The sequence below is a fragment of the Castanea sativa genome, chromosome 6 (assembly GCF_040712315.1).
Source record: "Castanea sativa cultivar Marrone di Chiusa Pesio chromosome 6, ASM4071231v1".
Lineage (NCBI taxonomy): Eukaryota > Viridiplantae > Streptophyta > Magnoliopsida > Fagales > Fagaceae > Castanea > Castanea sativa.
This window is the reverse complement of record NC_134018.1, coordinates 40,848,164-40,969,396: the sequence shown is the minus strand read 5'-3', so window position 1 is coordinate 40,969,396 and position 121,233 is coordinate 40,848,164. Positions and strand designations below refer to the sequence as shown.

General features: G+C 39.0%; 5 protein-coding genes and 2 pseudogenes across 5 annotated transcripts; 6 read left to right on the top strand and 1 right to left on the bottom strand.

Annotated features, from left to right (window-relative positions):
* The first annotated feature begins 17,608 nt into the window (after positions 1–17,608).
* Positions 17,609–20,791, top strand: LOC142641700 (G-type lectin S-receptor-like serine/threonine-protein kinase SD2-5; annotated as a pseudogene).
* Positions 20,792–36,147: 15,356 nt separating this feature from the next.
* On the top strand, positions 36,148–36,651 carry LOC142639964 (putative mitochondrial protein AtMg00310). The gene has a single exon (XM_075814086.1). It carries the CDS (start codon positions 36,148–36,150, stop codon positions 36,649–36,651), a length of 504 nt encoding a protein of 167 aa, XP_075670201.1.
* Positions 36,652–55,660: 19,009 nt separating this feature from the next.
* LOC142639962 (uncharacterized) lies at positions 55,661–57,642 on the top strand. Its single transcript, XM_075814085.1, has 3 exons — positions 55,661–56,038; positions 57,007–57,153; positions 57,400–57,642. The coding sequence occupies exons 1-3, from the start codon at positions 55,661–55,663 to the stop codon at positions 57,640–57,642; spliced, it is 768 nt and encodes a 255-aa protein (XP_075670200.1).
* Positions 57,643–63,557: 5,915 nt separating this feature from the next.
* On the bottom strand, positions 63,558–64,778 carry LOC142639961 (uncharacterized). Its single transcript, XM_075814084.1, has 2 exons — positions 64,293–64,778; positions 63,558–64,193 (listed from the first exon to the last, which is right to left on the bottom strand). The coding sequence occupies exons 1-2, from the start codon at positions 64,776–64,778 to the stop codon at positions 63,558–63,560; spliced, it is 1,122 nt and encodes a 373-aa protein (XP_075670199.1).
* Positions 64,779–69,563: 4,785 nt separating this feature from the next.
* Positions 69,564–72,423, top strand: LOC142638854 (G-type lectin S-receptor-like serine/threonine-protein kinase SD2-5). The gene has a single exon (XM_075812910.1). It carries the CDS (start codon positions 69,665–69,667, stop codon positions 72,170–72,172), a length of 2,508 nt encoding a protein of 835 aa, XP_075669025.1. The 5' UTR covers positions 69,564–69,664; the 3' UTR covers positions 72,173–72,423.
* Positions 72,424–74,374: 1,951 nt separating this feature from the next.
* Positions 74,375–77,443, top strand: LOC142638942 (G-type lectin S-receptor-like serine/threonine-protein kinase SD2-5). Its single transcript, XM_075813020.1, has 2 exons — positions 74,375–75,367; positions 75,521–77,443. Exons 1-2 carry the CDS (start codon positions 74,767–74,769, stop codon positions 77,212–77,214), a joined length of 2,295 nt encoding a protein of 764 aa, XP_075669135.1. The 5' UTR covers positions 74,375–74,766; the 3' UTR covers positions 77,215–77,443.
* Positions 77,444–104,299: 26,856 nt separating this feature from the next.
* LOC142638306 (G-type lectin S-receptor-like serine/threonine-protein kinase SD2-5) lies at positions 104,300–113,411 on the top strand (annotated as a pseudogene).
* The last annotated feature ends 7,822 nt before the right edge of the window (positions 113,412–121,233 follow it).

The following is a 121,233-nucleotide window of genomic DNA, read 5'->3' as shown; positions in this document are numbered from 1 at the left end:
GTCAAAACCTGCGACATGTGCCAAAGATTCAGCAGCATTATCAGGAAACTAACGGAAGAGCTGACCCCGATAACCGCCCCATGGCCATTCGCCCAATAGGGACTAGACATCGTGGGCCCATTCCCAATAGCATCGAGGCAGCTGAAGTTCCAAATAGTCGGCATTGACTACTTCACCAAATGGGTAGAAGCTGAAGCCCTGGCCACAATCACCGAGAAGAATGTATGAAGCTTTGTTTGGAGGAACATCATTTATAGGTACGGAATTCCAAGGGTCTTGATCTCGGACAATGGTAAGCAATTTGACAATGACTCTTTCTGAAACTTCTGCTCACAGTTACGAATTAAAAACCACTACTCCTCCCTTGCCCATCCCCAAGCCAACGGACAAGTTGAGGTCACGAACCAATCCTTGCTTCGGATAATCAAGATTTAGCTCGAGGGGGTAAAGGGTGTCTGGTCAGAAGAACTACCCAGCATACTATGGGCATACAGGACGACAGTCAAGACTCCTACGGGAGAAACTCCGTTTCGACTAACATACGGGAGCGAGGCAATCATCCCAGTTGAGATTGGACTCACGAGCTACAGGGTGGACAATCACAATGAGGGAAGAAATGACGAGGCCATACGTTTACAGCTTGGTCTAGCTGACGAGGTCAGGGCGACGGTTGAACAGAGGCTCACACGATACCAGGACCTCATGGCAAAACACTACAACTCCCGAGTCAAACATCGGGATTTCAAAGTTAGAGACCTCGTCCTGAGGAAAGTGATGGGCGCAGATCCCGCGCAAGGAAAGCTCGGCTCAAACTGGGAAGGACCTTATAGAATCGCGTTATGGCTAAGGAAGGGCACCTACCACCTAGAAACACTCGACGGGTAGAAGTTGCACCGCCCATGGAACGCTGAACATCTCAGGAAGTACTACCAGTAGGAGATAGCATGAAGAACACTACTCCTCATTTCCAGTTTATCCAATATATTTCTTTTAATCATTTGTCTTAGTTTATTTTTGCCTACAACACATTTTAAGCCCAAAGGGTTGAAGGTTTATTCTTTTTGGAACAATTTTCTACTTATGCATTCATCATAATAAGAGGAGTTTATTTAGAAACGACTAGTAGATTTGTTATATTAGCTAGTCTTCAAGGAAATAGCATTATCAAGTTCACAAAGTGGACGACTTTATTATTAAGTCCACAAAGTGGACGACCTTATCATTAAGTCCACAAAGTGGACGAGTCTACTGCTAAGTCCACAAAGTGGACGACTTTATCATTAAGTCCACAAAGTGGACGACCTTATCATTAAGACCACAAGGTGGGCGAATCTACGGCTAAGTCCACAAAGTCGCGGAGGAATAATCAGCCAAGAGAAAGTTGACGCCGTTACCTATAAAGCTGACAGGCATATGACAATCTAAAATAAGTTTTGTTAGTCAGCTAAGAGAGAGCTAACGCCGTTACCCATAAAGCTAATGGGCATATAAAAATGACTTGAAATAAGTTTATTCATCAGCTAAGGGAAAATTGATGCCGTCATTCTTAAGCTGACGGGGTCTACGACAACGATCTAAAATAAATTTAGTTAGGAAAGAAAAAGCTGATGTCGTTGTCCATAGGCTGAGGGGCTCATCACAAGCAAGATAGACGGCTTTGCTATATAATTAAAGTGGAAAAGAGAAATATGTCTCGAATATAAAGCAACACATTGAGAAGTGATACAAATAAAGTAATGTTTTTACAAAAGCCCAAAACAACGGGCGTCAAACATCAAAATTCGTCCATGTTTTACAAAAAAAAAAGGAGAATGCTTAAGTTCATGGAGTTGGGGGGTCTTGAGACTTCCCGTCACCCTCAACAAGAGTAGGATGAACGCCAGGAGTAGGAGGGTCTTCAGCATCATGGTCGTCACCATGAGGATTTGCTGACGGAGTCAAAGTGACGGACTTGTCCACGGTTGGCTGAGCAAGAACGATGCTATCATTCTTTTGGTTTGCCTCAAGCTTGTTAGTGTTGTCACTTTCCTCATTGACGGTGTCACCCGCAGGAGTCGACGGAATAGGCTCCTCCATGGTAATCTTGGATAAATCCAGATCGGGATAAACAAATAAGTTAAATATTTCACATTTACGATGAAATTTATGAAAATTATTGTTTGTTATTATGTAAAATAATGTGAAAAAAAAAATCCTGCCTAATTCACTAATTCGGGGGAAGATACTGAACTCTTGTTGTATTTGAAAAATATTTCAAGAGGGATCTCTGAAGTCGATGTAGATGGTGGTTGATCGAGTACACTTAACCTATTTCAAATAGTCCTCAAACCCGTCACCATAGTAGACGACACAAGCGTCTATAAAGGACTGCAATTCCTTAAAATCCGTCGCAGCATCACTCCTAGCCGTTTCCACCTGACTTAGAATGGACTTCAGCTCCTTTTCTGCTGTCAGCTTGGCTTCTTCCTCCGAATTCCATGGACGACCTTCCTCCTCCAACTTCTCCTTTAGCTCTTTCACCTCCTTACCAAGGATACGGTTTGCATCGTTATATTGTGCGTGCCCATCGACCAGATTCTTAATACGCTCATGTAGACGGGTAATCACCCCTTCCTTGGCGACACACCTATCTGATATGGCCTTCATGCGAACCACAACCTACATTGCCAAAGAAAAAAAAAAAAAACGATGACGTCAGGTCATTGAAACTCGTCTGGCATCAAAATAAGAGAAGGCATACCCGTGTAAGGTCAAACAGGCCTGATGCCCCTATCTCGGCCGTTGCCTGCTCAGCATAGGGGTCCATCTCTTCATCTTTTAGAATGGACTCCATTGCCTCCACGGCATAATCTTTGTGAGTAAGAAGGCAAAGGACAGGTCCCTGGCTGACGGGGCTAGATGACGTCATCAGTCCTTTGCCTGCCCCATGGCTGGACTTAGGAGGTGATGGCTTCTTGGAGGGTTTATCTCCAGGAGTTATGGCCACCTTCTTCCCAGAACGCTCATCCTTCTCGTCGGCCTTCCTCTTGGCTCCTACCTTCCCAACGGATTTAGGGACTGACAATGGTGTTGCCTCCCCTTTGGCCTTCTTCTCTTGTTCTTTCTTCTTGGCAGCAGCGGCAGCCCGTATTCTTTGCTTGGCTGCCTCCATTTCTGCAAAAGATAGAGGGTGAAGGTTAGGGAAGAAACAACATAAGGGAGTAGACAAAAGAAATTGAAAAACACTCACGACGACGAGAATAAGCGTTTAGTTTGCAAGCTTCTTCCGTCGGCTCCAGACCACCACAATATAAATACAAAGTGTCGAGTTTGATCAGGTACCGACACTTCCGATTGTCCAACGGGATATCCGTCACTCGGTGGATGAAATCTTCTTGTTCAGCTGTAATGCGTGGACGAACGTTTAGCTGAAAGGAAAAGCAAATGGAGTTAGGAGTCAAACAAATGAACCAAGTAAAGAAGTAGACGAGATCAATCTGAGTCCCTGACATATGCCCAAGTGTTGTCAAAAAAGCCATGAGGCATTGACTCCCACTCCTCTTGACAGCATACCCAGTTCGTCTCCTCGACAAAAAAGTATCAGCCCTTCCATTTCCTATTAGAATCGACCATATCTGATACCAATTTTAACTCCTTCTTCCTTACTACAAAATGATATATCACCTTTGACGAAGAGATATGCTGGGGACGGTAGCACCAAAAAAACTCGTCTAAGGTTAATTGACGGTGTCCACCATTTAAACGACCCCACAGAATCTCGGCACCGATAAATGTTCGCCAGGCATTGGGGGCAATTTGGCTGACGGATATTCCTAAAAAATTAGCCAGCTGACGATGTAATGCCGTCAGTAGTAGCCTTAATCCTGCCGTGAACATGGCATCATACATGCCAACATCCATGGTTCGTCCTGAATAACATCTCTCACCCTCCTTGGGGAGGCGGATTGGGATCTCATTCGGTATTTGATAACGGGCACGCAGGTTATTAAAAACGTTGACGGACATTGACGGCAAGAATTCATTGACGATCCAATCCAGGGGTAAAATGAAAGGACGGTCGTCCTTGGGCGCCTTGAGGTGCTCTCTAAGACCTCCTCACCACCGTCGTCATTACCCCCGGCATCAGCTCCCTCTCTTTCCCCGTCACTCGTCCTTTTACCTCCGTCACGTACTCCTTTTCCCTCACTCCCATCGTCCTCACCTTCACCAACACTCACCTCCCTTTCACTACAACTCTCCATTTCCTCTTCAGAAGAATGGGTTGATGTTCCCCCCTCTAACAAATAGGAGCCCTCTTCGGGCTCACGACCTGATTGAAAGACTTCGTCGTAACCCGCTCCCTTGCGGATTGACGACTATTCACTCGTCACCTATCTAGACATCTGACTACCTACATGCGACAGATTCATTCTAAGAACCTAAGACGACGACCTCGCTATAGAAACTAAACTATAAAGACGAAAGTAAAATGAAGAAAAGGAAAGAGAACTTACAAGTGAATCCTTGGCAAGAGACGCTCTTGTGAAAAGTGATGGCGTGAAAGGTGACGAACTCGTGAAATTGACGGACAAAGGAGATCGGAAAGCGATGCTCTCTCTCTCAATATTAGCGAAGGATGAAAAGTTGGGAATGAAAGAAGAAGAGAAATATATATAGGCAATAGGGGCACGGAAGACGAAGCGACACGCTCGTCCAGACGCGGAGCCAATCAGTCCGCGCCACGTGTCCTGGAATTTAAAGAAGGTGGCTCGAATTACCATGCATGAATGGCCTTCCAGCGATATTAACTCTATAACCCGTCAGTTATAGCTTACGGGTCATGGAGTAGGGGGGCAGCTGATGAGGATGATTTTACAATTAGCCCCTGACGCTTTAAAAAGGCGATGGGGATAACGAGCTCGTCAGCACTACTCATCAAACCGCCTTCCTTTGATGACCGCGACTCTGCCTCATATCTGATGGCATTAGGCTGAAGGGAGAAAGCTGACAGAATCAAGGCTGAAGGGGGAAAGCTGAAGAGATCAAGCTGAAGGTTGTGAGCTGACGACCTTAAGAAGGAAAAAGCTGACGGAGGGAAAAGCTGAAGGGGATAAGAAAACCTTTGTCCATAACCTTGCTTGCCCTCCACGCATACGTGTATAAAGAAAGTTCTTGTGCTACACGTTTGACCCTAATTAAAGAGACTCTTATAAGGAAAAGAGCTCTAAGGGATACGTAAAATCCATGAGTTACTTTCCTAGAAGGAAAGTAACTCGTGGCCAAGGCGCAGATTTCGGCCCTACACTATTATAAATACCCCAAAACCCTTATAAACCAAGGTACGGATAATTCACCTCAGCTCTAGCACTTTAGAGTTGCGAATAAGAGATTTCCTCTAACTTGACCGTCGGAGAGTATTTGGCCGGTACCACACCGGTACTCCTCTTAAGGTCTTCAGCTTTCGTGTTGTGCAGGTTCTTCATCGGGAGCACGTGAGGACCGTGTGACTTACTGACGATTTTCGACATTATCACCATAAATGTGAACTTAACTATATGAACACTAAAGAGCTTGATGTGGCAATAGCTTGTGAAACATACATATACGTGTTTCAAATTATTCGCATCGAATGCTTTGAAGGTGGAAACTTATGAGCCTAAAAGAAGTGAAAAGAGGAAAAATATATTCTAAGCAATTGAGGACAAGGAGTAGGAAGGAGCTGCAAACCTTTTGAGGGATCATAGAATCTTGCAACTAGGGAGATGACAGTACTCTTTCCACACCCACTGCTACCCACTAAGGCCATTGTCTTTCCAGCTAGGATTGACAATGAAAATCCTTGAAGTATCAATTTCTTCCGCCGAGATGGGTATGCAAAGTATACATCATGTATGTCAATGTTGCGATCAACCATGTCAAGTATCTTCCCTCTTATCTCAAAACTTATAATTGGCTTTCTATGAATTATTTGGAAAACTTTGTTCCCCGCAACCTTTGGCTGATTGACTGGTGTTGCATAAGTGATTGATCTGAAAAAAAAGGAAACGAAAAGAAGAAAGATACAGACACAAACACAGAGAAATAGAGGATTTAAAAAAGTTTTTTCTTTTTTTCATTTTGATTTTGAATTTTTTGATTTTAATTTTAAAATTTTTTTTAATAATTAAAATGCTGACTTGTCATTAAAACGCTGACGTGGTATTTTTTAATATTATTTTATTAGCCACATTAGTATCTAACATGCCACCTATGCACTCCATTTGCCATCTCAAATTTTTTTGTTACTGAGTTAACAGCAGGGAGTATTTTAAAAATGATTTAAAAAAATCAAAGACTGACTTAGGAGCAAAATTAGTTTAGGGACCAAATCAAAAGATGACCCAAAATATAAAAACTAAAAATATATTTATGTCATAATATTATTTAAAAACTGAAAAATATTGCTTAAAATGACATACTGAGACTACTCATCCTCTTGTTACGTTTACACGCTAATATATATGCTGCAGTTACGTCAGAATTTGTTACCCTACCAGTGTGAGCCTTTCCTTTTATATAATTAGAACAATAAAATAAAGAAACTCAATCATGTTCGGATTCATGTTCCTAGAAAAAGGATATCACACCCTGAACAAACGTGCCGCACGAGCTAGACCCATGGAGTTCCTGAACAAATGTCACAAGCGTGTGGAAGTCCGCAACTCCGTGTGAGGCGGACGCAATATTAACGTGGTCCCTGGGCCATGAAGTAAAAGTAACTTGATTAACCCTTACCTTTTCCATTCAAAAGATTTTTTTCTTTAAAATTTTTTATTAACCCTTACCTCTTTTCTATTCAAAAGATTTTTTTCAAGTCTTTTTTTTTTACCAACTTTACCTAGACCTCCCACTTGCAAAAACGTGTTGAACGAGCTGGTCCATGTGACTATGTGAGTGTCCACCAAGGAAAACATTTCTTTCTATTTTATTTAAAAAAAAATTGGAGAGAATCTATTTGAAAATCAAAAGCGTATTATTTACTTTTCAGCTAGATTTCGTGTAGCTGATAAGATGCCCTGTGTCACTGGAAAATTCCATCTTAGCCTTCTTAGGTCATTAATAGAGCAGTCCCGAAAATTTCCCCGCACATCACTTTAAGCATGTGCTAATTTTGAAAAAAATCTTGTATAGATTCAATACATATAACTCGAGTGAGACTAACATGTTAGTCTTATACGCCGGACATAGAACATAACTTCTTGCTAGTTTTTATGGTAATAATAGCTAGGGATGGCCATGGGTAGGGTATGGGTATACCCGATCCATACCCTACCCGAAAATTTTACCCATAGATACCCAAATATCAATATCCATTAGTATCCATACCCGAATCTTATCCGAATTATTATCCATGGATATCCATACCCTACCCGAAACCCATTTATTATTATTTTTTTAATAATAATATCCATACCCGAATATTACCCGAATCATTTTAACTTAAAAACTAACCAAATAGCTTTATCTTAAAAAAGAACATCAAATATATTTTTATGACATAACTGGTTTTAAAAATAGCTACTCTATTTTTGGTAAACTATTTAGGAAATCTATTTTCTCAAAACTCACCTACCACATAAAAGAAATACTCTAGCTGTGAACCCCAATGCACCACAAAAGGGGAAGAAAACATTTTACAATTACTGTATTGCTAGTTGTAATGGTAGTAATAAATAAGACGTACCTTCCAATATATATTAAAACAACTTTTGTCTGTAAGGCTTAACCCAAGAGCAGCCATGCAAGTTTATAATATATACACTTATATTTCTTTTTTCCCTTTTCGGATTAACACTATCTTTTCTTTCCTGGTATTGAGAGAGTGGTTACAGAAACTAGCATATGGCTCAAGGGTTTTAGGGTCCCAAATATAATTATGCAAAGGGTGCAATCTAATCAAAGGCCACTTCAAAATATGAAAACGCAAGAAAATCTGCTCTGGCCTAAATACAAAAAAGTTAACAAAAAGAATAGGAAAAGGCCAAAATGATATCATATACTAAACATGACTGGTAGTTGGGGCAGGCAAAAATCTCAAAAGGGAATTGCCATCATCCAAAACTAAGTAACTAACGACAAATCCAAGAAACCATGCTAACAAAAATCAATCCGAGGTGATCCAAGCCTATACAATATCATGAAGAAAGGTATACTAACTTATACTAACCTATACTAACTTGTCACTGTGACACCATAACTCAAAATCTGCGTACAATTGCTCAAAATCTCAGTAAAATCAAAATACACAGCTCATAGAGGCATTTCATCGAACAGTTAATTGATTGCATTTCAGTTAGACAAACCTTGAACTCTGAAAAACATAAAATCTCCAACCATTCCTTAACAAAACTAAACCAACCCAAGCACCAAACCTCGTTATTGACACTCCCAGCCTTACCAATAGATATAGACCCATATGGCCAAATCAAAACAAAACAAAATACCCATGAAAGTTTCGACTACAGAATAGAAAATACAAAACCCATAGACAAAAAATTGCAATGTTGTTTTGAGAAGGCAGAAGGAAGAGAGGGCAGAGAGAGACAAACCTGAACCCCGTTTAGAGCGGTTGATGGTGGTATCGGCTTCAACAACACGGAGTCAGAACAGAGAGAGAGAGAGTGACGGTAAGAGAGAGTGACGGCAGAGAGAGTGTCTGAGTTAGAGTGAGACTGTGAGAGAGAGAGATTTAGGGTTTTTTTTTTAAAATACGGGTCGGGTATGGATATTATCCATACCCTACCCGAATAATTCGGGTAATATCCATACCCTACCCGATTAAGCTCTACCCATTAAGAACCGGGTATTACCCGAAATATTTGGATCAGGTAAGGTTGGATATCCATTACCCAATGGGTATGGTCATCCCTAATAATAGCAGTGGGCCGTAGCTTGAAGTTTCAGCCTAAGATGAGGTGTTGAGGTTGACAGGTTGTCAACACATGAATCACGACATTTGTTATAAACTTTTCTTACTCATTTTATCTTGGCCGGGCCTTACAACATATGCTTCTTTGTCCTACTGGTGGCTTCCATGCACATGTCCAAATAGATCTAATTCTAAATAGTTTATTAGACTCATTATTTCCGACAATGTGTTTACACTCCAACTGAATCAATTATTGTCAGGACGATCGAAGTTCATTTTGAAGGTCAACCAAAGATGGATGAAATAATAAAATCTAACCATAGTTATTAAACGCAAATCCGCCCTACAGGTCAGATAGGAAACTTGGTAATTCGGCACTTAGATCTGGGTGTTTAAATAGTTTGTTTTTGCACAAACTCGGGACAAATCCAGTCAAACTTAGTGTGATTGTGGCAATTCATGCAACTCAGATAAGTTTTTATCACCTGATTGAGTTTGTAAAATTTGTGAAATTACATATCTATAAGTTCACTTTATTAATTTCTTTAATGTTTATTGTATTATAAAATGTTAATTTAAAGAGATGAAAATCTATTTTTTTAATAAAAAAATGTTCTTTTTTGTCTATCCGCCTATTTTATAAATTCTCATCCTATCAAAAGGCTATTCTATTATTGTAAAACCCTGATTTTGAATTATATTGACCAGTTTAATTTAGGTATTTGCCCTTTAAAAAAAAAATTTACATATATAAATTGTTAAAATCCATGGAGCTTGAAGGTATATAGGTTGGAGCTGCTGGTGTATGAAGTCAGTTTTGTAAGGAGATGAAGACAGCTTAAACTGCAGTCGTCTGGTATTAGTTTATGAAACTACTTGTAGTTTTTAGTCATATTTAATTAGAAGTAAGTTAGTGATAATTGACAGGTGTTGAGTTTTGATTAGTTCCTCATACGGTGGAAAATTAGTTTTAAGAGCTAGTTACTTAGCCTGATTTTCCTGTTCTGTAATTGCGTATGTAAACAAGGGAAATGCTAGTTACTCACGCCATATCTTGGCACGACACTGAGGGCCTTGCAACATTTTTTCCTTTGTCTTACTAGTGACTTCCATCCAAATGCATCTAGTTCTAACTAGTTCAGAACACATTGTATCCAACAATTAATGCGTTTATACTCAAACTCACTGAGACAATCAAGCTAATGTCGTCGGGACGAGGGAAGTTGATTTTGTAGGTCAACTAGGAATTAATGGATGAATTAACCTGTTATGTTACTTTTTTTTATTTTTTATTTTTATTTTTTTAAGGTTGTTATGTTATCATGTTATAACTTATAAACACCTTGGGAGACTTTAATTGAAGGATTAATATAATATGAGAAATGCTAACGAATACCCTTAAAACATTAAATAATAATTAATTTAATTTAAAAATTCATATAATATACATGAATTTTACTTAATTTAAAAATTTAAGTCATTGAATTTAGGCTAAGGGAATCCATTTTGATTTAGCCAAGGAAATAAAATGTTTTGGTAGAGGTTGATACTGATGTATCGCTCTAAGGTTACTGCTATTTGGTGGGTTCCAGCTAACCCAATTGGTAAATTTTTTGATGGTTAAATAAGAGATCTGAGATTCAATTCCCGCCTACACCAAAAACTAATTAGTGTCTTGGTCTAATAATAAAGAATTATCATCAAGAGTGGACGTCATAGATTAAAACTTTCTCAAGAAAAAAGTTACCACTATTTATGTAGCTAGTTTATATATATATATATATATATATATATATATATATATAGATAAAAGTTAGTGTGTGTGTATATATATATATATATATATATATATATTTATTAGTATTATTATTATTATTATTATTATTATTATTATTATTATTTTGTTGTCAAAGATCTTTTTTTAATATGTTTCTATTTTTTATATTTCTGGGTACTAGGCGCAAGATAGGATATATGGCAACATAACTTTATTTAAACTAGTAAGTTGCCCGTGCGATGCACAGATAATTTTATGATATTTTATATAAAACATTTTTGAATAATGTTGTACATAAATTATAAAGAAAAAGTAAACTAAATTAGAGTAAAGAAACATATATATTTTGAGATATTAAAAATTGGTTTAGTAGCTTCATTGCATATTTGTAGCCTTCTTAAGGTAAGATTTTTTTTTTAAATCATGAAACCCAAAAAAAAAAAAAAATGCAAAAGAGTAATGAGACCATGAAATAAACTAATTTTTTTTTGTATTTACATATTTCATACTATGAAATAAAAGTATACCCAACTCTCTGACTATCTTTCACTCATCGATAGTGCGACATTAAGACATGGTGTGAGTAAGTGTGTATGCATGTGTCTTATAGATGATTTAAAATTAAACTATGGTAGAATATGACTTTACATTGCGCACCTAATATTCTCTCTACTTATATACCGAAAACAAAAACTAACTAACCAAATTACCTAACTTAAATTATATTTAAGCCCCTAATTTAAAAAGAAAAAAAGATTACTCATAGGGGTTTCGGTGTCTTGATGGTGGTGGGAGGTCAGTATAACGGAGGTGGTCACCCCTCAGATTTCTCTTTCTCTCTCTTTCAAATGTTTTGTTAGTCACAGGTCTTTTAATTTCGTAATATATAGTGAAATAGTGCATTTTATTTAACAATTCACAACATTTTTGTGTCTCTTTGTCTCTCTTTAGAGTCTTATCTCGTTAGCTATTACTATTAGCCCGCCCTTATTTATTTATTTATTTATTTTGAAACACTAAAACAGTGGGTATGCTAAAAGACATGAAGAATAATGAAAGGTGTGGTATAAGCCTAGACAATTAATGAGATATTAATGAGATAACAGTAAAGTTAGATAATGTGAACTTTTGGGTAACAATAAAAAAATTAATGAAAGAGATAAAAAAATGATAAATGCAAAATTAGAGTGCCACTTGGTAGGACCTCATGCACTCTTGCATGAGGTCTCTGAGAGAAAGACATTTTGTAACAATTTTTATTCTACAATATTCCTCCAATTTTTTTTTTTTTACTCATTCCTTGAATCGAATAATTATAATGGTTATGTGTGCGCAATTTATAACTGTTGTTTCACTACATATTTATAGCCTTCTCAAGGTGAGATTAATTTTTCACCCTAAAAAAAAAAGGTAAGATTAAGTTTTTCTAAAATCATGAAACAAAAAATAAATGCAAAAGACTAACAGGACGGTGAAAATCAAATAATTTGTGTTGTGTTCACATATTTAATACTATAAAATAAAAGTATGTCCAACTCTTTTACTGTCTTCCACTCATTGATAGTGAAACATTAAAATATGGTGCGGGCAAGTGTGTATGCACATGTCTTATAGATGATTTTAAACCATGGTAGAATATGACTTTACATTGCATACCAAATATTCTCTCTACTTATATACCCAAAACAAAAACTGTCCAACCAAATTACCCAAACCTAAATCATATTTAATCTCCTAATTTAAAAAGAAAAAAAAAAAATACCCGTAGAGGTTTAAGGTCTTGATGGTGGTGGGAGGCCAATATGACGGAGGCGATGTCCCCTCAGATTTTTCTTTCTCTCTCTTTCAAATGTTTTGTCAGTCTTAAGTCTTTTATAGTGAAACAATGCGTTTTGATTTTATAGAGAAACAATGCGTTTTATTTAACAATCTACAACATTTTTATGTCTCTCTATCTCTCTCTCCAAGGCCTTATCTGGTTAGTTATTACTATTAGTCCTTAATTATTATTATTTTTACTTTTTTTAAAATATTAAAATGGTGGAATGCTAAAAGACATGAGAAAAAGAGAAATGTGTGATGTAAGCTTAGACAATTAATGAGAGACTAATGAGATAACAGTAAAATAAGTTAATGTAAACTTTTGGGTAATAGTAAAAAAAAAAAACTTAATGAAAGAGGTAAAAAAAAAATGCTAAATGCAAAATTAGAGCGTTACTTGGCAAGACCTCGCGCAGTCCCACATGAGATCTCTACTTATATATATATATATATATATATATATATATATATATATATATATATATATATAAATTCATGATTGTTCCTTTATAATTTCTAATCACTAATCAACATGAGTCTCAAAAAACTTTGTGATAAGACTTTATCATACGTACAAAATAAGAATAGATTTTTTTATCTTTATTTAAAAAAAAAGGATATTGCTATTGTGTTCATCCTTATAAGAATTTAAGCATAGATTGAATTTTCGTTATTTTTGACAATTTTTCTTTGATTTCTTTATAATTTATATATTGTGTTAGTTTTAATGAATTTTTTCTCAAGCTTTCAGAGGATGGACTTTAGATAAGATGTTCAACTTTTATATGCCAAGCATTGATTATAAGTCCTATACATGGAACAAATAGAGATAAGAAATTAAGAATATGGTCCATTTTGGTTGGCCTTAGCTTGATTTGCCTAGACATCAATTTTCCTTGATTATTACTTGTATACAAAATTCCAGAAATATTAAATTGGAATAGGTCCCTTACTAACCTAACCAATTGGAATTTGATGAAATTTCTTCTCATTCATACTAAACGTTGTGTACACTCCAAATTTTTTCTGCATCTCATAATGATATGTTGTTGATAGGTATCATCCAAGTCCAACATGATTGAGAGTTGTAATTGAGACTATGGCTTAGAAGCTTTACTATTCAATACTTTGCAAGAAAAATTAAACACTCATTTGATGTAACAGGAGACTATGAAATTTGACATTGTATACACTGGGGTTTGTTCTTGATGTTGTGAAATTATTGTAGGTACTAAAAACTTTAGTTTGATTAGTTGGCAATTCATGTTCTTTAATCGTGAAAAGTCTACAATGGAAAAATTTTGTGTTCCTACAACAAATGTTTTGGAGAGAAAATTGTTAGCCCCCTCATCCCATTGGGACCCTTCTATTTATACAAAGGAAAAATGATCCAATATTCCTAAGTGTGACTTAGTTACATGGAATTTTTGTGCAAATGTGTCTAGATTTTAAAAAAAAAATTTAGTTATAATTTTAAACACTAATTTGGCGATTCTTATATGATTTCATATGTTTATAAATGATCTAAATGTTATTTCAGTTTGTGCAAATTATAGAACATAGAATCGGTAATTTAGCAACATAGGCATAGGAGAAGGCATGTAGTGGTTTAGGAAGAGTAGGCATTTAATTATAAGGGAAGAGGAGTAGACATAAATATAAGAAAACCTTAGGATGGAGGAATAAGGAAAATAAAGAGTTTTCGATGATTAACATCCCTCTATCTTATCCATTAGTCTTATTTATTACTAATTAAAATCTGTTGAGTTAGTAAATAACTGATGTGGCATCTAATAAGTGTAATAAATAAAAAATGAAGTATTTTATTTCAAAAAAAAAAATTCAATTATCTTTTCAAATAGAGTGCCACTTGGCAAAATTTCGTGCTCTTCCACATGAGGTCTCTGCTTTTATATATATATATATATATATATATATATATATATATATATATATATATATATACGTACTCATTCCTTGAACTGAATAATTATAATGGTTCTGTGTGTGCAATTTATAACTGTTGTTTCACTGCATATTTATAGCCTTCTCAAGGTAAGATTAATTTTTCACCCTAAAAAAAAGGTAAGATTAAGTTTTTTTTTTAAAATCATGAAACAAAAAAACAAATGCAAAAGAGTATTAGGACTGTGAAAATCAAATGATTTGTGTTGTGTTCACATATTTAATACTATGAAATAAAAGTATGTCCAACTCTCTCACTGTCTTCCACTCATTGATAGTGAAACATTAAAACATGATGTGGGCAAGTGTGTATGCACGTGTCTTATAGATAATTTCAAACCATAGTAGAATATGGCTTTACATTACGTACCAAATATTCTCTCTACTTATATACCCAAAACAAAAACTATCCAACCAAATTACCCAAACCTAAATCATATTTAATCTCCTAATTAAAAAAGAAAAAGAAAAAAAATACCTGTACAGGTTTAAGGTCTTGATGGTGGTGGGAGGCTAATATGACGGAGGCGACGTCCCCTCAAATTTGTCTTTCTCTCTCTTTCAAATGTTTTGTTAGTCTCAGGTCTTTTATAGTGAAACAATGTGTTTCGATTTTATAGTGAAACAATGCGTTTTATTTAACAATCCACAACATTTTTATGTCTCTCTATCTCTCTCCAAAGTCTTATCTGGTAAGTTATTACTATTAGTCCTTAACCATTATTTTTTTACTTTTTTAAAAAATATTAAAACGGTGGGGATGCTAAAAGACATGAGAAAGAGAGAAATGAATGATGTAAACTTAGGCAATTAATGAGGGACTAATGAGATAACAGTAAAATAAGTTAATGTAAATTTTTGGGTAATAGTAAAAAAAAACTTAATGAAAGAGGTAAAAAAAAAATGCTAAATGCAAAATTAGAACGTTACTTGGCAGAAACCTCACGCACTCGTATGAGATCTCTCTACTATATATATATATATATATATATATATATATATATATATATATATATATATTCATGATTATTTCTTTATAATTTCTAATCACTAATCAACATGAGTCTCAAAAAACTTTGTGATAGGAGTTTATCATACGTACAAAATAAGTATAGATTTTTTTTATCTTTATTTAAAAAAAAAAGGATATTGCTATTGTGTTCATCCATATAAGAATTTAAGCATAGATTAAATTTTCATTATTTTTGACAATTTTTCTTTGATTCCTTTATAATTTATATATTGTGTTAGTTTAAATGAATTTTTTCTCAAGTTTTCAGAGGATGGACTTTAGATAAGATGTTCAACTTTTAAACGCCAAGCATTGACTTTAAGTCTTGTACATGGAACAAATAGAGATAAAAAATTAAGAATATGGTCTATTTTGGTCAGCCTTAGCTTGATTTGTTTAGACATCAATTTTCTCTCTTGCCAAAAGTCCAACTTATTTTAGGTGGAAGTTTCCTTGATTATTACTTGTATACAAAACTCCAGAAATATTAAATTGGAATAGGTCCCTTACTAACCTAACCAATTGGAATTGGATGAAATTTCTTCCCATTCACACTAAACATTGTGTACACTCCAAATTTTTTCTGCATCTCATAATGATACATTGTTGATAGGTATCATCCAAGTTCAACATGATTGAGAGTTGTAATTGAGACTAAGGCCCAGAAGTTTTACTATTCAATACTTTGCGAGAAAAATTAAACACTCATTTGATGTAACAGGAGACTAGGGAATTTGACATTGTATATACTGGGATTTGTTCTTGATGTTGTGAAATTGCTGTAGGTACTAAAAACTCTAGTTTGATTAGTTGGTAATTCATGTTCTTTAATCGTGAAAAGTCTACAATGGAAAACTTTTGTGTTCCTACAACAAATATTTTGGAGAGAAAATTGTTAGCTCCCTCATCCCATTGGGACCCTTCTATTTATACAAAGGAAAAATGGTCCAATATTCCTAAGTGTGACTTAGTTACATGGAATTTTTGTGCAGATGTGCCTAAATTTCTTTTAAAAATTTAGTTATAATTTTAAACTCTAATTTGGTGATTTTTATATGATTTCATGTGTTTTTAAATAATCTAAATACTATTTCAGTTTGTGCAAATTATAGAACATAGAATCGGTAATTTAGCAACATAGGCATAGGAGAAGGCATGTAGTGGTTTAGGAAGAGTAGGCATTTAGTTATAAGGGAAGAGGAGTAGGCATAAACATAAGAAAACCTTAGGATGGAGGAATAAGGAAAACAAAGAGTTTTTGATGATTAACACCCCTCTATCTTATCCATTAGTCTTATTTATTACTAATTAAAATATGTTGAGTTATTAAATAACTGATGTGGCATCTAATAAGTGTAATAAATTAAAAATGATGTATTTTATTTCAAAAAAAAAAATCAATTATCTTTTCAAAGAAAGTGCCACTTGGCAAAACTTCGTGCTCTTTCATGTGATGTCTCTACTTATATATATATATATATATATATATATATATATATATATTGATATGTGAACTTAGGATAACCAGTAACCTCTTACTTTAGGTTATAGAAAACTGTTGTGAAATTTACTACACCTTGATAAAAGATGTTACTTGAAATGTATTAGAAACAATTATTGTTAATTTGTTTTGTTTATATATTTTTTGTTTGATGCAAATTTTATTTGTAGATACTAATTAATTTAATCTGGATTCTTTATAATTCTTATTATTAAAGGACAATCTGTTTATTGTTATTACTTAGGCCATCTAAGATGAAATCTAGGGGTTCCATTCCATTCTTGACGGTACCCTGAATTGGTTTTAGCCTTTCCAAAATTGGTTTATTATTTGTTAGTGAAAGGTTGGGCGCAATAGATGGGAAGCTCGACACAGTCAAAAGATGAAGGAGGGACGACAAGTGATAAAAATTAAAAAGAAAAGGAAATTTTTTTTTAAAAAGAGAAAAATAATTATAAAAGGGAATAAAAACGGAGAAAAATAGTGAAAATCTCATTGCAAGTTAAAAGTTGGCTAACAAAATAGAAAAAAATCAAAAAATAAAATTTAACAAGAAAGTTTGTTACACAATTTGGCAGTTTTTATCCGTTAAGAATTTATAAGCTTCAAGAGTCATAAGTTAACAATCCTCTTACCTACATCTTCCGGATCCTCGTCCATTTTGCTCTTCTTCTTTCACTGTGTCCTACAGCTATAGTCGATGGGCATGAACTGGGTCTGGCGTGGTGTTCTTCTTTACCTTGCTCTTTCTCTAATACATTTTCCGTTTGTCCTGCCACAAGATTATAAGTGGGATATTGACCAACCTCTCCATAATCTCAAATCTGTGCAATTTAGAGACGGATCAACTGTGCGAATCCTCCATGAAGGTGGATCTTCCAGTCAAGGACCAGGATTTGCTTGTGGCTTCTTCTGTAATGATCAATCCAGTGACCGTTATCTATTATCCATTTTCATTCTGTTTTACAAAAGCTTCGAGATTCAGGATACCGTTGGTCCACAAGTAGCAGGGACGTAGCTATGCTTGGACCAGGGGGGGCAATGGCCCCCCTTGGTCCAATAATAAAAAGCAAAATATAAAATATATATTTATTCTCCATTTTTGTTCCATGCTTTCACAAAAAGTATACTTTCTTTATTCAATTTTTCATTAAATTTTAATTCTTTTTGTGAGTTTCTGTTTGAGTTCTAAATGATTTATGAAGTTTATCTTAAAGCATTAGCATAGGATAAGTGCAGCTTAAATGTTTGATGAAGTTCTCCAAAGAAACTTGAGATAAAAACACACACATATATATTCTTTTATAAGTAGCTTGGATAAAAAAAACATGATTGTCTTTGGGTTAATCTAGAGCTACAATATGAAGGTTTAGGGTATAACACATTTTTTAAGCATTTGGGTTTGAGTATATATCGCCCCTCTCACTCAAAATCCTAGCTCCGTCCCTGACAAGTAGTATGGTCTGTCAACCAAGCCAATTCGGTTAGTATTGATGCGACGTTCCATCTCACTCCAGATAAAGGTTTGGAGGTACAAGAAGCTGATGGAAGAATAGTCTGGACGACGAACATCAATAGCGAGATTATGCCAATCTTAAACTTAACGGACATGGGCAACCTCCAGCTCTTGGATGTAAATGGTTCAACAATTTGGCAATCTTTTGATTACCCAACGGACTCGCTGGTTCTCGGGCAAAAGTTGTTTGTGGGGCAGAAACTCACCTCTGCTGCTTCTGCATATTATCTGATGGAAACGGAAATGTTTTCGCTGTCTCTTGATAGTGATGGGACGTTGTCTGCTTTCAGACAATCTAATGAAGGACCAGAGCGATATTTTCATCAGGATTCATTTTATACCAGTTATGTTCAGTTTATGAATGGAAGCTTTGCTTTCTTCACTGTTTATGGTAAATTAGTTGTGCCATATAAAGAATTTGCCATTCCTTCAGCATTATCATGGCAGTACATGAGATTTGGGTCCGATGGACACTTGAGAGTGTATGAATGGAGACAACAGAGTTTAGAGTGGAAGGAAGTGGCTGATCTTCTCACGGCAGATATTGGTAACTGTGGTTACCCTGCGGTTTGCGGTGATTATAGTATTTGCACGAATGGCAAGTGTAGTTGTCCTGGAGCCCAAAATGAAAGAAGATATTTTAAGCAAATCAATGACAGTCAACCTGACCGTGGATGCTCCCTAGTTACTCCCTTGTCTTGTGAAGCTTCCATAAATCAAAACTTTTTAGAGCTCAAGAACATCACCTCCGTGACTTTTAGACAAGACCTCGTAAGAGATTCAGAGACTTGTAAAGAGGCATGTTTAGAAAATTGTTTGTGCAAAGCTGCCATTTTCCAGAAGTACACTTGGACTTCCTTTGTCGGGGACTGCTACTTAGCATCCCAGAATTTTTCACTGAAGCACGCTGAGGTGAATGATAGTTATACCAGTACAACATACATCAAGGTGCAAAATGTCCCAAGAGCTGTTCCTTCTCCAAGGCAGAAAAACCATGGAAAGAAAATAAATCAGTTTATATTAATAGTGGGATCCGGCGTTGCATCTTTGTTTGGTCTGTTTATTTTGATTGGAATCTTCTTTCATTTGTTTAAGAAGAATAAAGATCCTGATGAAGCTGAGGAGTATTATTTAGATCATGTACCAGGAATGCCCACAAGATACTCTTTTGCAGATTTGCAAGTAATGACAGAAAATTTCAAGAAGAACATTGGGGGAGGTGGATTTGGCACAGTTTTTGAAGGTACTCTAATTGATGGCACTAGAGTTGCTGTGAAGCGTCTACATGGCTTTAGTCAAATCAAAAAGTCATTTCTAGCCGAGGTTGAGACAATTGGCAGCATTCATCATTTCAATTTAGTAAAATTGATTGGATTTTGTGCTCAAAGCTCTCATCGACTTCTTGTTTACCCGTACATGTCTAATGGGTCTTTGGATAAATGGATTTTCCACAAAACTGATGGGTTTACTCTGGATTGGCATAAGAGAAAGAAGATCATTCTTGACATAGCAAAGGGACTCACTTATCTCCATGAAGATTGCAGTAAAAAAATTGCTCACTTAGATGTCAAACCTGAGAATATCCTCTTAGATGAGAATTTTAATGCAAAAGTTGCTGATTTTGGTTTGTCTAAACTGATTGATCGAGACCAGAGCCAAGTTGTAACAATCATGAGAGGAACTCCTGGCTATTTGGCTCCAGAATGGTTGAGCTCGGTAATAACAGAGAAAGTAGATGTCTATAGCTTTGGAGTTGTGCTATTGGAAATATTGTGTGGACGGAGACATTTTGATCGATCTCAGCCTGAGGAAGAAATGCATTTACTAGGATTTTTCAAGGAAAAGTTACAAAAGAAGCAACTTTTGAATTTGGTTGATAACTACAGTGAAGATATGCAATTACATGGAGCAGAAGTTGTGGATATGATGAAGGTTGCTGCTTGGTGTTTGCAAAGTGATTTTACAAAGAGGCCTTCCATGTCAGTGGTTGTTAAGGTTTTAGAGGGTGTTGTGGATGTTGAAGAAAACATAGAGTATAATTTCTGCAATCCACCTATTTCAAACCCAAGAGCGAGAGTCATGTATCATGAAGTAAATGTTGCTAATGCCACTGCTTTATTGGATTCAGTTTTATCAGGACCACGGTGACAATTGGAAAAAACATTTATCTTTGTTGCATGATGAGTGAGCTAATCTGTATTGTAATAAATTTGTTCCAGTAGTGATTGAATTTCCCAGCTTCCAAATTGTGGGAGCAGGTTTGAACCCAAAGTATGGCAATCAGTACTGACTGCTCTTATCTTTGACATATTTGTCACTTAATTTATATGATTTGGAACAAATATGTGCACGACATACATTTGAAGGTGATACTCAAATTTGAAATTTGTGAATTATTGATTAAATCTCTCATTTGCCATAATATATCTTTATTTTAAGAATCATTAGTTAAGTATGTCTGACTTTCGCAAGTTCAGTTAATATTCACAACCTTCCTCAAACTCTGCAGTTGTTCGTTATCACTTATTTACTTATCACCAGGCTCAAATTCTTCTGGTGTATTAGCTTAGGATGATAATGTTAATGACGTTCTTTTTGAGTCTTTGGTTAGGTCATTGGTCAGAGTCGTCAGACACGGCCAAGCCCTCATTGTGGTCCTCTTGCATAAACCTGTCAAGGCAGCAGGTCTTTGTATCGTGTGAGAGGGGCGCAACGTGTCCTCTAGGCCAGAAACTGAAGTGGTTTCACACCCAAGTCTCCCTATAGCACAAAGGTGCGGAAGTTAATGATGTTCTTTTTGAGTCTTTGGTTAGGTCATTGGTCAGAGTCGTCAGACACGGCCAAGCCCTCATTGTGTTCCTCTTGCATAAACCTGTCAAGGCAGCAGGTCTTTGTACCGTTTGAGAGGGGCGCAACGTGTCCTCTAGGCCAGAAACTGAAGTGGTTTCACACCCAAGTCTCCCTATAGCACAAAGGTGCGGAAGTCAGCGAGTCATGTGAAAAGGGCACAATTATGGTGCCACTGGACCATGAAATAATTTCACCCAGCTCTTTCCCTCTATCTCCTCAATAAAGTGAACAAACTGCACACACATTGGAATTCTAGATTACGTGACTATGTAAGGTCAAGTATATACGTTACTTCCCATCAAACGAATATATGGTGCCACTGGACCATGAAATAATTTCACCCAGCTCTTTCCCTCTATCTCCTCAATAAAGTGAACAAACTGCACACACATTGGAATTCTAGATTACGTGACTATGTAAGGTCAAGTATATACGTTACTTCCCATCAAACGAATATATATATATATATATATATATATATATATGTGTGTGTGTGTGTGTGTGTGTGTGTGTGTGTGTTACTTCCTGCGTCTTTCCCTATCAATTTATGTCTTCAAAATAATAAAAGAGAAGAATCGGATTAACAGGTGTCTTCAAAAAAATTATTAATGGACTATTTTTAAAAAGTTCTAATTTCATTTTTATGAGAAGTGTAAGTGCACAATTGCACCTGGACCCAAGAACAGTTATGGGCTCAGGCCCAATGAGCCTTAAACAATACGAATTTGTAGAGTGTGGGCTTGAAACCTAGGTTAGAAGTGTGTGGGGATTAAATGACAAACTAAAGATGCAAGTACTTGGAAACAACAAGGAATATTGTAAATAAGCCTCCTCGGACGTAAGCGGTACATTCTTATATTATATCTTTCTCTTTGTCTTTTTTCTTTTTAGGTTACAAAAAGTCCGTCCCGTTTCTGTTCTAGGTTCCTCCTTAAATACTCCTCTTTTTAATACTTTATACACGTGTTGCCCTAACTCCTCCCTTAGTCTAGATATTTCTTTTCTTAGTGCCTTTGAACAGTAACTAGAAGTTTCCCTTCCACTGTTCAAGTGTCACTTCCCCATTAATGCGGCCAGGGTGGTAGGTGCAGGGTCTTTAATGTGGAGGTAGCAGCCTTTACCTTTGACATTTTTCCAACATCGGTGCTTCTAGGACATTCAAGGGTTCACCCCCTTTAACCATTGGTCTTGACCGTGTCATTCCCTAACCTTTACCATGAAGTCCCGGGTTCTTCGGGTGTCATCCGAGGGCAAAACATCCTCGGCTGTATCCTCGGATCCTCGGCGTATGGGCCGACCCGTAGTACTAACAAGCCCTAAACCCAAGAGCAGGTCGGCCTTCCTTAGCATGACCCAACGAGCTCATATTCCCATCAAGGCATCTTTACTCCCCACAATAGCCCCTCAAAACTCTAATTTTCGACATCCGAGGAGAAAAATAGGGTTTTGATCTAACGAGGATCCACTCTCACTACTTTATAAGTGATGGCACGTGTGGAAATCGTTTCACGTCCCAGAAGATGCCACTTGGCGGTTTTATTTTCAAAAACGCGCGCATTTATTACTGTAAGTTACTCTTTGTCTCCCATGTTCAACGGTGAGATGGGCATCCAACGGTCCTCGTTACTCCACGAAATTTTAGGCGGGACAAATATAATTTCGAGGCCACCCTTTCGCACGTCGTGACGCTTCGGGAACCTGCGCCTTCATTTAATTCATCAGGGATCAATCCCATCAAAACACCTACAATCATTCTTTACCAGCAGAAAACCGTGGAAACCTGTACCTTCAACTTTGTAAGTTCTTGCTCTATCTGTTCTTAACATTTTCTCCTCGGATACAGTCCTCGGCTGTCTTCGTAAACATTCTTTCCTTTAGAGTTTAGCCTTTCGTTCTTTTCTAATGGGTAGGTTTAAGTGTCTAGTTGATACCGCCGCCGGGATGGAAGGCTTTAGGGCCAAATACCGTATTCCCAGCGATGTAGGACTAAAATATTGCCCGGCAGAAGCCGTGGCCGGTTCTAGGAAAGAGGGAGAGGTTATCATCCCAATGATAGCCTTCATAGAGGGTGGGATGACCCTCCCAATGAGACCTGTAACTAGGGAGTACCTTCGCAGCCACCGGTTGTGTCCCGACCAATGCCTCCCAAACGTTTTTAGAGTTTTGGGTAGTGTAGATACTCTAAACGAGTAGATGAGTTTAAACCTCACATGGCACGATGTCGTGTTCCTATATGAGTCCCATAAACTTTCTAAAGTAGGTTATTATATTAAGTCACGGTCCAGCACCGTTAGGCTAATCTCCTGTCTGCCCAAATCCAACAAAGGCATGAAGGACGACTACTTGATCGTGTCTGGGAACTGGCACGACGGCCTCCACTGCCCAGTTGAGTGGGGGGATCCAGGTGCGATGCCATAGGATTAATCTCCCCACAACACAACCTTTTCTAACACACACAGAAATGCGTATTTGTACTTACTTAAATTTGTTAAATATCTGTGTGAATCTGACCTGGTGTGTTTGTTTTGATGTCTTGCAGATAAGCAACACGTGCGTCCTCGTTTGAGTCACTGTAACATCGCGGATTTAAATCGAGTACTTCGCTCCGAGGTGTTCGTCAGCGAGGACCTACAACTTAGAGCCGCCCATTTAATTTTAGGATACGATCCCATCTCCTCAGACTTCCAAGAAATAGAAAACGCCATAATCGCGGGTGACCGGAGACGAAGAAAAATAAACGTAGCCCGGCCCAATTTTTTAGACGACCGCGACCTCCCGGACGCTCCTAACACCGTTTTGTACAACCAGCCTATAGCAGCAGTTCCCCTTGCTGTGCACTCACAAGAAACTGTCATTCCAAAAGAGCAGGTGTCTTCTTCGCACACACTTGACGACGAGATAGATCAATTCCATCTCGAAGACACCGAGAGACCTCGTGGGAACCAGTTTGTGGTACTTTCCGACGTGGAGGAAGAAGCCACCGAGGCCTCTGGAATTGCAGGGTTGGTGGTTGCCCTACCCGAGGACGGATCTGAAGAAGACATGGGGAGAATGGCGGGTCTCCTCACCAACAGAGCTGCCAAGGTTGCAGAGAAAAAGACGGGGACGTCCCAAATTCCCCCAGCTTTACCACCTCCTCCTCCTCCAGCTGAGCCAAAACTTCCAGCCGAGGATCCAAAGAAGAAGAGGAAGGGGGATAACGAGGGGACGATCAATAAAGACCCCAAGAAACCACGACAACAACTCCCGCCGGCCCAGCAGCAGAAGCTGGACAAGGGCAAGGGTAGGGCCCGCTCGGTTGAGATCGGGGAATTCAGGGACGAGGCTGAAGTGCGCCGAGCACCGACCACCTGGTCCCCCGATCTAAGACTGGACGGCGCACCCATCTCCTGCCAGTCCAGTATAAGGGCGGTTCAACAAGGCCATGCCCACCACTTGGCCGAGGTTTTGGAACACCCTCTCCTGCTGCCCAAGGACATGGAGACCTTGGAAAAAATGGGCCAGCCACAACTATTCCTCTCACTAAAAAGAGACGTAGCGCTGGTAAGTTTTTCCCTTTTTTAGGAAGATTCCACTTTTAACAATATTTATAAGTAAGTTTGTTTTTTTTTACTATTCCTAACTCCATCATATTTTGTTACAGGCTATTCAGGAGGTCTTTGTAGCTGAGAAGTTTATTGAAGACTCTCGGAAAATAGCCAGAACTGAGCTTGAAATCAGGCTGGAGACTGAGAAGTCCTTGGGTACAGCCCTTGCCGAGAACGAGAAGCTGACCTCGGAGGTGGCAGATCTGAGGAGAGAGAAAAATGGGGTCGAGTCAAACTTGAAGACTATGAAGACCCAGATAGAAGGACAGCGCAAGCTCCTTCGTGAAAGAGATGAAGAACTCTCCCAAGCTCAAAGGGAGTGCTCGGATCTGAAGAAGGAATTGGCGTTGATGAAGAAAGAAGCCAGCTCCTTCCAACTCTCTCTCCAGCCGCTGTGCAAGTTTCGATGAAGGGGTAGCAACCACAGAGGAGCTGACAGAGGAGTTCGCGGATTTATTCCGCGAATATTGTCAAAAAGTATGGGGGAAGCTTTAAACGTAGCAGAGTTCCCCAATCTTCGGATCCGAGGAAGTCCGAGAACGTTTGGCTTCCCCTAGAAATACAAAGGAGATTGAAGAGGCTCCCGCTCGCTACTCCTACCCCCGAGACAACTCTTCCCGCTCTACCTCCAAAGGGTCTCACAAAGAAGTTCCCCGATCCTACGTAACCTTCGGTTCCAACAAAGAGAAGGAAGGAGGAGGGGATGCAGAGAAGGACTTAAGCCAGACTGTTGAACCCAACGTCCTTCCAACGAAGACAGCAGATAAGGGAAAGCAAGTCTTGACTCCCTTTGAGCTGGAGTTGAGAGAGACCGAGGGCACCAGTACCTCTCAGCAAGAGCCTCCTCCAAAAGCTTAGGACTTAGCTTAGGGCTTCTCTTTTTCCATTTTTGAATTATATATGTAATGTATATTTAACTGATTAATGAAGAACAATTTCATTAGCTTTTCACTTGGGTTGTATCTGTTATACTTTATTTTTTTTGTATTTGTTATAAAGATTGCCATTAGCACATAACCAAAATTTCTCAGAGTAAACAAATCTAACTCCAAGGATTGCACAATCATAACTTACACATAATCTTATGCACATTATTAAAGATTTAATAAAAGGTGACATGGTTAATATGTTTAAACAATGCCTTGATTAAAAAGAAGAGAGGACTTCATTTAACGATTAAACCCTTATAATGCATAACACTGTTTCTAGTAGGATGTAAGATCCGAGGACCATTCCTTACACAAAATTGCTTAACACTTAAAGATATGAAACTTAAGGTCCGAGTTTAATAAACAGTAACGCATTAACATCCAGACATAATAAGGAGATAACCTTGATCAAAATTGTGGTCCGAAGATAAGACTTAACCAATTTTCCGTTTGATTCTTAAAAATTATAACTTCAAATGTTAATTTTCCCAAAGTAGGAGATCCAAGGACCCGACATAACTAAGGTTCTGTTTAACAAATGACAAGACATCAATTTCCACAAGGTTTATGGTCCGAGGACTGCACTTAACCAAGTTTCTGTTTGATTCTTAAAAATGATAACTTCAAATGTTAATTTTCCCAAAGTAGGAGGTCCGAAGACTCGGCATAACTAAGGTTCTGTTTAACAAATGACAAGACATCAATTTCCACAAGGTTTGTGGTCCGAGGACTGCACTTAACCAAGTTTCTGTTTGATTCTTAAAAATGATAACTTCAAATGTTAATTTTCCTAAAGTAGGAGGTCCGAAGATCCGGCATAACTAAGGTTCTGTTTAACAAATGACAAGACATCAATTTCCACAAGGTTTGTGGTCCGAGGACTGTACTTAACCAAGTTTCTGTTTGATTCTTAAAAATGATAACTTCAAATGTTAATTTTCCCAAAGTAGGAGGTCCGAAGACCCGGCATAACTAAAGTTCTGTTTAACAAATGACAAGACATCAATTTCCACAAGGTTTATGGTCCGAGGACCGCACTTAACCAAGTTTCGTTTGATTCTTAAAAATGATAACTTCAAATGTTAATTTTCCCAAAGTAGGAGGTCCGAAGACCCGCATAACTAAGGTTCCGTTTTAACAAATGACAAGACATCAATTTCCACAAGGTTTGTGGTCCGAGGACTGCACTTAACCAAGTTTCTGTTTGATTCTTAAAAATGATAACTTCAAATGTTAATTTTCCCAAAGTAGGAGGTCCGAAGACCCGGCATAACTAAGGTTCTGTTTAACAAATGACAAGACATCAATTTCCACAAGGTTTGTGGTCCGAGGACTGCACTTAACCAAGTTTCTGTTTGATTCTTAAAAATGATAAATTCAAAAATCAGAGCCACTCATAACTTTGAAATATTAATTGACAAAAGCTCATTTTCATTAATAATAATACCTTCTAAGATTATTTACATTCCATGGACGTGGTACAATTCGTTCGTCTAGGTCAGTTAGCCTATACGACCCTATGCTCGCTATTGAAACAATGCGATAGGGGCCTTCCCGCCAGGTCCTAGCTTACCCCAAGCCGGGTTCTTAGAAGTGCCTACAACTTTCCTTAATACAAGATCACCGGGCGCAAGTGGCCTTAGCTTCATACGGGCATCATATCCTTGTTTTAGCTTCCGCCGATAATAAGCCATTTGGACCATACGCTCACACCGTTCCTCAAGTAAATCAAGATCTCTCTCTAGAAGTTCCTTGTTATTCTCTCGGGCTAAAAGAACTTGTCTTTAGAGTAGGAAAACCGCATTCCAATGGTATCACCGCCTCGGCTCCATAAGTCATGCAGAATGGCGTTTCTCCAAAGGGACTCCGCGCGGAGTGGTCCGATACGTCCACAGGACATGAGGGAGCTCTTCTACCCATCTGCCTTTCGCATCATCCAACCTCTTCTTGAGCCCGTTGACTATGACCTTGTTAACGGCCTCGGCCTGCTCATTCCCTCGAGGATAAGCTGGGGTAGAATATCTATTTGTGATACCCATGTCACCACAATATTGCCTAAAGGCGTTGCTGTCAAATTGAACGCCATTGTCTGAGATAAGTGTATGCGGTATACCAAATCTAGTAACAATATTTTTCCATATAAATTTCTTGGAATCAACATCTCGGATATTGGCTAAGGGCTCAACTTCAACCCATTTAGTGAAGTAGTCTGTTCCCACGAGCAGCCATCTTTTGTTGCCAGCAGCTCTCGGAAATGGCCCTACAATGTCCAGGCCCCATTGTGCGAAAGGCCAAGGGCTAAGAACCCCTCCAGTTGGTGGATATTAGGCGAACCTCGACATTGATCACATTTTCTCGGCATGATCCCGAGCCTCCCTCTGCATATTGGGCCACCAATAACCCCGAGTCGTGGCTCTATGGGCTAAGGACCTTCCCCCGCATGACTCCCACAAATTCCCTCATGCAATTCCTCCAAGAATGATTCGTTGATTCGTGGTGTACACACAACAAATACGGTCCCGAAAAGGATCGTTTGTATAGCCTGTCCCTGGACAACCGAAACGTGGCGCCTTTCGACGTACCTTTTCTCGCTTCAACCTTGTCTTCGGGAAGGATGTCATTTTTAAGAAAAGATATGATCGAATCCATCCAACTAGGACCAGCCTTATTAGATGGATGCGAGGTGCGTTAGCAAGCATAAGAGAAGGTTCTACCGCATCCTCAACGAGAATAACCCTTGGTAGACCTTGAGCCGAGGATGTTGCCAACGTAGCCAAAGAATCTGCATGAGTGTTTCCACTTCTAGAGACATGAGCTAAGGCAAAGGAGTCGACCCGCCCTGCCGACGCTTGACTCGGGCCAAATACTCCCGCATTCCGGGGTCTCTAGCCTCCATGGTCCCCATGACTTGGCCGACCACTAACCGAGAGTCCGAGAACACATGGATTTCCTTGCCACCCATCTTATGTACCATTTGCATGCCTACCAAGATCGCTTCATACTCGGCCTCATTATTAGTAGCCGAGAAGGCCAATCTCAAAGATTTTTCAAAGACAATTCCTTCAGGGGACATTAGAACAAGTCCAACACCAGACCCTTTTTGATTAGCAGCCCCATCTACATAAACTCTCCAAGCCGAGGGCGATATGGCTATGATCACACCAACTGATTTTTCACCCATGTGTGCTTCTTTGAAGTTTCTTCTAACAATGGTTCGCAAACTCGCCACCAAATCGGCGAGGACCTCGTCCCTTTACCGAAGTGCGAGGCTTGTATTTAACATCAAAGGCTCCCAAAATAGTTCCCCATTTTGCCACCCCGCGTAATAATCAAGACTACGCAACACGCCTGAGGCAACTGGTCAAAACAACCACAAGATGAGATTGGAAATAATGAGGAAGTTTGCTCGTGGCGTGGACTACAACCGGAAAGCGCTTTTCCAAGGGCGGATAGCGCACCTCGGCCTCATTCAAGGACTTACTAACGTAGTAGATCGGTCTCTGCACTCCATTTTCATTCCTTATAAGGACTAGGCTCACCGCGTGAATAGCCATGGCCAGATAAGCGAATAAAACCTCGTCCACCTCAGGGCGAGATAAAATGGGTGGCCGAGAAAGATATTGCTTGTTGGAAGGCTAACTCGCGCCTCGGTCCATTGAAACCCTTTCCACTTGTTCAACAACTGAAGAAAGGACGGCACCGGCCGGCTGACCGAGAAATAAATCTATTTAACGCAAAGAATCATTCCACAATTTACGAATCTCTTTTGGGTTCCGAGGCGGCCGCAAATTCCGAATAGCCTTAACACGCACCGGGTTTACCTCTATGCCCCTATGAGTGATCATATATCCCAAGAACTTTCCGTATCCCACGCCAAAAGAACACTTGGAAGCGTTAAGGCGCAACTTATACTTCCTTAGCATCCGGAAGGTGTCGGCCAACTCATGTGCGAAGGTATCTTACTCTTCACCACCATATCATCCACGTATACTTCTATGGTTTTCCCCCGCTTTGTTCAAACATTCGGGTCATCATTCTTTGGTAAGTAGCCCCAGCATTTTTTAACCCAAATGGCATGACCTTATAATGATAGTTCACGGTAGGAGTAATGAAAGCAGTCTTCTCCTAATCTTCTAACGCCAAGGGAATTTGGTGGTAACCCTAGAAGGCGTCCAAAAACTCATCCGAGGATGTCCAACGATGGCATCTACCGATTGATCAATCTGTGGCATTGGGAACGAATCTTTAGGACAGCCTTGTTCGTATCGCAAAGTACACACATACTCTCCACTTGCCGTTCTTCTTCTTAACAACAACAGTATGATCCAACCATTCAGGGTAGAAAACTTCTTTGATAGCCCCCGCCCTTTTGAGTTTAAGAACCTCTTCCTTCACAAACTCGAATGTTCTCGGGAAGATCGCCGAGGTGGCCGCCTCCTCGGAACAATGGCAGATTGACGTTTAAACGATGACAAATGAAGTTCGGATTTACGCCCGGAGCCTCATAGGGGTCCCACGCAAAGACATCTAAATTATCCTTCAAATTTCAACAACTCCATTTTCTTCCGGGTGTGGCAAACGTATGCCAACTTGGAAGAACCTCTCTCGGATCATCTCGTTATTACAAACTTCTCTAACTCCTCACAAATGTTTCATCTTCTCGTCATCACTCCGTGTGCCTCCGAGCCGTTAATTGCTATGACTCCCGGATGGGCAAGGTTGATGACTCAATTTCTCGACCGACGAAGCACCGCAGCCGATATGCATTGCCTAGCCACTACCCTGGCCGCCGAGGATTTCCTCAACATGCTCCCCCGAGGGGAATTTCACCTTAACATGTAAGGTAGAAGAGACTCCCCAAAGCGTGCAGCCATGGCTCCGGCGAGGATGGCCGTATATGGAGAGTACGCGCCAACCACAATGAAATCTACCTCAACCGTTTCGTGCCGATTGAACGGTAAACGGATTCGTCCCTTCGGCACAACGGCCCTTCCTTCGAAGCTTATAAGCGGGGGAGTCGTAAGGAGTTAGATCTTCCAACTCCAACCTTAGCCCTTTAAATAGATCGGGGTACATGATATCCGCACCGCCGCACGATCTATCATCACCCTTCTCACATCATAATTCCCTATCCCCGAGGGTAACCACAGCAGCATCGTCATGGGCCTGGATAGTCCCTACTTTATCCTCCTCGGAGAAACCCAAGACAGTAAAGTGCTCTTTAATCTCTTCGGCCTGCTACCCACATCCTCGGCCCGCAGTATAGGAAACCGCCATAACCCTAGTGGGACTCGAGCCGTCCTGCACAAAGTGCCGAAGATAACATTAATTGTTCCCAATGCCGGCCGAGATGAACCGTTCCTGCGGTTGTTGAACCAACTTGACCGACCGCCCGGGCCGACATAAGTGCCGCTTTAACTTTCCCTCACCGACGAGCCGCTCTAGATGGTTCCACAGGTCCGACGCCTCGGTAGTGTGGCCCACATCCCGATGGTACCGACAAAAGCTTTTGATTTCTTCTCGCAGGTCCCCCGCCATCTTGCCGGGCCATCCGAAGAAGGGCTCTTTACGAACTTTTTCTAATAGCCGATGCACTGTTCTCGGAACACGCATTTACAAACCGAGGTGCCGCCGAGCCGGATTGTCCGAAGTAATCCCTCCTCGGCTTGTTGTTGTGATATCCTGTCTAACCGAAATCCCTTCTCTCCCCGCGGGATAACCTTCTCCTTTCCTTTTCCCCGCTCGCCGGTCTTCCTCTACCCTTTTATATTCATCAATACGATCCATAAGACGGCGTACGCTGCGGACGGGCTTTTTCGTCAAAGACTTTCTTAGGTCGTGATCAGTAGGGAGGCCCACCTTAAAGGTATTAAGCGCCACCTCATCAAAGTCGCCGTCTATTTCATTAAACATCTCCCAGTATCTGTCGGAGTATGCTTTTAGTGTCTCCCCTTCCTTCATGACCATGGATAGCAACGAGTCCAATGGCCGAGGGACTTTGCTACACGTAATGAACCGCGAAGCAAATGCCCTAGTTAGTTCCCCAAATGAGCCTACAGATCCCGATTTGAGACCGTTAAACCATCTCATAGCCACAGGTCCTAAGCTGGAGGGGAAGACTTTACACATCAGAGTCTCGTTGTGAGAGTGCACTACCATCCTTTGGTTGAAGTGACTCACGTGCTCCACCGGATCAGTCCGGCCATTATAGATGGTAAAGGTGGGCTGGGTGAACCTCTTGGACCCAAGAACAGTTATGGGCTCAGGCCCAATGAGCCTTAAACAATACGAATTTGTAGAGTGTGGGCTTGAAACCTAGGTTAGAAGTGTGTGGGGATTAAATGACAAACTAAAGATGCAAGTACTTGGAAACAACAAGGAATATTGTAAATAGGCCTCCTCGGACATAAGCCGAGAGCTGTTCTTATATTATATCTTTCTCTTTGTCTTTTTTCTTTTTAGGTTACAAAAAGTCCGTCCCGTTTCTGTTCTAGGTTCCTCCTTAAATACTCCTCTTTTTAATACTTTATACACGTGTTGCCCTAACTCCTCCCTTAGTCTAGATATTTCTTTTCTTAGTGCCTTTGAACGGTAACTAGAAGTTTCACTTCCACTGTTCAAGTGTCACTTCCCCATTAATGCGGCCAGGGTGGTAGGTGCAGGGTCTTTAATGTGGAGGTAGCAGCCTTTACCTTTGACATTTTTCCAACATCGGTGCTTCTAGGACATTCAAGGGTTCACCCCCTTTAACCATTGGTCTTGACCGTGTCATTTCCTAACCTTTACCATGAAGTCCCGGGTTCTCTAGTGTCAGTCCGAGGGGCAAAACATCCTCGGCTGTATCCTCGGATCCTCGGCGTATGGGCCGACCCGTAGTACTAACAAGCCCTAAACCCAAGAGCAGGTCGGCCTTCCTTAGCATGACCCAACGAGCTCATATTCCCATCAAGGCATCTTTACTCCCCACAAGAAGTATAGAAAGCTTAAAAAAAATATCGGTTACTTTTTTGTCTCATTAAAAATTTCTGAAAATATTTCATAAATTAATATCCTTAAAGCACTTGTTAACTTTTCCTATAATGAAATCAATTCTTCTTTAAGAAAAGTAATAATAAAATCAACTAGTATCCTTTTAAAAAGTTAAGGATGACTTGATCTTTTCTAGGTTTCTTGACACAAAACATCCTTAACTCAAATCTTTCTTTACTTAATCTATATATATAACCGAAACCTTTGACTTTTGAATAACCTCTCCACAATTTTTCACATCAGCAATTTTTATTTATATTTTTAAATTTGATTTATTTCTTTTGATTTTATAGCACCAAATTGTAGAAAATTTATTAAATTTCTTTAAAAAAAAAATAATTTTAGTTTTTTGGTGCCATACAAACACTATACTTAAAGAAGACCTAAATTATTATCTAATTAGGGAATTTTTAGATAATCCTAAAAAAAAATATAATAACTCCATTAATATAAATCTATCCCAAAAAATGGAATATATCTCTATTAATTTGATAATTTCTACGTTGATAACATATATAAAAAAAAAAATCTATCATATTTTCTTATATCTATCAATTACGTTTTCTTTCTCTTGTTTTTTTTTTCTTTTTTTCTTTTAATGTTGATTAGAAATTATAATTTCAATAGGATTTCAACTTTATAATTATATCAAATGAGACTCAAGATATATATATCATTTTTAATTTCAATAGGATTTAAATTTTATATCAAGACTTTTGGTTGACCTCTTCACAATTTTCCATATCAGCATTTTTATTTTTATTTTTAAATTTGATTTAATTCTTTTGATTTTATAGCACCAAATTGCAGAAAATTTATTAAATTTCTTTAAAAAAAAAAAATAAATTTAGTTTTTTGGTGCCATACAAAGACTATACTTAAAGGAGAACTAAATTATCACCTAATCAGGGAATTTTTAGATAATCCTAACAAATTATTTAATAACTCCATTAATATAAATATATCTCAAAAACGGAATATATCTCCATTAATTTGATAATTTCTACGTTGATGACATTTAAAAAAAAAACAAAAATTCTATCATATTTCCTTATATGTATCTATCAATCATGTTTTCTCTCTTCTTCTTTTTCATTTTTTTATATTAATATTGATTAGAAATTATAATTTCAATAGGATTTAAACTCTATAATTATATTTAATGAGACTCAACAAATATATATCATTTTAATTTCAATAGGATTTAAATTTTATATCAAATGGACTCTACCAACATATTTATCCTTTAAAAAAAATTATATAACCAAATTTGATTAGGAATCCATAACCCTAACCAAATTTGATTAGGAATCCATAACCCTATATATTATATTATAAATAGTTTTTTTTAGGAATTATTTGTAACAATTTCAACTTGGCTTTTCATTCCTATATTATATTCTAAATAGCTTTTTTTTTTTTTTTTGGATTATTCTTCTAACACCACTTTGCTGTACAGTCTCTTTTATTGATTCAGTTTCTTGGAGCGCCTTCAAAACAAAAAGGTTTGTAAAGTTTTCTTATTAGGTTTAATGTTAACATATATGAGAGATATTTTGGTCAAGTAGAAAAATTTTGATGAAACATAAAAGGAAAAAGAACTAAAGAACACACAATTTGAAAAAAAAAAATAGTGACTATATTAGGCTGAGGCTTTTGGAGATTGTTGTTTTTATTTTTGGAATTCTTTATGTTCATGTGTATGTATATATTAGGCTTAATTGAATTGGAATTATTTTTGAAAATTTGGTTTTGATTGGATAATGAAAATGGTAGAAGAAATATGCTCCAATATTTGGAGTCTTCTATATATGTGTTGTTGTAGTTTAAACTTGGTATTTGAATTGCTAAATTGTTAATTTACAGTTTCATTGTTCATCTATTAATCAAGAATAATAATATTGTCATTTGCAACTATCATGATATGGAATCAATGATGTGATCATTCCAAATGCATCCTTTATGGCATTATTAAAAAGAAAACTCATATAGATAGGTATTAGGATATTATTTGGAACTATCATAATGGACTAATGTATTACACATGGTACAGATCTAACTGTAATATCCTATGCTGACACGGGGGAGGTAGCAGGCATAGCTGAGGAATATTATAAGAGATTGTTCACTGCCTCGAGCAATCTCAACATGGGCGATGTCTTGGCCTCCATGGATAGGGTAGTCACCGAAGAAATGGCGAGGGACTTGGTACGTCCATACATAGTGGAGGAAGTCCAGACGGCCCTTTTCCAAATGCATCCCTCCAAGGCACTCGGACCGGATGGTATATCTCCTTTCTTCTTCCAAAAATTTTGGCACATTGTGGGGCGGGATGTTACTGAGGCAGTGTTGTTGGTCCTACACTCGGGGAGGTATTTGCGCAAAATGAATTATACACACATAGTTCTCATCCCCAAAAAGAACAACCCACAATTTATCACGGAGTATCGTCCCATTAGTTTGGGTAATGTAGTATCAAGGCTAATCTCAAAGGTCCTAGCAAATCGGGTGAAATCCTTGTTACCATGTGTCATCTTCGACGCACAGAGCGCTTTTGTGCCGGGTAGGTTGATCTCAGACAATACTACGGTTGCTTTTGAAATGGTACACAGGGTGCGAAATCGAAGAAGAGGGAAGGTTGGGCACATGCCTGTCAAGCTCGACATTAGCAAAGCCTACGATAGGGTGGAATGGGAATTCCTTGAGCAAATCATGTTGAGCCTGGGCTTCCCGGTGCAATGGGTGAATCTTGCAATGTCGACAGTGCGTACAGCCTCATATTCAATCATCATCATGGCGAACCATGTGGCTATATTAATCCCTCAAGAGGCATCAAGCAGGGTGACCCGTTGTCACCGTACCTTTTCTTACTATATGCCGAGGGGCTCTCGTCTTTGCTATGGAAGGCCACCAAATATCATCATGTGAAGGGATTACTTTCTTGTCATGGAGGGGTACGCATATCACACCTCCTCTTTGCTGACGACTGCCTGCTCTTTTGTGAAGCCAAGGTAGAGGAAGGTCATCAATTACTAGACTTGCTCACACTATATGAATCCGCTTCTGGGCAGGCTATCAATAGGCAGAAAACCACATTATTTTTTAGTCGTTACACCCGCCGAGAGGTCCAGGAAGATATACGGGCTATGTTCGGAGAACAAATTTTGACAAATTGTGAGAAGTACCTAGGCTTACCCATGGTGGGGGGGAGGTCGAAGGTGAATACGTTCAAAGAACTTCAGGAAAGTTCAGGAAAGGGTCACTAGAAGGGTGATGGGCTGGAAGGAAAAAAATATTTCTAAAGCTGGGAGGGAAGTGTTGATCAAGACGGTGGCGCAAGCTATCCCGACGTACTCCATGAGCATCTTCAAGATACCTAGGGTGGTGTGTGATGGGATGAACTCAGCCTTAGCGAAATATTGGTGGGGGAAGACTCGAAATGAGCGGAAGATACACTGGATCAATTGGGGCAAGTTGTGCACTCCAAAAGATAGAGGTGGGGTGCGTTTTCGTGATATCCATGCATTTAATCTCGCAATGCTAGCTAAGCAGGCATGGCGGCTGACCCATGGGACTCACTCATTGTTTTACCGAGTTTATAAAGCTAGGTACTTTCCCACCTGCTCATTCATGGAGGCAGAATTGGGTAGTAACCCCTCTTATGTCTGGCACAGCCTTCTCAGTGCAAGGGACGTGATAAGGAAGGATCAATATGGAGTATTGGTGATGGTTGCACGACGGGTATTAAGAGCCACAGGTGGCTTCCTCACCTCCTAAAGTTTCATGATGGCGTGGACACGACAATGAAAGTGAGGGATTTTATAGACCCACACACCAAGCAGTGGGACAGGAATATGGTCAATGCCTAGTTCCTACCATCATCTAGAGACAAGGTGCTGCGGATTAGGTTGGGAAATTTGGACAGCTGAGATAAGCTAATGTGGAATGAGAATAAGTCACAGACCTTCTCGGTGCGAACAGCGTACTAGGTTGCTCTTCGTATACACCGAAAGTCGAGTGCGGAACACTCCAGTGTGCGAGATGACAAACGGATTTGGAATAGGCTGTGGAAGCTACCCATCCCTCCAAAGGTGCGAAATTTTGTGTGGCGGGCTAGCTCGGACATCCTACCAACTCGAGCAAACCTTGCCCGACGGAAGGTTCACATTGACCCCAAGTGCGCGATTTGTGGAGCGCATGATGAGACTATTATCCACATCCTCTGGCAATGCCCTTTAGCACGGAATGTCTGGGCATTGGTTCGGGGGAAGATTAAAAAATGTGACTCCTCGGCTCTGGATTTCCTCAGCTTAGCTCGGACCTTGGTGGAGAAACTGAGCAGGGAGGATCTTGAGACATGGGCAATGGTGGCATGGTCCATCTGGAATGCGCGAAACAAGCTCCTGTTTGAAGCAGCTCAAACTCCCCCGCATGCGATCCTGACGAGTGTAGTCTCATTACGGGATGAGTACCAACATTTGGTCACTAGAAGCTCTTGTAGCTGAGCACCTGTGCGTGCTGCCTACTCATTAGGAGTGCCTTTGTACACGCTATTTGTTTTCTTCTTTACTTTTGTTTTCTATTGGCTGTCTTTTGTGGGGTCGGGTCGGTGAAAGCCACCTTGGCACTATTTTTTTTGGAGGGCTCTCTTTACTTTTCAATATACTCTCTATCTTTCTGTCCAAAAAAAAAAAAACTGTAATATCCTATGCTATAAAATAAAAATTGGGCCAATGGTTATCTTTTCTTTGCAAAAAATGGCTAAATTCTCATTAATTGTGATAGTTCACTTTTAGGTAAAATAGAAAATCTATTAACTAAGTTTTAAGAAATTTAAAATTCTATTTCGAAAAATTTTCAAAACATTAGATTTTATTTTGATTATATTAATAATTTTGTATTGTAAAAGAATAAAATTTATACATTACATACAATCGTTATTTCAGTTACCTTCTAAATGATGGAGGATATGAAAATGCAATTTGTAGATCTTTAAGCAAAATAACATAGATTAAATTGATGGTGGATAGTAGATTTAATTGTAGTTGAATATTGTGTGAAGTCATAACTATAGAATAGTCCACACCGGGATGTGTTATGTGGAACCAATGATTTGAAAGAAATAGAATTTTTCTAAACCATTATATTGAACGAAAAATTACTTATTCTCGTTCTTTTTCAAGTTATACATTTTTTTAAGTCAAGTCATAGACCTTTGAGCAAAATAAACACTCTTAATTTTTATTTAAATATCCCGTGCATCGCATGGGTTAGCGACTAGTGTATGTGTGTGTGTGTGTGTGTGTGTATATATATATATATATTTATGGGGGATGAACTCCAAATAATCGTCCATGGAGGTTGTCCAGGGCAAGACCAAACAATTGAAGGCTGTTAGAACCTCGTCCATGAAGCTCGTCCATACAGGGAGATGTTTGGATGAGGTTTTGTGTGGTCAAGTTTCACAAGAACCCCGCCATGTTGTCCAGGGTCGTCGTGAACCTCGTCCATAGAAAGGGTTGTCCATAAAGGAAGGACCTCCCTAGGATGCGAGGTACGCTCGGCTGGAAGTCCTTAGGACGAGGACCCCTGGACGAACCCTGGACACTTAGGAAAATTCCTGAGCGTGTAGAACAACTCCTTATTACACGCATAACTTCCAACAACAGTTAGGTGAGAAATATGTAACTCCCAAGCAGTTGCGGAAGTTATCTCTGAACTCTCACACCTCCTCAAATCCAGGGGAGGTTACAAGTTTGATAACTGTTCTTAGGACACTATATAAACGTTCATTCAGACAAAACAAAGGTACATTTTTTACATTTCCCAAAAAGTTAGAACTCCAAAAATATAGAGAGAAAACTAACTTTGTCATCGTAGGGTTCTTGGCTGGCGACCCCGGTCACCTTTGATTGCTCTTCTTTCTTTTTCAGGCCATCGAGAGAGCAAGTAGTCCTTTCAAGTCCGAAGCATCCAGCCTACTGATTTTCTTCGCATTATGAGATATATATATATATATATATATATATATATATATATGTATATATTGTTACAATGGTTTTGTTTTGTACATATATATGTCAAACCTATTTTCTTTTTCACCTCTCTAACATTGCTTCTGAAATAGTGGAGATAAATGAGAGTATGAAAAAATATTTGACGAGTAAAAACTGATATACTATCTAATGTTTTTTTTTTTATAACTGAAATCATGACTTGAAATTAGAGGTGTGCATGGGTTGGGTTTGGCCAGGTTGAGAAGTTTTTTTCAACCCAACCCACCATGGTGGGTTAAAAAAATTCAATCCAACCCAATTCATGTGGGTCGGATTAGGTCAAGTTGAACCCATGGGTTGGATAATATTTTTTTTTAATTTCTATTATTATTATTATTATTATTATTATTATTATTATTATTATTATTATTATTATTATTATTATTATTATTATTATTATTATTAAATTGAGAATAAGAACAACACTACCACAAATAAGAGCAAACATATAGCTAAAAAATCATGAGCATAACACCGCAAACAAATACAAACTATATGAGAAGAGTTTAGGGTTTGGGTTTTATTTAGGATGAGCGGAAAAACAATTAAATAATAAGATTATATAAATATAGTTGGCAAAAAAGTAAATAATAAAAATTTTTAATATATTTTTAAAAATTTAAAAATATATTAAATATAGTTAGGTAGGGTCGGGTTAGGCGGATTTGTAAATCTCATGACTTGAACCCAACCCAACCCACGGTAAAAATAATAATAATAATAATAATAATAATAATAATAATAATAATAATAATAATAATAATAATCATCAGAGTTAGGTTGGGTCAAGTCGGTTTTGACAGATTTGCTGCACATCCAAATCACTATTTTAGTTAAAAAAATGTATACGATGTACATTAGTATTTACCCATTAGAGTTGTAAGTGCACAATTGCACCTGGCCCCAAGAACAGTTACGGGCTCAGGCCCAATGAGCCTTAAACAATATGAATTTGTAGAGTGTGGGCTTGAAACCCAAGTTAGAAGTGTCTAAGGACTAAACGACAAGTCAAAGATTGCGAACACTTGAAAACAACAAGGAATATTGTAAATCAACCTACTCGAACGTAAGCCGAGAGCTGTTCTTATATTCTCTCTTTCTCTTTTTCCTTTTTCTTTTTAGATTACAAAAAAGGGAGCCCCCATTCCTGTTCTAGGTTTCTCCTTAAATACTCATCTTTTTGATACTTTGTACATGTGTTGCCCCAACTCCCCCTTAACCTAGATATTTCTTTTCTCAGTGCCTTTGAACAGTAACCAGAAGTTTCCCTTCCACTGTTCAGGCGTCACTTCCCTATTAATGCGGCCAGGGTGGTAGGTGCAGGGTCTTTAATGTGGAGGTGGCAGCCTTTATCTTTGGTATTTCTCTGACATCGGTGCTTCTAGGACATTCAAAGGTTCCCCCTCTTTAACCATTGGTCTTGACCGTGTCATTCCCTAACCTTTACCATGAAGTCCTGGGTTCTCCGGTGTCCGTCCGAAGGGAAATTCACCCTCGGCTAGATCCTCGGATCCTCGGCGTATGGGCCGACCCGTAGTACTAACAAGTTCTAAACCCAAGAGCAGGTCGGCCTTCCTTAGCATGGCCCAAAGGCCCACGTTCCCATCAGGGTCTTTTTACTCCCCACAATAGCCCCTCAAAACTCTAATTTTCAACGTCCGAGGAGAAAAATAGGGTTTTGATCTGACGAGAACATACCCCATACACTTTGTGAATGATTGCATGTGTGGAAATCGTTTCGCGTCCCAGAAGATGCCACTTGGCGGTTTTATTTTCAAAAACGCGCGCATTTATTGCCGTAAGCTACACTTTGCCCCCCACGTTCAACGGCGAGATGGGTATCCAACGGTCCTCGTTACTCTACGAAAATTTGGGCGGGACGAGTATAATTTCGAGACCGCTTTTCCGCACATCGTGACGCTTCGGGAACCTGCGCCTTCATTTAATTCCCCAGGGGCTAATCCCATCAAAACATCAGCAATCATACTTTACCTGCAGAAAACCGTGGAAATTTGCACACCTTCAACTTTGTAAGTTCCTGCTCTCTCTATTCTTAACCTTTTCTCCTCGGATATAGTCCTCGGCTGTCCTCGTAGATATTCTCCCCTTTAGAGTTTAGCCTTTCGTTCTTTTCTGATGGGTAGGTTTAAGTGTCTAGTTGATACCGCCACTGGGATGGAAGGCTTCAGAGCCAAGTATAACATTCCCGGCGACGTAGGTTTGAAATATTGCCCGGCAGAAGCCGTGGCCGGTTCTAGAAAAGAGGGAGAGGTTATCATCCCAATGATAGCCTTCATAGAGGGTGGGATGACCCTCCCAATGAAACCAGTAACCAGAGAGTACCTTCGCAACCATCGGTTGTGTCCCGATCAGTGCCTCCCAAACGTTTTTAGAGTTTTGGGTAGCGTCGATACTCTAAACGAGCAAATGGGTTTAAACCTCACCTGGCACGACGTCGTCTTTCTGTACGAGTCCCATAAACTCTCCAAAGTAGGTTATTACATTAAATCCCGCTCCAGCGTCGTTAGGCTAATCTCCTGTCTGCCCAAATCCAACAAAGGCATGAAGGATGACTACCTGATCGTCTCTGGGAACTGGCACGACGGCCTCCACTGCCCAGTTGAGTGGGGAGACCCAGGTGCGACACCTTAGGATTAACCTCCCCATCTCACAACTCCCTTTAATACTCACAAACATGCACACTAACATGTATTTATATTTGTTTAACTTTATCACTGGCTATGTGAATCTGACCATGTTGTTCACTTTCACGTCTTTCTTTGCAGATAAACAACACGTGCGTCCACGCTTGAGCCACTGCAGTGTTGCCGATCTAAACCGAGTGCTTCGCTCCGAGGTGTTCGTCAACGAGGACTTACAACTTAGAGCTGCTCATCTGATTCTGGGGTACACTCCCATCTCTTCGGACTTCCAGGAGATAGAAAACGCCATAGTCGCGGGTGACCGAAGGCGAAGGAGGATAAACGTAGCCCGGCCCAACTTTTTGGACAACCGCGATCTCCCTGACGCCCCTCACACCGTTTTGTACAACCAGCCCATAGCGGCAATTCCCCTCGCCGTGCACTCTCAGGCAACTGTTGTTCCAGAAGAGCAGGTGTCTTCTTCACATACACTAGACGAAGAGATAGATCAATTCCATTTTGAAGACACCGAAAGACCTCGAGGGAATCAATTCGTCGTGCTTTCTGACGAGGAGGAAGAAGCCACCGAGGCCTCTGGAATTGCAGGGTTAGTCATTGCTCAACCAGAGGACGAATCCGAGGAGGATATGGACAGGATGAAGGGTCTCCTAACCAATAGAGCTGCGAAGGTTGTGGAGAGAAAGACGGGGGGGTCCCAAGCTCTTCAATCTTTGCCACCTCCCCCTCCTCCAGCTGAGCCAAAACTTCCAGCCGAGGATCCCAAAAAGAAGAGAAAGGGGGAGGCCGAGGGGACGATCAGCAAGGACCCCAAGAGACCACGACAACAACTCCCACCGGTTCAGCAGCAAAAGCTGGACAAAGGCAAGGGTAGGGCTCGCTCAGTTGAAAGCGGGGAAATCAGGGACGAGGCCGAAGTGCGCCGAGCACCGACCACCTGGTCCCCTGACTTAAGACTGGACGGCGCACCCATCTTCTGCCAATCCAGTATAAGGGCGGTTCAACAAGGCCATGCTCACCACTTGGCCGAAGTGTTGGAGCGCCCTCTTTTGCTGCCCAAGGACATGGAAACCTTGGAAAAAATGAGCCAGCCACAACTATTCCTCTCTTTAAAAAGAGACTTAGCGCTGGTAAGTTTACCCCTTTTTTTAGGAAGTTTCCACTTTTAACAATATTCAATCATTCATAAGTGCCTTGCTATATCTGACTTCCTTGCACTTTACTGCAGGCCATTCAAGAAGTCTTCGTAGCCAAGAAATTTATAGAAGAGACTCGGAAGAAGGCCGAGCGAGTTTGAAGTCGGGTTGGAGGCGAGAAGTCCTTGGGCACGGCCCTTGCGAGAACGAGAAGCTTACCTCGGAGGTGGCTGATCTAAGAGAGAGAAGAATGGGGCGAGGCGAATCTGAAGACCATGAAGACCCAAATAGAAGGGCAGCGCAAGCTCCTTCACGAAAAAGATGATGAGCTCTCCCGAGCCCAAAGGGAACGCTCGGATTTGGAGAAGGAACTTGCACTGATGAAGGAAGAAGCCAGCTCATTCCATCGCTCTTTACAGGCTGCCAAGCAGACGAGCTACGAGGAAGGGGTAGCAAACACCGAGGAGCAGCTGACAGAGGCCTTCGCGGCTTTGTGCCGGGAGTACTGTCAGAAAGTCTGGGGGGAAGCCCTAAACGTAGCTGGAGTTCCTCTATCCTCGGATCTGAGGAAGTCCAAGAACGTTTGGCTTCCCCTGGAGATACAGGAGATTGAAGAGGCTCCTGCTGCTACTCCTACCCCTAAGTCAACTCTCCCTGCTCTGCCTTCGACGGTCCCACAGCTAGTTCCAGATCCTACAGAACCTTCGGGTTCTAACAAAGAGAAGGAAGGAGGCGGGGATGCAGAGAAGGACTTGAGCCAGAAAGTGGAACCCAACGTCCTTCCAACGAAGATAGCAGACAAAGGAAAGCAAGTCCTAACTCCCTTTGAGCTGGAGTTGAGAAAGACCGAGGCCACCAGTACCTCTCAGCAAGACCCCCCTCCAAAAGCTTAGGACCTAGCTTTAGGACTTTTCTCTTTCTATATCTGGATTGAATATGTAATGTAAATTTAAGTGATTAATGAAGGACTATTTCGTTTGATTCTCATTTATGTCGCATCCATTTTACTTTATTCTTGTTATATTGATCATAAAGATTACCATTAGCACATGGTTAAAAAGGGGCAGAACAAACAAGTCTAACTCCAAGTATTACCCAATCCTAACCTCCACGCAATCATTCGCGTGTTATTAAAAACTTAATAAAAAGTGATAAGGCTAACATGTTTAAACAATGCCTTGGTTAAAAAAGAGAGACCTCATATAACGATTAAAACCTTATAATGTGTAGCATTGTTTTTAGTAGGATGTAAGATCCAAGTTATTGAACAGTAAGGCACTAACTCCCAGACACAATAAGAAGTTAACTTTGATCAAGTTTATGGTCCGAGGACAGGACTTAACTAATTTTTCGTTTGATTCTTTAGACCATTAACTTCAAATGTTAATTTTCCCAAAGTAGGAGGTCCGAGGATCCGGCACCACTAAGGTTCTGTTTAACAAGTGACAAGATATCAATTTCCACAAGGTTTGTGGTCCGAGGACTACACTTAACCAAGTTTCTGTTTGATTCTTAATGATTGTAACTTCAAATGTTAATTTTCCCAAAGTAGGAGGTCTGAGGACCCGGCATAACTAAGGTTCTGTTTAACAAGTGACAAGATATCAATTTCCATAAGGTTTGTGGTCCGAGGACTACACTTAACCAAGTTTCTGTTTGATTCTTAATGATTTATAGCTTCAAATGTTAATTTTTCCAAAGTAGGAGGTCTGAGGACCCGACATAACTAAGGTTCTGTTTAACAAGTGACAATATATCAATTTCCACAAGGTTTGTGGTCCGAGGACTACACTTAACCAAGTTTCTGTTTGATTCTTAATGATTGTAACTTCAAATGTTAATTTTCCCAAAGTAGGAGGTCTGAGGACCCGGCATAACTAAGGTTCTGTTTAACAAGTGACAAGATATCAATTTCCACAAGGTTTGTGGTCCGAGGACTACACTTAACCAAGTTTCTGTTTGATTCTTAATGATTGTAACTTCAAATGTTAATTTTCCCAAAGTAGGAGGTCTAAGGACCCGGCATAACTAAGGTTCTGTTTAACAAGTGACAAGATATCAATTTCCACAAGGTTTGTGGTCTGAGGACTACATTTAACCAAGTTTTTGTTTGATTCTTAATGATTGTAACTTCAAATGTTAATTTTCCCAAAGTAGGAGGTCTGAGGACCCGGCATAACTAAGGTTTCATTTAACAAGTGACAAGATATCAATTTCCACAAGGTTTGTGGTCCGAGGACTACACTTAACCAAGTTTCTGTTTGATTCTTAATGATTGTAACTTCAAATGTTAATTTTCCCAAAGTAGGAGGTCTGAGGACCCGGCATAACTAAGGTTCTGTTTAACAAGTGACAAGATATCAATTTCCACAAGGTTTGTGGTCCGAGGACTACACTTAACCAAGTTTCTGTTTGATTCTTAATGATTGTAACTTCAAATGTTAATTTTCCCAAAGTAGGAGGTCTGAGGACCCGGCATAACTAAGGTTCTGTTTAACAAGTGACAAGATATCAATTTCCATAAGGTTTGTGGTCTAAGGACTACACTTAACCAAGTTTCTGTTTGATTCTTAATGATTGTAACTTCAAATTTTAATTGACAAAAGCACATTTTATTAATAATAATACCTTCTAAGATTATTTACATTCCATGGGCGTGGTATAATTCTTTCGTCTAGGTCAACTAGCCGATATGACCCTATGCCTGCTACTGAAACAATGCGATAGGGGCCTTCCCAGTTGGGTCCTAGCTTACCCGAAGCTGGGTTTTTAGAGGTGCCAACAACTTTTCTTAGCACAAGATCACCAGGTGCAAGTGGTCTTAGCTTCACGTGGGCATCATATCCTCGTTTTAGCTTCTGTTGTTAGTAAGCCATTTGAACCATAGCTGCCTCGCGTCGTTCCTCAAGTAAATCAAGACCTTTCTCCTGGAGTCCATCGTTGTTCTCCGGGCTAAAAGAACTCGTCTTTAGGGTAGGAAAACCAGATTCCAAAGGTATCACCGCCTCGGCTCCATAAGTCATAGAGAATGGCGTTTCTCCAGTGGACCTGCGCGGTGTGGTCCGATACGTCCACAAAACATGAGGGAGCTCTTCTACCCATCTGCCTTTCGCATCGTCCAACCTTTTCTTCAGCCCACTGACAATGACCTTGTTAACGGCCTCGGCTTGCCCATTTCCTTGTGGATAAACTGGGGTGGAATATCTATTTACGATACCCATGTCACCACAATACTTCCTAAAAGCCTTACTATCGAACTGAGCACCATTGTCTGAGATGAGTGTGTGTGGTATTCCGAATCTAGTGACGATGTTTTTCCAGACAAATTTCTTGGAGTCAACATCTCTAATATTTGCTAAGGGCTCGGCCTCAACCCATTTAGTGAAATAGTCTGTTCCCACGAGAAGCCATCTTTTGTTACCTGTTGCCCTCGGAAATGGCCCAACTATGTCTAGTCCCCACTGTGTGAAGGGCCAAGGACTGGAAAGGGGGTTAAGAACTCCTCTAGGTTGATGAATATTAGGGGCGAACCTCTGACACTGATCACATTTCCTGGCATAGTCTTGAGCCTCTCTTTGCATATTGGGCCACCAATAACCCTGAGTCAGAGCTCTGTGGGCTAAGGATCTTCCCCCAGTGTGGCTGCCGCAAATCCCTTCATGCAGTTCTTCTAGAAGCCAATCCGTTGAGTCAGGGTGTACACACAACAAGTACGGTCCTGAAAAGGATCGTTTGTACAGTTTCTGGTCCTCGGACAACCAGAAACGTGGCGCCTTGCGGCGTATCTTATCTGCTTCAGATTTGTCCTCAGGAAGGACATCGTTCCTAAGAAAAGATATGACCGGGTCGATCCAACTAGGTCCAGGCCTTATTAGATGGATGCGAGGCGCGTTGGCAATGACAAGAGAGGGTTCTAGTAAATCCTCAACGAGGATAACCCTAGGTAAACCTTGAGCCGAGGACGTTGCCAGCGTGGCTAAGGAGTCTGCATGGGTGTTTCCGCTCCGAGAGATATGAGTTAAGGCGAAGGAGTCAAATTCAGTTTGCTGACGCTTGATCTGGGCCAAATATTCCTGCATCCTTGGATCTCTAGCCTCCATGGTCCCCGTGACCTGGCCGACCACCAGTTGAGAGTCCGAAAAGACATGGATTTCCTTTCCACCCATTCTATGCACCATTTTCATGCCTACCAAGACCGCTTCGTATTCGGCCTCATTATTAGTGGCCGAGAATGCCAATCTCAAAGACTTTTCGAAAACAATTCCCTCGGGGGACGTCAGGACAAGTCCAACACCTGACCCTCTCTGATTGGCTGCCCCATCCACATACGGTTCCCAAATCGGAGATACCACTGCTGTGATCAAACCAACTGATTTTTCACCCACGTGGGCCTCCTTTAGAGTTTCTTCCAGTAATGGCTCGGCGAATTCCGCCACCAAGTCGGCGAGGACCTGACCCTTCACCGAGGTGCGAGGCTTGTATTTAACATCAAAAGCCCCCAGGATGGTCCCCCACTTTGCTATCCTTCCTGAGTAGTCGGCACTACGCAGCACTGCCTTGAGGGGCAACTGGGTCAGAACAACCACTGTGTGGGATTGAAAATAATGGGGAAGCTTTCGCGTGGCATGAACCACGGCCGGAAGCGCTTTCTCTAAGGGTTGATAACGCACCTCGGCATCACCTAAAGACTTACTAACGTAATATACCGGTCTTTGCACCCCATTATCATCTCTTATTAGGACCAGGCTGACCGCGTGGACGACCACTGCCAGATAAGCAAACAAAATCTCATGTGTCTCCGGACGAGACAGAATGGGTGGCCGAGAAAGATATTGCTTGAGCTGTTGAAAAGCTAATTCGCAGTCCTCGGTCCATTGAAACCCTTTCCACTTATTCAACAGTTGGAAGAAAGGACGACACCGGTCAGCCGACCGAGATATGAACCTATTCAATGCGGCAATCATACCCGTTAACTTTTGAATTTCTTTTGGGTTCCGAGGAGGCTGCAAGTCCTGAATAGCCCTGACCTGCACCGGATTTACCTCTATGCCTCTATGAGTAATCATGTATCCCAAGAACTTTCCAGACCCCACGCCGAAAGAGCACTTCGAGGCGTTGAGGCGCAACTTGTACTTTCTCAGTATCTGAAAGGTATCGGCCAAATCTTTCACGTGTGAGGGTATTGTTTTGCTTTTCACCACCATATCGTCGACATATACTTCAATAGTTTTCCCCATTTTCTGTTCGAACATTCTGGTCATCATCCTTTGATAGGTAGCCCCAGCATTCTTCAAGCCGAATGGCATGACCTTATAATGATAATTCCCCGTCGGTGTAATGAAAGCAGTCTTCTCCTGATCCTGTAATGCCAAGGGAATTTGGTGGTAACCCTGGAAGGCGTCCAAAAAACTCATCCGAGGATGTCCGACAGTGGCATCCACCAGTTGATCAATACGTGGCATTGGGAACGAATCTTTAGGACAGGCCTTGTTCAGATCAGTGAAGTCCACACATACCCTCCACGTTCCATTTTTCTTTTTAACAACAACAGTATGAGCCAACCATTCGGGGTAGAAAACTTCTTTGATAGCCCCCGCCCTTTTGAGTTTAAGAACCTCTTCCTTCACAGCCTCAGAATGTTCTCTGGAAGATCGCCAAGGTGGCTGCCTCCTCGGAACAATAGCTGGGTTGACATTTAAGCGATGACAAATGAAGCCCGGATCCACGCCTGGAGCTTCGTAAGAATCCCACGCAAAAATATCAACATTGTCCTTCAAGAATTCTAACAATTCCGTCTTCTCTTGGTGCGGCAAAAGTACACCGACTTGGAAGAATCTCTCTGGGTCATTGGCTACTGGAAACTTCTCTAGCTCCTCGCAATGTGTCTCATCTCCTGTCACCATTCCAGATGAATCAGGAGACGTTAACTGCTATAAGTCTTTGGTGATTAAAGCCGAAGACTTGGCTTCTGTCTGATGTAATACTGCAGCTGATATGCACTGCCTGGCTACCGATTGGCTGCCGAGGATTTCCTCAACACATTCCCCTGAGGGGAATTTAACTTTAACGTGCAAGGTAGAGGAGACAGCCCCAAGCGCGTGCAGCCAGGGCCGGGCGAGGATGGCTGTATATGGAGAGTACGCGTCAACCACGATGAAATCCACCTCAACCGTTTCTGAGCCGGATTGAACGGGCAACCGAATCTGTCCCTTCGGCAGGACGGCTCTCCCTTCAAAGCTTATAAGCGGGGAGTCATAAGGGGTAAGATCTTCCAGCTTCAATCTCAATCCCTTAAATAGATCAGGGTACATGATATCTGCACCGCTGCCCTGGTCTATCATCACCCTCCTCACATCATAGTTCCCTATCCTGAGCGTAACCATAAGAGCATCGTCATGGGGTTAGATAGTCCCTACTTTATCTTCCTCAGAAAATCCCAAGACGGGCAAATTGAGCTTCAACCTCTTCGGCCTGCAGCCTGTGTCCTCGGCCTGAGAATGAAAAACTGCCATCACCCTAGTGGGGGCCGAACCGGTCCTACCAGGTGCAGCAAAAATAACATTAATTGTTCCCAATGCTGGCCGAGATGAATTGTTCCTCTGGTTGTTTGAGCCAACTTGACTGACCTGCCCAGTGGGCTGACACAAGTGCTGCTTTAACCTTCCCTCGCTGACGAGCTGCTCTAGATGGTTCCACAAAGTCCGACAGTTCTCGGTAGTGTGGCCCACGTCCTGATGGTACTGACAAAAGAGGTTTTGATTTCTTTTCGCAGGATCCCCTGCCATCTTGCTAGGCCATCTGAAGAAGGGCTCTTTATGAACTTTCTCTAGTAACTGATGCACTGGTTCTCGGAACACAGTATTTACAGCCTGAGGTGCTGCCGAGCCGGATTGCCCGAAGTAATCCCTCCTCGGCTTGTTGTTGTGATATCTGTCCGACCTGAAATCCCTTCTCTCCTGCGGGATAACCTTCTCCTTTCCCTTCCCCTGCTGCTGGTCTTCCTCTACCCTTTTGTACTCATCAATACGATCCATAAGACGGCGTACGCTGCGAACGGGCTTTTTCGTCAAAGACTTTCTTAAGTCGTGGTCAGTAGGAAGACCTACCTTAAAGGTATTATGCGCCACCTCATCAAAATCACCATCTATTTCATTAAACATTTCCCAGTATCGGTCGGAGTATGCTTTCAGCGTCTCCCCTTCCTTCATGGCCATGGAGAGCAGCGAGTCCAATGGCCGAGGGACTCTGCTACACGTAATGAACCGCGAAGCGAATGCCCTAGTTAGCTCCCCGAATGAGCCTACAGACCCCGATTTGAGACCGTTAAACCATTTCATAGCCACAGGTCCCAAGCTGGAGGGAAAAGCTTTACACATCAGAGTCTCGTTGTGAGAGTGCACCGCCATCCTCTGGTTGAAGTGACTCACGTGCTCTACCGGATCAGTCCGGCCATTATAGATGGTAAAGGTGGGCTGGGTGAACCTCCTGGGAAGCCTTCCTTTATCAATCCTCCGTGTGAATGGAGACTTGGAGAGTTGGTGCAACGCCCTACTCATAGCGTCGTTGCCTAAGCCCCTTGAATGAAGCTTCTTACGTCTGCGAGTTGGCTGGTCGTCCTCCTCACCGGAGGACGTTGCACTGGTGGGGGAGCGCGACCTCGAGCTGTAGCCATCTCCCCTATCCTCCTCAGAGGAAGGATTAGACGAGGACGGTGAAAACCTGCGCTTAGAACGGCGTAACTTCCTCTTCAAACGATTAATTTCCTTCTGCATGGATTTAGAACCCTCCTCGTGAGTAGTGCTACCCCCACCATGAGTATGGCTGGTGCCTGGGTACTCTGTGTGGACGCTTCCCTCACGATCCCTTCGATGTTCAAGACGCTCGAAATGGTCCTCTGGTTGTGATCCTTGTGACTCTGCATGGTGAGAGCCTAAACCTGCCATAATATCCCTACCTCTTCTAGACTAGATTTCCCACAGACGGCGCCAATTGTAAGTGCACAATTGCACCTGGCCCCAAGAACAGTTACGGGCTCAGGCCCAATGAGCCTTAAACAATATGAATTTGTAGAGTGTGGGCTTGAAACCCAGGTTAGAAGTGTCTAAGGACTAAACGACAAGTCAAAGATTGCGAACACTTGAAAACAATAAGGAATATTGTAAATCAACCTACTCGGACGTAAGCCGAGAGCTGTTCTTATATTCTCTCTTTCTCTTTTTCCTTTTTCTTTTTAGATTACAAAAAAGGGAGCCCCCATTCCTGTTCTAGGTTTCTCCTTAAATACTCCTCTTTTTGATACTTTGTACACGTGTTGCCCCAACTCCCCCTTAACCTAGATATTTCTTTTCTCAGTGCCTTTGAACAGTAACCAGAAGTTTACCTTCCACTGTTCAGGCGTCACTTCCCCATTAATGCGGCCAGGGTGGTAGGTGCAAGGTCTTTAATGTGGAGGTGGCAGCCTTTATCTTTGGTATTTCTCTGACATCGGTGCTTCTAGGACATTCAAGGGTTCCCCCTCTTTAACCATTGGTCTTGACCGTGTCATTCCCTAACCTTTACCATGAAGTCCCGGGTTCTCCGGTGTCCGTCCGAAGGGAAATTCACCCTCGGCTAGATCCTCGGATCCTCGGCGTATAGGCCGACCCGTAGTACTAACAAGTTCTAAACCCAAGAGCAGGTCGACCTTCCTTAGCATGGCCCAAAGGCCCACATTCCCATCATGGTCTTTTTACTCCCCATAAGAGTGATTCCAAAATGATTATAAAAAAAAAAAAACCTTACAAACAAACAAGGTGAAAATGCACTTTTCATTCCTACATTTTGGGTCAATTGTCATTTTGGTCACAAAATTGATTTCGTTACTAATGTAGTCCCTAAAAAAGAAAATCGTTTTTAAAATGGTCCCTGCCGTCAACCCACTGACGGAAACCTCCTATGTGGCAGACGGAGTGCCCTGCTTGCTGGCGTAGCGCTGACGTGGCCATTAAAATATTATTAAATATAATTATTTGGCATTTTTAAATACCACGTCAGCATTTTAATTTTTTTTAAACAAAGCCACGTCAGAAAATTTATATAAAAAAGAAATTAAATTTTAAAAAAACCTTAAATCTAATTTAATTTTAAAAAATTATTACTTATCATTATTAATTTTCATAAGAACATTACAACTTGTTCTTCTTGTTCTTCCTAATCAAACCCAGCGACAAAGAACTCAAACCCAGATTACAAAAACACAAACTCAGCAACCAATAACTTAAACCTAGATCACAATAACACAAACGAAAAAAGAAAAAAGAAAACAGAGATCAAACACAAACACAGACCCAGATTACAACAACACAAATGAAAAAAGAATTAAAAAAAAAAGAAAAAATAATTTAAAAAAAAAGAAAAGAAACAGAGATCAAAAAATTTCTTCTTGTTCTTCATTTTACAACTTGTTCTTTCTATTTTTTCCAAATCAAACCCAGCATCCAAGAACTCAAACCCATCACAAGAGCACCAAAGAAAAGAAAAAACAAATTATCATCTCTCACTCTTTCATTGATGAACCCGAGCTCTCCCATTCATTCCCAACAAGAACAACTCTCTTGGTCTCAAGACCAAAACAGCATGACCACTCAAAATCAAGATCAACTCTCACGGTCTCAAGACTCAAACAACATGACCCACAAGACAAACCCCAGTAAAACCCAGTATGACCCAAACAGAATGACCGATTTGAAGAAGAGCGTCGCCGCTTCGGTAATGGCGGTGGACTCACTGGGGTCGGCGGAGGAGAGAGAGGCCAATCTTACCCATCACGCACCGCCGATCTAACCCAAAGTCACCGAGATCGAGCTTCATTGTGGCTAAGATGGTGGTTGAGATGAAGGCCCAGATTGAGCAATCTAGATCTGCTCTCTCTAAACCACCACCGGCCTCATCTCATTCTCTCTCTCTCTCTCTCTAAACTCAAATCATGGTTTAAAATGTTCTAATGATAATAAAAAAAATGGTTTGATGATTTTTAAAGTATATACACTTTTGACTAACACACTTAAAAAAAAGAGTAAATACACTTACTACTAAAATGGTCTAATGGTAATATTTTTTTTTTAATTTTCTAATTAATTTAATTAGATTAATAAAAAAAATCGTTTAAAACTAAAAGAGTAAAACTTTTGTTTGTTTTTTATTTTTTAAAATTAAAATTAAGGAATTAAATTCTTTTTAATTAAAATGCTGACGTGGTATTAAAAAATGCCAAATAATTATTTTTAATAATATTTTAATGACCACGTCAGCGCCACGTCAGCAAGTAGGGCACTCTTGTAATACCCCACATAATTTTATTTTAGAGTTTTCTTTAAAATATAATTGATGGGCCATAGGTTTTCTTTTATTTATAACTGCAGCCCACTACCCACTAAGTCCACATCTCTAATACAAACTATAGGGTAGAGGAATAGATAATCAGGATTTTCATAGAAAGGGTTTTATCAAAGAGGCTAAGAGGTTTTTCCTTGGAGTTAAGCACAAATACAATTGAAGAGGCAATCAATTATTCCAGATATGAGTTGGTTAAAATTTGATCATGGAAAACTTTAGTGATGTGTAGATTGTGAATTGCTAATATCTTAGATTACTATTTTTAAACTATTTCAATTATGCTTAAATCCTAGAATACCACTGTTTGGAGTCTAAAAGATAAGCCGAAATTATTCAAAGTATGAATAAGGTTGCATTGTTTTGTAGGACTATAAGGGATTTAAGGTGGATAGGAACTTTTAGGGCTATTGATCTATGAAGTAGGGTTTATTATGAATTGCTAGAGAAATTGCAACTGATCCCACATGATTTTAGTGAGTCAATGTACATGAAATTGTCAAAGTCCAAGTTCTCTGATGGATGATTAATGCCTTGGTAGTCTTTGCCTAGACTTTGACTATTCCCCACCACAATGAACCATTGGAAATCAACACGTCTACAATTCTTAAAAAGGATAATGACAAACTTGCTTCTTCTATCCAATTCTAATTGCATCTCAGAATGCTTAAATATGAAATATATATTATGGTCATTGATATTAAGTCCATGAACAAATCAAATTAGTTTTGACCCAGAGATTTTATTGGGATATATATTAAATCCTAGGTTTACTCATAGTGTGAATTTTAGAACAAAGTTACGATTATAGAGCTTTTAGTGAGTCAATTTGTATAATTCAATAAGATTTATATTTTGTGGAGGATATTAAGTAATTTTCATGATTGATTATAGGTCCTATTTAAGAGTATTTTGAGACTATTTGGAGGGTGTTTCAGCTGGACTTTCAGAGTGATTCAAGTGCAGTAAGTAATTATACATAATATGCACAAGTTTTGTTCTTAGGTTCTTAGAAGTTAAAGATTTTCAAAAGTTATACTCTTTTTAAGCATACATTTTAAAAAGTTTATCAAAAAGAATTTTTACATCATTGAAAGAGAAACTTTGATTTTTTTTAAAATAATGTTTTAAAGAGAAATTTCGAATTTAAATAACGTTTTGAATGTCCAAATCCCATTTAAAAGATGATTTCTAAACTAAACTATTTTCCGAAAATAATTGAGTTTCAAAGTAAGTTTTCTAAAAAGATTCTTGTTTCTTTAAATATGTTTCAAACCTAGTGATTTCGAAGTCATATTCTTGTTTTTCAAATGGTATTTAAGACGTTTTTTTTAGCAAATTGGATTTTCAAACTTACTCAAGAATTTTAAAAATATTTATATAAACTCTTCAGTTTCTATTCGTTCCCTAGGAGAGTCAAACATCTTTTGATTTATGTTTCAATTTGATATTGTGATATTTGGTATGCTTTTTTTGTTGAAATAATTGTTAATATTGAGAAAGTTATTTTATGTTGTATAAACTTTGTTTTTTTGTTTTTTTTGTGATATGTGACTCAAAATGAGTGCTTTTAAAATTGATTAAACATATGTGTAAATCCGCTCACAGGATTGTATGTGAGAATATGTGTTGATCCCTCACCAGTAGAGTTAGATGTTGGTATCCACTCACAAGATTGTATGTGAGAATATTTGATGTGTATATGTGACACTATGCTCTGATCAATTACATGTATGTGATTTCAAATGATTTTAAGATGTGATTACATATGTATTAAGTGATTTAATATATGTTTTGTGGAATAATTATTTTTGATATAATTGAATGAGTTTGTGAAAAATCAATATACTCGTGCTTTGCTCGACTCTATTCCGTTGTGTATTCTGTATAATATTTACTAGATGTGTAACTCACCCCATCAATTACTATTTTCAGATTAAAATGTAGTTGGAAATATAGAACTTTTGGATCGCTTTGTAAGATGCGAGGTAGAGTGTGGAAGTTGTAGGTGACTTCAGTATTTCTTGAAGACTTATAGAATTTCAGTTACTTTATTTTGTAATTCATGTTTTATATAGTGGAGATTATTTTCGATTTGTGGAGTTTAGATTTTTGTAAGAGGTTTTTAAGAGTACTTGTTTCTTTGGAGTTTAAAATTTATTTTGGATCAATTATGTTTATTAAGTTATATAAGTTCAGCAGGTTAGTCATGCATCTAAATTCATATTTCATGGATTTGGGTCGTGATAATTCCGTCTGCCACGTAGGAGATTTTCGTCAGTGGGTTGACAGCAGGGACTATTTTAAAAATGATTTTCTTTTTTTAGGGACTACATTAGTAACGACATCAATTTTAGGACCCAAATAAGAATTGACCCAAAATATATGGATGAAAAGTGCCTTTTCGCCAACAAACAAACCGTAGTATCATGTTATTGACGTGGAACTTAGCACATATATTAGCAACAACCCATAAACGTCCAGATCTGGAGTATGAGAGTCATCCCCTCCCCCCATTTCTTTACCTACTTCGCCTTTCTTCTAGCATCGTGTGTTATAGAAAATGGGTATAAGCTGGGTTTGGTGTGGTGTTCTTCTTTTCCTTGTTCTTTTTCTAATACCTTTTCCCAACTTAGTGACAACTTTGCCTCAAGATTATCTTAAAGCAAGCCCCTTTCCTTCATGGATCAACTGTCTCTCTGTTCCTGATTTTGTTAAGTTCAGAGACGGATCAACAGTAAGAATCATCCTTACCAGTGGATCCTTTGGCCTAGTATTTGCTTATGGCTTCTTCTGTAATCAAACCTGCAAGTATTATCTCTTTGCTATCTTTGTTCTTTATATTGACAAAGTTGAGGTTGGAAATGTTTGCGAGGATGTTGGTCCTCAAGTTGTATGGACTGCTAACCAAAAGAATCCAATCAGCATCTATGAAGCACGGGTGCGTTTTCAGATTTGGGTCCAAGTGTGAGACTCGGCAATTTTTGAAAAAGTAGGATGCGGGTGCGGCGATTAAAAAATCATTAAAAATATTTTTATTTATATTTTTAATATATTGCTAATATATAATAACTATTAAGTATACTAATTTGACAAATATATAGTAACTATTAACTAAATAAAAAATCAAACCGAAGTCACAACATTACAACTTATATAAAAAATTAAAAAAATCATATCACAGTTCATAGATTCACAAATCACAATGAGTAATAACTATTAACTAAATAAAAAATCAAACCCAAGTCACAACATTATTACATTACAGCTCATAAAAAATTTTAAAAAAAAAATCAGATCACAGATTCACAAATCACATTGAGCAATAGTCAGAGCATGTGAGAGTATAATGAGCTTGAGATTGAAAAACTAAGATTGAAAGCTTTAGTTTGATACCTAAGTTGAGAGTGGGTCGGTGAGGTTGTGAGTGAGTTAAGAGTGAGATTGTGTGAGTGTGAGAGTGAGTTGAGAGTGAGATTGTGTGTGTGATTGATTGCGTCTGTGTGTGTGAGAGAGGGGAGATGGAGAGCAGAGAGCCAAGGAGCACAGAGAATGAAAGAGAGCTAAAGATGAGAAGAATGAATCGGGTGAGATAGTTTAGGGTTTTGTTATTTTTGGCCAAACGGTGCGTTTTGTACCTTTTTTTTTTCTTTTGAATTTTGGCTTGAATCGGCTGGTTCGGCGTCGGTACAGCTTATATTGGTGTTTTCGGCCCGATTTAGCGTGAGTTGGTATGTATCGCGCTGAGAAAAAAAAAAGAGGACACGGCATTGACGCGTAGGCAGTGGTGTCGCCCTCCGCACCCCGTGTTGGACATAGGTTTGGCAGCCAAGATTCCGCGTCGGTGCATCATAGGTCAGCATTAACGTGACATTGCAGCTCAGTTCAGAAAAAGGGTTGGTACTGCAGGATGCCGACGGAACTATAGCTTGGTCAACAAACAGCAGCAGAAAATCTGTGGCAGGCATAAACATGACTGACACAGGCAACCTCACACTCTTGGATGAAAATGACGAAGCAAGTTGGCAGTCTTTTGATCACCCAACCGACTCACAGGTTTTTGGGTAAACTTTGGGCGCAGGGCAGAAACTCACTAGTGAAGGAGGATTATTTGCACTCTCTGTCACTGATGTAGAGATATTATTTTCCTTCGATTCTAATCCTCCAATAACCTATTACTCGGGTAATTATTTTTCTCAAAGGCTTGAAAATGACACGCCAATTGGTTTAGAGTTTTATAATGGAAGGTTAGTTTGGTATAGATATTTATATCTGTTTGAAGAAGTTGACCGTCAACTGCAGTATGTCAGATTAGGGGCCGATGGACATTTGAGAGGGTATGCGTGGAAAGAACAGAGTTCAGAATGGAAGGAAGTTGATTCTCTCAAAGAATATATTGATTACTGCGATTACCCAGTGGCATGTGGCAATTACGGTATTTGCAGAAATGCCCAGTGTAGTTGCCGTGTTCCTAAATCAATAAATGAGACAAACTATTTCAAGCGAACCAATGACAGTCTGCCTGACCGTGTGGGTGCTCCCTAGTTTCTCCCTTGTCTTGTGAGGCTACCCAAAATCAATTTTTTTTTGGAGGTCCAGAACGTCTCTTTCTTTAGTTCTAGAAGAGTGCTCCGAAATAAATACGTGTACGACATACATTTGAAGGTGATACGTACTCAAATTTGAAATTTGTGAATTATTGATTAAATCTTTCTTTTGCCATAATATATTTTTATTTTTAAGAATCGTTAGTTAAGTATGTCTGACTTTCGCGAGTTCAGTTAATATTCACAACCTTTCTCAAATTCTGCAGTTGTTCGTTATCACTTATTTACTTATCACCATGCTCAAATTCTTCTGGTGTATGAGCTTAGAATGATAATGATGTTCTTTCTAGTTTTTGGATTAGATGGGGCAAGAAAAGTAATTGGATTAGGTCATTGGTCAGAGTCGTCAGACACGGTCAAACCCTCATTGTGTATTTGTGTTCCTCTTGCGTAGCAGGTCTGCGTACCGTGTGAGAGGGGCGCAACGTGTCCCCTAGGCCAGAAAGGGAAGTAGCTTCACACCCAAGTCTCCCTCTTGCACAAAGGTGTGGAAGTCAGCAAGTCCATGTGTAAAGGGCACAATTATGGTGCCCTGACCATGAAATAATTTCACCCAGCTCTTTCCCTCCATCTCCAAAATAAACTGGTCAAACTGCATACACAGGAATTCTAGATTACATGACTATGCAAGGTCTAGTATATACGTTACTTCCCGCGTCTTCCCCTATCAATACATCTCTTCAAAAATAATAAAAATGGTCGGGCTCATGGGCGTTTTTAAAAATTTTGTTAATGAGCTTTTTTAAAAATATTTTGATTTCATTTTTATGAAAAATATAGTAAGCTTTAATAAACATCGGTTATTTTTTTTTCATAAAAAATTCCTGGATATACTTTCTAAATTAATGTTTTTAGAAATCAATTCTTCTTAAAAAAAGGAGTAATTATAATAAAATCAATTAGTATCTGATGATGACGAAAAACCACCAATTAGTCACACGGTCCCCACGCGCTCGAAACAATACTTGCACAACACAAAAAGAGATGACCTAACAAAGAGTACCAGTGTAGTGCCGGTCAAATACCCTCCAAATATCAAATTAGAATTTTACTCAACTTTAGAGTGCCAGAGTTGGGATGAATTATGGGTACCTTGTTTTCTAAGGGTTCTTGGGTTTTTATAGTGGTGTAGAATCGACCACCGTTTCTTACGAGCGAAGGCATTTCCTTATAGGGAAGATCATCATTAATGGGCGTATATTACAAAATCTTTTCCTAGTTAGAATTCTTCTCATATTGGGATTCTTAAAGTTAATCGTGAGACGCAAGTTATTTCCATTTAGGAGTCCTTGGAGGTTAATCAAAACAGATGAATGCCACATGGACCTTAGATTCGTCCACTGTGTGTCCGTGCACCTTGGACCTGTCAACTATCGGCCAATCGGTCCAATGCCGTCATGCATGTTCAAATGTATCCGTCATCAATCTGTTTACCCTCTTCAGCTGCCCCCTCACTCCTTGGGTCCGTCACCTACTTTGCACGGATTCATGGAGTGACGATTTGATTCTGACCTTGAGAAGTGTGTGTTGATTGACAGGCTAACCTAGGGTTATTAATGTTGTAGGGACACGTGGTTGGCTTTGAGTGGTGGTTTGCTTGAGCAGAAGCGTCCTTTCGTCTTCCGGGCCATTCCTTCTATATATATGTTGCTTGCTCCTTTCATTTTTGCCTTTTGGGAACATTTATACTGATCATAGCGCTTCCATCCACTTTTCTCTGACTCTTGCCTTGTTGATTTTGTATTACCGTTCTTTTTAGCCTTCTGTCACCCTTCTCGTACTGTCAGGCTGTGAGTATTCTTTCCTTTTTCTCAAATTTTCTTCTTTCTTTATCGCGTACGCCGGTCCTCGTCAGTGTAGACCTAGAGTCTTAGGTTTTCTTTATCCGTCATTTGTAGGTGTCAAATGTCTAGTGAGGCGTCAAGTGGTCAATTGTTTGTCCGCGATGGAGTGAGCTACAATAAGGTGTTTTCGTCAGGTCATACAGACCCCGGCACCTCCAGTGAGGAGAGGGAACCGTTAGCCAACTCTCCTCCCAATATGGAGGATGAGGTGCAAGATGAGGACGGGTCAGAGTATGACTCAAATGACGACTTAGACGGTGTTGATCCTCCCATCCAATCCGTCATAGGTCTTGATGGGTTTTGCGAATTCATCATACTTCCCCTGTGGACGGTAAATGACTTCGTCTCTTCCATCAAGCCGTCGCACTTCAACACACTTAGGAAGAAGTACCAGATACTCGACAACATATCTATCCGTCTACCTTTTAAGTCAGAAAAGTGCTACTATAGGGGTCTTGAAGACGTCGGTGTATACGAGCAGATGTTGAAGGCTGGGCTGCGCTTCCCGTTGATTGCTCTTCATCGTTGTCTTCTCCAATACCTAGGATTGGCCGTCTCTCAGATCTCTCTGAATGCCTAGAGGGTTTTCCTGGGTGTAGAAGTATTGTATGAGGTAATGTCCAATGGGGCACGACGGTTAATAGTGGAAGAATTTTTCCATTGTTATCGTCCTTCTGAGATTGCCCAATCCAAGGGGATGTATAGTTTTCTCCCACGGAGTCCGGTGCTTAGGCTAGTATGCGAGACCTCGGATTCTAACAGAAATTGGAAGGGTCGATATTTTTTCCTTTGTGGGGATAATTGGATGTGTCGCCCCAATGATCATGATTACATGCCTGTGGACACGACATGGGGTATAATTCCCCCGTCTGGTATGTGTTTGTTTTACTAGGTTCGATATTGCATCATTTTTATTCATTCAGTTGTTCTAACCATATTTTTGCAGCTCATGAATGCCCACAGGTTACTACCGAGCAATTTGGTTTCTTAGAGAAAATCTTCAAGACCACCCAACTGTCAGAGAGGACGTGGGTTAAGCTTGTAACCTTGGATACTCTCCACTGGTACTGTGATGGTCTTGAGCCAACTACTACAGCCTGCCGGTATGATGCATGAATTCGCAAACGTAAGTCCTTTGCTTGTTGTGCTTGTATTATTATTTACGGTCGTTTTTACTTGTTCACTTTTGTAGAAATGGAAGATGCTAGGAGAAGAGCATTCATCAAGCAGCAAGCTACTACTAAGAAAAAGCAAGAAGGTGGTCTTCCCCCCAAGACGGGCTCAAGTCTCCCATCCACTAAAAGGCAACCGTTTGAGAGAATTGACCATCACGGCAAAAAGCAGAAGGTGGTGACAGGGCTGGCTTCCGGTCAAGCTTTCGGCGTGTTTAAGTTGCCCCCTAAGCTTGGCTTATGCAGGGGTAAGGGTCTAATGGTTAACCCAGACCCCGTCAAGGAGAAACCTCCCGTCCTTCTTCGAGAAGATTCCCAATATGCCCTTAAACAAGTCACCTCCATTATCAAGGATGAGGACTACGAAGATCTGGGCAATCATGCTACGGAAGCAATGGGGGAGACAACACTGTTTAGCTTTACACAGGTTTGTATCTGTCTTTATATGCTCCGTCGTACTTTATCAATTCATACTTACTCTTTGATATTTGTGTAGGGGGTCCTAATGGCAAAAGGATTAATGGATCATTGCCTTGCCCACAGAGAAGACGCTGGAGCGTGTCCATGCAAAGTCAAAGGCCAAGGAGGTCAAGCTGGAGGAGTTGAAGGCCTGGAGGCTTTGTCACAAAGAGAAGCTGAAGTTATTCGAGGAGGTCCGTGGTGATTTGGAGAAGAAGTAGAGTTACTGAAGGAAACCTTGGAGGACAAAGAGGATAGTCTCTGTCAGGCAAAAGTTGAGGCTATCCAAGAATACCGAGACTCCGACGCCTTTCTGAGTGAGTTGGGCACTTCTTTTGCCAACGGTTTTGATGACTGTCTCCGTCAGGTCAAGACTTCTTTTCCTGACTTGAACCTTTCACACATCACCATCTATCTTAAGGGCCAAACTCCTACTCAACCCGTTGACACCGAGGGAACGGACGAGCTCTTTGGCGAAGATCATAGCGACAACGAGGCTTAAAAGGTTGACAAAAAGAGGTCCGTCGAGGGTGATGTTTGTCAGCCCCAAGCTCAAGAGCCCGATGATAAGGAAACAACTCATGTAGTCCCGTAGTGATATTTTTATTTTTGTTTAAGTTTGGAAATGTACGGGAGAATAGTGTATTTATTATTTTAATCGTTGGCTTTTTAAGTAAACGTTTATTGTACTTTGACTATATGTTCTTGTTGGTACACACACCCGTCTGTTTTTTACACGAACTGTCTCTTATAATTTGAATGATTTCCTTATAATTTCAATCCATCCATTTTACGAACTAAACGTCCATTACAGGATGATTTCCGACGGACTTTTTAATTTCATCTTTCGGATGGTGGACCGTCCAGTTTATGGACTATGTGGAAGAATTGCATCCTTTGTGGGATGATCCGTCCAAATTGTGGACTCAAGGTTCGTCCAGATTACAAAACTCTAAATGAATTTCATCATCTATGGGATGATCCATCCAATTTATGGACTTAGTGAATTTCATCCTTTATAGGATGATCCGTCCAATTTATGAACTTAGTAAATTTCGTCCTTCATAGGATGATCCATCCAATTTATGGACTTAGTAAATTAAATTCATCCTTCATAGGATGATCTGTCCAATTTATAGACTTAGTAAATTAATTTCATCCTTCATGGGATGATCCGTCCAATTTATGGACTTGGTGAATTTCATCCTTCCTAGGATGATCCGTCCAATTTATGGACTCAGTAAATTTCATCCTTTATAGGATGATCCGTCCAATTTAAGGACTTAGTAAATTAGATTCATCCTTCATGGGATGATTCGTCCAATTTATGGACTTAGTAGATGAATCTCAACGGAAAACATTCAATGTGTTCTGAATAAACTCTTATTATGATGGATATGTGGAATATTGTTCATAAAAAACAAGAAAATTGCCCTTTGGGCACTAAGAGTACCGTAGAAAATAAAAACTAAAACTTTGTTGAAAAAATAAACTAGAAATGAGTGTGATGTCATCGTTGTCTTTGTCACCGGCTACTAGTAGTACTTTTTCAGGTACTCTGTGTTCCATGAGTGATTCAACTTTTGCCCTTCTAGTGTCTCCAGGTAGTACGTTTCCTTCCTATGCCATGAGGTGATCCTGTACGGTCTTTCCTAGTTTGGTCCTAACTTTCTCTAGGAGGCGTCTTTTGTAGCGCCGGTTACTTTCCTTAAGACAAGATCTCCAACCTGGAAGTCCCTGTGCCTGATTTTGGAGTTGTAATGCTTTGCCATGAGGTTCTGGCACCGTGCTAATCTTTGCTCGGCCGTTGCTCTTACTTCTTCCACCAGATCAAGCTGTAAGTGCATGGCTTCATCATTCTTTCTCTAGTTGTGGTTCCCAACCCGGTAGCTCGTAAGCCCTACTTTTACTGGGATGACTGCCTCGCTATCGTATGCCAGTCAAAACGGTGTCTCCCTTATTGGTGTCCTTGCCATTGTCTTGTATGCCCATAAAACACTCGATAATTCATCCGGCCATATGCCATTTGCTCCCTTGAGTCGAGTCTTGATGATTTTGAGCAAGGATCGGTTCGTGACTTCAACCTGTTCGTTGGCCTGTGGGTGGGTGGGTGACGAGTAGTGGTTCTTGATCCCTAGTTGTGAATAAAAATCTCGGAATGCGTCGTTGTCAATCTGCTTTCCGTTGTCTGAGACAAGTACCCTTGGTATACCATACTTACAAATGATGTTCCTCCATACGAAACTTCGGATATTCCTATCCGTGATAATGGCCAAAGCCTCTGCTTCCACCCATTTAGTGAAGTAGTCAATGCCGACCACTAGGAACTTCAGCTGCCTTATCGTTGTTGGGAAGGGGCCTATGATATCTAATCCCCATTACACAAACGGCCATGGGGCCATCATAAGGGTGAGCTCTTCTGTTGGTTGCCTTATGAGATTGTCAAACCGCTGGCACTTGTCGCAAGCTCTGACATATGCGTCGGCATCCTTTTGCATTGTTGGCCAGTAATATCCTGCTTGGACTAGCTTATGTACCAAAGACCGCGATTCAGAGTGATTTCCACAGATTCCTTCATGGACCTCCCTTATAATGTAGTCTGCTTCTTTAGAGGCGAGGCATCTTAGGTAGGGTCGGGAGAAACCCCTCTTGTATAGGACGTCTTTAATCAAAATGAATCGGGCCGCTTTAACCTTCAACTTCCTCGCGGCCTCCTTGTTGTCTGGTAGCTCATTGTTCTTTAGGTAGGCGGCTATCGGGGTCAACCAACAACGTTCCTCACTTACCTCCTTCATGTCGGTATTCTCTATTAGTGATGAGAGTTGAACGAAGGATAATACCTGGTCAGGGACTATCATAGGTTTTGCTGAAGTTGCTTTAGCAAGCTGGTCGGCACATTGGTTCTCCTCTCTTGGGATTTGAACCAATTTCATTTGGAGGTTACTAATTCGACCCTTCACTTCCTCGAGATACCTCTTCTTTCGTTCATTCTTGCACTCATAACTGCCATTAACCTGACTGGTTACGATTTAGGAATCGGAGTGTATAACCACACTCTTAGCTCCGGCTGCTATTGCGAGGTCCAGTCCTGCTATCAAGGCTTCGTATTCTACCTCGTTATTGGTTGTGAAAAAGTCTAGATGGATCATGCACTTGATCTTATCTCCTTTCGGGGTGTGGAGTACCACACCGACCCCACCTGCGTGTCTATTGGAGGATCCATTTGTGTGGATGCTCCACATGGGAATTTCCTCCGCCCCCTGGTCTTCCATGAGAGTGAACTTAGCGATGAAGTCAGCTACTACCTGTCCCTTCACAGTAGTTAGTGGTCGATATTGTATGTCGAACTCACTTAGCTCGACCGCCCATAATGTGATCCGTCCTGCAGTTTCGGGGCTATTCATAGCTTTTTGTAGGGGCTTATCTATCAGGATAATTATGGTATGTGCTTGGAAGTATGGCTTGAGTTTCCGTGTCGTAGTCACTAATGCGAAAGCTAGCTTTTCCATCTGAGGGTATCTTTCTTCTGCTCCTCTAAGCGCTCGGCTTATAATATATACGGGCCCCTGCACCTTATCTTCTTCTCTAACAAGAGCCATGCTGACGGCTGCTGAGGAGACGGCCAGGTATAGAAACAACTCTTCCCCCTGGCTCGGACTGGTTGAGTAATGGCGGAGAAAAGAAATACGCCTTCAAATTTTCAAACGCTTGCTGGCATTCGTCCATCCATTCAAATGATCTCTTCAGTGTGCGAAAGAAAGGGAGACATTTATCCGTCACTCTTGATACGAACCTATTTAGGGCTGCTATTTTTCCATTCAAACCTTGTACTTCTTTTACTGTCTTTGGCGGAGCCAATTCCATTATCGCCTTTACTTTCTCCGGGTTTACCTCGATACCCCTTTGGGATACCATGAATCCCAAAAACTTTTCTATCATTACCCCGAACACGCATTTGTTTGGATTTAATTTCATGTTGTAAGACCGAAGAGTGTCGAAGGTCTCTTAAAGGTCGCTCAAGTGGTCGGACTCCTGGATGCTTTTCACCAGCATGTTGTCTATGTAAACTTGCACATTTCTTCCAATCTGGTGTGCAAACATCCTGTTCATCAATCTTTGATACGTGGCTCCTGCATTCTTGAGTCTAAAGGGCATTACTTCGTAGCAGAAGAGCCTTTGGCTTGTAACAAACAAAGTCTTCTCCTGGTCGGCTTCATACAACTTGATCTAGTTGTAGCCGGAGAATGCATCCATGAAGCTAAAAAGTTTATGTCTTGCGGTTGAGTCTACCAGTGTATCAATACGTGGGAGTGGGTAACTGTCCTTAAGGCAGGCCCTAGTTAGATCCGTGAAATCTACACACATTCTCCACTTTCCATTTGCCTTCTTAATCATCACTACGTTTGCCAACCAATCAGGATAGTATACTTCACATATGAAATCTGCTTCCTGTAACTTCTGCACTTCCTCGACTATGGCTTTGTCTCGCTCCGGGGCGAACACTCGCTCTATCGGATAGGAGAGAATGAGGATGATACATTCAACCTGTGGACTATGATCGACAGGTCAATTCCCAGCATGTCCTCATGACTCCAAGCAAATACGTCTTGGTTTTTCATTAGGAATGTTGCGAGTGCTTGTCGTACTGACTGGCTGGCTGAAGTACCTATTCTCGTGGTCCGTTCGGGCCTAGAATCATTGAGGGGTACTTTTTCCACCGGTTCTGCTATTGTCCAATGTTCTTCTATATTCATGGTTTGGAGGTGGTCGTCCATCTCCATCATAGCTATGTAGCATTAACGCGCTGCCACTTGATTTTCGCGCAGCTCTCTTATTCCATACTCGGTAGGGAACTTGATCATTAAATGATAGGTCGAGGTCACGGCCTTCCATGAATTGAGAGTGGGTCGTCCGAGGATGGCATTGTAAGTAGATGAGAAATCGACCACAAGGAACGCCACGTCTTTAGTGATCTGTTAGGGGTAATCACCCACCGTCACAGACAATGTGACAGCACCAAGGGGGTAAGCCCTTGTCCCTCCAAAGTCGACGAGTGGGGCGTTCGTTGGAACCAGTCCCTCTCTACCAATCCCCATCTGCTGGAATGCGGGGCAGTAGAGGATATCAACTGAGCTTCCGTTGTCAACTAAAACCTAGTGCATATTGTAGTCTCCTGCTCGTATATTGACGACAAGTGCATCATCATGCGGGTGGTGAAGATGTTGTGCATCCTCTTTCGAATACTTAACGATTGGGTGATCAATCCGCGTCATCTTTGGTATAGAACCCGTCAGTTGGACACTCTGAACCATCCTTAGATATGTTTTACGAGCCTTTTTGGACGACCCTTCAGTCGCCGTGCCCTCAACAATCATTCTTATGTCTTCTATTGGTGGTCTGGGGCGCTCGTTTTCCCATTTGGGAACTTGGTCTTGTGGTGGATCCATCTTCTCTTTGCTGACTACCTTTGCAGCTTCCCTTGTTTGATATGAGCTTCAATCTATTGCTTCAAGTCGTAGCAGTTAGTCGTATCGTGGCCGTGATCACGATGGAAATGGCAATATTTGTCCCTTGACCTTTTGTTTGGGTCTTCTTTCAGCTTGTTGGGAAAAGTTAGGGCTCCTTCATCCTTAATTTGCATCAGCACTTGGTCGATCGGGGTAGTTAACGGGATGAAGCTTGTGAACTTTCCCGTAGGTGGTTTGGAGCATCTGTCCTCCCATCGTTCTCAAGTCCTGGCCATTTTTCGTCCTCTGTTTGACCACACATCTTCCTGTCTTTCCCTTTTTCTAAGCTTTTCTTCTTGGGCCAATAATGTGTCTTCCGCGTTCATGTATTTGGTCGCCCTGTAAAGCACCTCTGACATGGTTTTTGGGTCATTCTTGTATAGAGAAAATAGGAACTTACCCTTCCGTAACCCATTGGTGAACGCTGCCACGAGTATTTTGTCGTCTGCTTCGTCGATTGAGACAACCTCCTTGTTAAAACGAGCTACGTAAGATCTTAGCGTCTCGTCTTCCCGCTGGCTAATGTTCATTAAGCACGTGGTAGACTTCTTATATCTGTGACCCCTGATGAAGTGTGGGGCAAATTGGGCACTTAACTCCTTGAAAGTGCCATTGGAGTTGGGTGTCAGTCTACTGAACCAGATCCTTGCAGGTCCCTTCAGCGTAGTAAGGAAGGTCTTGCACATAATCTTGTTCGGCACCCCTTGAAGATGCATTAGGGTCTTGAAAGATTCCAAGTGATCTAAGGGGTCCTTAAACCCGTCATAACTCTCTACTTGTGACATGCGAAATTTTGGGGGAAGAAGGAACGAACTGATGGATGTCGTGAAAGGCAAATCGGTTCGCTGGACCAGGTCATTGAGATCGCTGGATACCTGTCCTCTGAGGGCGTTCATCATAAAGTCCATCCGCTCCTTTATCATCTGTATCTTAGTGATTATGTGAGGTGGGACGGCTTTAGAGACAGATGGTCGGCTTGTGTCTTGCCGTTCCGGTCTGCTTAGAGCGTTGCTACCCTCAGGCCCCTCTTGGTTTCTCCTCTCAGTGCTTGTTCCTTCTTGGTCTTCCTTCTGTGTACCAATGCTTGCATTCTTTTGCCGCAACTGCTCCTCCAAATCATGATTCTGCTTGGTTAGGTGTTCTATTGTCGTTGCGAGGGTTTGAGCTTGTCTCTCCAATGCCGTGGTGCACGGTTCGTCGCCCTGATTATTGTTGGTTGTTGCCATTGAAGGAGTGGGTACCATGCAACTTTTGTCCAGGAAGCAACATGTATGGCTTATTTCAACAATCTCTTCCCACAGATGGCGCCAACTGATGATGACGAAAAACCACCAATTAGTCACACGGTTCCCATGCACTCGAAACAATACTTGCACAACACAAAAATAGATGACATAACAGAAAGCACCGGTGTGATACTAGCCAAATACCTTCCGAAGATCAAATTAGAATATTACTCAACTCTAGAGTGCCAGAGCTGGGATGAATTATGCGTACCTTGTTTTCTGAGGGTCCTTGAGTTTTTATAGTGATGTAGAATCGACCTTCGTTTCTTGCGCGCGAAGGCATTTCCTTATAGGGAAGATCATTATTAATGAGCGTATATTACAAAATCTTTTCCTAGTTAGAATTCTTCTTATATTGGGATTCTTAAAGTTAATCGTGAGACACAAGTTATTTCCATTTAGGAGTCCCTAGAGGTTAATCAAAACAGATGAATGCTACGTGGCCCTTAGATCCGTCCACTGTGTGTTTGTGCACCTTGGACCTGTCCACTATCGGCCAATCGGTTCAATGTCGTCATGCTTGTTCAAATGTATCCGTCATCAATCTTTTTACCCTCTTCAGTATCTTTTTAAACTTTTAAGGTTGACTTGATCCTTTCTAAGTTTCTTGACACAAAACGTCGTTAACTCAAATCTTTCTTTACTTCATATATATATATATATATATATATATATATATATATATATATATTGTTAAGAGCATTCATAATGGGAAATGCTATCCAATTCTATTTTACCATTTCAAAAAATCACTTTATCAATTATACCATACCATTTTATAACACAACCAACATCCTAACTTTTATTTTCCTATTTTACTCATTAAAATAATATATATTATCCACTAAAATAATATAATATATTCCAATACAACTCTCTCTTTCTTCTTCCCCATCTCTCTTCTACTTTATCAATTAAAATATATTATAATTTTTACTAAAGTGCTAGAGTGCCATCCTACAATTAGGATGGCACTATAGCACAATTGCAAAAAAAATTGTAATTGTAAGATTTTACAAGTCTAGCTGTTGAACTCTTTTTGTGCTTTTATGCTAAATTTTCCCTACATATACCATTTACAATTGCCAATGGAAATGCTCTTACAATGATTGTGTTTTGTACATCTATATGTCAAACCTATTTTCTTTTTCCCCTCTCTAACCTTACTTGTGAAATAGTGGAGATAAATGAAAGTATGAAAAAATATATTTAATCAGAAAAAAATGAAGTACTATCTAATGTTTTTTTTTAATTGAAATCATGATTTAAGTTTAAAAAATGCGTGTATGGTGTAAGTTAGTATTTATTATTAAAGTGATGAGAAATGTTAAATAACAATCTTTTCAAAAAAGATGTTAAATAATAAGTTGTTACGAATTGTTATTAGTGAGGTAAAAAAATAATTTTAGTCGTAAGTTTAAATTATCACCAATAATAATTATTTATTTATAATTTTTTGTAAAAATATTGCTAGCATGGTCGTTACGAAATAATGAAAAAAAGAGAAAAAGAAAATGAAAAAGAAAAAGAAAGAGAAAAAACCTTAATATCAACATGATATCGATGTGAAACTTAGCCCGTACATCAGCAACAACCCACACACGTCCACATCTGGAGTATGAGAGTCATCCCCTCCCCATTTCTTTATCTACTTTACCTTTCTTCTAGCACCGTGTGTTAGTGTTACAGACAATGGGTATAAGCTGGGTTTGGTGTGGTTTTCTTCTTTACCTTGTTCTTTTTCTAGTACCTTTTCCCAACTTAGTGACAGCTCTGCCTAAAGGTTATCTTAAAGCAAGCCCCTCTACTTCATGGACCAACAGTCTCTCTGCTCCCGATTCTGTCAAGTTCAGAGACGGATCAACAGTAAGAATCATCCTTACCAGTGGATCCTCTGGCCTAGTATTTGCTTGTGGCTTCTTCTGTAATCAAACCTGCAAGGACTATCTCTTTGCCATTTTTTTTCTGTATATTGACAGAGTTGACATGGGCAAGGTTCGAGAGGATGTTGGTCCGCAGGTTGTATGGTCTGCTAACCAAAAGAATCCAGTCAGCATTAACGCGACTTTGCAGCTCAGTTCAGAAAGAGGGTTGGTATTGCAGGATGCTGACGGAACTATAGCTTGGTCAAGAAACAGCAGCAGCAAATCTGTAGCTGGCATAAACATGACTGACGCAGGCAACCTCACACTCTTGGATGAAAATGACGAAGCAAGTTGGCAGTCTTTTGATCACCCAACCGACTCACTGGTTTTTTGGCAAACTTTGGGCGCAGGGCAGAGTCTCACTAGTGAAGGAGGATTATTTTCACTCTCTGTCAATGCTGAAGAGATGTTATTTTCCTTCGATTCTAATCCTCCAATAACCTATTACTCAAGTGCATCTATTGATATTAGTTTTGACTTTGACACGGAATATTTATTGGAATTTAATCTTGGAATATTAGGTATCTCTCGATTTTTAGATCCTGACAGTACATTGCAGTATGCCAGATTAGGGGCTGATGGACATTTGAGAGGGTATGCGTGGGAAGGAGAGAGTTCAAAATGGGTGGAAGTTGATTTTCTCGAAGGTTCTATTGATTACTGCGATTACCCAGTGGCATGTGGCCCTTACGGTATTTGTAGAAGATATGCGGCAAATTCCCAGTGTAGTTGCCCTGTTCCTGAATCAATAAATGAGACAACCTATTTCAAGCTAACCAATGGCAGTCTGCCTGACCGTGGGTGCTCCCTAGTTACTCCCTTGTCTTGTGAGGCTACCCAAAATCAATTTTTTTTAGAGGTCCAGAATGTCACTTACTTTAGTTCTAGAACCGTGCTCCGAAATACACACTTAGAAGATTGTAAGCAGGCATGCTTAATAAATTGTTCATGCCAAGCTGCTTCTTTACAATACTTCAGTTGGAGTTCCTTTAGAGGGGATTGTTATATACTATCGGGAAATTTATCACTGAAGAGCCGTGACAGAAACGAGGGTGAATATATTACTGCCGCTTCCATATACATCAAAGTGCAGAATCTCCCAAGGGCAATTCCTTCCTCAGGGAGAGAGAAAAGAAATCGGTTTGTAATAATATTGGGATCCAGCCTTGCATCTTTGTTTGGTCTGTTTCTTTTAATTGGAATCTTAGTTCTCTTGTTTAGGAAGAATAATGATTCTGACGAAGCTGAGGAGTATTATTTAGATCATGTACCAGGAATGCCCACAAGATATTCTTTTGAGGATTTGCAAGCCATGACAAAGAATTTCAATAATAAGCTCGGTGGAGGTGGGTTTGGCACAGTTTATGAAGGGACTCTAATTGGCGGCACTAAAGTTGCTGTGAAGCATCTTAATGATATTAATCAAATCAAGAATTCATTTTTAGCTGAGGTCGAGACAATTGGCAGTATTCATCATTTCAACTTGGTAAGATTGATTGGATTTTGTGCTGAAAGATCTCATAGGCTTCTTGTTTATGAGTACTTGTCTAATGGGTCATTGGATAAATGGATTTTCCATAAAACCCTTGAATTTAATTTGGATTGGCATAGGAGGAAGAAGATCATTCTTGACATAGCAAAGGGACTCACCTATCTCCATGAAGATTGCAATAAAAAGATTGCTCATTTAGATGTAAAACCTGAAAATATTCTCCTTGATGAGAATTTTAATGCAAAAGTTGCTGATTTTGGTTTGTCTAAATTGATTGATCGTGACCAGAGTCAAGTTGTAACAATCATGAGAGGAACTCCTGGCTATTTGGCTCCAGAATGGTTGAGCTTAGTAATTACAGAGAAAGTAGATGTGTATAGCTTTGGAGTAGTGTTGTTGGAAATGTTGTGTGGACGAAGACATTTTGATCGTTCTCAGCCTGAGGAAGCAATGCATTTGCAAGGACTTTTCATGGAAAAGTTACAGAAGAAGCAGTTGTTGGACCTGGTTGATAAGTACTGTGAAGATATGCAATTACATGGAGCAGAAGTTGTGGATATGATGAGGGTTGCTGCTTGGTGTTTGCAAAGTGATTATTCAAAGAGGCCTTCCATGTCAATGGTTGTTAAGGTCTTGGAGGGTGTCATGGATGTTGAAGAGAACATTGATTATAACTTCTGCAATCCACCTATTCCAAACACAAGAGCAATAGTCATGCATCCAGAAGTAAATGTTGGTGGTGCCACTACTTTATTGGATTCAGTTCTATCAGGGCCACGGTGACAATTGACAAGAACTTTTATTTTTTTCGCATGAAGAATGAGGTAATCTCAGTTCTATAATAAGTTCCTTCCCGTAGTGATTAAATTTTCTAGTTTTCCAAATTGTTGTAGCAGCTTTGAACTCCTGCCTGGCAGTCGCCAGTACTTCTCAATCTGTAACTTGTTTGTCACTCAATTTATTTGATGTTGCTAGATACCATATATTTGAAGGTGATATTTATGATTATTGAATAAATCTCTCATTTGCTACAATTTATTTGTTTGTTTGTTAATTTAAATTTAAATAATCATTAGTTAAGTATATCTAACGTTCGCAAGTTCTGTAGTGTTTTGTTATCAGTTTTTAACTTCACCTGGCTCAAATTCATCTGGTTTGGATGAGCTTAGGATGATAGAGGTGTTCTTTTTGAGACTTTGGTTTGGATGGGGGCAAAAAAAATCAAGAATTTGTTTACGTTCCACCGTTCATGTAAGATTTACAATGTAGACTATACAAATGGGTACAATTATGTACAATTTACATAAACATTAGATGTTAACCAATAATTTTCTTTTCATGAAATTCGCACAGTGAGGATAGAGGACGAGTCCTCTCTCAGACTACCCATACTCTGGGTAAAATTACATTTCAAAATCAAACCTGTTCGTCAGGAGGCTGGAGGTCAAACTCAAGACTAGTAAGTAGGCAATATGGTGTAGTCTTCACGTCAGAATCTGTATACAAGACTAATGAAGCAGAGAGGATCATGTTTAATACCTCATTCCCTTGTAGTTTCCCTCCTGCAGAAACATGTGGACTGGTCTGTAGAACCAGGTAGACCGTGTGAGAGGGGCACAAAATCTCTTTGGATCTTCCCCTTTATTTCTTAAATAAACTGGTCAAACTTTAGACACAATGGAATCCTATATTATATGACTATGCAAGGTCAAGTACATATACATTATACATTCTTTACTTTCCCTTAGTTATATGGCTTCTTCCACTATCAACACGTGCCATTGGAAGTCATGGTACCTTTGAAGTTTAACTTACTCTCTATTACGTAAGTTTGAATTGACACTAAACCATGGTATGATAGCATCGTCTTCAAATCAATGGGATGAAATTAACTACTATCCATTTTGGTAGAAAAAAAAATTAAATGAATAAATATTTCCTTGCGTGAAACTAAGGAAGTATATTCAAATTGAATCTATTAGGTATAATTGTGTAAGCCTTACAATTTGGAATGTTCTTGCTTCTTTTACGCAGATTTACCTGTCTATTTGGCATTTAAATTCAACTAATTTGTTCAATATACAACATCTCTTTTCCTTATTTTTTTTTTTCGTATTTTGTAGAATAACTCTTTTTACAGTAATCTGCAGAAGGAAGCACTTGGTGGCCTTTTAAGGGTTTAACCTCATATTAGCAGAGGACAAAAGCCAGTAATTAATCTTGCTAGAATATGAGCCTCTGTCACTGTGCTTGCATTAATACGAGACACCATGCTTAATCACCTATTAAATGTCAAATCAACATAGAGAGTAGCCGCACCTATTTAAAAAGCATTAGACACTTACAAGGTGACATTAAATTTTTACATATTTCATCAACATAATAAACAGTGTCTAATGTCTATGTAATAGTTCTTATGTAGGTACAACATCGCTTCAGTAAATTTCCAAGTTTTTGTTGTATCTTTTAACAATTTACTTCTTTATACAGATTTCAGCTACTTGCTTCATTACGCAATCTTGCATATAAGTTAAGAAGTCCCACAGCTTTTGTGAAGGAAAGCGCATTAGTATACTTACTAGTCTCCGTTTGAGATGACTCAACCACACTATTTTGCTAATATAAAAATTGTTTGAATAAAACCTTGTCTTCAGCCCCATCAAACTACCTTTAGTAAGACTGCTGATGAGCACTGACTTGTTCAAACTTCAAATTTGGGGGAGATGTTTGAGTATCAATCAAAGATACCTCTTTTATGGAACACTTCTGTAGAAGCCTAGAACTGGCAGCCTCAACAAAAGTCTTTTAATCAATCATAACATTTATATTTTATTATTACACTATTCTTAGGCACACAATATATGACTCTTTCTACAACATAATGTATACTTTTTCTTTGGAACTTCCTAGTAATGCATACAACCAATCGCCCCAATAATATATATATATATATATTTTAAGTATACATTAGGAGACCTTATGCATTTGGGAATACGACCAGTCTTCACTTAATGTACCAGATAAAGCTGCCGCAAGCCAAGCCGATAAACTAACCCAAGGCCAAACCATCGGGTCCCCTAGACTGTCTTGTACTTATTTTATCTTAATGAAGTTCAATATTTAACCTGAATAATGTTAGAGACAAAATTGTTCATATTTATATTTTTTCTACAACCATTGTCATGATCTGATGTAATTGGAACAAAATCACTTTATTGGGTTATATGTTATGAAAAACAAGGTACAAATTGTTGTGCACCTGACTTATCTTTGTAGCATTATTTCATTCCAATTGACATTGTACAGTAGACTCTTGTGATATCTTTATCTTGAGCTCATTTGCTCTCCTTCAGCATCATCTCTCATCATAGATAGCAATGGTTGTCAGCTTAAATCTTCACATCCTTTGTCTTCTGCTTTCTTCTTCGCTTCTAATCAATGCCCAGATTGTTGAGATTCCAGTTGCCAATCTATCCACAACATGGATCAATAGCCCATTAGACAGCCTGAATAGTTCAAATTGGGATGGTCTGAGGACCGTCCTTCTCAGGGGAAGCTTTGGACCTCGCTTTGTCTGTGGCTTCCTCTGCCAATTCCGGAAGGGTACTTGCTTTTTTACTGTCTCTATATTCCAAACCCGCACAGGTGTCAACCCTCCTTTCATAGAATTCCCAGAAGCAGTGTGGACTGCAAACAGGAACACACCTCTCAAAATTAATGCGACACTGCAACTCTCTCAAGAAGGAGACTTGATCCTAAGAGATGCTGATGGCACTTATGTTTGGTCTACAAATACAACCAGTTTGTCTGTTTCAGGTTTAAACTTAACTGAGGAAGGAAACCTCGTGCTCTTTAGCAGAAACAATGCTGTGGTCTGGCAGTCTTTTGATCATCCAACAGATTCTTTACTTCCTGGGCAGAGGATGGTGTCTGGCCAGAAACTAATAGCAACTGAATCAGCATCGAATTTGACTGAAGGTTTGTTATCTCTTGCTTATAAAAATGAAGGTTTGGTTGCCTATGTTGATTCCAATCCCTTCCAAATCTATTATCAATCCCTGAGTATTGTAAACAGTGCTATATATATGAATGGAAGTTTTGCAGAGTTTAATTTTGCTCCTGTATCTTCAGCTCAATTCATACGGTTTGATTCTGATGGGCATTTGAGGGTTTATGAGTGGGGAGGGTCAAGTTGGAAACAGGTTTCTGATCTACTTCTTTATTTAGGAGCATGTGACTATCCATTTGTTTGTGGAAATTATGGTATATGTTCAAATGGGCAGTGCAGTTGTCCTGGAGCAGATGGTACAACAAATTTATTCAGACAAGTCGATGGTAGGCAACCCAATCTTGGGTGTACAGCGATAACACCCATTTCTTGCAATTCTTCTAAGTCTCAGAGCTTTCTCGAAATCAAGGACCTCTATTACTTTGCTTACAGATTCAGCATTGACATTAACAATACAGATATGGAGACTTGCAAACAGGCCTGTTTGAAGAACTGTTCATGCAAACTCGCTCTATTTCGATATAAATCGAATGCATCAAGTGGTGATTGCGTTTTATTGTCTGATGTGTTTTCGATCATCAACAATGAACAACAAATGTATTTTTATAATACTTCTGCATTATTTAAAGTGCAGAACGCTACAAAGGATTCCTCAGCCATTTCTCCCAAAAGTAGAAAAAATCAAGTTGCAATCATAGTGGGATCAACTCTAGGAGCTGTCTTTGGTGTCTCACTGACAGTCGGCATCTTCTTATTTCTTCGATTTACAAAGGATTACAAAGAAATTGAGGAAGATTATCTTGACCAATTACCGGGGATGCCTACTAGATACTCTTATGAGGACCTGAAAAGTGCAACCGAGAATTTTAGTAGCAAGCTGGGGGAAGGAGGATTTGGTGCAGTCTTTCAAGGGACCCTACCAAGTGGCATAAAAGTAGCTGTGAAATGTCTTACTAGTTTTGGTCAAGAGAAGAAGTCATTTTTTGCAGAAGTTGAGTCCATAGGCAGCATTCATCATGTCCATTTGGCAAGATTAATTGGATTCTGTGCTGAAACATTGCACAGGATATTAGTTTATGAGTACATGTGCAATGGATCCCTAGATAAATGGATCTTCCATAGAGTCCAAGAGTCTCCTCTTGATTGGCAAACCAGAAGGAACATTGTCCTCAACGTAGCCAAGGGACTAGCCTATCTTCATGAAGAATGCAGGCAGAAAATAATTCACTTAGATATCAAGCCCGAAAACATCCTTCTAGATGAAAATTTCAATGCAAAAATTTCAGATTTTGGGCTGTCAAAGTTAATTGAGAGGGACCAGAGCCAAGTTGTAACAACCATGCGAGGAACACCAGGCTATATGGCTCCTGAGTGGTTGAACTCAGGAATCACTGAAAAGGTAGATGTGTATAGCTTTGGTGTTGTGGTCATGGAAGTTTGCTGTGGGCGGAAAAACATGGACTTGTCTCAGCCAGAGGAGGATATGCACTTATTAAACCTTTTCAAGAGAAAAGCAGAGGAAGGACAACTTTTGGATATGGTTGATAAGTCTAGTGTGGATATGCAGTTACATGGAGCAGAGGTAGTGAATATGTTAAGGGTCGCTGCCTGGTGTCTGCAGAGTCATTTTATCAGGAGGCCTTCTATGTCAGTAGTTGTTAAGGTATTGGAAGGTGTGATGCATGTGGAAGATAACTTGGATTATAACTTTTCAAGTCCACCAGCATTGAGAGAAAAAACAGCGGTTGTTCACAATGAGGGGGCTGTTGAGGCTGCAACTCCATTACTGCCAGAGGAATTATCAGGACCGAGATAAAGCAAAGGGGTTCTATAAGTAATTCATGAATGACTTATGTAATTCTGGATGTAATTGTGATTGTGCCGGTATGCCTTTTTCTTTGTTTGGGCTGATTTATTTTTCTTTCTTTTTTTCTTTTTTTTTTTTAAACTACAAAATACAAATTATCCTCTTATATGATCATTTCACCTTCATCATATTCATCAATGGATGCGCTTTCTTTCTTCTTTCTAGTTAAATATCAGTTATCCATATTCCAGATGCTACTTGGTTCAATAGTCAAGGCACATGCTACAAACTATGCATAAGACAAGACAAAATAAATATGTGTAAATTCTATAAGGGAACTGAACGCTACAATTCAGAGTGGAAATTTTCATTGCATTTCAAAATTGTGCCGTAAAGTATGTTGAAGTAGAAAGTAGCAATATGTCAAAAACTCAGAAAAAGTTCAATAATCACATGTGATTGCAGAAAAATGGGAAAATCATACTTGTGTCAACAAGGTGATATAATAAAGGTGGGAGAGTCTGTGCTTGATGTTAAAACCAAATGGTCACTTTGAATTGCAGCAGCCTAAAGACACGATTTTTATTCACTTTCTATGACATTAAGTCTCCTATAGTGAGCATGCAGTCCATTCCTTGACTTGTCACATTCTAACATAATGCCATGTCATGGTTGCCATAATTTCATAAAATTATCAGGGATATTTTGTTTTAAATCAAGTACCTATAAACAAGTTCTCCAAGGGGTTCATAACTCCAGTATGGCTATGCTTGTTTCTTATGCCATACTTGTTTCTTGATGTTAAAACCAATCAACTAATTCTAGTTGCCTAATAATCAGCTTCCAAAATCTTTATCAGCCTGACTGATTTTGTTGATTTATTCAGCATCACAATTTTCATAACCAATAAAAATGCATGCTAAAGATATACGGCAAATAAAACATAGAGACTAAATTTTGGATGGAACCTATAATGTAAAGCTACAAAAAGCATAATCCCATATCTATATAGGGCTTCAAAGTTCAAATAGTATTAAAAAAACAAATGAATTTTAAACATTAATCACCTAAACATTTTGAGAAAAAATGCAAGATATACATGCACTAATCAATCAGGCAACTTTGTCAAAACAGTTGAACATGGACACTTTACACACCCAAACATAATTTTCTTTTGCCAAAAAAATCAAACTATATTAGTAGAATTAGCATGTAGCATTCTTCTACATAAGCAAAACACTTTTTTTTTTTTTTTTTACAGTTGACTTCAGTTAAAATTTTATACCTTCATAGTTCTAAATTTTATACCTTCTTGGTGAAAGAAGGCTTGGCTTGTGAGAAAATGCACCCAATTAATCCCATAAGCACCATACCTCTGAAATCCTTTTGATTTTATAAAAAACTAACAAGAGCTCTGTCATCAAATGAAAACAAGATTTCCCAACTTTTAAAAATAACAAGCAGTTCACACGCTCCCTTAAGAAACCACCTTCTCCAGGTAACCATTGAAACACAAACTCTCGCTTAGTCCAACACTCCTTTGCACCCTAATTCATCATCAATCATAATTCCAAACAATGCCCCAATAAAAAGAGATACCCACCCAACACTCCCAAGCTCATATTATTTATCCTCTCTTACCCTCTCAAACCAAATCACACCAAAGCCAGAACTACCCGAAACCTCTGACTCCCGAAAGTAAAACATTGTATAAAGTATACAAATCACACTAACCCGGTCAATTCATAAAGCAGCAAATGAAGAGCCCCATTCAGAAAACCATTTGATGACAAACTAGCAAGTTCCCTTCCCAACTCTCCTCTACAACCACAACCCTAACGGCAAAATTTGCTCAACAGCATTTTTTCAGAAAAATATTCAGTGAATAGTATGTGGCTAAAAGTATTTAGTAAGTTGGACTGTTGTTTGAAAATCGAGTTTGTGAAACTCGAGTTCCAACCCAAAATCGAGTTTCTCAAACTCGATTTAGACCTGAAGTGAATTTTTTTTTTTTAAAAAAAGTAAAACTCGAGTTTAGTAAATTCGAGTTCCATTTAAAAAAAATAATGGAACTCATGTTTGCTTCCCTCGAGTTCCATCTGGTTTATTTTTTTTAAAAGCATGGAACTCGAGTTTACTAAACTCGAGTTCCACTTTTTTTTTTTTTTTTTAAATTTTTTTAATTCACGTCTGGTCTAAATCGAGTTTGAGAAACTTGATTTTGGGTTGGAACTCGAGTTTCACAAACTCGATTTTCAAAAAACAGTCAAACTTACTAAATACTTTCAGCCGCATACTATTCACCGAATTTTTTCCAAAAAATATACTATTTACCAAATTTTGCCCAGTTCTAACAGTATTCATTTTGTTGGGTTTTGTGGAACTTAGTTGTGTGTTGATCCGGATGATGACCCGAACCCAACCCGAACGATGTTGCGTGGTTTTGAATGGGAGATTTTCTGAGGTTTAGTCCATAGAGCGTGTGATTAGTTTTCTTTTGGCGTGTATTTTCTCTATTTTGTTTTTCACAGGTTTGAGAATTTCGTGTTATTTCCTCAGAGTTCCCACAATCTTATATTGCTTGGTTTGAGAACTAAAACCAAACCCATAAACATCATCACAATTAACGTTATTGAAAACTCTAGGAACCATCAAATCTTCACCCAAAATGGGAATTGCATTAGCATACATAAACAAGCAGTCGAGAGCCATATTCACATAAGTAAATGAGGCTAGTACATGAGCTCAAAAAGATTGTGCTTACAGATTTGGACTTTGTGGGAGTGAGAGGCTGATTGTGACCTCGAGAGACTTGGGGTTGCTGGGTTGAAGGTCATGCAATAGGAGTTTTCTGTTGTGTTTAAGTCTTAAGAGGTGGAAGTGAAGAAATTGGGGGTTTGAATGAAAAGAGAGTGAGTTAGTCTTTGCGTGCAAAATTGATAAGGCATGGAATGGAATAGGATGATCACAAGATAATGGAATGGAATAGGATGAAATAGGATGATTATAAGAAAATAGAATGGAATGGAATGTATTTAACGCTCCGTTTGTTTCAATGAAAAACTTTGTGTAAAGATAGTTTTCCTTGTTTTTCACTGTTTGGTAGCATAAAAAAAGATAAGTCAAAGGAAAACTATCTTTGGTTAACATAAAATGTATGACTTATTTTTGGAGATTGTTTTCCATTAAATTTTTTTGGAAAACAACTCTATCTCACAGCAAGCTAAATAAGGGAAGTTAGGAGATTGTTTTTCAACTCATTTAAAGTTGCTACCAAACATTAGAAAATGAGATAGTTTTATAGAAAATGCTTTTTAGAAAATAACTCATTTTCTAGAAAATATCATTGTTGAAACAAACAAAGCGTAAGTAAAGCCTTATTTGGGAGGAGGGAATGTAATGGAATAGAAAGGAATGGAATGAAAAGAATAATTTTAAATATTCTTATTTGGGAAACCCATTTCCTTATTTGAGAGTTTAAGTGGGAGGGAATTGAATGAGTAGGAGGGAACACTCATTCCTCTCTATTCCCTTAAAACTTCAAATTTTCATTCCCCCAAAATTGGGAGAATGGGAGAGAATATAATTAGATTTAATGATTTTTTTTACTAAAACTCCCAAAATACCCCTATATATTCAACATTTTATTTTAAAATAGGGGTCTAATAGTAATATTGTCATAAAATGATTCCATTCCATTTTTTCCATATTACTTCCAAACAAAATTACTTACATTCCATTCATTTTCATTTCTTAATTTTAAAACATCCAATCAAGGTTACTTAATTCCATTCCATTGCATTCTTTTCCATTCCTTTCCCTTACTTAAATACATTATATTCTATTCCATTCCCTTATGATCATTCCATTCCATTCCCTTATGAACTTTCAAATGAAGCCTAAGGAAAATGAATGAAAAAGAATGGAATGGAATGAAATGAAATGAAATTAAGTAACCTTGATTGGATATTTTAAAATAAAGGAATGAAAATGAATGAAATATAAGTAATCTTATTTGAAAGTAATATAGAGAGAATATAATGGATTCATTTGAGGTTTTAAGGGAATAGAGAAGAATAAGTGTTCTCTCTTATCCATTCTATTCTTTCCCACTTAAACTCCCATACAAGGGAATGGTCTTTCCACTCCCATACAAGGGAATGGTCTTTCCATTCCCACCATTAAAACTCCCAAACAAGGAAATGAAAGAATATTATAAAATTATATTTTTCATTCCATTTCATTTGGGAGGGCTAGGATGTTCTATTATTATTAGTGCTCATGGAGGCTGGATTTTGAGGTTGAGAAAGAGATGGATATGTGTGTTAATTAGTCCAATTAAAACATGGCATGTTAATTAAACTAGTCGCAACCCTGCGCAAGATTATTTTAAAATAAAATGTAATATATAATTTATTTTTTAAAATATTAATAAAATTATATATTAGGACTCGCAAAGTGCTTTCTCAGAAGAGAATTTCATTTTAAATGTATTAAACTATTAAATAAGAAATTTTCTTTTTTCTAAAACTGTTTATGAAACCAACAAAGGGCAAGGGTCTTTTTTTTTATTTTTTTTTTTAAGTAATGTATTTTGAGTTCCCTATAAATAAAAAAAATTATACATATATATATATATTATTTTATTTCATATTAAGATTTTCATCTATTCATATTATTAGTCAATTTGCTAGTGATAGAATATAGTGTGTGTAGTGGCAGAAATTGAATCCTCAGCCCAAAAGAAATGAGTGATGGCCCAATAAGCCCACACAATAGATTTGTTAGAGAGTGGATTTTACAGATAAAGACTTAACGAATCAAGTGTGGGCCATATTAGATAGGATTCATGCTTGAATGGTAAAGAGATACAATTTGAAGAGAAAAACACTCTTCGGTCAAATCCGAGGAAGATATGTTCTTATAGTTTTTTTTAGCTTTTCCTAAGTACCAAGAGTTTTTTTTTTTTTTTTTCTTTTTCAGATTACCTCCCCTTATATAGTGTTCTTCCTTTTCCTTCATCCCAGCCTTCCACTTGTTGAATGTGTAGATTATCTCTTGAATGCTTGTCCCATCAGAACCCTTCTGGAAACTTTGTGTGTAGCTGTAAGACTAAAATCCCCTGAATGTGTAGATTATCTCCTGAATGCTTGTCCCATCAGGTGATTAGGTGTAGAACATTTAATGTGGTGGTAGCAGCTTTCTTCTTAGATATTTCCTGGTTTACTGTTGATTCCTTTCTCTGAAACTTATCCTCAAAAGTAGGGTTGCCTCTTACACGGTATCTTCTAGGTGGCTGGGTTTTGACCCTCTACAACTCTTACCAAGGAAGCTTGGCTCCTCGGATTACACCATTTGTTCGACGTTATTTGTCCTTGTCCTCAGCCCCTTGACCCATATGCTCACTTCATTGTTTGACTATCCTCGGATTCCTTGATATCCTCAGGCATGGCCCATGGCCCGATACTCCTATTCGGTTCTTTTATCCCCACAATAGCCCCTCAAAACTTCGGTTTTTCTCTCTCCTGAGGAAAGTGGGGTTTTGATTTTGGTTATTAAAGTTCCCACGCTTAGTGAACCTCCCCACGTGGTAATGTTTTTTCACTTGCTCTGTTCACATTCTTAACGCTTCGGCATCTGCGATGTCCCATTAATTGCTTTATACGGCACCCTATCCCCCACGTTCTATGGTACGAAGAGAATCCTATGGTAGAGATTTTCCATAGGGGTTTGAGCGGGAACTTTCCCACCCACCCTCTTTTCCTATATAAAGTGTACGTAGAATCCAGATCCCCCATTTTTTGAATCTTTAGTTTTTCAAGAAGCGGTTTGAGGTACTCCTTTCTTATTTTCTGTAAGTACCCTTTAGCTCGTATATTGACTTTTAGGACCCTTTCTTTCTCGGCCTTCTGTTCTTCACCTCATTCTTTTAACAGTCCTTTCTTACTTTTTAGATGGGTAGGTTTGCTAGCTTAGTAGATACTCCCGAGGGAATAGAAAATTTTAAGGCCTAATACAATATACCACCTGGGGTCTCTATACGGCATTGCCTTCAAGGAGAATGGCATGCCCTAAGAGGGAGGGATGAGTGATAGGCAAAAAATGTATTGACCCCTTGTGATGAATTAACCAATTAATTAGCCAAGTGAATTAATTAGTTTCAATTACATGCAATGAGCGTGGTAGCACAAACAAATCACCAAATAACTAAGTGCAGGGGAAATTAAATTTGACACGGTGATTTGTTTACGAATAGGGAAAACCTCCGAGGAAAAACCTCGCCGGGTGATTTTAAGGTCACCACTCTCAAGAATCTACTATTATCAAAACAAGCGGTTACAAGTAAAGAAATTTCAATACCTTATACCAATCTACAGTTGAACCCTTACCCCAATACCCAATTGGACTTGTTCTGTAGTGACAATCTCTTATTTTCAATGCACGACTCTCAGTACGTGACTAACCAATCGATGCGCAGATCCTAGTACGCGGCTTACTCCTTTGCACAAATCCCAGTACGTGACTAACTCCATAGCAACCTTTTGATTGTTGTAGTTGATTTGCAGCAGCTTCACATAGAAACACCAATAAGATCTTCAATGTTCGTGCAAAAGACTTTGTTTGATTACATAACCCAAAGGCGTACAAGAAACGCAGCAAGAATTTTTTTTCCTGTAGGAGGCTAGGGTTTCAAAAAGAAAACCTTATGAAGCTCTCTTGGGTTAGGTTTTTCTTTTTCCACCTCCTTTAAATAGGAGCTTAATGGGCTCTTCTATTCTAAATAGGTTTTCACAAACCTTGGGCTTTCCTAATCCAATAAGGATTATACAAACCCACAAACCTTGGGTTTTCCTAGTCCTATGAGGATTATACAAATCCATAAACAAATAGCATTTTCGAGTAAAAACATTGTTGGCTATAGTCTGAATCCCGTAAGCTCAATAGATCGAGACATGTGTCGAGTTTTGATGAATCTCGACAGATTGAGCTTCTGTCGAGGAGGTATTGAGACTTGCAGATTGCACTTTCTGATTTCCTTGAACAGTTCTTGAGTAATCTTCATGTCTTCGATTTAACCACTTGTAATGATCATCTTAAACCTATTTAGATTTACTCAAATACAAGTAAAATGCGTTTTGTCAAAAGATATGCCAATTACATAAAAATATGTCCCTAACAATGAGGATCCCTATGGGAAGAGTGACTAGAGACTTTTTGATTGCCCATAACTGCCCGACCCAATGTTCCCCAAACCTATTTAAGATATTAGGTAGTGTAGACGCTCTAAATGAAAAGATGGGACTAAATCTTACCCATCATGATGTCAACTGGGTGTATAATTGCCAACACCTTAAGAGTATGAGATACTACCTCAAAACTAGGGTCCCTAAAGTCAGACTCATCTCATGTCTCCCCGAATCTAACAAGGGCATGGACCAAGATTTTCTGATTTTCTCGGGTGAGTGGCATAATGGTCTTCATTTCCCAGCATGAGAGGGGAAACCAGGTGGGGTGTTTTAGGCTTAATTACCCTGTTTTAACAGTGAACACTTCAATTTCATAGTTTCTTATTCCTCTTCTTGTAGTTTAGAAATTTACTTCTCTTTGTTTAACAAACCCTTTCTCTAATTACACTTTTGTTTCTTGGATTTTTACAGACAAGAATTTTACAGCCCCCAATTTCAACTTCGTTAACGAGCCTGACCTTACTAGGATACTCAAGTTTGAGATTTTTCTCCATACAGACGGACAACTGCAAGCCGCCCACATCATCCTCGAATACAAGCCAAGCTCATTGAGCTTTCAATCCCTGAAGTACGTAATAAAGGCGAAGGACCCTCGATTGAAACAAATTAACATTGCCGTATTCAGGTTTCTCTGCAATCCTCCACTTGAAGGTACTCAACAAGTTGAGTTTCCCACTCACGTGTTACTAGGGAAGAAGCAACCTCTTCACATCCCGTTCTCGAGGTAGAGACATTCAGAGTGATTGAGGTTACATACTCTGAAGAGGATTTTGAGGTCTTTGATTAGTCGCCCACCACTGAGTCTCCACACGCTACCTTCTCCTGTCTACCCTTTGCTCAAGCAAGAAGCAATCAAGAGCTGTCCGATGTTCCAGAAGCCATGGTGCTCCAAAGGAAAAAGAACTCTAGCCTCCTTAAGCTCTTGGAATCATACGCTAGAGGGTCTACTCCCGAGGTGGCTATCCAACCTCGGCCTCATACGCCCTTCACTACTCACACCTCCCCTTTTGAGCAGCCAAAAAAGAAAAGAAAAAGAGAGAAGAAAGGGAAAGAGGCATCCAAGGAGGGTGAAATTCCCTCCAAGGACCTTGAGCCCCAAAAATGGGCCAAGGTTGCTAAAGGGGCCAAAAAAGGAATACACCTGAAGGCTTGGGCATAAACATGGTCGTTGATCGCTGCCCTAGGATTCCAATATGGAACCTTGCACTTAAGCTAGATGGGGCCCCATTCCCCTTGGACTCCTTCATCAGGAATTTTCAAAGGGGAAGGCGGGCTATGTGGCCGATGCTTTGGACCAGCCCTTGCTCCTGCCCCACGATATGGCCGATCTGAGGACCCTGAAGAAGCACGAGGTCTTCCTGGCCCTGAAGAGGGACTTGGCAATGGTATGCCCTCCTATTTATTTACTCCTCTTACATATATTTTTCACACTCTTATTCTATTTCTCATATTATTGCTGTCTTCCAGGCCATCCAAACGACCAACGTTGCCGAGGAATGGGTGGATCGGGGCCATGCCCCGTGCAAAGATGAGGAAGCTCATCACATATTTGCGGTGACGACTTTGGCTGTGGCTAAGAAAAGAATTAAAGAGCTTAATATGAAGCTGACTGAGGTAGACAGGGAGAGGAAAAGAGTAGAAGCTGCTCTGGTTGGCGTTGAAAAACAAGCTAAGGACCAGTGTCAGTAGTTGCTTAAAGCCGAGGAGCAGCTAGTGATTGCCAAAAAGCAAATAAAGGCTCTGAAAAAAGAGTTGGAGAAGAGTAAGGAAGCTACGGCTTGGGTTGAGCAAAATGGTTATGACATCGGGGTGAAAGAGACTAAAGACGCTTTACGGGCCTAGGTCACTGGAGTCTGCTGAGGTTACTGCCTTTAGGTATGGATTGAGGCATTGAACTTGGCCGGGGTGGGCGCTTCTTTAGATTTGAGGAAGAAGGAAAATATCTTCTATCCCCTAGCCTTGCACATAGCAGCTCAGCCTAGCCCCTAGGTGATCATTGTCCCTAAAGCACCTGAACCTGCTCGGCCTGCTGATGCTGGTACCTTTCAAACCACTTCGAAAACCTATAAGGAGCCTAATAGGGAAAGCATAAAGGGCAAGGAGAAAGAGGCGACCAAAGATAAAGTGCCTGAACAATCTAAACCTCCACCAACAACCAAAGAGGCTTCTGAGGAGAAGTAGGCAGCCAAGAGCAAAGCGCCTGAACCCTCTTTTCAGTCAGCAGCTATGGCCGACCCCCCTTCATCCACTATTAGCTAGGGCACTATCATTATAGATGTACTTGTTTCGTTTTTTTTTTTGAATTTATATTTCCTTTGCCTTACCAAGGTACCAATTAATGAAAAATGTTAGTTTTCTTTATGTGCTTGTTACTTATACATAATCTATAGTATTAGCTATCTACTACTAAGTATGGTCAAGTTTTTAACCATGAACCAGAATTTTAAGCTTCACCAATTAAAAATTAGTACAACACTGCTCCTAACATTTGTACTAATTAAAGAAAACTAACAGTTTGATGCACAAATAGTGTTATTATACCTTAGGTGTATAGTCCAAGGAACCATGCGTAATCAGGGTTCTATTCAACACTTCAAACAAATAAAAAGGCATTGATTTACCCAAGGCCTGTGATCCGAGGAACCAAGCATGACCAGGGTTTTGTTTAACACTTGAACAAATAAAAACGTTAATTTTCCCAAGGTATGTGGTCTAAGGAACCAGGCATGACCGAGGTTCTGTTTAACACTTAGACAAATAAAAAGCATTAATTTACCCAAGGTATGTGGTCCAAGGAACCAGACATGACCGAGGTTCTATTTAACACTTAAACAAATAAAAATCATTAATTTACCTAAGGTATGTGGTCCGAGGAACCAGACATGACCGAAGTTTTTTTTAACACTTAAACAAATAAAATTGGGGCATGTAATCATAAAAATAAAAGATGGCTAGATTTCCTTTCATTAATAATAGTACCTTTGAAGATTATTTACATTCCACGAAAGTGGTACAGAATTTTCATCTAAATCTTCTAGAAAATAAGCTCCTATCCCGACCACCGAATTGATACGGTATGACCCCTCCTAATTAGGTCCTAGTTTCCCTAGGATGGGTTCTTTGCAGTCCCCACTACTTTTCTTAATACCAAATCCCCCGGTGCTAATGACCTAGCCTTCACACCCATATCATACCCCTACTTGAGTTTTTGCTGATAGTGTGCCAGTTGAACCATGGCCACTTCTCTTCGTTCATCGACTAGGTCTAAGTTCCTCTCTAATAATTGATCATTGTCGTTGCGTGTGAACAAGCTTGTCCTTAACGTCGAAAACCCAGTCTCTAAAGGGATCATGGCCTTGGATCCATAGGTCATAGAAAAAGGCGTTTCCCCAATTGAACGACGAGGAGTTGTCCGATATGTCCAAAGAACATGTGGGAGCTCTTCGACCCATCTACCCTTTGTTTCATCCAGCCTTTGCTTCAGCCCACTTACTATAACTTTGTTGACTGCTTCAGCCTGCCCACTCCCTTGTGGATAGGCTGGGGTTGAATATCTATTTCTAATGTCATGCTCACAACAGTACCTCTTGAAGGTCCTATTGTCGAATTGAAGCTCATTGTCTGAGATAAGCGTATGGGGAATCCCAAATCGGGTAACAATATTCTTCCAAAAAAGCTTTTTTGCATCAACATCCCTAATGTTAGACAATGGCTTAGCTTCAACTCACTTTGTGAAGTAGTCAGTTCTAACAAGAAGCCATCTTTGGTTTCTCATAGTTCTAGGAAATGGCCCTACAATATTTAAGCCCCATTGTGCAAATGGCCATGGACTAGATAAAGGGTTCGGTACACCCCTAGGTTGATGAATGTTTGAAGCAAATCTTTGGCATTGATCACACTTTTTAACATACTCTTGCACTTCTTTCTGCATGTTCGACCACCAGTAACCTTGAGTAAGTGCCCTATATGACAATGATATGCCCCCGGTATGACTTCCGCAGATTCCTTCATGCAACTCCTCCAAAAGTGGCTCTACCGCCTTAGGATAAAAAAAAAAAAGCAAGTGCAGCCCTAAAAAAGAACGCTTATATAGCTTCTGTTCCTCGAACAAAAAAAAATGTGGAGCTTTTCTTCGTATCTTCTCTACCTCCCCATTTTTGGTAGGTAACACCCCCTCTTTTAAGAATAAAACTATGGGGCCTATCCAACTAGGACCAACCCTTATATGGTATATATAGACCTTCATCAATTCCTGCTCGAAAGGCCTCACTAAATCCTCAATGAGGATGACCCAAGGAAGATCTTGCCCGGAAGATCTTGCCACAGTTGCCAAAGAGTCGGCATGAGTATTCCTACTCCTCGGGATTTGTTGTATGGAGAAAGATTCAAAATCATATTGTAACTGCCGAGCTTTACCCAAATATCCTTGCATTCTCAAATCCTTGACCTCCAACTCTCCTTTAACTTGCCTAACGACCAACCTTGATTCTGAGAAGACCTCAACAGTCTTTCCGCCCAATTTCTTGATCATAGCTACCTCAGCTAGCAAGGCTTTATACTCTGCCTCATTATTAGTGGCTGAGAAGCCCAACCTCAAGGGCTTTTCAATAGTAATTCTATCTGGAGATACTATCACTACTCCTACTCCGGGCCCCTTTTGATTAGCCGCACCATCCATATAGAGCTTTCAAGGTGAACATCTATGGATAGAAACTGTTGAAATTTGTTCTCTCCCACACCCCTGCTCCTCGGCTCCAAACACGGTTGGAGACTTAGTAAACTCTACCACCAAGTCTACAAGAACTTGCCCTTTAACCGCGATACGAGGCATGTACTTCATATCAAATGCTCCCAAAATTGTCCTCCATTTGGCAATTCTCCCCGTATAATCGAATTTTCGAAGAAATGACTGCAAAGGGAGTTGAGTAAGGACTACAACTATATGCACATGAAAATAGTGGGGGAGCTTCCTTATAGAATGCACTATATCCAAAATGGCTTTTTCCAATGGCAAGTAATGGACTTCTGCCTCTTGTAATGACTTACTCACATAATAGACTGGTCTCTGTAACCCATTCTCCATCCTTACCAAAACCAAACTTACTAGATAAGATGTCACAGCAATGTAGGCAAAGAAGACTTCTTCCTTCTCGGGTCTGGACAGAATGGGTGGTCGAGCAAGATACTCCTTTAATTGCTAGAAGGCAAGGGCACATTCTTCATTTTATTCAAACCCTTTCCACTTGTGCAAGAACTGGAAAAATAGTCTACATCTGTCTATTGACCAGGAGATAAATCTATTCAAGGCTGTAGTCATCCCAGTCAACTTCTGTACCTTATTAGGATTCCAAGAAGGTTGTAAGTTGTTTATTGCTTTAATCTGATCAGAATTAACTTCAATTCCACGATGGATGACCATGTAACCCAAAAATTTACTAGAACTAACACGAAAAGAACACTTGGAGGCATTGAGATGCAACTTATATCTCCTCAGCACCTCAAATATATTTCCAAGGTCACTCAAATGCTCGGCCACCACCTTACTCTTCATAACCATATCGTCAATGTAAACTTCAATATTCTTACTGAGTTGTGATTCAAACATTCTAGTCATCATCCACTGGTAAGTAGACCCAGCATTCTTCAACCTAAAAGGCATTACTCGGTAATGATAATTTCCAGTGGGCGTCACAAAAGCAGTCTTCTCCTGGTCAGCCAAAGCTAATGGTATTTGACGGTACCCCTAGAAGGCATCTAAAATCTCATCCGAGGATGACCCTCCGTAGCCTCTACCAATTGATTTATCCGAGGAATTAGAAAAGGATCCTTGGGGCAGGCTTTATTCAAATTCGTGAAATCTACACACACTCACCACTTTCCGCTTTTCTTCTTCATCACTATCGTATTGGCCAACCATTCTAGGTAAAAAAAACCTCCTTAATTTCTCTTGCATGCTTAAGCTTCATCACTTCCTCTTTAACAGCTTCGGCATGCTCTTTAGAAGAGCGCTGAGGTGGTTGCTTCTTCTAGATAATGGTTGGGTTGACGTTTAGATGATGACAAATGAAATTCGGATCCATTCCTTGAACTTCATAGGCATTCCAAGCAAATACATCCACGTTCCTTCTAAGGAAATCTAGCAACTCCTCCTTCTCTTGAGGAGGCAATTGAACTCCAACTTGGAAGTACCTTTTGCATCATCATCAATAATAGCCTTTTCTAATTCCTCATTGCTTGCCCCTTCATCTACAATACCTGAGGATACTTCTTCCTCCATTAATTGCTACAAGGCCCTCTCAGGGATGTCCAAGGGTTTACCTTCGGACTAGTGTCTGATAGCAGCAACCAAGCACTACCTTGCCATGGCCTGGCTTCCAACCAACTCTTCAATGTGGTCCCCAGAGGGATACTTCACCTTTAAATGCATAGTCGACAAAACAGCTCCCATGGCATGAAGCCATGGTCTTGCTAAAATGGCAGTATAGGGTGAATAAGCATCCACCACAATGAAGTTTACTTCCACCACTTCTGACGCTACCTGAACAGGCAGTCTTATCATGCCTCTTGGGATAACAGTCTTCCCATCAAATCTGACTAAAGGGGAATCATAGCTGATTAGATGTTGACACCTTATTTTGCAACCCGCATTTAATCTCACCTAGAGGGTAAAAGAGTAATTTTTCCTTGGAAATATGCATCTTGATTCTGGTCATAAGATCCTTAATCTCATTTCACCAAAATGATCTTGATGTTGTAACGATCAAATCGACTGGTCATAAGCCTTAATCGGACCATCAGATTGAAAGTTATCATCAAATCAAGTTTTAATGGCCGAGGTGCACTATCACAAATTGAGTCCAACTATATGTGATTATGAACAATTGATTCCAATTGGTTATAAGTATAATCAATTTGAGATTAATGATGTGTCATGATTTGATTGGTTAGGACTACATTTTATGGTAAGGTTGCACACACCTAATTAATTATATAGTTAAACATTAATTATTCAATAAGTAATTTGTGTAATTATCTTTTAATTAGAGTAAATTTGGAACCAATTAAGTTTGAAATGGGAGTGATTGGAGCCATTTAATATTAATTGGGAGCTAATTTGGAACCTATTAAAGTTAATTGTGCTGAAACCATTTTTTTAACAAATGACCTCTGCTCACTATTTCATCGATATCTCTCAGAATATTTTGAATCTGTGAATGAGGTTAATTTTTTCAGAAACTAGACAGCCGGGGCTTTAATTTGAGTAGAAGAACGAGACAATTCTGATCAAAATTGAGTCAGATATAATTTTTTGAAGTTGGCTCTACAAGCTGTTACAACAGCTACGGGAAAACCGAATTTTGGCTTGCTCTTCACTCCCACCAATCTCTACATTTAATGCTCTAGATTTCCCCTAAGGCTAAAATGAGGTCTAGGTTCACGATTCTTTGTCAACCCTCATTAATGGCCTTCCATTCATATTTCCTCCACCACTACTATATAAACCCCCCTTCTCCTTTATTCCAAGACACACAAAAACCCCCTCTCTTCTCCTCTCTTGAGTTCTAGGAAGTTGAGTTGTCTTGTCATATCTTTGTCTTCTTGAGACTCAAGGTATTGAGTGAGACTCATTCTTCTTCTCCTAACTCTTCTTTTCCTTCACCCTTAAGACTTCCCTCAAGAGTCTCCTGATCCACCATATGGATCTTGCATGAAGGTATAGTCCCTTTTCCCTAACTTGTTTTTTTTGTGTTGTCATGATTAGAATTTAGGATTAAAGCATGATAGTAATTATTTAAATTCCCTTGAATATGTTTGAATGTTCTTAAATGTTCTTATATGTTCTTCACATGTTCTTGATTGTTCATGACATGTTCATGCATAACACTAGTTTCAATCTTAAATCCACATCAAAAACATGAAAAAATATGTTTGTTTAATAATTCTTTTAAATACTTGAATCTAGGATATCACCATCCACACACATTTACTAGAATTTATTTTTTAATCCAAATGAAATGCTTAATAAATTGAATTAGGATTTATCATATGCACACACTTTAAATTCAACATGTAAATTGATTGATAACATATTGGATGATGTGATATGAATGTTGGCCACCATAATCTAGAAGACCGGTTTCACCGGGCAAGGTGAGTGCCTAACACCTTCCCTCCTTGTAACATAGCCTCCGAACTTAGATCAAGGGTTGATAGACCAGTGCTTATCCTTATAATTTTCAATTTCTAGATTGTAACTAGGAAACAAAGCTATGTACTTTATCTTAGATTGTATTTAGGACCAAAGCCATGTAATTTTCTTATGATCAATGTAAGTTCAATTGAAAATTAATAAAATGAGGAATTTTTCAATTTTTGTTTTCTTATTTATCCTAATAATTAAATAAGTGGCGACTTCATTGTAAAACCCTTAATCTAAAGGGGAAAATATAACTAGTCGAACCTCCATTTTGAGAGGCAATAACACGACTCCACCCATTCACGTGGGTTTGGCCCAACACTCTATAAAACAGGCCGGGGGTGCAGTCTCTCACACTAGATCATCAGGCTTCAATTTAAGTCCTTTGTACAGATCAGGATACATGATCTCTATACCACTGTCTTGGTCTACTAAGACTCTCCTTACATCATAGCCTCCTATCCAAAGGGTATCCACCAAGGCATCATCATGCGGTTGATGAGTTTCAACTTTATCCTCGTCGGAAAACCTCAAAACTGGTCGGGCTTGCATCTTCCCTCGTTTAGGTTCAAGGATTGAATCCTTGGTGTGTGAACTTAATACGGACATCACCTCGGACGAATGCATGCCCATCCGACTTGGGGCTACTAGAATTACATTAATTGTTCCTAGGGATGGTCTCAAGGGGTTCTCTCACTGATGTACTGGCCCAGTCTGACCTCCTTGTGCAGATGGTTGGTATAAAAATTGCTTTAGCTTCCCGATATTGACTAGTTTCTCAAGATAATCACGTAAAGTTTTTCATTCTTCTGTAGTGTACCTACGGTCCTAATGATACTGGTGATAAAGACCTTGATTGCGCTTGGTAGGGTCTCCTCCTATCTTATTTGGCCACTTGAAATATGGTTCATTCTTTATCTTCTCGAGGATTTGGTGTACAGGGCCCTGAACATTGTGTTAACTACTAGGGCAATAGAATGCCTACTATGTCCAGAAAAATCTCTCCTGGGTTGATTGTTGTTATACCTCTTAAACCTAAAGTCTCTACTATCAGGGGGAATCACCTTCGCTTTCCCCTTTCCTTGCTGCTGATCTTCCTCAACCCATTTGTGCTTGTCAATTCGGTCCATTAACTGACGCATGCTTCGCGCAGGCTTCCTGGTCAAGGATTTTCTCAAATCATGCTTAGTGGGAAGGCCGACTTTAAACGTTCTTATGGCCACATCCTCGAAATCTCCATCTATCTCGTTGAACATTTTCCAATATCTGTCAGAGTAAGTCTTTAACGAATCATGCTACATGTAACGAATCGAGCCCCGAAGGCCCTAGTGAGCTCTTGAAAGGAACTAATAGAGCCCTCTTCCAACCCATCAAACCACCTCATCGCGACAGGCCCCAAACTAGATGGGAACACTTTGCACATCAAGGCTTCGTTTCTTGAATGAACAGCCATCCTCTGATTAACATGACTAACGTGTTCCACTAGGTCTGCCCTCCCATTGTAAATGGTAAAAGTGGGTTGCGTAAACCGACAAGGAAGCTTTACCCTTTCAATCCTCTGTGTAAACGGTGATTTTAAAATCTGGCGTAAGGCCCTACTTACTGCGTCATTCCCCAAGCCCCTATAGGCCGAACTTCTACTCATTTGCCTATGATAACATTCCTCCCTATAGGAAAAACATTCACTAGGAGGATTTCTTGACTTTGGTTTGTAACTGTCATCATCCCTTGACTCAAATCCTGAGCTTGAAGGAGATTCCATCCTTTGCTTGCGACGTAATTTTCTACGCAAATGATTAATTTCCAATTGTAGGTTTCTAGTCTCTTCCCCATAGGATACATGGCTCCCAGTTCTACAGTGACTCCTATTGGTATGAGTAGTGTGCATACTTACTTCACGATCTCTCCTTCATTCCAAGTTAAGAAAATGGTCCTGGTGTTGAGATTCCACAAACTCTTCTCGATTTGGTCCCGAACCCACCATGACTGAACAAGATTACAAGTGCTTACATGTATTCCCACAAACGGTGCCAATTGTATTGGCGGAAATTGAACCCTCAGCCCGAAAGAAATGAGTGATGGCCTAATAAGTCCACAACAATAGATTTGTTAGAGAGTGGATTTTACAGATAAAGACTTAATGAATCAAGTGTGGGCTATATTAGATAGGATTCGTGCTTGAATGGTTAAGAGATACAATTTGAAGAGAAAAACACTCCTCGATCAAATCTGAGAAAGATATGTTCTTATATTTGTTTCAGCTTTTTCTAAGTACCAAGGGTTTTTTTTTTTTTTCCTTTTACAGATTACCTCCCCTTATATAGTCTTCTTCCTTTTCCTTCATCCCAGCCTTCCACTTGTTGATTGTGTAGATGATCTCCTAGATGCTTGTCCCATTAGAAACCTTCTGGAAACTTTGTGTGTAGCTGTAAGACTAAATATCCCTGTTCTGGCATCATTTCCACATAAATGTGGCTAGGTGATTAGGTGCAGAATATTTAATGTAGTCGTAGCAGCCCTCTTCTCAGATATTTCTTGGTTTACTCTTGATTCCTTTCTCTTAAGCTTATCATCAAAAGTAGGGTTGCCTCTTACACGGTATCTTCTAGACGGCTGGGTTCTGACTCTCTACATCTCCTACCGAGGAAGCCTGGCTCCTCGGATGACACCATTCGTTCGTCGTCATTTGTCCTTGTCCTCGGCCCCTTGACCCATATGTTCACTTCATTGTTTGACTATCCTTGGATTCCTTGAAATTCTTAGGCATGGCCCATGGCCCGATACTCCTACTCGATTAATTTATATCCACAGTGTGGATTAAAATTTTCCAATTATGACATCTAGAAAAGATTGAGAAAAATAACTTTTTCCCACCATTAAAAAATTTCAATTTGTAGCATACTATTTTAATGTTATCTTTAATTCCAAACCAATCTATTTCTTTTAATGTATACAAAGTATAATCATGATCTCTCTTCTTGAATACATTACTTATTTCAATACATCCATGAAAATATATCGAATCAAAACATACCTATATGAAGATTCTTTGCAAAAAAAAAAAAAGTCTTATCAATAATTTTTTTGCAAAATGTCATATCAATCATCGCTTATTAATGATTAATTTGATCGATTAGGAACATTATTGGGCCTTTTAAATGATCCCTTACTAATTCCCTTTTATTTATAACTTGATTGGACCTTTGCTAGATACTGAACTTTGCCATCCAAGGCTTCACTGCTCTTTTTTAGGGTGTGTGTGCTGGGCCTTATGACGCCGATAAGCAACTTGATTGGGCCTTTTAAAATAATCCTTAACCAATTCCCTTTTATTTATAACTTGTATGACAATAATATGGATAAGCTTGAATATTCACAAGTTCCAAAAAAAAAAAACCAATTTCTATTTTCCTACCTTTCGGTCTCCACCCTCTAACCCTTAGTTGTAGTGTTCATCAAGGGAGTCAATCTTGTACTGGAAGCTATATCGGTTTGACCAGTGGAACAATATATTTCGGCACCGGTCAATACCTGTGTACCGTTTCGGGTTTACTGTTATTTTTTATATTTATAAATATATATATATATATATGTATATGTGTGTGTATATTATAATAAATATAAAAGTTTACCATAAAACATTACCTCAATTCAGAACAAATTATTCATGGTTTTAGACTTTAGCATAAATTAAAAGAAAAAAAACACAATATAAAAAATTGAAAGCTTAATTGTTCATTGCATACTAAGAAAAATAATACTAATAAGTTAATGCAAATAAGTTATCATTTTGCCCTTACAAAAATTCAAAAATTACAAAACTTAAAAAAAAAAAAAGATTTTTTTTGTACCGGTCGGTATTGCCCGAAATTAGTCAGTATGGCTGGTAGATGGCCGGTACGGTTGGTACCGGTACAGTATCAACTACACTGGTGTTCACGTAAGAATTTTTTACCCAGGTCACCAGGGAGAACTTTTCTCTATATGTAGTACCGTCACTAGTCCTGCATAGAAAAAGTACCTCATACCTTGTTAATTTATTTTAATACAAATTTTAAAACAAAATTACAATTTACCCAAATAGTTTGGTTCTATCACAATTAAGCTCCTAACCTTTTAATTAATGACAAAAAAAAAAAACATTTTAATTAATGCATTTGACCCCCTAAAGATTGGGTGAAAATAAAATCCTTAGAATTCCCTCCAATTTAATAGATCTACATTTTGTGGATAGACTCTTCAATTATAACTTACACTCTTGTGGTTTGGTTCTATCACTTTTTTTATTTGTTTGTTGATAATCCGTTAATCATAATGGTTATAAGGCAAATTTAAACTCCAAACATTTCTATTAGCAACATTGAAAGGTGTCAATAGAACTACAAGACTCTTGATGGCTCTATCAAAGTTTGGTTTTAAAAACTTGTGAATTATTACATTTTGAACTCCTAAAGTTTGGATTACTATAAAATATTTAACAAGCCTTTGGATGAAACCCTAATAATTTCATTTTAGTCCAAACCTTAGGGGCACAAATAGAGTATTTGCAAATTTTTATGGCCTAAATTGTAATAGGCCACAAACATACAAATGACCTTTAGTTAAGCAGGTAAGATGATGAGTTTTACCTGTTGGACACAATACTACACATGTTCATCAAATTAGGAAACCTTAATTCATATCTTTTAAATTAATTTTGTGTTGTATTCGGTGTTATATTTGCGAGTCAGATATTGTGACCCTAGGCCCTGAAGTAATTTCACCCGTCTCCCTCTTGGACAAACGTGTGGTCAGCAAGTCCGTGTGATAGGGACAAAATTAACGTGCCCCATATTATTACAGTTTTTCCGTTTTCATCATCAAAAGAAAAAATTGCACTATTATTATTTTATATTTATTATTATTATTATTATTATTATATTATTATTGGACAGGCATGAAGTCATTCGACTAATTTCAACTGGGGCTCCCTCTTTTTCTTCTTTTTTTTGAGGAACGAAAAAAAAAAAAGGGTCTCCCTCTTGCAGAAACATATGGAGCTGTTAGGCTTAGATCTGTGTGAGAGGAGCACAACGTACGTGTCCCGCGAAGAATGAAGTAATTGACCTGGGTCTTCCAATATATCTTTTAAGTAAACTGATCAATCTCTCCAAATCGAAGAGAGAATCCAGTGGAAAATGGAGCCTTTAATTAAAATAACGCAAATACCCTTCCCATTATAAACCTTCAACCAGTCGCACATACCTACTATACAGCTTCTTCTTCTTCTTTTCTGTTTTTTGTTTTTGCTCAACGTTCACTATTTTTTATTTCTACCAGTTAGGGCAGCACACCCAAGGCACGTGCTTGCCGTAAAAAAAAAAAAAGTAGTAGTTGAGGTCAATTTTAGATTTTATTTGTATTATAAAATAAAAATATGAATCATTTGATTTTTAAAGTATATATAGATTTACATTAATCAAAAAAGAATTTTGATAATTATGTCGCAAAAAGTTAATCTCATTCACTTCAGAATTTTGATCAACCACAAAGTTAGGGTAACTATTTAACATATAAATATTTATTTAACTATAATAGTTTTTTAGTACCTACTTGCTAAAGACAATATATCTACTCTCTAAAAACTTCTAAGAATGATAACGAATATCATCATCTTCCAACAATAAACAACTGAGTTTCGCTAAGAAATTAAAAAAAAAAAAAAGATAACAAAAGACGTGTTATCAAATTTTTCATTAGATAAATTATAAGTTTTGAAAATTTAAACGTAGAAAATCAACGTTCTTTAGATAACAAATAAAACACCTAATATCATCATTCTAGCTTTCTAAGAATTTTTATCATTTAAAACTCAAAATACGTAAAGAAAATTTTTAGGATGTTAAAATTTAGCGGGAGTAATTTAGACATTACACAATAAAATATTTTAAGAATCATAAGCTTTCATTAGGGTTTAACTGAGAGAATAACAATATGACATATTGGCTCTTTTCCAAAATATTAAGGGAAAAATTGCTTGATTTTAAAGTTTAAGAAATAATTGTAAACTACCTCAAACATAAAGGATGAAAAATGTTTTTTTCCAAGTTTTTGTTTTTGTATGTAAAACTATGCGCTTTTACTTAAAATAGTGTGTAACAAAAAAAAAATACAAAAAGTTAATCCAAGAAAATTCTGTGGAATAGTGAATTTTGGCTCAACAAAGTTGATTAAACCAACAAAAAATTTCTAAAAACACAACATTTTCATAATACCTTTATAATTTTGTTATATTTTATTTTAACTTGTAAAGAATTGACAGCTCAGCAGTTTTGAAAATATTGTGACAACATCAAGATGTTTTAACATTTTTCACACAAAAAAAATGTTATGTCCATGACATTTTCACAACAAATCATAAGTAGTAGGTTACTACAAGTTGTTATTGGTGGGCAAAAAAGTAGTTTAATTGATAAGTTTAAATTAGAATCAATAACAATTTATCATATTTGATTTGTTATGAAAGTGTTGTGAAAATTATTGTGAATATAACACTTCTTTTCACAGTACTTTTATTTTTAGTTGTAACTGGTTATAGTATGATATTTTATTATTTTATTTTGATCTATAATGAATTAACATCTTAACAATTGTGAGAATATTGTGCCAATTTGTGATGTTAATATTTTATTATAATGTGAAACATAGTGAATTGGACAAACCAAAAATATTATAGCAAATATACTACAACTTTACGCATTCACAAAAATAAAAAAAAAAAAAAAACGGCCAGCAAAACAGTGAAAATTGAACAAACCAAAACTACTATAGCAAAATTACTGTAGCTTTTCCCATTCACTCTTTATATATATATATATATATATATATATATATATATATATATATATATATATATATATAGACATATACATTGCACTTACAATGTAAATTTATATCGTAAACACATAAAAATTGGTAATGTTGCACACATTTGCAAAATTTGTATAATTTTTTTTTTTTGCAAATGTATATAATATTTGCTACTTTTTGTGTGTATACAATGTAAGCTTACATTACAAGTAGAAAGTAAACATATAAAGATCCTTTAAAAGAAAAATTTAAGCTCAAACCAAGTTGGTGAACTTGAAGAAATAAAAAATAAATAAATAAAGGGAAAGAGGCAACTCACTAAACCAAAAATACTGTTTATAAAGTAAACATATAAAGATCCTTAAAAAAAAAAAAGCTCAAACGAAGTTGGAGAACTTGAACAAAAAAAAGGGGGGAGAAAGGCAATCACTGAACCAAAAATACTGTTCATAACACTATTTATGAGCCTATTTGCCCTTTTTATATATAGAAAAAATAGCACAAATCAATGACTGGAAAAAAAAAAGAAAAAAAAGATGAACAGTACATATTGAACAAACCAAAAATACTGTAACTTTTACACATTCACCCAACAAATGTCACAACATTTTCACAAAACATTTATTTTCAGTTTTGGTTGGTCATAGTTTCATATTTTATTATTTTATTTTGACTTATAAGAAAAGAGGTTGCTAAAGAAAGTAAAGATTCTCTTCAATCTAGGTTGAAAAATCAACAAAGTCAAAAACATGTTTTGTTAATATATTAGTGTTATGTTTTAAGGATGTCATATTTTCATATTTTATTATTTTATTTTGACTTATAAGAAAATAGGTTGCTAAAGAAAGTAAAGATTCTCTTCAATCTAGGTTGAAAAATCAACAAAGTCAAAAACATGTTTTGTTAATATATTAGTGTTATATATGTTTTAAGGATGTCATATTTATTAATTTAATTGATAATTAGTTGGTAACCCGTGCAATACATGAAAAAATTTAATATAATATAATTTTTTTATCACTTCCAAAACAACAAAAACAAATCCAATGTACAACAATCAAAACCAATAGAATCTCTAGAGCTAGAAGGAAAGTCCAATGGTTTGTGATGGGAAATGGATCCTTGGCAGCGCCAGTGGTGGATGGCCATAAATGGTTGATGGTGTTGACTCTAGCATAGGTTGGTGGAGGTGATGGTGGGGATGTATTGTATTAGATCCACCATCCCTTTCTCCAGCTCTCCCTATCCCGATCTGCTCAAAGACCTTAGTGGTAGTGGATGGTCATAAGTGGTGACGTTGATGCCGTAGGACACTGTTGCTAGTGGCATCAGCAAAGATTTGTGGTGATATTTTTTGAAATATATGTACAACATAGATTTGTGGTGATATTTTTCAAATTTGAAATTTGTGAATTATTAAATCTCTCATTTGCTATTTGTATTGTTTTTTTTAATTGAAAAAAAAAAAAGAATCATTAGTCAAGCAACTGACTTTTGCAAGTTTAGCTAATATTGAAAGCCCACTAGAATAAATACTGGAGCTAGTTTACCAATTTTTAAATTACGACAAAATTGCTTTTAATCTATTCAAATAGATGCAGAACAGAAGTATCAAATGCACAATCAACCGGAACTACTACCTAGTGCATGGGCATACATAATTGACAAAATAAAAATAAAAATAAATAAACACAAGTAGTAAAGAGAAGAGAGAAGCAAACACAAGATAACACTATGATGTGTTATTGAAGAGGACAACTAGAGAACCCAGCAGAAAAACCTCTTTGTGGCCCTACAAGCCGAATCGATCTACTAGTTAATCAGTTGGAGTACAATGATAACAAATAGATCCTCCAAGCCTAAACTACCCTATGTACTTAGACCCTTCGAGTCTCAGCTACCAATGGGCTTCATTGAGCCTTATCTTCACTAGCTTTCCGGATCCTACAATTATCCTCAATTGCTTCCACCAAAGATTGGCATGATCCAATGCTTCCCAAATGCTCCAAATCAACTCATAACACTCTGAATGGGTGTGGTTTGTGTTTGGGCTAAGAATCTCTAAAAGGATATGGAATTAGAAAGAGAAGAGAGTGAAGAAAACTAAGAGAAACGTGTAGAGTATTGTAGGTTTGTAATCACTAACTCTCCAATGAATATCTAGGGTTTTCTCTTTGAAACTCTCCTTACAATTTCATGGGTAATGATGGTTTATATAGTTTGGGTAAAGAAATGAGGAAAACACACATAAATAGTTGTTCGTGCATCTCACGAGTCAATTCACAAGTTGGCCAAGTCATGAGCCACTCACGAAGTGCCTTTAACACTTGAGTCATTCGAACTTTCAACATGTGCTTCTCACATGGCCTTTTGTGGGTTGCACTAGTTGCGAGCCAGTCATGAGAAACCCTATTCTTCACCAATTTTCACATTAAACCCATTACATTTAATCTCACAAAAATATACATAAATGATTAAAAAATTACAATCAAATTTGACATAGAATTAAAGCCAACAAACATGAATTGAAAATCACAACTTTACAATTTTCAAAATCTAAATTCTATAGATTTTCATTATCAATTATTTAACTCATCACCAGGTGCAATGAAGACCAGGCATGTCTGATACTCTATTCATCCTCTGTACAATAAATTACAATTCAAACTATTTCATCCAGAGGCGGGACATACTCAAGACTAGTAAGTAGTCATTTTCCTTTTCCATAGAGAAAAAATCTCTCATCCACCAGACACACGAGATACCAGCTCTTCCATAGATGACTAGTAAGTAGTCCTCCTTTTTATTTATTTATTTACTTTTTTTTAATAATAAGACTAGTAAGTAGTCTTGAGTAGTTAATATGCCTTAGTGTCACCGCCTGAGGTCATGGTTTACCATTGTTTTTTGCCAAATGGTTTCGTGGGTTCGTACTAGATCTTGGATTCAACTTTTACAACGAGAAAGTGAGGAGTATTGGTGAAACATGGGCTTAGTGCTCATTGATACCTTGGTAGTGCTTGGGTAACTATGGTTCACTAAATCCAACGAGTGAAATGCTATTATTGTCACGTAGGGAAAATATAATTTGAAATTTGAAATTTGAATTAAATGTGCTATTTTTCATGTCAAATTGTTTGATTATTATATTTTTTCAAACTGATATTTCTCATTGTCGTCATAGTCCTCCATCATCATCATCATCATTATTATCATCATCATTATTATTATTATTATTATTATTATTATTATTATTGTGGAGACCCGAGGACCTAAGATTGGAAGTGTCACCATAGCCTTCAATTTATTCCTCACGAAGAAGCATCTAAGGCCCGAGGAGTGAGGTTGCCCAAGGAGAGAATGGGAAGTGACAGAGCGTCCTTAAGGAGTATAAGAGGTGAAGGTGGGCGCCTCAGGGGATAAACAAGATATTTGTGGGAGGTTTCTTGGAAGGTCTCCCTTATTCCTCCGCATTAAATGGCTGGCAACAACTTTATCAGTTGCATTAATGAGAAAGTGACCTGAAAGTGGATCCACAGCTCAGCAGCTCCTTCCACCACCTTCACCAGAAATCTAATGGGACAAGTGTCCTAAGGAGATTTAGGAAGATTGAAGATGGAGGGATAGGATGCAAGAAGCCATAGACTATATAAAGGAAATGGACTCTCAGATAGAAGGGATCTAGAAAAAATCAAGGAAGAAAGATCAGAGCTAGAACAGTAACTGAGAGAAAGAGAGTAAACAGTGTATGTAACAACCAAGAACATTATCCTCGGGCAAGCTTATAAAGATCCATATATACATTTAAATCTTATACCTCTACTCCCTCATTCTCTATCTATGTTTTCGGGCGAAACCCAAACTTGTTAATCTCACTCTCTTTACAAATATCTATTGATTTGAGCAGAGTTTGGGAACATCCATCTCACTATTTTAAGTGGGTTTTGGCTACAAAAATTTCGTGCTCTTACAATTATTATTATTATTATTTTTGTCAAAGATCTTCTTTTTTAATATATATATATATATGTTCTTTTTTGGGTACTAGGCGCAAGATAGGATATATGGCAACATAACTTTATTAATATATGTGAACTTAGGGTAACCAGTAACCTCTTACTTTAGGGTTATAAAAAATTGTAGTGAAATTTATTACAGCTTGATAAAAGATTTTACTTGAAATGTATTAGAAACAATTATTGTTTATTTTCTATATTTATTTATTTATTGATGCATTGCAAGTTTTATTTGTAGATAATAATTAATTTAATCTTGATTCTTTGTATAATTCTTATTATTAAAGGAAAAAATGTGTATTGTTCTTATTTTGGCCATCCTTAAGTGAAATCTGGGTTCCATTCCATTCTTGACAGTACCCTAATTAAATTGGTTTTAGCCTTTCCAAAATTGGTTTATTATTTGTTAGTGAAAGGTTGGGCGCTATAGATGGGAAGCTCGACATAGTCAAAAGATGAAGGAAGGAGGACAAGTGATAAAAGAAAAGGAAAATTTTAGAAAGGAGAAAAAAAAAAGTAATAAAAATGTAGAAAAACTGTGAAAATCTGATTGCAAGTGAAAAGTTGGATAACAAAATAGAAAATATAAAATTTAACCAGAAAATTTGTTACACACTCATTCACACATATACATTTTTTTGAACTAAAATTCTAAATACTGTTTTTATCCTTTAAGAATTTATAAGCTTCAAGAGTCATTACACAACCCTCTTACCTACATCTTCCACGTCCATTTTTCTCTTCTTCTTGTACTGTGTCTTACAGGCTAGCTACAGCTACAGTCAATGGGCACAAACTGGTCCTGGCGTGGTGTTCTTCTTTACCTCGCTCTTTTTCTAATACATTTTCTGTTTGTCCTGCCTCAAGATTATACATGGGATATTGGCCTACCTCTCTATTTTCTCAAATATGTGCAATTTAGAGACGGATCAACTGTGCGAATCCTCCATGAAGGTGGATCTTCCAGTCAAGGACCAGGATTTGCTTGTGGCTTCTTCTGTAATCAAACCAGTGACCGTTATCTATTATCCATTTTCATTCTGTTTTACATAGGCCTCGAGATTCAAGATACAGTTGGTCCACAAGTAGTATGGTCTGCCAATCAAACCAATCTGGTTAGTATTAATGCGACAGCCCGGTACATTTCAGATGGAGGTTTGGCAGTACAAGAAGCTGATGGAACTATAGCCTGGTCGATACATCCATAGCGGATGTATACCTGACTTAAACTTAACGGACATGGGCAACCTCCAGCTCTTGGATGAAAATGGTTTAACAATTTGGCAATCTTTTGATCACCCAACCGACTCACTGGTTCTTGGGCAAAAGTTGTTGGTGGGGCAGAGACTCACCTCTGCTACTTCTGCAACATATTCGATTGAAACAGGATTGCTCTCGGTCTCTCTCGATAGTGATGGGTTGTTTGCTTTCAGACAATCTAATGAAGGACTAGAGCGATATTATCATCATGATTCATTTAATACCAGTTATGTTTAGTTTATGAATGGAAGCTTAGCTTTCCTCGCAGTTGATGGTGAATTAATTGGGCCATATCAAGAAATTCTCATTCCTTCAGCATTATCGAGGCAGTACATGAGATTTGGGTCTGATGGACACTTGAGAGTGTATGAATGGAAACAACACAGTTTAGAGTGGAAGGAAGTGGATGATCTTTTCACGGCATATATTGGTGACTCTAGTTACCCCACTGTTTGTGGTGAATATAGTATTTGCACCAGCGGCCAGTGTAGTTGTATTTTAAGAAAATCAATGACAGCCAACCCAACCGTGTGTCACATGGTCAATTTTTTATTCAAATTTTCTGCCTGTGATGGCCCTAAGTCTCTGACTTAGTCTCAACCAACACCACTCACACATTGCAATAGAACTTAGAACAGATTATATAGGGACGTTTATACATACAGCACACACAATATTTATAGGGAACCCACCCCCAACCTTTATTACTTAATCTTAAGTACAAAGGAAACCCTTTTACAAGTTTAGAGAATTACAAAGAATTTTCCCAAGGCCAAATACACTCTGCTGTTGACACCCCCATCAGCCTTAGGGTTAAATACATAGAATTAACTGCTATGGCAGTTACTACCTAGCAACAACCTGGGTCTTGGACAATCTACCACTTGTGTTTTGACTTAGGACACCTTCAACTGATACTGTCTTGGCCTGCTTTCCACGTTTCCAGCCCCTACACAGTAGGTCTGATCATCAGGAAAGCTGAGATCTGCTTGGTAACTACTTGGTAACTGCCACAACACATGCTACACGTGCATAACCCATGTCTCAACAAACCATGGGGCCCCTGCCCATCCTCCAACATCCCACTCAACATGTTCTCATACGTTTTGGGAGGCTTGGCCCATACTTAAGGCCTCCCATCAATACTACAGTCCATACAACATGCCCACATGCAGCATACAAAATAACTGCCATCAGCCCACTAGCACTTGTTCATGGATTTAGCCAGCTCCCACTAGCCCAATGCTTTGCACATAGCATTTAATCATCATAGCAACCCAGCTCTGCCTTGCACTCAAGCCACCAAGCTCACATATAAGAAACCAGCAACTAAGCCACCAATGCCATGCAACACCACTTAATGTCAGCACCACCTGTTGCTGCCCATCATCAAAATCCATCTCCACCTACCTTGACCCTCCTCTGCCATGGTCTTTGGGAAACATGTGGAGGCAGGGCACCATATGGAGGAAGGTGCCTCCACATGCTACCCCTCATCACTGCTCATCGATCTAACACGAGTAGGGAAAATGGCGGGTCCCCCTCAAAGAGCCCTTAAGAGCATCACTAGTCAGACATCAGGAGCCATTAGTGTGTTGAGAAAACATGAAGCCAAGTGATTGGCCTAATACTGCCCACGCACCTTCATTCCTCATGCCATCATCAGCAACAAGTAAAACTCCTAACAAACCACCCCCACCAGAAGAAGCCGACATCCTCTTCGGTAGGGTATATTCAAATGCCTTCACTTCATTTTCAAACTACCATTAAGTCGATGCCTTCTCCTAACTTGCTTCTGTTTTAGTTGCCCCTTTCCACTTTACTAAGTAATAAGTTATCATGTTTCCACCCTTTCGATAACCCGTTACCTTCTTGTCCAGAATTTTGTCCACTTCACGATCAAACTGTACCATAATAGTATCTGGGGCACGCCTTGCCTCATTCCTTACAGGATCTTGCTCATCCCCATGATAAGGCTTTAGAAAGCTCACATGAACTGTAGGGTGAATTTGCAATTTCAACTTGTAAGCAACAGTACCAACTCTCTTCACAACTTCAAAGGGACCATCATACTTTGGAATTAAACCTCGGTACACACTCTCACTTCTAAACTTTCTCCAAATCTGTGGAGTTAGCTTCAACAACACTTTGTCCCCAACCTAGAACTCAAGAGGCCTCCTTCCTTTATCAGCATACTTTTTCATTCTTTGCTATGCTTTCAACAAACTGTCTTGTGCTTCCTGCATCAGTTCTTGTTTAGCAATAGCAAATCTGTATGCTGCAGACACCTGCCCCCTGAACGCTGTTTTGCAATCTCATGAGGTGTTAAGGGCTGCTGCCCTATTGCCAACTCGAATGGACTCATTCCCGTTGAAGAAGACTTGTGTAGATTATAAGCAAACTGTGCTGAATCCAACAAGTCCAGCCAGTTTTTTTGACTTGCAGTCACATAGTGCCTCAAGTAATATTCCAACACAACATTGATCCTCTTGGTCTAACCATCTGTTTGTGGGTGATTAGCAGTAGAAAGCTTTAATTGTGAACCCAGCAACCCAAACAAAACTATCCAAAATTGACCAGTGAAATGAGAGTCTATATCACTCACAATATCTTTGAGCAAACCAAAGTAATTCTCCACATTTCTGGAAAATAGATCAGCAGCTACCTCTGTTGTGCAAGTATTTGGTGCAACCATAAACACTGCATACTTCGAAAATCGATCAACCACTACAAAAACTGAATCCATTCCCTTCACTTTAGGCATACCAGTAATGAAATCCATTGAAAAAGAAATCCATAGACTTTCCGATATAGGAAGAGGTTGTAGCAAACTAGCTTGCTTTTGAGTTAATCCCTTATCTTGTTGACAAATTAGACAAGTTTTAACATATAATTCAATGTCTAACTCCATCTTAGGCCAATAGTAAGAACGGGATAGTAAAGCATACATTCTTTCCTTACGAGGATGTCCTACCCATTGTGGATCATGAGTCTCTTTCAACAACTCTCTACGGATCTTCCCACTAGGAACAAACAACTTACCACCCTTTGCATACAACAACCTATCTTCAAGCCAGTAGTGACATACAAGGCCTGCAGTCACATCTTGCACCAATTTCTGGTAAGTGGCATCAAGCTTTAAATTCTTTTTGATCCTTTCCACAAAATTTGACTTAACTCTGGTCAAGGCAGCAACATACTCTTGCACTTGTTTGCGGCTAAGTGCATTTGCTACTTGGTTATGCTTGCTAGGCTTGTGCTCCCACATAAAATCATACTCTTGCAGCAACTCTTGCCACCTAGCTTGCTTAGGAGACAGCTTCTTCTACGTGCTAAAGAAGGTATTGGCCACATTATTGGTCCTCACCACAAACTTAGGCCCTAGCAGATACACTTTCTGTGCTAGCAAACAATGAACCACAACAATCATTTCTTTCTCATGTGGTGAACATTTTTTCTGTTCTGCATCATTCAACTTTCTACTTTCATAGGCAACTGGATGTTTCTCTTGCACTAGCACACCACCAATTGCTTTGTCAGAAGCATCAATATGGACTTCAAATGGCAACTCAAAATATGGCAAGCGCAGCACCAGCTCACTTGGCACATCAGCTTTAAACTTCTCAAAAGCTTCTTGGCATGCATCTATCTACACCCATTTCTTATTCTTTTTAGCAAATCTGTAAGAGGAGCAACCTTCTTGGGATACCCTTGAATAAACTTCCTATAATAGTTAGCCAATCCAAGGAAAGACCCCAACTCAGCAACTTTACTTAGTGGAGGCCAATCAAGGATAGCGTACACCTTCTTCTTATCCATCATCACTAGACCTTTGCTGACCTTATGCCCTAGAAACAAAATCTCTTGTTGGTCAAACTCACATTTCTCTTTCTTGACATACAATTGATGTTCCTTCAATTTGGACAACACCTTCCTAAGGTGTTCCAAGTGATCCTCCAAGGACTCACTATATATCACCATGTCATCTAAGTAAATTACAACAAAACAGTCTACAAACTCATAGAATACATCATTCATCAAATTGCAAAATGTAGCAGGGGCATTTGTTAAACCAAAAGGCATAACTAAAAATTCATAAAAGCCATACTGAGTTATACAAGTTGTCTTTGGTTCATTTTCTTCAGCAATCCTCACTTGCTAATAACCTGATCTCAAGTCTAGCTTATGAAGTAAGTGGCTTTGCACAGTCTGTCAAATAGGTCTTGAATCAAAGGAACCACGTACTTGTTCTTCACCGTTACTTTGTTCAAGGCTCTATAGTCCATACATATACACAGTGATCCATCTTGCTTCTTTTGGAACAGAACAGGGGCACCGTAAGGGGCTTTAGAGGGCTAAATGTAGCCTGCATCAAGCAATTCAATCAATTGCTTTCTCATTTTAGCCAACTCCATAGGTATGGAGCCTTCGAAGGAGGCTTTGCACCAAGAACTAACTCAATCTTGTGATCAACATTACACCTTGGTGGAATGGTCTTAGGCAATTCTGGAGGCATCACATCAACAAATTCCTCCAACAATCCAACAATAACATCTGGAATTTCAGCAAACTTGTCCTACTTGACTTCAATCATTGCAGCCAAGTAAGTCATCTCCCTCTTCTTTAGCCTATGCTCAACTTCCATGGTTGACACCATTGGCTCTTTCCCCTTGCTAGTCTTGTTATTTCCTGCCACACGACTAGCACGAACATAGCATGGCTACTTCTCATTGAAAATCAGCATCACACCGATGAATGGCAGCAAGGCAGCCTTGGCAGCCACAAAGAATTCATCACCCAGAATTACATCAAAGTCATCCAACTTCATTATCAGGAAATTCACCTTTCCTGTCCACTCGCCAACCTTGAACCTCACACCAAAAGTAATTCTTGAAACAGGTTTTGCTTTAGAGTTTACTGCCTTGATCTTACTTGGACACTTGCTCACTTTCAGACCAAGCCATTGGACCATACTTTCATAAAAAAATTGTGGGTAGCACCAGTATCAAGCATTGCTTCAGCTTCATTCTCATTCATCTCTACTTGCACATAAGATAGCCCTTTAGAATTACCTCCTGCACTAAGGGCATTCAACAATTGTAAGGGGTTCACCCTGCTGGGAACTTCTTCATTGGACTCCCCCTTCTCATCTTTAGCAACCATTGCATTAAGCTTCGCACGCTTAGGGTAGTCTCTTACTCGATGAGGGCCATTGCATATGAAGCAACCTGCATTCAACTTGGGCTGCTCTTTGCTTTGTTGAGAGGTAGAACTCTCTCATTTGCTCTTGTTACCCTAATTTTTCTTTTGCTTATCCTTGTTCTTCTTGTCATCTTTCTTCTGACATGTTCTTGATGTTCAACATCAAAGAACTGAATGTCTTGACATATTCTCTCACTGTACTAGTTTGCTTCAATTTCTTCAAGGAGTCTCTTGCAACCCATGCAGTGTTGGTAGGCAAGAACTAGTCCTTCAAGTCTTTCTTTAAGGCTTCTCAAGAGTCAATTTTCCCTCCACCAGCATTTGCATCATCTTCCACATGGGTTCTCCACTATAACTTGGCATCCCCTGAAAGATACATGCTAGTAATGGTTACCATCTCTTGATCTGGCACCCTTACAGCCTTGAAGTACTGCTCCATGTCCCAAAGAAAATTCTCCAAATCCTTAACACTCCTAGCACCATTAAAGTGCTTTGGTTTAGGCACCTTCACTTTGGTAGCCACTTCCCCCTCTCTAGGCAGGCCACGCATTGCCTCTTTAACAAGGCAATTTTCTGTCTCAAGTTGGCTCTAGGTCTCTCTTGCTGCACTACCCTGGGCATCAAGTGCAGCAACTAACTCTTCAACACGAATCAACACAATATCCCTCTGATCAGCAATCTCATTCCGTATCACAAAAGTTTCTGCAAATAGTGCATCCAATTTGTCACACACAGAAAGTTGTTCTCTCTCTACAAGAACTCCAAGTATGTTTTCCAAGACAGTCACCCTTGCCTTGGTGTCCGAAGACATTGCAACCTGGCTTTGATACCAATTGTCACAGGGTCAATTTTTCACTCGAATTTTCTACTTGTGATGGCCCTAAGCCCCTGACTTAGTCTCAGCCAACACCACTCACATACTGCAATAGAACTTAGAACAGATTATATAAGGATGTTTACGCACACAGCGCTTACAATATTTACAAGGAACCCACCCCAACCTTTATTACTTAATCTCAAGTACAAAGGAAAGCCTTTTACAAGCCTAGAGAATTACACAGAATTTTCCCAAGGCCAAATACGCTCTACTGTTGACACCCTAACAGCCTTAGGGTTAAATACATAGAATTAACTGCTATGATAGTTACTACCTAGTAACAACCTAGGTCTTGGACAATTTGCTACCTTTGTTCTGACTTAGGACACCTTCAACTGATGCTATCTTGGCATGCTCTCCATGTTTCCAACCCTTATACAACAGGTCTGATCATCAGGAAAGTTAGGAACTACCTGGTAACTACTTGGTAACTGCCACTGCACATGCTGCACCTGCACAATCTATGTCTCAGCAAACCATAGGGCCTCTGCCCATCCTCCAGAAGACCACTCAACATGTTCTCACACGTTTGAGAGGCTTGGCCCATACTCAAGACCACCCATCAGCACTACAGCCCATACAACATGCCCACATGCAACACACAAAATAACTTCCATGAGTCCACTAGCACTTGTCCATGCATTCAGCCAGCCCCGACTAATCCAATGCTTTGCACATAACATTTAATCATCACAACAGCCCAACCCTGCCTTGCACTTAAGTCACCAAGCCCACACATAAGAAACCAGCAACTAAGCCTCCAATGTCATGCCCACCACTTAGGGTCAGCATCACCTGCTGTTGTCGATCATCAAAATCCATCTCTGCCCACCATGACCCTCCTTTGCCATGGCCTTGGGGCATCATGTGGAGCAAGGTGCCTTCACATGCTGCCCCTCATCACTGCTCATCGATCCAATTCGAATAGGGAGACTGGGCGGGGTCCCCCTCAAAGAGCCCTTAGGAGCATCACTAGTCAGGCATAAGGAGTCATGAGTGTGTTGAGAAAACATGAAGCCAAGTGAGTGGCCTAATGCTGCCTAAACACCCTCATTCCTCATGCCATCATCAACAACAAGTAAAGCTCCTAACACCGTGGGTGCTCCCTTGTCTTGTGAAGCTTCTCTAAAGCAAAACCTTTTAGAGCTCAAGAACATCACCTCGGTAACTTTTAGACAAGACCTCGTAACAGATTCAGAGAGTTGTAAAGTGGTAGGCTTAAAAAATTGTTTGTGCAAAGTTGCTATTTTCCAGAAGTATAAATGGAGCTCCTTTGTTGGGCAATGCTATTTACTATCCCAGAACTTTTCATTGAGGAACGCGGAGATAAAAGAGAGTTATACGTTTGCAGCATACATCAAGGTGCAGAATATCCAAGGATCAGTTTCTTCCCTAGTTCAAACAAATTATGGAATGAAAATAAATCGGTTTATAATAATATAGGGATCCAGTGTTGCATCTTTGTTTGGTCTGTTTCTTTTAATTGGAATCTGGTTCTTTTGCTTCGCAAGAATAAAGATTCTGATGAAGTTTAGGAGAATTATTTAGATCACGTGCCAATGTCCACAAGATATTCTTTTGCAAATTTACAGGTCATAACAGAAAATTTCAATAAGAACATCAATGGAGGTGGATTTGGCAAAGTTTTTGAAGGAACTCTAAATGATGGCATTAAAGTTGCTATGAAGCGTTTACATGGCTTTAATCAAATCAAGAAATCGTTTTTAGCCGAGGTTGAGACAATCGGTAGCATTCAACATTTCAACTTGGTAAGATTGATTGGGTTTTGTGCTCAAAGTTCTCATCGGCTTCTTGTTTACCAATACATGTCTAATGGGTCTTTGGATAAATGGATTTTCCATAAGATCGATGAGTTTACTTTGGATTGGCATCTGAGAAAGAAGATCATTCTTGAGATATCAAAGGGTCTCACTTGTCTCCATGAAGACTGTAGTAAAAAAATTGCTCACTAGGATGTCAAACCTTAAAATATCCTCCAAGATAAGAATTTTAATGCAAAAGTTGCCGATTTTGGTTTGTCTAAACTTCTTGATTGAGACCAGAGCCAAGTTGTAACAATCATGAGAGGAACTCCTGGCTATTTGGCTCTAGAATGGTTGAACTTAGTAATTGCGGAGAAAGTAGATGTGTATAGCTTTGGAGTTGTTCTGTTGGAGATATTGTGTGGACGGAGACATTTTGATCGTTCTCAACTTGAGGAAGCAACACATTTACTAGGCCTTTTCAAGGAAAAGTTATGGAAGAAGCAGTTGTTGGATTTGGTTGATAAATACAATGAAAATATGTAATTACATGGAGCAGAAGTTGTGGATATGATGAGCGTTGCTGCTTGGTGTTTGCAAAGTGATTTTGCAATGAGGTCTTCCATGTCAGTATTTGTTAAGATCTTGGAGGGTGTTGTGGATGTTGAAGAGAACATAGATTTTAACTACTGCAATCCAACTAATCCAAACACAAGATCAAGAGTCAGGCATCAGGAAGTAAATGTTGGTGGTGCCACTCCTTTATTAGATTTTATTCTATCAGGCCCACGGTGACAATTCACAACATTTATTTTTGTTGTATGACTGAGTGAGGTAATGTCTGTTCTATATAGTGAGTGAACTTTCTAGTTTCCAAATTGTTGTAGCAGGTTTGAACGCAAGTTTGGCAATCGTACTGTACCATACACATATGAAGGTGATACTCATTTGAAATTTGTGAATTATTGAATAAATATCTCATTTACTATACTTTTTTATTTTTAAGATTCATTACTTTTTTATTTTTGATTGTTGGGTTATGATAGCTTGATCCTGGTCAATTATTCAATTACCCAAGTTGATTAATTAAGTTTAATTACTTGTAAAATGTGAAGGCACCAACAAATCACCAGAAATACTAAGTGCAGCAAAAAATAAATTAGACATAGTGATTTGTTGACAAATAAGGAAAATCTCGCAAGGCAAAAACTCCGCCGTGTGATTGTTTAAAGTTACCACTCCCAAGAATCCACAAATCAACAAAGCAAGCAGTTACAAATATAAAGAATTTTACCAACTATCTTGGCTTATCTTGAAATACCAACCTACATTTGAACATTTGCTCCAATACCCAATTAGACTTAATCTTGTAGTAGCCTTCTTTCCCTTTTGATGCACAAACCTCCAATTTGTGACTAACCCTTTGCATGGATTCTAGTACGTGACTAACGCCAATAACTTGAACAGATGTTGTTGGTTGCAAATTTTTTCACTTCATCAACAATAAAGATCAGGAAGCCCTTGGTTACAAAATCCTATGGCGTACAAATGCAGTAGCTTCTCTCAGAAAAAATAAGTCTCTTGGTCTCTGTATCCGTGTGTGACAGCTTTTAAAATAAGCCTTATATGTGTCTAGGGTTGTGAGAAAAGAAATCCTAAACAAATACAAAAGTTTGGGCCGAATTTCAGATCTAGAAATTGTAAAATCATAATTCTCGATAAATTGAGCTGCTATCGAGCTATCTATTGAACTTTACATTAAGTCTCGATAGCAGGCATCTGTTGAGACTTAATGAACAGCTTTTCTTCACTTGTTTCTTGGACCAATCTTCATATCTTTAATACTTGACTTAAACAACATGTTTTCTGAAGTACTAAACCCATCTTAGATTTACCCAATCACAAGTAAAATGCATTTTGTCAAAAGTTAGCCAATTACAATAAAATGTGACCCCAACAATCTCCCCGTTTGGCAATCTGTGACAAAACCACAAAAAGCAATTATGAGAGAAGTCTAACATAATTGTCCCATAATTTACAAAAGTACAACCCTACAACGAACTCTTGAAAACTTTGCAAAAAGAGAGATCATGGCATGATAGACTTGCAACCTATTTTATCTAAAACGCTTAAAGATTCATCAAGACATCAAGTGTGAAACATAGACAAGTTGCATACAAGAAGAAACATGTGTATAAAGATAGAAAAGAAACAACACATGTGAGACAGAAGTGAAGAAAACATACATCATCTTTAATATATATATATATATATATCAAAGAATACAATATATGTTTTAAAAGTGGTTACAAGACTATGGTACATGTAATGAGAAAAAAATACAACAAACCCTCACTACATTCCCCAAAATACTCAAAACACTATCCCCCTATCTAGTATATCCTATGCTAGCTCTCCCCCTAACAACAAGACTATTCTCATCTACAAAACTACTTCCTTTTTTGTCACGAGTGACAAATGGTGTATCACTAAGAGGTCGCCATCTCATCATCTGACTCAAAGCTAGAAGCATCATCATCATCATCTCCACCATCCGAAGAAAAGGACTCCTAAGCATGCTCAGGTGAAGGTGAGGGTGCAAAACCACCAAGGCGAGATTGGAGGTGAGCAATGTGACCGATTTTGGTGTTCATCTTACACATCTCATTAGATAGATGGTCAAGTATTGGAGGACTAGTCTTCATTGGTCACTTGTATCAACTTTTGTTTCTATGCTCATTCATCTTGAATCATACCTCTAGACTTTCATCTTGTAAAATTCTTCTCTTTTTAGGTTGCATCCTCAAGTTTCCAACTTGGTAGGATTTTCCAATTTTTTCCTTTTCTTCTTCTTCTTTTCTTTGGCCCTAACTTTTGCCTAGACCTCTCTTTTGGGTTTTCAGCCTAGCGGGTTTTTTTTTTTTTTGGCCCTAAATTTTGTCTAGATTGCCCTTTTGGGTTTTTAGCCTAGCAGTTTTTATTTTTATTTTTTATCTTTCATCTCTTGATTAAATGAACTTTTGGAGACCTTTTGCCTTCTTTTTCTCAACTCAATGATTTTTGGTCATTTTGATGCACTCTCTAGACTTCTTTCTTCCTCAATGCACTTGCACTTTTTTGTGCTTGATGAATCTTTTCCTTTTTTGATGAACCCTCTTTTAGATGAATCTTGTATTCTTCTTGGCATGATGAATTTTAGGCTCTTCAAACTTGATGCACATTGGAATTTCATTTCTCTTTCCTTTATTGAAATGAAACCTCACTTTTTTTTTATGATCTCTTATCTTTAGCTTAATGAATCCTCTACTTGTCTTTCATGTCTTCTAGGAGAGCCTTATCAATTAGCTTCAAACCTACCAGGTTGAGTCCTCTTCAACATGAGATTTAAGTATGCATATCTTGATTTTCCCCACCCCATGTTTAGATTTTAGTGGGTTCATGCAAAAAAAAGGCTAAATGTTTGAAGGCTCAAATGGGCTAGCAATGGATAATGAACATTCTAGGTAAGAGGAAATAATTTGGCTTAACCAAAGATGGCCTCCTATCCCTAGTAATGCTTGCTTGTAAGCACAGTGACTTAAGCTCTTTTAATAAATTCATCTTAAAGGAAAAGGTATGAATACTCAAATGTTGTGAAACAAAAGATCTTTGAAAATTGGATCGAGTGCATGGATTCTTGGGATATTCTAATGGATGGATTCTTTTTGATTGCCTTTTAAGACCATTTCTTCTTATATTCTAAGTTAAGTAGAAAAAGTCTTTACATGGATCAAATGAAATTAATCATTCCTTGGTACAAGTTGATTTCTCAAGCCTTTAAACATCAAGATTTAGAAAATGTTTTGTCCAAGGGATCCTCATGTACCATTTTGAAAAGGAGACTTCTTCTTCTTTTTTAAATCTTGAAAAAAAAATTGGTTCTTTTTGAAAAATTCACTAGGAAGTTCAATGGCCCTAGTTCAAAGATTTTTGTTTTAAATGACTCAAAGACCCAATGCCCCTAGTCCAAACACTTTCTTATTTGAATTTATTTTTTTGGAAAGATTTGGGAGCCTTGATTTTTTTTTTTTTTTTATATACATGAAAAAGTACATCAAATGCTACATGGATTTTTAGAATTCAAAGAAACATAGAAACATGGAATAAAAAACAAACTTTAAGCTTAACCATGATGTTGCAAACTAAATGTGGAGTGAGGCAAAGTTGGGCCTCTTGCTTCTTCTTGGTCCATTTAGCATGCTTGAGACTTAGTATGTTTGAACCTTGATTATGATCTTTTGGTATTTGCTTGAAATGACTTGGGTTTGCACTTGGAAGGCTTGAACCTTGATTATGATCTATTGGAAGGCTTGAACCTTACACTTGGAAGGCCTGCATCTTGTGAGTTTTTGGCCTTTGATGTTGATCATGCGTATACACCTTTGATGGGCTCAAGTGGTGGCCTTAGAATGATTCAAGAAACAATTTTGGGTTTCCATACCAAGCAGAGTTCAATCATAGGCTTTTGGGCTTGAGTTCATTCATAGCATACAAGGTTCAAACAATTATGATGGGCTCAAGCGTTGGACTTAGGCTCATCATGGTTCAAACAACAGCCAAACATATGCATAATGCAGTGCAATTTACATGGACCGACCTAAGGGTAGGATCTATGGGTTGTTACAAAATGGGTAGAAGGTAGGTTAAAGGTTCCCACAAGCTAGGACGTCGCACCTCCCAAATTGTGATGCCAGAAGCCCGCGTTAGTCCGAACGGTATAGTTTGTCCCTATGAACCACCATGACATAACCATGATGATCTTTGTCGCAGTGGGTGGTAGGTTCACCGCTGGGTATGTGAGTCTCAGGAAGACCACAATCCACGGCTAATACTACCGCGCTTCAGGGCTAGCACACAAATAAAATAAATTTCATTCAAGCAAATGATGCATGACATGCAATATAATGACATATTAGACATATCATATACAAAAAAAAAAAAAAAAAAAAAAAACAATGACATGGTTGGCCACCATAACCTAATTGAAGCCTAGCCCTCAATATCCCCAGTGGAGTCGCCACTGTGAGAGACCACGCCCCCGGTCCGTTTTATAGAGTGTTGGGTCAAACCCACGTGAATAGGTGGAGTCGTGTTATTGCCTCTCAAAATGGAGGTTTGACTAGTTATATTTTCCCCTTTAGATTAAGGGTTTTACAATGGAGTCGCCACTTATATAATTATTGGAAAAATAAGAAAACCAAAATTGAAAAATTCCTCATTTTATTAATTTTCAATTGAATTTACATTGATCATAGGAAAATTACATGGCTTTGGTCCTAGATACGATCTAAGATAAAGTACATGACTTTGTTTCCTAGTTACAATCTAAAAATTGAAAATTACATGGATAAACATTTGATCTACTAACCCTTGGTCTAAGTTCGGAGGCTATTTTACAAGGTGGGAAGGTGTTAGGCACCCACCTTGCCTGGTGAAACCAGTCTTCTAGACTATAGTGGCTAGCATTCATATCATATCATCTAATATGTCAATCAATTTTCATGTTGAATTTAATGTGTGTGCATGTGATGAACCCTAATTCAATTTATTAAGCATTGCATTTGGATTGAAAAATAAATTTTAGTGAATGTGTGTGTGTGGCGATATCCTAGATTCAAGGATTTGAAAGAATTATGAAATAAACATTTTTCATATTTTTAATGTAGATTTAAGATCAAAACTAGTGTTTATGCATGAACATATGATGAACAATCAAGAACATGTGAAGAACACATAAGAACATTCAAACATATTCAAGAGAATTTAAATAATTACTATCATGCTTTAATCCTAAATTCTCATTATGGCAAAACAAAAACCAAGTTAGGGAAATGGATTATACCTTCATGCAATATCCATACGGTAGAGGAGAAGACTCTTGGTAGAGGTCCTAAGGGTGAAGGAAAGAAGAGTTAGGAGAGGAAGAGTGAGCTACACATCAATAATCTCAAATTAATTATAATTATAACCAATTGGAATCAATTGTTCATAATTACATATAGTCCGACTCAATTTGTGATAGTGCATCTCGGCCATTAAAACTTAATTTGATGATAACTTTCAATCTGATGGTCCGATTAGGGCTTATGACCAATCGATTTGATCGTTACAACATCAAGATCATTTTGGTGACATGAGATTAAGGATTTAATGACTAGAATCAAGATGCATATTTTCAAGGCAAAATTACCATTTTACCCTCCATGTGAGGTTAAATGCGATTTGCAAAATGGGGTGTCAACAAATAGATTCTATTATATGTGATGGAAATTCTATAGAAAGACCCTCCATGAGAGAAAGAAGGAAACGAGCATGAGGCTCGATGATAGTGTTATAGTGAAACCATGGAGTGAGTACAAAGGTCATCACCATATTAAGGATCCGTGGACCCTTAGCAAACTTAGTTGTGGAGAAATTTAGAATACCTCCCCACAACATGGAATTCTCACAGAAGAGTGAGGCCAACTTGTCTCTAGAGATGGAAGAGAGACGACGATGACTAGGGTAATCCAGACGATCCACCCTAGGAACATGTAGTACCTCGAAAATGAGCTCCGAGGTAACTACGATACATGTACCACAAAATACTATAGTAAACCAAGGTACAGAGGTATTGGTGGCGTGCATGTTGGATTAAAACTCCTGTATGATAACGTTGGGACACCTCGAGGGTTTCTCACATAGAGAAGCTCGTCTGGAGAGATAAATACACTGGGTAGAGGAGTGTTTGGAAGTTAGATAGAATGACCTGGCGTTTAGAATGACCTGGCGTTCTGAATGAATCGCCTGGTCAGAGAAGTTCTCAGAGAAGTCATCTCGTGTCTTCTCATCACGAAACTGAATAAAGTCAGAGGGAAAAGAAGAAGAAGAAAAAGCAGAACCACGGCGATGATGGACCCTTAGCAAACTTAGTTGTGGAGAAATTTAGAATACCTACCCACAACATGGAATTCTCACAGAAGAGTAAGGCCAACTTGTCTCTAGAGATGGAAGAGAGACGACGATGACTAGGGTAATGCGGACGATCCACCCTAGGGACATGTAGTACCTCGGAAATGAGCTCCGAGGTAACTACGATACGTGTACCACAAAATACTATAGTAAACCAAGGTACAGAGGTATTGATGGCGTGCATGTTCGATTAAAACTCCTATATAATAACGTTGGGACACCTCGAGGGTTTCTCACATAAAGAAGCCCATCCCGAGAGATAAATGCACTGGGTAGAGGAGTGTTTGGGAAGTTAGATAGAATGACCTAGCGTTCTGAATGAATCGCCCGGTCAGAGAAGTTCTCAGAGAATTCATCTCATGCCTTCTTATCACAAAACTGAATAAAGTCAGAGGGAAAAGAAGAAGAAGAAGAAAAAGAAGAACCACGACAAATCGGGTTTTTAAATGAAATAGACTTTTAAGGTGCCATGATAAGGAGACTAAATGAGAGAGAGAGAGAGAGAGAGAGAGAGAGAGAAAGAAAGAAAGAAGAAAGACCCAAAGGCACACCAGAAGATAAGGCACAGGAAAGAAAAGAAAGGAAACATGCAATGCATGATAATGCATGAGCATGTTATATGCTAAAGAAAATTGCATCATGAGTAGAAACCCAATCCAACCTAACAGCACTCACAATGTATAAATAGTCACACAATCCTAGAATGCATGAAACATAGTTATAATGAACATAGAATGCAATGCATGATCATGTGAGGTCAAATTAACATAACCCATCCCAAAAATTTCGACAAAAACACAAAAACCCCAAATTTTTCCAAAAAGTAAAACCTAAGTCACAAAAATGCATGAGGAAGGAAAAGAGAAGAGATTTAGAGCACTTACCAAGTGATTTGGACAAGGATTAGGCCGAAAACTTGATAGGAGGAGGGATTTTGGAGAGAAGAAGGTTTTTGGGTCAAGTGAGAAGTGAGAGAGATCGAGATATTTGAAAAGATGCAAAACCGGGTCGGACCTCAGAAGTATTTATAGAAAACATAGCTTGATAGACCGAGAAGGTATTGAGTTGCTATCGAGAACAAAACATTGATAGATCAAGAGGTATTAAGGAGGTGTTGACAGAAAAAATTCATGATAGATCAAGGAAGGTATCAAGAAGCTATCGAGCAGACAGAGACTTCAAAGAATTTGGCTCAATGGATCGGGCCATCTATCGAGAGGTATCGAGAAGAAACCTAGAAATCTCAATAGAAGAGGCTTGTATCAGGGAGGTGTCGAGAAGGTATCGAGGAGGTATTGAGCTATCTATCAAGAGTCTTGTTTAACTAGCTTAGGTTTATATATTTGTGTGTTTTAAATGCATGTTAGGTTGTTAGAATTTCCATTTTGAGGTCTACCCTGTTTTTGTGTTTTCAAGGTTTCGGGCCAAGAACCTATGTACGCATAATTTTGCCTACGTACGCAGCTTGATTATGCTTACGTAGGCTTGTTCTTGTGTGCACGAGCCGCTACCCAGAAATCTTTTTTTTTTTTTTCTTCTACTTTCACATGTTTGTTTGTTTAACCTCTTTTCCATACTTCAATGCTTCCAATGCCTATGTTTCACATGTTTAATTGCTTGGTTTTCT

Excerpts from the sequence above, each read along its gene's own strand:
- LOC142639964 (XM_075814086.1), top strand. The coding sequence starts at position 36,148 with ATGGGCTGGAAGGAAAAAAATATTTCTAAAGCTGGGAGGGAAGTGTTG.
- LOC142639962 (XM_075814085.1), top strand. The coding sequence starts at position 55,661 with ATGGGTATAAGCTGGGTTTGGTGTGGTGTTCTTCTTTTCCTTGTTCTT. Across the intron at positions 56,039-57,006 it reads TCAGCATCTATGAAGCACGG|GATGCCGACGGAACTATAGC; the intron begins GTGCGTTTTCAG and ends TTGGTACTGCAG. Across the intron at positions 57,154-57,399 it reads ATCACCCAACCGACTCACAG|TATGTCAGATTAGGGGCCGA; the intron begins GTTTTTGGGTAA and ends CGTCAACTGCAG.
- LOC142639961 (XM_075814084.1), bottom strand. The coding sequence starts at position 64,778 with ATGGCTCTTGTTAGAGAAGAAGATAAGGTGCAGGGGCCCGTATATATT. Across the intron at positions 64,194-64,292 it reads TTTTCACAACCAATAACGAG|GTTAATGGCAGTTATGAGTG; the intron begins GTAGAATACGAA and ends GTAACCAGTCAG.
- LOC142638854 (XM_075812910.1), top strand. The coding sequence starts at position 69,665 with ATGGGTATAAGCTGGGTTTGGTGTGGTTTTCTTCTTTACCTTGTTCTT.
- LOC142638942 (XM_075813020.1), top strand. The coding sequence starts at position 74,767 with ATGGTTGTCAGCTTAAATCTTCACATCCTTTGTCTTCTGCTTTCTTCT. Across the intron at positions 75,368-75,520 it reads AGCATCGAATTTGACTGAAG|CTCAATTCATACGGTTTGAT; the intron begins GTTTGTTATCTC and ends CTGTATCTTCAG.